The sequence below is a fragment of the Oryctolagus cuniculus genome, chromosome X (assembly GCF_051225735.1).
Source record: "Oryctolagus cuniculus isolate XC-2025 breed Fujian yellow rabbit chromosome X, ASM5122573v1, whole genome shotgun sequence".
Lineage (NCBI taxonomy): Eukaryota > Metazoa > Chordata > Mammalia > Lagomorpha > Leporidae > Oryctolagus > Oryctolagus cuniculus.
In genome coordinates, this window is record NC_142888.1 from 112,715,240 (window position 1) to 112,859,418 (window position 144,179).

General features: G+C 46.1%; 1 protein-coding gene and 1 pseudogene across 1 annotated transcript; one reads left to right on the forward strand and one right to left on the reverse strand.

Moving 5' to 3' along the window:
* The first annotated feature begins 62,456 nt into the window (after window positions 1-62,456).
* Window positions 62,457-91,829, forward strand: LOC127487540 (cancer/testis antigen 55). The gene is made up of 5 exons (XM_051833405.3): window positions 62,457-62,807; window positions 65,943-66,124; window positions 73,292-73,433; window positions 90,534-90,646; window positions 91,428-91,829. Exons 1-5 carry the CDS (start codon window positions 62,717-62,719, stop codon window positions 91,617-91,619), a joined length of 720 nt encoding a protein of 239 aa, XP_051689365.1. The 5' UTR covers window positions 62,457-62,716; the 3' UTR covers window positions 91,620-91,829.
* LOC138847687 (protein S100-A10 pseudogene) lies at window positions 68,052-68,291 on the reverse strand (annotated as a pseudogene).
* Window positions 91,830-144,179: the final 52,350 nt, after the last annotated feature.

Below are 144,179 nucleotides of genomic sequence, written 5' to 3' on the forward strand. Positions count from 1 at the left end.
AAGAGTTACAGAGAAGCAATGTTCATGAGAGAGAGAGTTCTTCCATCTGCTAGTTCACTCCCCAAATGGCCGCAACGGCTGGTGATGTGCCAATCTGAAGCCAGGAGACAGGAGCTTCTTCTAGGTCCCCCACACAGGTACAGGGGTCCAAAGACCTGGACCATCTTTTACTGCCTTCCCAGGCCATAGCTCAGAGCTGGATCAGAAGTGGAGCAGCCAGGACTCGAACTGGCACCAATATGGGATGCCATCTTCCACAGGCCATAGCAGAGAGCCAGATGGGAAGTGGAGCAGCTGGGACTCGAACCAGTGCCCATATGGGATGCTGGCACTGCCTGTGGAATGGGAACTGGGGAGACAGAGGCTTCCCGACTCACACCCGGTTCCCTACTCCTGCTCTGCCTCTGCTTTGTGTGGCTGACCCTGGGGGTTCGTGCACAGAGACACCCAGTCTACCTGGTGGGCCCGGACACCACTAAGGTGGTGGGGAGTATTGAAGCAGGTGGTGGGGTACAAGGAAGTAAAGGGTAGGTAGTTATCCAATAAATAACACAGCCACAATGGGCTCTCAAGGAAAAGGCATGTTAGATGTGGTTAGATACTCCTTGGAGTACAGCAAGTCTGAACGTACTGTGAAGTTATGAAATTAATTGGGGGTAGAGACATCTCTGACAATTATACTGGTCATTGTCTCAAGATGGTTTCACATCAAAACACATAATGTGATACAAAGAAAGAGGGCAATGGCATTACAAGGTGGTAGTTGATGTTGGAACTTACCAATACAGCAGAACCTCACTCCCCAGGAAAGAGACTTCAAACAGTCAGAACCCTGCCTTAAAATTCAAAACAAGAGAGCATCACAAACTGATGATAAACAGTTACCCTAGATGTCTCATTGCCACCAGGCAGAAACAGACAAGAGAAGACGGGAAGCAGTCATAGGTAGAAATAACCAACTCTGGACAGACGGAGAGAGAAGAATGGGAAACTATATGAGGCTTGGAACAGGCTGGGAGAGTGCTGAGAAGGGAGATGTGTATGTCCAATTGCACAATAGCGGGTTTTGGTCCCCACATCCCAGCCAGTGCCTGGATCTAGGACCTGCCCTCTTAGCTCTGCATGAACCTGAGGAGGCGAGAGCGGTCCGAAATGGGCAGTGGTGTTTCCGAGACAGGTCCTGAACCACTTGACCCCGTCCCTGTGGCTTCTTGGAAGCATGGAGATTTTCCATCTGCAGACCCCAAGAGAGGCTGCATGGAGGGCCTGAGGGTAGGACGACACACTGCCTGGGACAGGGAAGAGGAAGGCAGACCGAGCGGCTATCCTGGCACTGCACATACCTGTGACCTTCACGCCTACCTGTGAGGAACCTGCGAGACTGTCCCCTTCCTTGTGAGAATGTCAAAATGGAGTGTTCACATTTTCTTTACAGCGGCAGCAGGGAACACGGGGTACTTTGTGACTGCTGTATTTTAGACTTCTGGGAAAACACAGAAGTAACCTTTATTTCTGTCATAAAGCATTTATTCCGTGCTGGGAATGCAATGACTTCATCAGAAGGGACTCAAATTTCACTTGGTTTCAAACCTCCACCCAAAGAATTTAACCATCCCTCACCCTTCATGAGTGCTAAGAATCGGGTCCTTTCCTTAATGCCCAGGTTAACTTTGCACAATTCAGCTTACTTTCAGAAGAATATTGGTGTATGTCTTTCATCTGTGTGCACAGAATCAAGTTGGAATGAGAGTCATACTGGCCTTTGCAGCTCTTCCTCAATGCTCTCATTCAGTGACCTTATCAGGATGGTGGTCCCCCGTCTTGGGCAGAAGTGAAGTTGGGCCTAGGAAGCAGGACTTTTTGACTACAGAGTGACGCGCAAAGGCTTCGGGAGCGGTGTGTCCATATCTGTGAGGTGTGGCCAACTGGATAGGGTCAGAATTGTACCATATCCTCTGTGCCCACACGAGGAGGGGACCAAGCTGCTCACCACAGGGTGGACGATAGTTGGCGAGGGCCAGACCTCTCCTCTGGGAGCGGAGACAGGCACTGGTGAGTGATCTCCACCTGCGACAGGGATAATGGCTGCCCAGAACGAGCTGAGCATCTATCTGAACTAGTGTGGAATCCAAGACCCTCTGGAGAGACCAGACTCCTGGAATGCCATGGACTACCTCTCTGCCTGGAGAATGGTCCCTATTCCGACCTGGTGAGTGCCCATGGTCATGAGAAACAGAGGTGGACAGAAGGTGCCTGCATCCATAGCTGTATGGAGATACAGATGGGAAGATGGGAGGCAGGAGTGTGGAAACCATGGCCACCCCTACTGAACAAGAGCAGCAGTGCCCACTGCCTGTATGGGGATGTCCTGCACACGCGGTGTGCTCCTCTTAGCTGAATCTCCAGTCATTCTGAAATAGTGCCCGAAGGAAACCCTGCATACAGTGCCTCACAGATAAAAGTCTTGTGACCATAATCAGCCAGCATTAAAGGCTTGGCAGAGAAGGGTTCGATGCCTCCCAGGCCTGACCTTCGTGGCCTAAGGACTGAAGCCACAAAGAGAATTGAAAAAGCACCAGCAAAGGGGCAGGGACCTGCTCCACCTTCTTCCTCCCATTCTGACCCTCTCAAAGTGGTGTGCATGTGAACCTACATAGGAGGGAGGCACACAGGACCAGCAATTCACTGCCTGCTCTCTGCTTCGAGGTTTTGTCCTCGTGCCGTCTGATCTGATGTTCTGCAGAGCTGAGCTGTTCACTCTACCTCCCCTTCACCTGCAGGAGAGCCCCCTCCTCTCACGGTATCCACCTGCAGTCACTGTCACTGTCACTTCTCATCGGGGATGTGCTTTGACAAAGGGAATGGTGTCACTGGGAGAACATCACAGAATGTTCTTACAGACACCATGACTGCTGCCGCGACACCACTGTGGCATGAATTGCTTTGGAAGCACAGTGACTTACCCGGTGCTGTTGCCTGAAACCTAGTTACCAGGGGGCAGGGCATCATGTTTTATACTCTTGCTGATCTGTCCAAGAGAACACTTCTTTATCAGAAGAAGTTACTAATTTTCTTGCTGTAATGTGGGCAGATCTCTCCTCCTAGTCTGCCACACCCCAAACTGCCACCAATGCATTGACATCAATGCCCCACATAATGGAACTGTCAGGTCGTACCTGGGTCATGGCTTCCTGCACATGCGCGAGCTCTTCTTCACTGTGCTTTACTTCACTATGAATAATAAACACAGACTCAGGCATTTCTCAAAAGAAGTGTTATTTGAATAGCACAAGCTGTAACAATAACCGAGACAAAATCAGCAAACACAGTTTTTAGACATAGGAAAGGGAATACACTGGGAAATAAGGTAGCTGGTTAAATATAGTTCCTGGATTGCAATGAATAAAAATGAACAGATCAATGTGTAAATAAATCAATACCTGGTTAAGGGAGACGTAGGACATAACCACTGCATCTGGCCAAGTCTCTTCAAAATAAAGCATCAGTAGGACAGAGCTGCTGACTGACCACAGTTACGTGACTATGATCTAACCAATCAGCAATGGTCAGGGCCACTTTTTCTCAAATCTGTTGCACCACTCTGCATGGTCTTCTGTGCACCTGAACCACTGAGCATAGTCTTCTGTGCACCTGAACCACTGAGTTGGTCTTCTGTGCACCTGCTACGCTGACACAGGGCACTGTGAGGGGCAGGGAAGGGGACAGGAGGCTCTTCCTTCTGACCCCGAATGCCCAGAGTAACTCCACACCAACTTCCTTGTCCTGCAGCTCCCTGCATTTTCATCAGACTCCCCAGATGCCCACCTCCCTCCTACCTCTCAGGGAACCTGAGACAGGTAGACAACTCTGCCCCTCCCTCCTCACACTGCCAATCCACATTATGGTCTCACAGTTTCAGAAGCTGGAGTCTGCATAAAATGTAAAATCCTGCCTCACCCTGTATGTAGCACATAAAGCTACCGCAGGTGATGCTGGCATCCCATATGGGCACCGGTTTGAGGCCTGGCTGCCCCCACTTCAAAGCCAGCTCCCTGCTAAAGTGCCTGGGGAAGCAGCAGAAGATGGTCCATGCCCATGTTCCCCTGCACCCATGTGAGAGCCCCGAGTCTGCTTAAAATCATGGAAGAGCACAGATTTACACCCAGCACTGTTCTCCCCCTCTCCCTCCCATTGTCTGATGCCTTCCCCTAATTCCCATGAGTGAATACCCATGAGAATGGAAGTGACTTTACAGAAGCAAACAGAAAGCCAACCCCGCATCTGGGCACTAGAGTGAAGGGACCCCCAGGGAGCAGGCACACTTTGCAGCCATGGCTAGTCCTGTTAGGTGTGGGTGCTGACCACTGTCAGCCTCTGAGGCAGTAGTCAGTCGCCGGTAGGGGATGTGGCTCAGAGGAAGGAAAGGCAGGATCACGGGATGCCCGGTGCTTCACAGGGAGACATCCCAGCGATCCCCAGGAAACTTGCTGGCCCTGTGAAAGGAAACACATCCATGGAAGACGTTGGAGCCCAGCCTGTGGGGCAGAGACATGAAGAAGCCTTACCAAGAGCCTTCACGCTCCTCTGCAGTGTGTGCATTCAGGAAATGGGAGACTAACCTCCTCAGCAGCACCTGGGCGCTGGGCACTCCCCAGTGACCACCACACGTGACCTTCACGACTCCCATGATGCCCTAGAATGATTACCATCATGCAAGTGAAAGAAGTTAGTCTTAAAAATGATTAATAAGAGAGTACCACAAAGCGTTCACACTCACACACTGGAAACTCTGAAGAAACTTTATGTGTGGCCCTAGCAATGTCTGCAAAGCAAAGAACTGGCCTGCAGCATACGGCACGTTGGGATACTGACCTATGCATGACCATCTTTGCTAGCCTTGTCTCAGGACTTCTACCTAACATATGTTCTCCCCTCCAGGGTGAGGTAGACTGACAGAACCCACCACTCAGTTGACCCCTGGGTCCCACCTGTCGCATTTGCCATCAATAATCCTGGCTTTAATTACCTGCAGATTACTGGGTAGCATTCTCACTGTTCCTGCATTGCATTCCTGAAGTTTAATTTTGACAGTCCATTCCAGTCCATCCTTTTGGTGCCTAGTATTGCAAGAGTTCCAGTTATAATATAATGACTAATACTTTCATGGCAAAATGTCAAGGTCAGGTGTTTTGAAACCAAATCAAACATTACAATAAAGTAAAGCTATTTCTTACAGCCGTGTCCACCCATGGTGAACAGAGGAATGCAAAAGATGGCACTGCCTAGCTGAGTCTCTACCATAGAGTTAGTTTACTGGGTCTCTACCATAGAGTTAGTCCACGTGGACTGACCTTAACTTTGTGTGGTGACAGGTGTTGGAGAGAAGGCAGAAACCATGTCTCTTCAGCTGCATCATCATTTGGGATGTTGTTGACATTCCTTCCATGAATCTCTAAGCTAGAAAACACCAGTAAAGTGCATATTTCTCTTACTTGTCTGCTCGGTACAAACAGCTGGTTCTGGGTCCACTCTCCTCACATTAGAGGCTCACAGGCTGTGGAGTCCTGGAACTTTCCACCACGGGACCTGAAGTAGCTGGTGATGTTACAGATCTTCAAGGAATCTTGCCTGGGGGTGTCTAGCAGCACTGTAGTTGTTTGAGCTACTTGGAGTCTCATTTTTAGCGGTCTTATTTCCCCGATGTAGAAGATTTTCTGAAAATGCATGGTGGGGCCTGATTACTGAATCATATGACCTGTGCCAGGTAAGCCACTTAATAATGTAAGATAGACTGTGTCCACTAGATCACAAAACCTGATAGCATTGCTTGTCAGAGGCCTGACTTTCCCTGTCCTAGGTCCTTTTTAAAACAGCACAGAAAAAATATGAAATGTTACACTGACAGGCAATACCACATTTTTCTAGAAGGGAAGTCCCAGAGAATTCCTTCTGTGTTATTCATCAGTAGCAAGATAACTGATTCATGCTAAACTCTGGATAACAAACATTTAGAGTGGACCTTGTACTTCTCTAAGTGCAAAAAGAGAAGCCCACCAAGAATGAGAATAGAATTAACGGATGGGGGGGGGGGTGGAAGCTCTCCAAGATTTATCTCCATGAAAACCTTTTTTTAACTTTTATTTAGTAGATATAAATTTTCAAAGTACAGTTTATGGATTACAATGGCTTTTCCCCCCTTAACTTCCCACCCACCCACAACCCTCCCATTTCCCGCTCCCTCTCCCATTCCATTTATATTAAGATTCATTTTCGATTATCTTTATATACAGAAGATCAATTTAGTATATATTAAGTAAAGATTTCATCAGTTTGCCCCCACACAGAACACAAATTGACAAATACAAAAAAAAAAAATAGAGTGGACCTTGTGTTCTCCTTTGCTACAGATTGGAGGAACTCATGCTACCAAAGATTATGCAAAACAAACTTTTCAAATGTGTTTTGGGTCTCCATATGTCACCAAATACATGCACTAAAGATCACAAAATACATACTATACTATACAACTGCGTTTTGATGTGTTAGGCTTCAGCAGTCAGCATTGGGTAACACAGTAGGTTTCAAGTCTTTTTCTATCAGAAATGAGCCAGCATCACTTGGAAGTTTCATGAAGAATTCCTTTTGTTAAGTAATGTCACTGTCATCTAATATTGAACATAGTTTGTTGAGGAGCAGAAGATAACGGAAAATTAGTCTGTTCTGATATAATGTATATCCAGGGTACTTGCTCTTCACATGCCAGCAAACACTAACACTGACAGAGCATGGAACCCCCACCATACACCTGCACCTCTGAGGCAGTTTCTCAGTGGTCAGTATCATAGAAATCTGAAATGCTGTTGCATGTAGGGAGACTCTCCTAACAGTCACAACAAATTCAGAACATGCTTCAATACTGAATAAAATAACAACCACATACGATTGGACACAGGTCCTTGAGGAGAAAATTACTGGAATGATACTGGGAGAAAATGAATGCAGATTTGAGTAATTCAGTCTCAAGTGGCAAGTATGTATCTGGAATTTGATGGGCAGTGGACAACTAAACAAAGCGTCTCTATTCCAGTTTTAGACAAGGTTTAAAGCCTGGGGCTCCTCCTGGTAAATTAGGAATGGTCAGACTGATGAGTATCCCACTCTCTAAAACCTATATTCCTGGGGTCAGTGCTCAGGCATAGTACGCTAAGCCTCTGCATACGGCGGTGGCATTCCATTTGGGCGCCGGTTCATGTCCCGGCTGCTCGTGTTCCAATCCAGCTCCAAACACATTACACAGTGCAACTGAGGTGGGTTTAGAAAACGGCAAGGTTCAATCAATGTAAGACTCATGAAATCATTAAACATGAGCTCATGCACACAATCAAATGAAAATCGAGTATCAACCAGAAGATTGCTCATTAGCAAGCTCTCTGTCACATAAGTGTCAAGTTATGGTCACTGATTACAATAGTCAGGGTTTTGAACCAAGCAGCAATTCTTTTCCTTCAATCTAATTGTGCCCTTGAGTTTCCATTCAGTGTCATGTGATGGAAGCACAAGCACAACCAGAGTCACTGACTATTTCATTTATTTAGTTTTTTAAAAAAAAAAAAAAACAAAAAACAAAAACCTAAATGACTATTTCTTAAACCCCAATGACAGCACTTGACCTTATGGCACAGGAAGCACCTGTGAGTCACAGGGCAGGCAAAGCATAGTACAGGATGGGGGCTGGGTAGAATGTTCTGTAAATTAATGTGCAGATCCACTTGATTTTGAATCCCTCCAGTTCCAAATTTATACATAGAAACTGCTGAATAATTTTGTAGGATAACAATACATGAGAAGGAAGACTAGATCAAATATAATTAGATAACTACATATTAAATGCATATTTACAATTCTAAAATAAAATGGAAAACCATACAAGATAACCTGCAAAGGGGATTCACTTTCAGTGAACGGAACAACAGTCCTTGTCAGTGGGAACTTCTTCACTTGTATTTTGAAAAAGCCCCTGGTTTTCATATTAGATGCGGAAAAACGTTACTGATAGAACTCAAGTGAATAATGCGATATTCTACACATAGTCATTGTGGGAAAATAAAATTGCACTTGATACCAAATGATCAGAAAATATACTCAGAGGTGTCACGTGACCAGCACTTCTGGGACTTTCTGTCATAAAACATCAAGAAACACTCAGGTTGTTGACTAATATGTGCTTTATTATGTTGAACTACTGCAAAGACTCTTTCATATTCAGTGGATCTATGAAATAAGATATACATAGACTAAAACCTTAGCAAAAATGTTCATAATAAAACAAAGGAAAAATAAATCACAACAGAAAGTTTTGTGGTCAGCCTCTTGAAACCAAGCACTGTCATGAAGCAAGCTGTACAATGGTACCTAGGGAAGATTATTACGCTGTTTGTTAAAGATAACGTAACACTTCTAAAAGTAAACCTTTTGAAAAGTTCCAGGACCCTCCTTAAATAGAATAAGCCGACAGCAAACATAAATTTCGTGTGCAATAAAATCTCAAAGTGATTTTAAATGCAGCCTAGGGCAGAATGCTCAGAGCACCGACTGCCGTCAATATCAAGGGCTAAGCATACGGATGAAGTTCTCCAGTGATAAACCAAGACTGTGTACAAAACTCTTATTGATAAGGAAACTTATGGTTATGGATGAAGACCTAAACCAATATGTTCTATCAATCATGCATTATGTTATAAAAATAATGACACTCAGAGGGACATTAGTTACTTCCCTGTGTAAAATGAAGTTTTCACTAAAAGGTTTTTTTTGGTTTAAATATGTAATATATTATGTTATTATTGAATATGGAAAGGAATAACTTAGAGGTATTGATAACAGAGTTCCAGGCAGACACAGAGCATATTTTTGAAAAATATTCTTAAATCATCTATTACAATAGAATTCAGAAATATTGAAGTATTTTTAGTCTACACAAGCTCAAGCTATTTGCAGAAAAATTGTAAAGCAGTATTACCAGAGTTTCAACATCATACACTGAAAATTTTGACATCAATATGATTTTAAAAATATATATATATACATCAAAGTTACTCAGACTTCTAAGAGAATTTTGAATAAGATGAGCATGCAATAATACAAAATATGATCACAGAGTTTAAAGGCAAAAATTCAGTTGCACATATATATTTTTGCTATATGTAGTTTGAAACAAAATACAAAAAGAAATTAAATGCTATTCTACAAGAATACTCAGGGTATTGATGTCCCCACAAAAAAATACAAATTAGGATGGTCACGGTTTACCCATGAAAAGATTATTAATGACATACATAGATAACAGTGATAAATTCAGAATCAAAGAGAAAATAAATAAGGGACATCAATTTCATGATTCACATAGCAGGGTTTTTTTATTATTTGTTTATTTGACAGATAGAGTTAGTGAGAGAGACAGAGAGAAAGATCTTCCTTCTGTTGGTTCACCACCCCCCCACCAAATGGCCACTACAGCTGGAACTACACTGATCTGAAGCCAGGAGCCAGGTGCTTCCTCCTGGTCTCCCATGTGGGTGCAGGGCCCAAGCACCTGGGCCATCCTCCGCTGCTTTCCCAGGCCACAGTAGAGAGGTGGACTGGAAGAGGAGCAACCTGGAATAGAACTCGGAGCCCATATGGGATGCCGGTGCCGCAGGTGGAAGATTAACCAAGTGAGCCACGGTGCCAGCCCCTCCCATTGCAGTTTGATTACCATAGGTAAAAATGATTAATATCGTATGAATATTAATAAACACACAGAATTATATGTGCATCTTTTCAAAGAATACGCCTTCTGTATATAGCACACAGAAGAATGGTAATGGCGAGGAACTAAATGAAAAAATATTATGGTTGTTACTAGAATAATGTAAAAGATGATACAACATGTTAATCTAAATAATAGATTTCAAGGCAATGATTAAAGTTGAATAACATAAAACAAAGGAAATGTAAAATTAATATGTGCCTATATAAAGTAATGATCCTGCTTGTACATGGTTTTAAGGAGCTATGTAAAATAAAGTTGCTATAGCAATTGACAGAAAGGAGTTACTCAATGAGATCACAATGATAGTGCCTACCAATAAACTAAGTTACACCTGGTTTGGCATAAACCGGTTAAACTAATGATATACCTAGGTGATGTGATAATAATTCAAAGACAAAGCAAAATTTGAAAAGGATGTAGTCATTATAGTATTTATTTTAATTATCTTTTTTAAAATGTATTTTATTCATTTGAAGGTCAGAGTGAAAGAGAAAGAGAGTGTGTGTTTCAATTTCTTGGTTCATTCTCCAAATGACCACAAAATCCTGTACTGAATCTGGCTGAAGTCAGGTGCCTGGAACTCTTTCTGTTCTCCCACATGGATGGCAGTGTCCCAAATACTTGGACGATCTTATGAGGGAGGAAGATAGATTGGAAGTGGAGCACCAAAGACTCAACCTGAGCTCACAGGGGATGCTGGCACTACATAGTGCAGCTTAATCTTCTGCCCCATAATACTAATTTGGCATAATTACTTATAAAGTGAGAAGCACAAATATGGGTTTCCAGCAAAAAAAAAAAAAAGAGTAAGAGTCCATGGAATTTTCACTTAAAGAGAATATAAAGGAGCCCACACTGTGGCTCAATGGGTTAAAGCCCTGGCCTGCAGTTCTGACATCCCTTATGGGTGCTGGTTCAAGACCCAGCTGCTCCACTTCAAATCCCGCTCTCTACTTGTGCACCAAGAAAGCAGCAGCAGATTGCACAAGTCCTTGGACCTCAGCATCCACGTGGGAGACCAGGAAGCAGCTCTTGGTTCCTGGCTTCAGATGGGCCCAGCTCTGATCGTTACGGTCATTTGAGGAGTCCACTAAAACTTTAAAGTCACTTTATCAAAAGCATGAGGGAATAATCTCAATGTTATCATGATGACCATGTAATATTAACTACACAACTGCAGCCAGTTTGGGCTGGTAACAGCAACTAAGGGACAAACCACAAGAAAGAAGAGATCAGTGAGAACTCACTTCCAAGTCACACAAGGAAAATATTTTTTCCATTCACCGATATTTACAGGACATGGCCAATATATAAATTAAGCAAATTCACAAGACTGAAATACTAACACACTCCACATTATTGTACTGCAGACTCACTCTGAAAATAGGATTCCTGGATGTTTAATTCCCTTCTGCGACATAAAACAAACTCTGGTCACACCCACCACTAGTTTCATTATTGGGTACTGGCAATGAGCATCAAATAGTTCACGTAAAACGTAGAAAATGCATCTGAAGCACAGTGAGTATGAAACAAACAGATGGAGCACGGCCGGAAATCTGTCAGTGGTGACGGAAGGCCGCTCAGGGTGAGGGGTGAACGAGCCCAGAGCCCACCAGCCCCCTTCCCCTGCACGTTCCCGTTGAAATGAGCAGACTGCACTGCTCCGGAGAGCAAGAAGGCTGCCCCCAAACTTTAACCAAGGAACTTGGGTGACTGCACAGTGAATTCCGACACAGAAACGCAAACTTCTTCCAAAGGCTGTTGATGACTTAGAAGATCACCGCCCCGACACTCTGTGTGCTGACTTCGCTCCTGGGTCTCGGAAGAAAGCTCACAAATCGGCCGACACACACACGTTCCTTTCACCCATCTGCCCCACTGAACAGAAGAGCCGTCAGGTCCCCTTGGCCAACGGCCACAGTGCCCTTCTGGGTCAGGGGGACTCGGCCGTTGCAGCATCCCTGGGCTCACGGTCAGTTCCCCATTCGGCAAAACATCAACATCACGGCTGGGAGACGGAAAACGAACGTCCGCACAAACACAATGATCCTAAGACCCGTCGGGTCGAGACCCGAAGCACAGTGCTGCCCGCGACGCGGCTAAGGACCCCTCCGGCCGGATCGCAGCAACGTCCTGGACGCATCCCTCACGGAAGTGAGGACACACGACGTGCGTGGTGCAGTCAGCTTCACAAGGAAACCCCAGGCAGGAGTTACAGGTAATTATACTTACACCTCCGTGATCTCCGGACAGAGGCGCCGCCATGTTCCCGCGTCACCCTGGATCACGGCTACGGGGGCCGAGCTGGTCCATCCCGGCTCAGCAGCCCGGTCATGTGGCAGGTTCCTTTGACAGTCAGGGTGTGGACCCACCTTTACGCAAGGTTTTGGGTGATCTGAAATGACTGTCAGGCAGTCTGGCCCTTCTCTCCAGCCTTGCATGTGGTCTCTCACCCAAACTTCAAATGTCGGCTAAGTGAGTGGTTTCAGCTCATATCCGCTATTGTTTAACATACCCTGCCCACCCCCTGTGTCCAGTCTAACCCTGAGGTCTTGCTACACACCATAGCCTCACTTTCATGATTTCCTGTTTCAGAATCTACCACACCCAGTTTATTAGACTCAGCCCACTCCTGTCCTCCTGCAGAATGCCTTCCAAACTTTCCTCCTCTTGCAACTGCAATAGGTGGGAGATTGTCCTTGCCTTTAGGTGGACACCTGGAGAGGCATGAGAACTGGGTGCAGAAGATGTGGTCCCTGCAGCATGTGGTCCCGTAGCCCTGTGCCGGGCGTGGTGTGATGGACCCAGGGATGAGCTTGGAATCTTGACCATTACGGTGAAGCTCCACATTTGTTCTGAGGAGTATGAGAGCTCACAGCCACACTGCCTGCAACTAAACATCTCATTTATGTGAATGTTCACTGTCATAACTGACCAGTCTTTGCCTAGCAATTGAAGAAGTGAGTACAGATATTCTTGGAGCTAACTTCTGATTGGAACTGAAGATCAAAATCATTGCTCACTGTCCAATGGGCCCATGGAACTGTCACATGTTTGGTTAACCCCTCCCCCAAAAGTTTAGTAGAGAGGGGTGCATGAACCAGCGAGAGCCTTTGAGGCCAAATCTCTGAGAGTCTTATATAGTGAATATATATGCAGGTGATACACGGGCATGGCCACATCTGCTCCCTCGCATGTCCTTTTCCCCACCCTAAAGAGGTCAGTTCAATGAGATAGCACAATGTGTGAGGGGTGCCATGATGTTTGGGTCATTCCCATGCACATGTTTCCAGGGTTCTGAGGATCAATGTGAGTCCTTAAGATAGCTTTGCTGCCCTGAGAGTCACCTTCTGGGACTCAGAGGAAAAGAGCAAGACCAGGTGAAAGGGATCTTGACATCTTCCAGCCCTTTCCTCAAGATGGTTCCTTCAAAGAAACCTCTGTGATCTGGGATGTAAAACATTATGACAGAAACAGATGATAAGCATCTTGTTGTGCCATTACCAAACCAATCTACATGAAGGAAACCACCACTGATTCAAAATGGCGAGAAGATAAGGAGTAGTCATTTGCTCACACTTTTGCAGGGATGCTGTTTATAGTAGAAGTGAGTAGGAGCATGGGCTTTATATATAGGTGTTCTCAGTTCCAATCCCAGCTCTGGGAAACCCCAGGCAAGTCCTGTGTTATCTATTCTGAGCCCAAGATGGAGAACACAATTGGCACCAGCCCAGGACCTTGTCACTCTGTCGGATTCCAAGAAAATAAAACACCAGGCCCTTGTGAGTGAGTCCTGGCTAGATATCCGAGATCCGAGAAGTAAACCCATTGGGATAGGCACTGGATGCAGGCACCTGAAACACAAGTTACACAGGATTCTGCACATGTGTGTGTTGGGCTGAGATGGAGCTATGTCTAGAGCTGTCATTGTCCACAGCTGCTTCTGTGGGTGTCTATTTCAGTGGCAAAGGGCAGCATTGGCCCTGATGTGCTTCCTGCCCTGTCATGATGCACAGTGGTCCTAAGTGTCCTTGACCTACCTCTTCAATGTCTTAAAGACATCCATCAGCTCTTAGTTCATGGCATTATATTGCTTCCTTCTCAATTTCTGTAATGGGTTCTCCTTAACTGTGCTTTGACAGGTGCAAGGAGTCAGGCAGACAAGCTCCTGCCTCTATGACACTTGAAGGGGAGTTTGACCTAGGAGAGGGGGAGTTGCCACAAAGCTTGAGGCTCTAGTGGCAGTTTTTCAAATTGTTTACTCATTCAGGAAAAATTGATAGCGACTCCACATTTAGCATGTGAAATAGGAAATGAAACTGTCAATGCCATAGAGTAAACTCTGGATCTAGATCTGTGTAGAAGACAGAATGAGAAAAATGACAATGTGGACATTGCAAACCAGAAGACATGCACAAAGCTATATATTCTGAGCAGTGCTGGTACCAATGTTGTAGGAATTAAATGGTAGTATTTGTGCATCTCTGTGTGGGTTAAAGAGGTGACAATTAACATGCAGCTCCTGGGTACAATTGAATGACTGCATTTCCTCATGTCTTGCGGGTTTCCTCAGTTATGTTCAATTGTGCATTCTGCTGGTGGTGTTGAGTGATCATGGAAAAAGGACAATCAGAGGCACATCCCAGTGAGGCCCCAGTGATGGGGACCAAAAAGGACTGAAACTAACCTCATAAATGCCACCAGACTTCAAACAGTAAACTCAGTTATTTACTCAGCAGACAGCTGGTGATACCCTGAAATATTTGTATCTGTCCAGGGGGTGTTGATACCGACATGAGCAACCCCAGGGTGTAGTTGCCCTTGGCCAGAGACATGTGATTGTGTTTTCCTGGAATGGTGAGATGAGAAAAGAGATTTTTATGCAGTAGATTTCTACATGTCCCATGTGGTGTGTGTTTGCTGATGACCACTTTGGAATCCTCAGGACAGGGGATTGATTGCCTCTACCCTAACATTCCATGCAGGAACTCTCATACTGAGTGGAAGTGTGAAATCATATTACCCTTAAGATCTCTTCTACCATTTATCTGAGGAAGAGCACAGAGGCACAGTTCTATAGGCTGGCTCATGCAAGGTCTCAAGACACTTCTCCCCAGCCATCTGAATGACACCCTTGGGTCCCTTCCCAACCTCACTGCTTGGCCTGGAAAACAGCCCCTCTGCAGAGCACACCAAGAGCTGTGGTGGGGTTTAGGGCACCACTTGTTATCAGGGACGTTGTGCCCATAGCCTGCTAGAGGAAATAACTATGGTGATTGTCCCACCAGAAGTGCAGCCACAAGAACAGGGAACTTCTGTACTAACAAGACAGTTGGGGCCACAGCCACTGTCAGACAATTCCTGTGACCACATTGACAGCAGAGCCCAGGACGGCAGGACTTTGGAGAGGGTGCCCAGTCCAAAAGCTCCATCCCAAAGGAAGATGATGAATGGGGCAGATCCCACTCTGAGGTATGTGAAATGGGAATCTCACAAGGACTTGGGCACTGAGGAGGGGGAGATCTGGAGTTTAATGGGGAGAAAAGGGGGCTGCAAGGGGATCATGTGGCATGAGAAAGTGTCATCAGGAGTCAGGTGGAATGGACCAGGAGCTGACCTCTGACAACAATCCCAGACTCTAGGCACTGCACTGTCTGTGGGTGACAGACACAAGGATGCTCAAGAGGCCCTGCTCTCCCCTGCCTTCTATCCTCCACTTGTTTACCTCACAACCAGCGGACCTTTGCTCCCACACCATTCCTCTCTTTGCTTTGCCTCTAGCTAAGGGGCTTTTTCGCTCCCATTCTGAGACCTGGCCCTTTGCAGAGCTTTATTGTGCAGAATATTAAATACATTCTGTGGTCTTGCCACCCCTCACTCTGTCCCTTTTGTTGTCCTGGTTCAGACTCAGTCTGGGCAAACTCACTGCCCTTTGCGCCTCAGAAGACACAGGTGTAGTAATGGGACCCCGGTGTGTGGGGGAGATGCTGATGGCTCCTGCATCCAAGACTAGGAATGTGCCAGCCATGATCACTCAGAGGCTGTGAGGTAGAGAAAGGATGAGGCAGTGGTAGATGTAGTGAGAGGCAGTGTGAGAAGGAACCTGACTCTAAGATAAAGCTGTCCCCCACTTTCCATGTACCACTGGGAGGAATATCCTTATAGTTCCTTGACTTAATATAAGGTTCTCAAACCCCATACAATCCGTGACCTCTTGCCTCCATGCAGTATGTGTGAGTAGCAAAGAGACCATGTGAATAAAAACCACAGTAAATCTGCAGAAGACAGAGCACAGCTTCAATTACGTGGTTCCATCAGGGGAAGAATGTATGTATTCACACCCTTTCATGGGCTTGTCCTGCTCCCCATGGAGCAGAGGTGGGGAAGTCCTAGGTGCCTGGGCAAACACCTGACCCATTCTTGGTCCTGCCTGTGTCTGTGTGCATAACTTCTGTGACAGATGCATCATTTCTTGACCAAGCTAACTTTGGGTACCGGGCTGGGCATTAAGACACCTCCATCCCTCTCCTGAGACTCATTGTGTGTGCAGGGACTAACCTGTGGGTGGCCTTCACCCATGACTTCTTGTTCCAATGATGGCCTCAGAAAGACAGCATGACCAATAAAACCCATAAGAGTGCCTGGAAACAAGTTACCTAAAGAATAAATAGCACATGGCCCAGGATCCCCTCCATACCATTATCCTCTTCCCAACCCCATTCTCATTCATGTGAGTCTGCTGTGAGACCATATTAGAAAACAAATGCCAGGGTCAGATTCCCTTGTGCACCTGAGCACACTTCTAGAATCCCTGTTTGGGTGCCTTGACATGTGCATCCAGTGGTGTTTCAATCACTCATCCCATGCAAGGAGTTTTGCATCCAGTGTGAAAAGTTCTCTGTCACTGATAATCCTTCACATTAGTTCTTGAAGAAAATTTTAAATGTGATTTTTCAGTACCACACAAACTCAAACCATCCTGTTGTTTGTAATCGGGATTGCACTGAATTCAATGCTTCATGGGGAGAAGCACCAACAACGTTTCTAAGAGTAGTCTCTGTCCAAAAAAATAAGATTTTTAACATTGTTTCAGTGTATAAAGAAGCAGCTCATTAAAGTTTCCAGAGTATTTCTCATTATTGTTGTTCATCACATGGGTATATGCTTTATAAGGTGTGTGATCAATGAGAATCAGGTATTTTAAGTCCACTATGATCCACGATTATTAGAAGCATATGCATATTTTTTCTGCAGTTAGTCTATATCATTCAACCTGTCAGGGCTATTTCCTAGGTGGCTGCCTCAGTTTTGTGAGGAAGACAATCCCTTGAGAAGGGAAAGACACTATGTCCCTTTTTTTATTAATAAGATCCTCTACACTATCATTCTCTTCCTGTGTTTTATGGTTTTACACTGACCTCAGGTGTAAACAGATATCCACATGTTCAGATCAACAGAAGGACATCTGCCGGACTGAGCCTTCCCTGTCATCAAGATAGGGTCTCTGTGACCTGGGTTCTATACATGAGGGCCTCAATCTCTTCAGGGATTGCATGAAACAGAGTTAGGTGGCCAATGTGGGAATTATCGGGTCTCCTCATCGTAGTCCTTTACTTCCTCAGGAAAAAAAAATACAAAATATACAGCATTGTCCTTGCCAGCAGCTCTCAGATAGCCAATAATACTCCATGCCCCAATAATACTCCATGGAATGGTGAAAAAATGAAAAGAAAATAGACACATGGGCACAGGTGAATGCTGACGGTGTAGACGTTGGGAAGGTAACTGGGTGTGAGGAGTATGGCAGCTCACAGCTACACTGTCTGCAACTCAACACCTCATTCACATGAATGTGCACTGTCATAATTGACCTAAACTGTGCCCAGAGTTGAGTAACTGTCTATAATTTCTTTTTTAAAAGATTTATTTATTTATTTATTTGAAAGTCAGAATTACACAGAGAGGCGGAGAGAGAGAGAAAGGGAGAGAGGTCTTCCATCCACAGGTCACTCCCCAATTGGCCTCAATGGCCCAAACTGTGACTGGCTATAATTTCTACTTGGGGATAATGTCCTAATTGTAAGTGAAGATCAAAAATGTTGGTCACTGTCCAATGGGCCCAATGAGATGTTTCACCCCTCACACAGAAGGTTAATGGAGGGCTGTGCACTAGCCAGGGTGAGCCTCTGAAGCCAAGGTAACTGAGAGTACTATGCACTGAATACATGTGCAGGTGGTACATTGGCGGTAGGATGGCCAATGCCTACTCCCTCTCATGCCGTTTCCCTCACCCTAGACAGGCCTGATCCATGTGATGTCACAGTCAAGGGTGGAGGTGCCATGGTCTTTGGATCATTCCCATCAGTGTGTTTTCAAGGTTATGAGGGCCATTGTGAGTAAAGACTAGTGCTTTGCTGCATCAGCAGTCCCATTCTGGGACTCAGAGGAAGACAATGTGAACCAGACACATGGACCTTGATTTCTTACACGCTGCCCTGTCTTGCAAATCATTCCTCTGAAGAAACCTCTGGGCCTGAGAGGTAAAACTTTCTGACAGAACCAGGTGATAAAAGCATCTTTATATGCCATTGCCAAACCAATCTACCTTAAGAAGGCCATGACTATTTGGTAATGGGAAGAGGTTGGGGGCAGTCATTTGCTCATGCTGTCACAGAGATGCTCTTTATAGAACTGTGTAGGAACACAAGCTCTACATACTATGAGTTCCAATTCCAGCTTTAAGGATCCCTCAGACAAGCCCTATTATCTCTCCAAAATGGAGAGCACAACGGGCCCCATCCCAGAGCCTTGTCTTAGTGTCAGATTCAAGGAAAATACTGCTCTAGGCCTTTGTAATTGCCTCATGGCTATGTGTCAGAGTGGAGGACATCCTGTGCACCACTGAGATGACAAGTCAAGGAAGAAACACAGTAGGGTGGGCACTGGACACAGAAAGCAGGCAGCAATTTACACAACTCAGAGGTGAGAAGATGCCTTCATTCTTTTCTGGGAGCGGGATTGTCAGTACTCTGTAGTGTGGGGTGGGAAGAGTTGGAGCTGTTTCTAGATCAGGAGTTGTCTCTAGCCTCCTCTGTTGGTGTCCAGTTCTAAGGGTTCAGGTCAGAGCTTCCCATGATGTGCTTTCTTCCCTATCCTGATGCGTAGTGGTTCTCAGTGCCCTTGAGCTATCTTTGTACACCTAAAAGACAGCAGTCAGTTCTTCAGTTCATGACATTGTTTGCTAGTTCTGAAATGCCTCTACTAAGTTCTTTCTTACTGTGTTCTTGACAGGTGCATGGGGTAAGGCAGACAAGGCTCTGCCTCCACCATACTCAAAATAAAGGGGAATTTGCCAATGGGACAGGCAGGCGCCACACAGCATGAGGCTCCAGGGACAGTTTTTCAATTGTTTCCTTGGTCAGTCAGAAAATATTGATGAGGTCTATAGATTTAGCATTTGAAACAGGACCTGAAAAGGTATCAATAGAACAGAGTAAGATTCTGAACCTGGGGTTTTGTAGAAGACGGAATGAGAGAAATAACAAAGTGGGCATTGCAAATCAGAAGATGCCCCAAAGCAGTGTCTTCTGAGAAGTGCTGGGAGCAATGGTGTGTACTTACTGGTGCGTGGATGTTGCATATCTGAGTGTAATAAGGAGGTGACAATTAGCATGCATCCCAGGAGTCCACTTGACTGCGTTTTCTCTCCTCTTTCAGGATTCTTCCATCATGTTAACTTGTGCAGGCTGTGGGTGTTGTTGAGCAGTCATGGACACAGGACCATCGGAGGACCTCCCAGTGAGCGGGTCCCAGAACTATCCAACGCAGCCCTTAAAACCACGTCGTACCTCCAACAATATACTCAACTATTTAATCAGCAGACAACTGGGGATATCCCGAAATCATGTAGATTTGTCCCAGTGGGCATGGATGCTGATGTGTGAAACCCCAGGGTGCAGTCAGCCTTGGTTACAACAGTTGGTGAAGCCTCCATGGAATGGTGAAAAGTGAAACAAAAATATTTGAGTAAACTTCTCCATGTTCCATGTGATTTGTCTTTGTTGAATAGCTCACTGGGGTCTCAGTTCAGGGGATTCCCTCCTCCTTCACATTCCATTCAGGAGCTCTCAGACAGAGGGTTGTCTGCCTATCAGGTGTCTTCCAGAGTATCTTAGGTCATGCTCAAAGGCGCTGTTCTGTAGGCTGGGTCAGGTACGGACTCAAGGCCATTTATATGGACACACGGGGCCCTTCTCCAACGTCATTGCTTGTCTTGGGGGTCACACTCCTGAGGAAGAGAACAAGAGCTGGGCTGGGGTTTAGGACTCTGTTTATTATTGGACACCACATTTCCACAGAAGAAATGACTGTACTGATTGTCCCCACAAAGAGGAGCCACAGATCAGGGAACTCATGTCATGAGAAACCAGCCTGTAGGGCACAGCTAATAGGAGAGAATTCCCTTGAGCACTGTGAAGGCAGGGCCCAGGAGCAAGAGCAAGCCTGGTGTGAGGGTGCCCAGTCCACAAGCTCCATCACATAGGAAGGCGCTGAGCAGGGCAGAGCACACTCTGAGCTGTGTGCAGTGGGAATCTCGCAGAGGGGTGGGAACACAGGAGGGCAAGGCTGAGCTGAAGGGGGGAAGAGGAGGCTGGGAGGGAAGTGGGGGACATGGGCATGTATCATCAGCAGTCAGATGGAATTGAACCCCTGACCACAATTCTAAAGCTCAAGCCCGGCACTGCTTCTAAGGGACAGTCACAGTGACACCCTTCTCTTCCTGCCTTCCCTTTCTGATTTTGTTTCCTCACACCTGAGCTTCAGCAGCTCGGGGGAGAACCGACTTCCCAGCAAACCCAGAATCCATTTGTTCTCATGGTTCAGATGTGCACTTTGAGCATTGTGCCTGGGAATTTGTTAACTCCCAGGCTTTTTGCCATCATTTGAAAGACAGGGTCCTTCATCATCTCACTCTCCTGGGGCACCACCCTGCACACCCTTAGTGGCACAAGGACCCCGGAAGCAGGAAGTAGAGGGCTGGGTTAGCAACATGTTTTCCCCAGGGGGGAAAGACATGGCAGGAAGGGAACTGTCTGCCAGAGATTCTGGGGCTGCAGAGCCCTGGGCTGGAGCTTCTCCCAGCCATGCAGTGCAGGGTTTGCACGGGTGCTTTTGTTAAATGTCACTCAACTCAGGGAGGGGCATGAGCCCTGAGAAACAAAAGAAGACATTACCCCTAGGGATGCCTACAAACTACAGCCCTGAGATACAGTCCATCCTGCTGCCTGCTTGATTGTAAACAGTTTGGATTCGTGACTCATACAATTCCTAGTCCATCGTTCAGAGTTTACAGTGTGGTGTTCCCATAGGCATGGCACTACGTGTCGCCATAGTGTAAGGTCACCATACTTTTGTCCTTCCTGCAACAATGCAGTATCATTGGTTGTCACTCTGTCCCTGCTGCTGATATGGAGGTAAATTCCATCATGCACGGGTTGCATAGTAGTCAGTTAATACAGTCTCTGTGTTTTCACTCCACAGTGGTCATGTTATGTTGTTACCACAGAAACCATGCGACCTGAAATTATTGTGTCCTCGCCCAGGTCACCAAAGAGCATGGTGTCACCCACAGGAGTTCCCTGACATGCTGTTGTGCTGTGGGGTCAGGTAAAGAAATGGCAGCAATGGCCAGCAGGATTTAGGGCTTGGTATTCATCTGACTCCATTCTATCACAAGCTCCCTACTGGTCACAGGGCAGAGTTCCCCGGGCCCCCTGCAGGTCAGAGCTTAATTCAACACACACATTAGGTGCATGCCAGGACACATGCCCCAACGTAAGGTGGGGCTCCTTGAAGGTGGGGCCCCATGCCCTATAATCTATCCCTGAACAGATGGTGTGTGTTGAAACAGCTGACTGAGATGGACACAACCTACAGGAGAGGCTAGGCAGGGTTCCAACATGGGACACAGAGCAGCACAACTGGAACAGGACCAGTGCATGATCATGTGAAGAAGGCAGGGGTGGGCAAAGGAAGAGCCATCCCATGCGGGTTTGGACATCCAGATGATCTGCTCACTGCTCCCATTGTCATGGTAGCCTAAGGAGGCAGAGTGACTTAGGTCTCCAGTAACCAAAGTGAGCCACTCACCTCCTGCTCAGTGCCATAGGATCTTCACCACCCTGCACAGTTCACCAACACAGACGATCCACACTTCTACCTCTGCCACTAACTCCCAGGGACAGAATTCTGATTAATTGGATCTCCTTTCAAATCACAACAACATAATCCCCAGGACTGAGAGGCAATACTGACCTTTCTTATTCACAGGAATCAAGTGTCAAGTGTTTGTTCTGTGCCAGCTACAACAAAGTCTAGGTGGTCTATCAATCAAAACACATTTTTCTCCTTCTGTGTGTAACTTCTGCTTTCTTGTTCATTAACATCGTTTTTTTCAACTGGGCTCTTCTCATTGTTCGTAATTTATTCCAAGAGTAGAGCAACCCCTAGGAAGAGAGCCTGCTTTTCCTTGAAGGTAGTTGTAACTCTCTGGATTAAAAGGTTAAACACCGAGAAGTGTACACAAGGCAGCGATTTTTTTTTGTAGCTAAATTTTCTCATACTTGTTTAATGAACTTCATTTCAGTTTATACAGAATTTTTGAAATAAAACGTTTCATGAGCTACAGACTCATTGCTTCCTACAGCAAACTCTAATGAGCTGGTCTGAAAAATTGGATCTTTTGCCTGCTGTTTTTTAAAGATTCATTTTATTTATCTGAAAGGTAGAGGTATATTTAGAGAGGGACACACAAAATCTCTCTCTCTCTCTCTCTCTCTCTCTCTCTCTTTCTCTTTCTCTCTCTCAGAGAGAGAGATTCTCCATCTGCTGATTCACCCCCTAAAAGGCTGCAATGCCCTGGGCTGGGCTAGACCAAAGCAAGCAGCCAGGAGATTCTTCTGGATCTCCAAAATGGGTGTAGGGGCCCAAGTACTTGGTTTATCTTCTGCTTATTTAACAGGCCCATGAGCAGGGAGCTGCATTAGAAGTGGAGCAGCTGGGACTTGAACTGGTGCCCATATTGGATGTCTGCATTACAGGTGGTGGCTTTACCCGCTATATCACAATGTCAGTCTACTACCTGCAAACTCACACACACACACACACACACACACACACACACACAATGTTTCATTCACTGGTTCACCCCTTGTATGCCTGTAATTGCCAGGGATGGGCCATCATGAAGCCAGGAGCCAGGAACTCCATCAAGGTCTCTCATTCCAGTGGCAGAATTCCAATTCTTTACATAAACAACTGTGTGTCCCAGGACTTCGTTAGCAAGACACTGGATTCAGGAGCCTGAAGTGGACATTGTACCCAAGCTCTCCAATCAAGGGTTCAGGGGTCTTTATCGCGGTTTTATACGCTACCACAAGCACACATCCTACCATTTACCATAGGACCGCACTGAAGCCCTCACTTGAATTATTGGTTCCAGATGGTGCCAGGTGAATACTTCATGCACACGACCATGCCACACATGTTTAATGCGAGTGCGACCTCTGCTCCTGTACATTCTAGAGCATCACTGTGCAATGGAAATAAACTTAATTTTTCAATAGCCACATCAAACTATCAAAAATAGGTGAAGTTGATTTTTGTTGCAAATTATGTGGATTGGCTTTCTATTGGTATTATCATGTAATCTGGGCCTTTATCTGAATGACAGTTGTCCAATATGGATTGACTGATTGCCTTATTTTTATCCATCCTGTGTCTTTGAGAGAAATTTTACTTTTTCTTGTTATAGGCTTAATTGTGTTTCTAACCACAACTCCTGTTTTGAAGCCCTAATACCTATTATCTCAGAATGAAACTGCATTTTGGAGATTTGTGTTTAGGTCTTTAAAGATGTACTTTTTGGGGGTTGTAAGAAATCTTGCAAATTGTAAAAGTTCAGAGTGTGATCTTGGCACATCTGTCAAGCTTCCACCTGGGATGCTAACATTCCGTATTGGAGAGTCTGAATTCAAGTTGTAGCTCAGTCTTCTAAATCCAGTTCTTGTTAATGCACACTCTGGAAGACAGTAGTGTAGGCTAAAATGATTGGGTTCTTTGCACTCACATTGGAGACTTCTGTTGAGTTAACAGATGTCAGATTCAGCTCAGCCCATTAACAGCCAGTGTGGACATGTGAACAAAGGTGATGGAGGTGTGTTTCTCTCTCTCTCCTCGCCTCTCCCTCTCTCCCCTTCTCTCCCATACACACCTTCTCTGTGTCTTTCCATGCTTCCCAAATACAAAACATTTTAAAGAGTTCAACAGGAAATTAAATGGTCATATATTCTATCTTGTAATGACCCAAAGTTGGAAGCAACCAAATGTCATGTTGTGAGTTGCTGCTTCCACGCACCATGGCACGTCTATGCCCTGGCACACTGTTCTGCCATAAAAGGAATGAGCATTGTTTCTCAGAAAAATGGGTACAAATCTCACCAGGAGGATACCAGGTGAAAAAAAAGGAAATTCCAAATGTTGCATACAGTATATGATTCCCTTTATGCAGGCATGTAGCCTTGGATTCCTAGAAACAGTGGCCCAAGTCAATGTGTAGCTATTCTGTAGATTTCTAATCCAAAGTTGAGACCTGTCAGGAAGAGTGCTCACAGGAGCCTGCCTATAGTTTCCTGTAGTGTCGAATGTCAGCTTTGTCTGTGTCTGCTGGGTCACAAAGCCGGCTCTCACCAGTGAAATGTGAAAATTGAGAATTGATTTTGACATCCACAGGGAGGCAGTGTCACTCCAACAGTTAGTGCCCGGTCTGCAGTCACATGAAAGGCCTTCAAATTCTGGTTCTACTGTGTACTAGCTTGTGCGACTTTGGACAATGACTATGGGGCTCTGTGCCCCACTTTCTCTGTAGTTATAATGCCATACTGGTACCCTTTGCAGGACTCTGCAGATAGCAACATGTGCATTTCAGTATCACTTTTCAAAAATTATTTATTTTTAATGTATTTATTTTAATGTCAGAGTTACAGAAAATGGAGATACGGAGGGAAAGCGAGCTCTTCAATTCACTGATTCACTCCCCATGTGACTGCAATGGAAAGGGCAGTGCCAGGCCGAAGCTGGGAACCAGGAGCTTCATCCAGGTCTTCCACATGGGTGGCAAGGTCCCAAATACTTGGGCCACCTTCCACTGATTTTTCAGGCTATTAGCTGGGGCTGGATAAGCAGTAAAGCAGTAAGGACAAGAACCAGCACCCAGATGGAATGTTAGCATTACAGGCGGTAGCTTTAACATCTAGGACACATGAGGGCCTAGGGCCACTCTTTTTAAGAGCTCAAAGCTACAAGAATAAACTCTCATGGTGTGTGCACCAAATTTGAAGGTTGCCAAAGACTGCACCATTTGTTCCAGCCCACACCAGAGGGCAGTCTGTGACCTGCCTTCCTCTGGGCGCTGACTAAAGGGCTCCCTGTCCCAAGGCCTCCTTGTTCCTCAGAGAGCATAAGCGGCCCCACAACTCAGGGGCATCTTTCACCAGGACCTGGAAGCCAGTCCCTGCAGACGCAGCCATCAGGAAGCAGGGGCCTCTCCTCAGTCTCCAGAGGCTTCCAGAGTGCTGACTCTGTAACTGCCCACCAGCAGATACTGCCCCTCCCACATGCACTGAGCACCCTGGGGACTTTCCCCCTTCTCTGCCCCTACTGAGCCCCCTCTCTACCCCCTCTAATTCCTTCACCTCTCACAGCCCAGGCCCTCTAGGAATGCAGGGGAGTTCACTGCACACTGGGCCAGGTCCCAATGGCAGCAGGATGTAGGGACCTCCTCCCTGACCACTGCTCAAGGCCTGTACCCTCAGCACCAGCGTCTGATGTTAAACCACCTTTACATGTTCAGGAATGTGTCCCCTGCCATTGCCTAGGGCCCTCTTGTTCCACATGGCTTTTTTCAAGGGCCTTTGAAAATTTGGGGAGAAATCATCAGCCTAGTGGTGAAGTTTCACTGGGAAGGAGACATGGGGGTCCTTGCTTAGTGGCTTGGGAGAAGGTTTTGAATCAGTCCAAGGTAGGCTGGCCACTGGGAGGCTGAGCAGGATGAATGGCTGGATCCACAGCTACAACCAGCAGTTCCTGGGTGCCCTGCATGGATGGATAGGAGCCTGAGCCTGGAACAATGGAAGCTTCCTAGGAAGGAGTCCAGAACAATGAGGAACCTGAGCTGAGCACTTCCTGTGTACAGGTGTGTGGTTCCTCACTTTCCATGCAGGAGCATCTGGGAAGGACAGCTTAGGACTTGGGCTTGATGACCTCTGTGACCTCAGGGGTTGCACTAAGAGCTCTCTTCTGTGTTTAGCCATTTGGGGAGCAGGAGACTGGCCTATCTCCCCTAGTCAGCACTTCCCTATGGCCTGGACCATGTGAATCTGCAACAGTTATTCACTCCTCCTAAGCCTTAAAAGTCAGTTCCTCTTGTATATTCAGGGGATGACACTAGTGCCCAGCTAGTTACCCTGGGTGAGGGTTAACTGAACTAAGCTATACCAGATGTTTAGAACAGTACCTGGTTCATTGCAGGAACTCCAAATTGAATTTCATTAGGATTGCACAGCAAATTCCTCATGGCCTGGCCCCTCACTGTGAACTGTGTCATGTGACAAGCTGTGGCAGGAGGGGGAGTAGGCTAAGAACATGAGGATATGAGTGGGACTTCACAGGCTGCTCAGGAGAGCCAGGGGGGTTGATGGTATTCAAAGTGTGACTCTAGTTGAGACCCTGTGGTGGGAGGATGATTCAAACTTAGCTGGCCTTTCAGAGTTATTCAATGGTATTTTGGGGATTCTTCCTCTATTTCTTTTTCTCCCTCCCTATATTCAGAACCATATGACCACATATTCCTTTGACTGTGAAGCAGTTCACAGGTCACCATACCTGTAGGAGGTTTTCCTTAAGGGCAGAGGCCTTAGTCTAGCCTCTGTGGAATTTGAGATCAGAAAGGACCAGCCCAGTGCAGCTTTCTGAAGTGGTGACTGTGGGGTGCTTGATTTGGGCAGGAGCAGGGTATTTATTTCATGAACTTCCACATGCATGGCCACATGGGGTTACTGGCAACGAGACACAGCCAAATTGTTGTAGAGGGCATTTGCATGGGTGAGGAAATCTTGCAAACCTTTAGGAACTGGACACAGGACTGGATGTGAATGGGTGATTCTCTGGGGAGTAATCCATGACTTTCATCAAGTTTTCCAAAAGGAAGGGCTCAGGGTGCCCTCTTGTTAGCCCTACTGTGTCTACTCTGCCATTTTCCTGTCCTGAGTTGCAGGTGGCTCCCTCGATGATTTCAGAGGGAAGACAATTGTGCTTAGAACTAACTCAGGCCTGGATCAAATATAAACTAGAGGGGCTGGCATTGTTGCATAGCAGGTAAAGCCACCACCCGCAATGACGGCATTCCATTTGGGTACTGGTTCATGTGCTGACTCCCTACTAATGTGCCTGGGAAAGTAGTAGAAGGTGATTCAAGTTCTTGGGCCCCTGAACTCATGTGGGTGACCTGGAAGAAACTCCAGGCTCTTGGCTTCAGCCATCTGAAGAGTGAACCAGTGGATGGAAGATTTTCTCTCTCTCTCTCTCTAACTCTGCCTTTCAAATAAATCAAATAAATCTTTTGAAAAATGTAAACTGCAGGAAGGGGTGATGTCTGTGACTTTGGGTTGCAATCCAGGGTCCTTGAATCAGGGCTCTGAGCTTCAAGACTATGACCCTGACTGTGAAGTCTTCTGACAGCTTTCCAGGGAGTTCCAGTACAACAAAGCAGCTGGACTTCCTGATACTTTCAACAAACTCTAGCAGCTTCACTGTCAATGGCTGAAGCCAAACATTCATTCCAAACAGCACATCCTAGAGCTGCTTGTGTTCAGTATCTCCTAACTATTTTACACATAGGGATAGAAGCCAGGGTGAGGGGACACTGCCTGAGAACAGCAACAGGGCCGTGTCACCATCAGAAGACTTAGCAGAGAGCTTGAGACACAAGAGATACAGGTGAGAAAGAGTGAGTGATCTCGGCTTCTAGTCCAAAAGAAGTGGTTGAGGCAGCTGGGACTAGACCTGACCTTTTTGTCTCTGTGTCCTTCTACAACCCCAAACTTTCTCCACACCATTTTCCTTTATGTCTAATGCTAGGGTCCAGAAGTGACTCAGTGCTTCAAACCTCTATGAGGCCCTACAGCCTTCTAGAACACATGCTGAGTCATGTGCCCTCAACTATCTTGAAATGAAATCTGATGGTGTAAACCACCTGTCTCCAGTAACCAAATGCAACAGGATATTGCTCTATATCGACAATTGAAATCTGGCCACAACCTGTGTTTATGCAGCCTGTGCCTTTACCTTTGTAAAGAGTGGTTTCAAAAAAGTAGGACAGAGAATGTAGCCCCATATCCAAACCTGTTTATTATTTGGCTTTTTTTGAACTTTTATTTAATACATATAAATTTCCAAAGTATAACTTTCGGATTATAGCGGCTCCCCCCCCCCCATAACCTCCCTCCCACCCACAACCATCCCATCTCCCACTCCCTCTCCCATCCCATTCTTCATCTGGATTCATTTTCAATTATCTGTATATAGAAGATCAACTTAGTATATACTAAGTAAAGATTTCAACAGACTGCACCCACACAGACACACAAAGTATAAAGTACTATTTGAGCAGTAGTTTTACTGTCAATTCGCATAGTAGAACACATTAAGGATAGAGATCCTACATGGAGAGTAGGTGCACAGTGACTCCCGTTGTTGATTCAACAATTGACACTTTTATTTATGATACCAGTAATCACCCGAGACTCTTGTCATGAGCTGCCAAGGCTATGAAAGCCTCTTGCATTCACTAACTCCAATCTTATTAGACAAGGCTATAATCAAAATGGAAGTTCTCTCCTCCCTTCAGAGAAAGGTACCTCCTTCCTTGATAGCCTGTTACAGAGTGAGTGTGCTAACCTTAAGTATAGACTGAAGATGATATAACAAAGAAGGAATGGACTATAATTGAGTCTTTTCTCACATACAATTCATCAGTCAGGTGTTGAGGCTGCACTGCACCGGCAGACAGCATGAAGTCATTCATTGCCTCCATCTGGGCACAGACTCCCCCGGTGTGAATGTTACAACCAGGAATGCAGACTGTTCCAGGGATGAAGAGAACGGTCTGCAGGAGGACAGCCACCAGCTGCAGGTAGCTCCTGAGTGCTGCAGCTGGTGGCTGGGGTGACTGTGGAGCCATCACTCAGTGCAACTTAATCATAAAGAATATTGTTCAATTTCATTTTATGTGAGTTACATTTAAAAGGCCACATGTGGCTAGTGGATGAAACACCGCACAGCCCAGAGCTAGAGGAGAGGGTAGAAGAGCAGGACCCATTTTGATCCTCTCCTGTGGCAGCGATAGGGCTCCAGAGCCCCACGGTGTGACAGCATGGTGTCTGCATTCCCTTCTTCAAACCCCTCTCTAGTAAGAAAGAAGGAGGACAGAGTCCCCAAGCACATTTTGTTAACTGAGGGGAGCTGGGGCAAGGGCCATCAGGGTCAGAGGTTTTCGACCAGTGCAAATCATACCCTAGTGGTCCCTAGACATCACCTTGAGGTTCTTCTGCAAGGAGTCATTGCCTTGGCTTGTGTCTACACATCGCACTGCCTGCCACTGCATGTGGACTGGGAGTTGGGGAGACACGGGCTTCACATCTTACACTCAGTTCACTGTTCCTCCTCTGCTTTGTGTGGCTCACCCTGGGAATTGTACACAAAGACACACCCAGTTTACGTGCTGAGGGCCTGCACACTGCCAAGGTGATGGGGAGCACTGAAGCCTGCAGTGGGTATAAGGAAGTGAGGTGCAGACAGTTATGCAATAAATAACACAGCCACACCACGGTCTCCAGGGAAATGTATGTTAGCTACCTTGAGATACTTCTTGGAGTACAGCACATCTGGATCTAGTGTGCTGTTATTCAATTAGTTTATTTTTTATTATTTTTTATTTTTTAACTTTTATTTAGTAAATATAAATTTCCAAAGTACAGCTTATGGAATACAATGGCTTACCCCCCCCATAACTTCCCTCCCACTCGCACCCCTCCCATCTCCCACCTCTCCCATTCCATTCACATCAAGATTCATTTTCAATTATCTTTATATACAGAAGATCAATTTAGTATATATTAAGTAAAGATTTCATCAGTTTGCACCCACACAGAAACACAAAGTGTAAAATACTGTTTCAGTACTAGTTATAGCATTACTTCACATTGGACAACACATTAAAGACAGATCCCACATGAGAAGTAAGTACACAATGACTCCTGTTGTTGACTTAACAATTGACACTCTTGTTTATGGCGTCAGTAATCTCCCTAGGCTCTAGTCATGAGTTGCCAAGGCTATGGAAGCCTTTTGAGTTCGCCGACTTCGATCTTATTCCAACAGAGTCATAGTCAAAGTGGAAGTTCTCTCCTCCCTTCAGAGAAAGGTACCTCCTTCTTTGATGGCTCCGTTCTTTCCACTGGGATCTCACTCGCAGAGATCTTTCACTTAGGTCTTCTTTTTTTTTTTTCCAGAGTGTCTTTGCTTTCCATGTCTAAAATACTCTCATGGACTCTTCAGCCAGGTCTGAATGCCTTAAGGGCTGATTCTGAGGCCAGAGTGCTATTTAGGACATCTGCCATTCTATGAGTCTGCTGTGTATCCTGCTTCCCATGTTGGATCGTTCTCTCCCTTTTTGATTCTATCAGGTAGTATTAGCAGACACTAGTCTTGTTTGTGTGATCCCTTTGACTCTTAGACCTATCAGTGTGATCAATTGTGAACTGAAATTGATCACTTGGACTAGTGAGATGGCATTGGTACATGCCACCTTGATGGGATTGTATTGGAATCCCCTGGCACATTTCTAACTCCACCATTTGGGGCAAGTCCGATTGAGCATGTCCCAAATTGTACATCTCCTCCCTCTCTTATTCCCAGTCTTACATTTAACAGGGACCACTTTTCAGTAAAAATTTAAACACCTAAGAATAATTGTGTGTTAATTGCAGAGTTATATTCAATTAGTTTAATTTGAGTTACTGTGATAAATTGCTCTTACCAGTATCTGCATGGTATCATTACCAGCCATAAGGATATTATTGAAAGAGGGGGACAATAATATACCAATGTGGTACTTGGGGTTCTGTCTTATCTGTAAAGCAGAACCCAAATGATGAATAAAGAGAGTTCACACAGTTGGCCCTCTGTCGTAAAAGACAACAGAAGAGACAGAAATAAACTAATGATAAAGAGTTACCCTCAACTTCTGCTAAACTTTGTTGCCAGGAACAAAGGGACAGGAAAAAGCAGGAAGCATCCATGCATTGAAACCACCAAGTCTGGGACAGATGGAAACTGAGCAAAAGGGAATGTTTTGAGGGGTCAGGAACGGAAAGGGAGAGGATTGAAGAGGGATACAGGGCAGGTTCAGGGTTCCAGATTAGCATGTCACAGGCTCTGCATCCAAGCTAGATTCTGGGTGTGAAACTTGCCTTCTGAACCCTGTAGCAATAAGAGGGGGCAGGAGAGGTCAGAAAAGAACAGGTGGCATTTGAGAAACAGAGGTCCTGGATCACTCTCCTCCTGTTCGCTGAGGATAATCACAAGCACAGATGTATTCTGGCTGCAGCCTCCAGATGGACTCTGTAGAGGCCCTGAGAGGCAGGCCAATAAGATGGGGCCTGGGACAGGCATGAGGGAGACCCAGCCTTTCTTGACTATGGACTCCGGTGTTGCACCCTCTTTTGCCTATTGTAAATGCCCTTGACAAATCTGAGAGATTGTGCTTTTCCATACGACTTTCTCAAAATCGAGTGTTAGCAGATTTAATTGTTATTTAAACACTGCCAAGAGTGAGGAAGCCCTTGTGAATGTTGCTTTTCATATTTCTGTGCAAACACAGTAGTGCCATTTACTTCTGGCATGAAGCTTTTCTTCAGTGCTGTGAGTGCAATGACTTCATCAGATGTGACTCATAGCTTTCATTTATGTTTACAAATCTCCCTCTGAAGACTTTAACCATCCTTCCCCACCATGGATGCTATTGATTCAGGCGATTTCCTTAGTCCCCATATTAAGTTTCCACAAGGAACCATATTTTCAGGAGGAATACCATTTCTCTGTCCTTATTCCTTGTACATGACAATCAACTCTAAGTGAAGGTGATGTTCAGGCTTGCAGGTCATCCTAAATGCTCTCTGTGGGTTACCTGATCAGGACATTGGCCCCTCTGTCAGCATCAGGAGTGAGCCTGGGCCTGGGAAGCATGACTTTGTGGCTAAAGCATGACGTGAACGGCTGTCAGGAGCCCTGTGCCCATACATGTGAGGTGTGATCTCCTGGCTAGGGTCATATTTGCATCACTCCCTCCGTGCTCACATGAGGAAGGGGCCACACTGCTCACTGAAGGATGAGATATGGCATAGAAAGGGCCCAGGACCTCTCCTCTGGGAGCTGGGACAGGCACTGCTGAGTTATCTTCACCTGGGACAACAACAATGGCTGCCTAGCAAACAGCCCAAGCATCTATTTGGATCAGTGCAGGAAACCACATCCTGCCTCTGGCAGGACCATACTCCTGGGTTTCCCATGGAACAATTCTATTGCTTAAGACCAAGCCCTATTCCTATCTGATGAATGCCTATGGTTGAAAGAAGGTGAATAGATGTCATAGAAGTAGAGAGATACAGATGGGAGGATGGGAGGGATGGGAGAGGAAGCCAGGGAGGACATCATGGCCAAACCTGTTGAACAAAACCAGCTGTGTCCAAGCCCTGTTTCCTGAGTTCCCTTCAGCCTTGGGGACATCCTAGATATTCTGTTCCCTCCTCTTACCTGAGTGTCCTTGCTGTGAACTTGAGCCTCACTCAAACAACTCATGTCATTCCTCCAAGACCAAAATTGGGTAATATAATCAGCTGAACCTAAAGGCTTGACAGTGAGGATGTGGACGTCTCCCCTGCCTGCCCTTCCTGGACTGAGAACTGCAATCACTAAAACCATGGAAAAAGGAGCACTGAAAGGTAGGACCCTTCTCCACCTTCTGCCTACTGCCTGGACCCTCGCGCCAGCTCTGGGATCACAGTGTAAGCTTTAAAAAATGGGATAGGCAGAAATGGGAGGGTACCCCTGAGTGTGTGGAGGGGCCTGTGCCTGTGGTTGATCAGAGATTTTTGCTTTCCTTGGTAATTAGGGAGCTGTCCCCTATACAATTTCTACTAACAGGGTTATTGTATTAATTGACACATATAGGCAACACAGTACCTTGCACTAGTTAGCTGCCATCACCATAGGTGCATGTGGAATAGTTCAGGTGGCGCTATTATTATACACCTTCCTCACCATCACAGCATGGTGAGCAGCTGCATCTCTAGGTGTTAATAGCATTACAGGTGCATATAGAGCCCTCCAGCTTCCTTTGTTATTATAATATACCTCATCCTCATCACAAAACACTGAGCAACAGCATCTACAGCTTCTTAGTATTTCCTCAAAACATGAAGAAATCTGGAGAGTACCCTGGCCCCAGAGCACAGCAAACTATTTTGTTGTTGTGCATAACCATGGCCCATAAGTGAAATTTTGGGAACTGATTCATTTAGTCTGCCTTCAAAAGTTATCCCATGGTGTCCAAAGGATATAGGACTTACCAGATATATGACTTACCAATTACTTCACAAACACACATGTCAGATGTGCTAACAAATTCACACACAATTGAGAGGATTCCACAACCAGAAAGGTAAAACAGCAAGAGACACATGGGGAACAACAGGCGTGCTGCAGCCCAGGGCCTTCTGAGTCATCCATTAATATTTTATTTAATTATTTTTAAGATTTACTTGTTTATTTCAAAGGCAGAGTTACAGAGAGGCAGAGGCAGAGAGAGAGAGGTAATCCATCCCCTGGTTGATTGCCCAGATGGCCGCAAGGGCCAGAGCTGCAGAGATCCAAAGCCAGGAGCTTCTTCCGGGTCTCCCACATGGGTGCAGGGCCCCAAGGATTTGGGCCATCTTCTACTGCTTTCCCAAGCCATAGCAGAGCTGGATCAGAAGAGGAGCAGCTGGGACTCGAACTGGCATCCATTTAGGATGCCGGCCCTGCAGGCGGCGGCTTTACCAGTCACACCACAGTGCAGGCCCCAACCCTTACCATTTTAGAGGAACAGGGAGTGGAGGCTCGCATGCAGGCCACTCTGGTTCTCAGGCATCCATTCATGTGGGACAACACAAGCGCATATGAACGTGTGTGTGCACATGCCCAGGATGGAACCTTGTCAGCAATCCATGAGTGCTTTTTCATCATGTGCATTTGTATCTCACCGAACGAAGAATGGCCATAAGTCAACAGCAGATATCAGGACCTCTGGCACCATCCTCTGCCTAACATAGAGGGATACAAAGACAGAGATGGAAATCTCCCATCTTCCCGAATGCCTGCAGCCCAATCTGGTATCCTGGAACTCAAGCTAGGTTTTCTGCATGTGCAGCATGAAACCCCATTATTGCCTCCTAGAGTTTTCATTAACAGGGAGCTGGAATCAGGAGCTGCAGCCAAGAATATCTCCTAGTTATAAAATTATGACCTGGAGACCATTTAACCAGTGACTTGACTGCTGGCTTAAACACCTGCCTCTGGAGATTACTGAGTTGTTCACAAACTGAACTATTTCCCACAAATGAGCGATCAATTAACCACAGCTAAACACCATTTCTGGTCAGATGGCTAGTTCATTTACTTTAATAACATTACAATATATCATAGTTTGCCAGGCAAAATTCTAAGTGGCCCTTGAAGGGCTAATCTAAACAAAGAAACAAAAACAGAGACATCCGCTAAGCAGATTTGCCTTTATGGAGTTACCTACTAGCATACAAAAGAAGGACCCAGGTCAACAATGGAAATAAAACATTGTGGTAGTGATAGGGGATGAAAGGTGCTACGGAGAAAATCAAAGTGAACACACAGAACACAGGGGACTCAAAATTGAAGGCCAACTGCAACTCTCACTCATGCCCATGAACATACTTCCCAGCTGCTTCTTGAAGGTAAATTCAGGGCCTTAGCTGGCCTCTACTTTCACCCAATCCACTCCTGGTCATGGAAAGCCAGAAATTCAAACTCAGCTGCAGGGGCTTTCCAACAACTCTTGTTACTGTAACTAGCCAGCCTTTGCTTTGCTGCTAAATCGATGCCCTGCCTACAGTGGATTCATGGTCCTGTGCAAATGAGCCAGTATCTGAATTGAATATAACATAAACACTGTAAGAAGATATTCTTTTTTTGTGTGTGACAGGCAGTTAGATAGTGAGAGAGAGAGACAGAGAGAAAGGTCTTCCTTCCGTTGGTTCACCCCCCCAAATGGCCGCTATAGCTGGCGCGCTGCGCTGATCCGAAGCCAGGAGCCAGGTACTTCTCCTGGTCTCCCATGCGGGTGCAGGGCCCAAGCACTTGGGCCATCCTCCACTGACTTCCAGGGCCACAGCAGAGAGCTGGACTGGAAGAGAAGCAACCGGGACAGAATCTGGCACCCCGACTGCAACTAGAACCCGGTGTGCCGGCATTGCAGGTGGGGGATTAGCCTATTGATCTGTGGCGCTGGCCGAAAATATTCTTTTTGATTACTAAATTGAGTTTGTTCAGCTGAACTGGGCCCTTTACTGTTTTTAGAAGAAAAGACAAACTGGGAATAAAAAGGTATTGTTATTACTCGACCATTTGCCCTGGGGGGAGAGAAACTGCTCTCCAAATATAGCACCACTGGTTACTCTCCAAGGTGTCTACATTGCCAACATTTTGGGTTTTAGGCACATATCCCTCAGGAGGTCACAGAGAATCCAAGGTGAAAAAGAACTTATTAACTATCACCCCATTTCTTCCATGTATACTGCAAATCCAGACCTGTACAATGAATGGAAGTAAATGATTAAAATCATAACACACTACAACCTTGTCTCCACCTCCTCGCTCTGGTTCTGTTCTACAAGGCTGTTCATCACCATGGGGATTCCCAACCTGACTGGCACCATCTCAACATCACGGATGCTCTGTAAACACACCTACAGGAAGACACACAGTTGTTAACTACCAATTCAGAATACCTGGGAGAGAACCCTGGTCTGCAGAGAGAGACTGTGTTATCATTATCATGCACTGTGTGCATTAACGACCATCATGGATTTCCAACTTACGTTCCAACACCACTACCCAAATCATTCTGAGCTGTCAGGAACAAGAGCAAATGCTACCATGCACTACATTCACCTTTTCACAACAATAGTCTTGCATGCTAATCATATTTCATAGTGGTGTCCTTACAGCATTGCAATAGCATTCCAATATTCTATGGACTACACTAGGTAGATTATTAAATGCATACAAGATATATATTATTCTCTCTTTTGGTTTTGCAATTTCTTAATTTACAAATGGAACATAAGCTCCTCTTTGACAAGGAATACCATTTATAGAGATCTCAGATCATGCAGTGGAATGCTGGAACCATATTATCACCAAAGGAAAGACTGACAGATAGGATAGCCAAGTCCACATGCAAACAAATGGCCTGTTTGACATATATACAGCTCACAGGCTTCGCTGAGTGTGCCTTGATGTTTGAGGTGCCTGTTTGAATGGAACTTAACTTTTTTTTTTTTTTTTTTTTTTTTTTTTTTTTTTTTGACAGGCAGAGTGGACAGTGAGAGAGAGAGACAGAGAGAAAGGTCTTCCTTTTGCCGTTGGTTCACCCTCCAATGGCTGCCGCGGCCGGCGCACTGCGGCCGGCGCACCGCGCTGATCCGATGGCAGGAGCCAGGAGCCAGGTGCTTTTTCCTGGTCTCCCATGGGGTGCAGGGCCCAAGCACCTGGGCCATCCTCCACTGCACTCCCTGGCCACAGCAGAGAGCTGGCCTGGAAGAGGGGCAACCGGGACAGAATCCGGCGCCCCGACCGGGACTAGAACCCGGTGTGCCGGCGCCGCAAGGCGGAGGATCTGCCTAGTGAGCCGCGGTGCCGGCCTGGAACTTAACTTCTAACCAGTCTCCCTTATAAGGCACAAAACACACAAGACCCAGGAAGAAACTTGAGTTACATTATCTCTTCTCTGAGATCTTGTGAAAGTAACAAATTCAGTCAGTGCCATAATATTGCCAAGAAGCATGTGTGCTATGTAAATATCATTTTGCACAGATTTGAATAAACACCTTGTACACCTTTCATTCAGACAGGAAGTCATGAGGCCTTAGACACTGATTTTCATCAAAGCCAGATGGGGAAAAGTGTCAAGAACTGAACATCACATAGAACCTATTAATGCAGAGCAACCTCAGATTCATTAAACAAGTGTTCACATTTACACCTCTTTCAGGAGAGGCAGTCAAGCACAAAGCTGAGATCACAAGCTTGGAACTGACTTCCTGTACTCAGACTATGCCACTTCACTTGCTCAGCTCACAGCCACAGTCAAGGTGCTTAATCTATCTCAGGCTCACTGTGTATAAATGAGAAGTGTACAAATAGTCTTAATTACATTCAGTTAATGTGACTGCAATTTTACCTGTGAAGTGCAGAAATTATGCTACCACCAGCAAAAAGACGTTGACTGTCGGGAGGGGTGGCAGTGGCATCAGGAAACATTGCCACTGTAGGAGTGAATAAATACCCCCAGTGTCTAGGTCTGCTTGTGAATTTACTTTTAAAGCTTTATTTTACTTATTCAAAAGGAAGAGTCACAGATAGAGAAAAGTGAGGAATAGAACAAGAGGCATTCCGTCTGATGGTTCATTCTCTAAATGGCCGCAACAGGCTGGGCTGGGCCAGGATAAAGCCACAGGCCTGGAACACCAACTGCGTCTGTCACATGGGTGGCAGATGCCAAACTACTTAGACCATCTTCAGCTACTTTCCCAGGTGCATTAGCAGAGGGCTGTCTGAGACGTAGAGCAGCTAGTATTTGAAATGTCATTAAAATGGGACACTAATAGAGTCGCAGGTGGAGGCTTAACCCACAGTACCACAATACCAGAACCAGTCAGGGATTTTTAAATGTTTCTTGCATTGTACAGTTATAAACTTATAGTTTTAAATGGACTTTTACTAGGAGACAGACGTTAGTGTTAGAATGACAAAGCCATCTACCCCCACCAATCTCCTCATTGTCCCTGACCAAGCTCCCCTCCATGAAGAGCTGTGTTGGAGAATTCTGTCCTTATCTCTTGCTGGAGAAGGAGTTGAGGTAGCAGAGGTGGATGCACTGCTGTCTCACTGTGAGGTTCTGGACTCCTCTCGCCACCACAATGAAAGGAAAAAAATGGATCTCACTCTTCTAACCCTTTCCTTAGACCTGCACTGTGCAGTTTCACCCACTAGCTGCATGTGGTCTTTCACATGTAACTCACTTAAAACTAAGTTGAACAAAATTCGTTATGATTAAGTGGCATGGTGTGGTGGCTCCTTAGTTGTCCCAGCCACAACTGCGGTGCTCAGGAGCTACTGAGGCTGTCATCTTGGAGACCAAGATCTTCATCCCTGTAACAGTCTGTGTCTCTTGTAACACTGACCCAGAAGGAGTCTGTGCCCAGATGGGGGCAACTAATAGCTTTATGCAGTCTGCAGGTGCAGTGCAGCCTCAACATGTGCTTGCTGAAATATGTAAGAGACGATACTCAATTACAATTCACTTGCTTTCTGTTTTATCCTCTTCAGACTACACTCAACTCAAGGTGGCTCACTTACTCTGTAAAGACCTACATAGTAAACATGTTGGGCTTTTGGGGGCCATATTCCCTGTCAGCTCTCCTACTTTGTTTAAACCACCCTTTGCACAAGTAAAAGCCATTACCAGTCCTGGCTAGATTTGGCTTGCAGACCAGGGGTTGGTGGAGGTAGGTGGGTTATGCCATTTTATTTCACCATAGTAGAGGAGACATTACTCAGAATGCATTCTAGAAGGATCTGGGGCATGATAGAGGTTTGATCCACTGAGTCTTATGCTGACTCTAGCACCTCAGAAAAAGGAAAAAGACTGTGGAGGAACCTTGCGGCTGGGGAAGGACTCAGAGACCAAAGGTCAGGTCTACTCCCAGCTGCTTCAAATAGATCCACTCATTCTTTTCTCCCCTGTGGGCCTCGCATCTCAAGGTGTTCCTTAAATCTGCTATCACTGACACAGCCCTGTCTCTGTTCTTGGGCAGTGTTCCCTCCCCAAAGACTCCATTGCTGTGGGTGAAATAGTTAGGAGATGCTGAACACAAGCAGCTCCAGTATGTGTTCCTTGAATGTTTGTCTTCAGCCATTAATAGCAAACCTCGGGGCAGGTGCTGTGGCATAAGCAGGTAAAGCCACCATCTGCAGTACGGGCATCCTATATGGGAACTGGTTCAAGTTCCAGCTACTCCACATCCAATCCAGCTCACTGCTATGGCCTGGGAAAGCAGTAGAAGATGGTACAGGTGCTTGGGCCCCTGCACCCAAGTGGGAGACCCAGAAGAAGCTCCTGGCTCCTGGCTTTGGATCAGCCCAGTTCTGGCTATTGTGACCATTTGGGGAGTGAACCAGTGGCTGGAAGATCTCTCTCTCTCCCTCTCCCTCTGCCTCTGCCTCTAAATTCTTAAAAAAAAAAAAAAAAAAAAAGCAAAGCTCCCAGAATTTGTTGAATGTGCCTCGAGGCCCAGCTGCTTTGCTGGACTGGAACTGTCTGGAAGGCCACTGGAAGACTTCATAGTCAGTGTCATATCCAAAAACCTGAGTCCTGATTCCAGGGCCCCTCGAGCGCACAGTCCAAAGTCATAGCCATTGCACTCCTCCAGCAGTTTATAGTTGTTCTGGGCCCGAGGTTTCAGAGTCCAGCATTTTCTCTTGAAAATCATTGCGGGAGCCACCTGCATCTGAGGATGAGAAAATGTCAACGAGGACAGAACAGGGTTTTACAAAAGGGCATACTGATCCTTTGTAGTTTCAGAATCTGATGAAAGCAGTAGCAGAACTCCCCAGAGAATCCCACATGCATATCTACATCTGTTTCTCATTTCCTAAAGGGTTGCATATTTCCAAGTCCATTCAGCATCCCTCCACAGCCATGCTACACAGTAGGCCACCACTAGCCTCAAATGGTCATGCACACAGAAATTCATGAAAATTAACTATTTGACTAATTGACATATTTCAAATTCTCCATAGCCATGTTTCAGACACCTGCAGAGGACTGATCCTCTCTGTTCTAGCATGCCACAGAAGGCCACCTTCCCTTAAGGAAAACCTCCTACAGTTGTGCTCGCCTGAGACCCCATTCCCAGTCCAACATGCTCCAATTATAGGGAGGACACAAAAGAAATACTGGAGGAACCTTTACAATTTCATTCAGTTACCACGGAAGTCTGCCCACCTTTGAGTCATCCTTCCACCAAAGGGGTCTCAACTAGAGCCACGCTTTTCCTATCATCACTGCCCTCTTCTTCTCCATGAGCCCCATGCTGAGTCCCACTTACGTCTTCATGCACTCAGCCTACTGGCCCACTTGCCACTACATTTCATATGGCTCTCCTATGATCCGAGTCATAGCAAGGAGCAAGGCCAAGAGAAATCTGCTGTGCATTCTTAATGAAAGACAGTTTTACAATGCCTAAAATGAGGCAGATTCTGTTCTAAGCAACCTGCATGTCTTAGGCCAAGATGACACTTAGCTGGGTACTAGTGTCGTCTCCTGAATGCACAAGAGAGACCAAGTTTTGAGGTTTAAGGGAATTGAATAAAGGATGCAAGGTAACATGACCCATGCCACAGGGGAGTGATGATTAAGTGAAAATTTGAAGTCTCCTTTCCTGCTATCCGAATGTGTAAATACATAGAAACCCTCTTGGTGCAATCTCTGAGGTCACACAGGAAGTCAAATCCAAGGCTGCACATATCTGCACACCTGCACCTGGTGGAGTGCCGTGCGTCCTCTCTCTGCACTTCCTAAGGCAGCTCAGTTTTCTGGCCTCTTACGTAAAAGGAATCAAGACGAAGACAGGCTCTTGACTCTCTTCTCCACTTCACTAGCTTCCTATTTTTTTAAAGATTTATTTATTTGCTTGAAAGTCAGAGTTACACACAGAAAGAAGGAGGAGCAGAGAGAGAGAGAGAGAGAGAGAGAGAGAGAGGTCTTCCATCTGCTGGGTCACTCTCCAATTGGCCACAATGGCCAGAGCTGCGCCAGGAGCTTCGTCCAGGTCTCCCATGCAGGTGTAGGGGCCCAGTGGCCTGGAATAGAACTGGCACCCATATGAAATGCCGGCACTGCAGGTGGAGGCTTTACCCACTGTGCCACAGCACTCGCTCCTAGCTTTCCATGAAAATGCATACTGTGTCTCCACATGGCCTTTTACCATGTGTGACAAGCAGGCCCTTGGCAATGACCAATGACCAGGGGCCACATCCCTGAACATGTAAAGGTGGTTTGACATCAGACGCTAGTGCTGAGGGTACAGGCCTTGAGCAGTGGTCAGGGAGGAGGTCCCCTCATCCTGCTGCCATTGGGACCTGGTCCTGCATTCCTAGAGGGCCTGGGATGTGAGGGGTGAAGGAATTAGAGGGGGCAGAGAGGAGGCTCAGCAGGAGCAGAGAAGGGGGAAAGTCCCCAGAGTGCTCAGTGCATGTGGGAGGGGCAGTATCTGCTGGTGGGCAGTTACAGAGTCAGGATTCTGGAAGCCCCTGGAGACTGAGGAGAGGCTCCTGCTTCCTGATGGCTGCATATGCAGGGACTGGTTTTAGGCTACCAGCAAAAGACACTTCTGAGTTGTGGGGGATCCTTATGCTCTCTGAAGGACAAGGAGATTACAGGTAGGAACACTTTGACTCAACATTGATTGGGAGGCAGATCTGGGCCTGACCTCTAGTGTGGGCTGGAACAAATGGTGCAGTCTTTGGCAGCCTTCACGTTTCTCAGGTGCACACTCCACGGCAGGTTATGGTCATTCTAGCTCTGTATCCTTGAACTCATAAACAGTGACCCAATACATTTGTGTAGAGACTCTGTAGATTTATAGTCCAACGTTCAGACCCATCAGAAAGATGGCTCAGAGGAACCTGCCTACAGTTTCCTCCAGGGGCGAATGCCACCTTGATCTGTTCCTGGGGTCACAAAGACAGATTGCCCCATTGCAGACAGAAGAGTGTGGAATTGCTTTTGGTGTCCATGGGGAGGCAGTGTTGCCCCAACACTTAGTGTCAGCTCTGCAGCTAGATGAAAGGCCTTCAAATCCTGGCTTTGCTACCTACAAGCTGTGGGTGACATTGGACAAGTGACTATGGCTCTCTGGGTCCTGCTTTACCCATGGGAAAAACACTCTTCTGGGAACCTTTGCAAGACTGACTGGAGAGCAGCATGTGCATGCCAATCTGACTGCTGGCAGATACAGAGTTTACACTTGAAAGTGTTAGTCTCCATTACATCAGGGTCAACAGTCCGTCACTCCTGCAGAGCTCAACCTCAGGTACCTGTGCACTTGGAAATCCAGTTTCCACTGTGGTTTGATGTCACTACCCCCAAAGGTACTAAGTTACCTTAGCAGGTAGTGAGGACCAGGTTTGGCCATTCGTTAAGGTGTGAAGGTTTGACATCAGAAGATTTGTGGGGCAAGAGTGTGATGAAACAGCCTCTACCCACACAGTCAGGTCCACACATTGTAAGTCATGGATATAGCATCTCAAAGACCTCACTTTTAAGTCATCTGTTTACCCGGTTGGCTATAAAGGAAACAAGTATGGTTTTTCTGCCGAACTTTGCCCTCAGATGCCTGTACTGCCAGCAGTTCCTTGGCCCTGCTGTGATGCAATGTGTGATACCGTGGTTCCCAGATCACACACCAGGACCTTGGATCGCCTGAGTTTGGAAAAGCATTTTCCTTGGCAAAAAGCATGATAGAGCCCACACTTTCAACCTTTTACAGCAGATATTTAGAGGTCCTGGCCTAGGCTGCACTAGCTGCTGGACATCAGCTCACAAAGAGACAATGTAGACGGCAAGCAGATGGACAAGGATCAGCCAGCTGGGAGCATGGAAGAGAAGGGGCATTCAGTGATCTGAGTGACCCCTATAGGACAGGGAAGAGCTGTTAAAAGGACTGAATTTCCAGGCCAAATTTCTCAGTTGAAGGTGAAAGCTTTCAGTATGCTGGGTTGCATTGTTCTGGGGTAATAGGAATCTTTGTATAGAAGCCAGATACAGTTTAAATGTATAAATGTGATGTTGGTGTAGAATGACACAGTAGAAACAGAGTTGTTACTTTAACCTTGGTCTCATTTCCCTTGTTGGCAACACCTTGGAAACTATAGAAGAACATTACACCCAGGATATTGGCCTTGACACAGTGTAGAGTCAAAGCAATTCATCCCAGTGAGGACCACACCCCTCATGTTTTGCAGCTTCACCCAGCTCCCTCCCTTACAGTTCTGCTACCTTTGTCCACATCCGTCGCCCCAGACCACCACTCGCTTGGCCTCCATTTCCGTAACATTGTAATGTCAATTATTTTATAAGTTATCATATACTTTATGCATGATTTTGTATTTTCCATTGTTTCACTTGGGATGCTCCAGGGGAGATTTGTCCCTGCTCTTCTGAGAAACAATGCTGATTCCTTTTACTGCAGAACAGTGTACCAGGGCAAAGATGTGCCACAGTGTACTAAAAGAGTCACCAAAGCAGGACATCTGGTTGCTTCCAACTTTAAGCCATTACCAGATACTGGATATGAACATTTAATTTCCTATTGAACTCTTTTAGATTATATATTTATTTGGGGAGCATGGAGACAGAGACATGGAGAGAGAGAAAAGGAGTGTAGGAGAGAGAGAAAATGAATGTAGGAAAGATAGAGAGAGAGGGAGAGAGAGAGGGAGAGAGCTTCCATCACCTTAGTTCACATGTCCACACTGGCTGTTAATGGGCTGAGCTGAATCTGAGCTCTGGGAACTCAGCCGTGGTTTCCAATGTGGGTGCAAAGAACCCAATCATTTGAGCCTACACTACTGCCTCGCAGGGTGTACATTAACAAGAACTGGATTTAGAAGACTGAGCTACAACTTGAATTCAGACTCTCCAATATGGAATGTTAGCATCCCAGGTGGAAGCTTGACAGATGTGCCAAGATCACACCCCCAAATTTTACAATTTACAAGATTTATTACAAACCCCCAAAGTACATCTTTTTTTTTAAGGGAAAGGATTTATTGGGGAACACCCTACAGACCGGAGTGAAGGGGCGATGAAGGAAAAAGAGAGAAAGAAAATATAAGAGAGAAACAGAGAGGAGAGTAGCTAGCAAGGAGAGAAGATAGAGCAGAGAAGAGGAGAGAGGAGAGCAGAGCCAAGAGACCAGAGGAGGAGGCTAGAGCGAGGAACCGAGAGAGAGCAGGAGAGAAGGGCCAAGAGAACACGTGGTCAGGAATAGGCCCTTTTAAAACTTTGCCTGAGGGCAGGCAGGGAAGCAGGAGCAGCGAATCCCATTAGGATGGGGTGGAGCCTGGCTCAGGTGCCAGTTTCCTAACATTCCCCCCTTTTGTTTTTTATAAAGCAGGATTTGTACGGGATTACATTAGTCCCAAAAGTCCAAGAGGGGTAGAGGGACGATGATCTGTCTTTAGAGCTACTTCCTGCTGACCTGGGGGCGATGATGTACTCTTCGCTGGCACGGGGCGATGTCTCAGGCCGCTGTCTCCTGTGTGGGGAGCCGAGTATATCCCTGTAGCAGCATTTGGTTGACTGCCTGGTTGCTGGTCCATTATCACCTGCTGTAAACACTTAGACACTGTAGTATAGAAGACAGGGTGAGAATAGTAACCAATGATCCTAAGAGTAGCATCAACCAGGTAATAAGGGGATTTTATAGAGAGGAAATGGAGGGGGTCTCTGGACCCTTGTGGGGAAAGTTTGATGGATGTAGCTTAAAGCTGATTCCAGCCAAGACGTGGAGAAAGGCCACTAACTTTTGCAGGTAGTGGGGTTTGTCTGTAGAGAAATTCTGAACAATCATACAACATTAAGTGGGGAAGAGGACCATCAGTACACACAGGTTGGGAGTAGAGCCATTGGTGGTAGAGTAGAGGTTATGATTACAAAGGAATGAGGCCCAAGTGGGCTAGACAGGGTTTAGAACAAAGGAGAGAATCATTAGAGGAGTTACGAAAGGTGCTGTCTAAGCTACAAATAAGTTTTCTGACTGAGAGGCAAAAAGAACCTGATGGAAGGGGCTTGATAATAATCAGGTGGGCTTTAGGCCTTGTACATTATGGGGCTCAGACTCATCTATCTCTTCATATAGCCTACATCCTAAGGGAGGTGTGAACCTCCTTGGGGAAGGCACCCTGTTGACTTCCATTACCTATATGGCCTGGGAGGAGAGCTGGCCAGGTAAAGGCAGGTGACAACTCTAACAGGAAATTTACAGCTCTGCCTGCAGTGTTGCTGACCCTACTTAGCCGTCCCCTCAGCTGCAGTGGTCACTTTGGAAGCTGGGCTGAGTGAAGGGCTTTTCAGCTTAGAGCCAATAAGATCTGTGACTCTGACCTGGGTGTCCTTCGACTCCAGGGCAGGTCCATTTCCAGTGATCCAACTCTTGGCAGAGCTGCCAGGGCTCTTCACAAGCTGACTTCTGCTGAAGCCCAGGCTTACCACATTGAAAGCCACTGCAGTGGACTGGCCTGTTGGGTCTCCTTGAGGGCAGAGCAGCCATTAACAGGCCTGCCACCCATTGCTTCTGATGCCTAGCTTTCTTTTCCTCCTGGGTTTTGTTAAAGCAGACCAGAGGATGCAAGTCAAGGGGTGCTCAAGTCCCATCTCTAATCTTCAGTGGCCTAAACTAGAAGTCTGTAGTCACAGGCATGTTCTGTAGTAGTTTATGTTGAGACAGACAATGCTCATGAGGAAAACTATATTCTCACTTTAAAACTTTCTTTCCCTTTGTTCTGAAAGGGAGGCTTTCCTGTTTACTGTTTACCTCGCTGATGGCAAAGTAAATCTAGCTAAGAAATTATAATTTAAGCTCTTATTTTGGCTATGCTGTTACAGAAATGTGTTAGCCATCTCTTTTATAAGATCTAAAATCAAATTTTGCATCTTGGAGATTCCTTCATAATAGAATTAGTTTCCTACCTCAAAGAGAACAGAGAAATGAAAGAACAAGTTGGGCTTATACTAGAGAAATAGGGGTGCCAGTCCCAGATTGCTTACTGACAATCTTTAAAGACCTAAACACAAATCTCCAAAATGCAGTTGCATTCTGAGATACCAGGTATCAGGGATTCAAAATAAGAGTTGTGGTGAGAAACAAAATTAAGCCTATAACAAGAAAATGTGAAATTTCACTGAATGACACATGATGGCTAAAAATATGGTAATCACTCAATCCATATTGGACAACTATCATTCAGATACAGGCCAAAATTATGTGATGATCCTACTAGAAAGCCATTTCACATAATGCAGCACACTTCCACGACAAAGTCACAAAGTAAACTGAAATTAGAAGAGAACTTCCTCAACCTAATAAAGAGTACTGAGGAATGCAAATAGCTAGCATAATACTTAGTGGTGAAAGACAGAATATATACCCCTGAAGATCAAGAACAGGACAAAGGTACTTGTTTTTGTCACACGTATCCATCATTGTAGCAGAGGTTCTAGGAAGAGCAGTTAGGCAAGGAAAGGAAGCACAATGTATCTGGTTTGGGAAGGAAGAATTAAGACAATATTTTCACATGACCTCATCTTGTATACAGAAAATAATAAGAAATATGTTAAAAAACAATTAGAACCAATACATGAATGCAACAAGGTTGCAAGATTTTAGATCAACAAAATCAATTATGTGGCTATAGGTTAGATATTAACAACATGAAAGGGAGGTTACAAAAACAATATAATTTCAAAGGGCATTAATTGGAAGAAAATACTAAGGAATAAATTAAGAAAAAAGTGCAAAACATAGATTCTGAACACTAAAACACTGACAGAACTTAAGGACAACCTATATAAATGAAAATATGTCCCCTGTTTATACATCAGGAAACTTACTATTAACATGACAATCTTTCCCAAACTGAACTTCAGTTTCTACACAAGTTTTGTTAAAATTCCATAATTCCATTCATAGAAATCAAGGTGCTCATTCTAAAAATCATATGGAAGTACTACGCACCCAGCTTGGATTCATGAAAAGGAACAAACTTTAAGAACTCACATTTGGTAACTTAATATTTAACATCAGGCAATGGAAACAAAATTTTGGTACTAGCAAAAGCGTAGAAGTATAGATCACTGGATTAGAATTGAGAATCCAGAAACACAACACTATGTCTCACTAACTGACTCCAAGGAGAGAAAAAAAAAACAGTCTTTGCAAAAGATGGTGCTGGGACCCTGGGCATCCACAGGCAAAAGAACAAAGTTGACACTTTGACATGATATGATTTTGAACAGTCCTTGTATCAAATGTTGAAGAACAGTGATTTTTTTATACTATTTTTTAAAGAATTACTTATTTATCTGAAATGCACAGTTACAGAGAGGCAGAGGCAGAGAGAGAGAGGTCTTACACCCACTGATTCATTCGCCAAATGGCTGCAATGGCCAGAGCTGCGCTGATCTGAAGCCAGGAGCCAGGAGCTTCTTCTGGGTCTCCCACATGGGTGCAGGGGCCCAAGGAATTGGGCCATCCTCTACTGCTTTCTCAGGACATAGCAGAGAGCTGAATCAGAACAGGAGCAACTGGGACTCGAACTGGTGTCCATATGGGATGCCAGAACTACAGGCATTGACTTCACTCACTAAGCCAGAGCATTGCCCCCTCATACTATTTTTTGAACACTTTACTTAGTGTAGGGTTAACCTTATGAGCTGAAAGTTAACTGAAAAGAGATCTTTGTAAAAAATAATAATAGGAATAGGAGTTGGAGGAGAAAAAACAATGGGAGTATGAGTGGAAGGGAGGGTAGGGTGGGAAGAATCATTATGTTCCTAAATTTGTACATATGAAATGCATGAAGCTTGTATACCTTAAATAAAAGGTTTCTAGGTAAAAAAGAAAAAAAAAATAAAGTTTACCTCTGCCACATGTCAAACACAACATTAAATTAAAATTGATCAAAGATTGATAATTATAAAATTCATAGGGAACACAAGAGTAACACTTAGTGACCTTGGATTAGGCAGTGATTTCATAGAGATAATACCAAAAACACGAGTCACAAAAGACACAGGCAAACATAGCTAGTGGAATTGTATTGGACATGGAGCAAGAGGACTTTTAAGGGATCAGGTGGCTGATGAGGCTTATAGGTTCCCTGGAATCCAGGGCCAATGAAATTTCTGAGTGATGGATCTGACAGGCCAAGGGCCAGTGGGTGGTGAGAGTGATCCAAATGCGTAATACTGAAGATGAAACTCTGCCAACCACAGGCCAGGAGAACTGAGAAGCTGGAGTATCCTGAGGTTGGGAAAACACCCAGGACAGAGTGGTATGGGTGGCACAAGAGAGAGACAGGGTGTAGAGAAAGCACTTCAGAATGTGGGATCCCAGGGGGTTAAACACACCCAGCCCCCCTTACCTTAGGGCACCTCCAAATTTCCAGACTGCTTGGCCCAAGTATACTTTCTGTAGAGAGGTTTTAGGGTGTGGCACATGTGAGGGCAAGGCAGGGCACTGTGTGTAGGGACTCTCAGTTGGATAGGAATTTCCGTACCTTATGGCTGGTGCTGTGGCCTAGCAGGTGAATCTGCTGCCTGCAGCAGCCCTGGACCTAGCCAGCTGTCTGGAATGGAAGGCAGATGTTGGTGAGAAAAGGGGACAAGGTGCTGATTTCAGGGCTTGGTCTCACTACCAAGGGAGCCCTGACTACCTAAGGTCACAGTAGACTATCAATATACACTTATTGATGGGTTTTGAGAAGTAGATAACCTATCAGTAAGTGTTTCACAGCTTGGGGTACACTGGACTCCCTTGTGTATGCATTCATAAAATAAAGCTCTCTAAGGAGACAGGGGTGCATCCATCCCAGTGCCCTGCATGGCACTGCACACTTCATCTGACCCTGCTGTTCAATTAGCCATCCTCATTCCCAGATCAATCTGATGAGCCCTACTTACAAGTGAGTCTCTGGAACACAACAGGTTCCTTGCTCTTAAGAAACAGTCAACCCAAGCTCCCAAGAAGAACTGAGCCCAGCCTGTGTGAGGACACCCAAGTGGATGTGACAATTAGGCTTTCCCACGGTATCTGTTAGTACTGAACAGATATCCCTCATTGAGAGTGTGGACAGCACTATGGGGATGGGGCAGCGTGGTAGGGCACCCAGAGACAAAGGAGGAGAAAATGATTTTGATGTAGTGAAGAGTGGGCAATGGGCATCTGAGTTACTGTATCTGAGGTTAATTTGAGCTGCAGGTGTATACATGTTGGAGCATTCAGCCTGTGACTAGCATATAAATACTACAAAATAAATAAGTATAGAAAAATAAATGCAGAGCAAGAGGCAAGAGATCTGGTGCATGTTTTGGGTCACTCTAAAATTATCTGTAATGGAACTAAGGAGGAACAAGGAAAGGACTAGGAAAGAACTAGGAAATGCTGGGTCATAGTGTACAGAAATGTTGAGCTTTAGTAGCTATTGCTGGCTACCACAAGGGATTGTGTACTGATTTACACTTCTAGGAGCAGTGTTTGAGAATTACGTTGGCTCTAAATCCCCCCTGGAACCTTAATATCTGTGACTCCCATTTACCTTAATGTAAACTAACTGTAAATATTCATTTAGAACAATAAAATATAAGATATATAACATACATCCATTGTCCAAGACACCTGAGGAATACATATTATATCTTTCCAGCCTCTTTGTAATCCAAGCTGGCATTCCAGAATAAAGATATAATGGATGACAGATGTCTACTTGTAATGCCCAAACCAAGAACACAAGCTGTGCAATTGCCAGTCTATGCAACAGACTAAGATTGTAATTCTTTTTAGATTAAACATAAGTAAACACAAGTTTTAATATTCCCACTTCCCAGCCGGCGCCTCTGCTCAGTAGGCTAATCCTTTGCCTTGCGGTGCTGGCACACCGGGTTCTAGTCCCGGTCAGGGCGCCGCATTCTGTCCCGGTTGCCCCTCTTCCAGGCCAGCTCTCTGCTGTGGCCAAGGAGTGCAGTGGAGGATGGCCCAAGTCCTTGGGCCCTGCACCCCATGGGAGACCAGGAGAAGCACCTGGCTCCTGCCATTGGATCAACGCGGTGCGCCGGCCGCAGCGCGCCGGCCATGGTGGCCATTGGAGGGTGAACCAACGGCAAAGGAAGACCTTTCTGTCTGTCTCTCTCTCTCACTGTCCACTCTGCCTGCAAAAAAAAATTCCCACTTCCCACTCTATTATTATTGACAATGCGTTCCTTAAGTTGTTGTGCCATGTTTCTGAACACTCCAGATTTGTTAGTAAAAAGGAAGCACTGTTTCCCCCAGAAATACGCACGTTCCCCATTTTTCTGCTAGTAAGGGGTCTAATGCCCTTCTGTTTTGAAGGACTACATCAGCCAGGGAGTCAATCTGGTCTTGCAGTTTTATAATGGAGGCTGCAACATTTTGTAGCTCCGTATTTAAGGTGTTTTCCGGTTGCTGTGTCTGGGTAGTACCATACGCCAGGCTAGCTACTCCTGTCCCCACTCCCGTTAGAACACCTAGTGCCACTAGAAAGAGAAGGATAATTATGTCCCTTTTAGCATGGGTGTTTTGCAGCACCAGTATCAGGAAAGACTGGTTTTGGGGCACCACAGAGACCTCTGGGAGGACAATTACAGGAATACAGATATCAGTTGCATTAGGTGGTAGACAGCGGAATAGGGAGCTCCCGCACTGGAGGAAGTGAATGGAACATGGACACGCACAATACCCTCAGCCCCAGCCACCTCTCAAAGTGGGAGGAGGTGTCGGGGCTTCTGGTCATGTGACTGCGTGCACGTGCTTATGGGAGATGGCAATATCACCTGGGTGCCAGTCATAGGTAATGGGGAAAGGGGTTCATCGCAGGTTATGGTGAAAGTGGGGTTAGATGAAGGACTGGTTTCAGGGGGTGAAACAGGACATGGCAGTGGCGGGGAGGCAGGGGACAGAACAGAACATGGTGGCAGGGCGGCAGGGGGCAGAACAGAACATGGTGGCAGGGTGGAAGAATGCATGTATGGGAGTGGGAGGTTCCTGGATAGCTGCAGGGTCCCCAGGAACTCAGGAGGGTCCAAAAAGGTGGAGGGTGAAGAGTTTGGAAGTAACACAGAAGAGGCGTCCTGAGGAGGTGAGGCCATGGTCCTGGCCAGTAAGACCTGGGCCTTGGAACAGGCAGAGAGGAGAGTAGGGGAGAAGAGAGTAGAAAGCCTGGACATATGGGAACTCTGGCCATTTTCTCTCCTTGCAGCAGAAGTTGTATCCTTTTTTGAGTATGTAATTTGGCCATTTGAGTAGAAAACTAGGCATTTACGCTGTAGGTCCTAGGCCAGTCCCAGTTTGTTTAATTTTTAGGAGGCAGGCCAGGGGGCATTTTGAGTCCCACCCTTGAGATTGGCCAGATGCCATGGTCTCCCCGGCAGCCCAGGATCTACTGGAATTTGGGCAAGGCTGCACCTGTCCCAGACTTCAGTAGATGGATAAGAGGTCAGTCCTCTACAGGGCCAAGCCAGCGGCAGGATGTCTCCACAGCTGCTGGGAGGCTAAATGGGGAACGGGGCTGGCATGTGCATGACTCGGAAAAACGGGTCCCCATCCGGATGGTTAGGCTAGCTGGAGATCGCAGAGACTGGGCCAACCCAGAGAAGGGAGGGAGAGCAGGGGAGGAGTTACTGACAGTCAGTCGAGCATGGTCCATAGTCAGCCTGGGGCACCAAACAGGTTCAGGGAGCGAGGGGATCTCGAACCCAGAGAGGGGAGGCGCGCACCCTCAGCTCCTGGGTTTCAGCACCATCTGGAAGGTGTCCAGCACGTAACAAATCTTCCCAGCCAGATGGGCTTTTATTGGGATTCCGCTCCTGGGCAAGGTTCCCCAGTCCCAACAGGGCAGGGGCCAGAGAAGTCACATGTCAGAGGTTGGGAGGGCTCCTTTTATAGATACAGGATGTGGGGGTTAAAGGTCGAGGCAGGTCTGACCTTCACTGGTTGGCCTTTAGGCACCTGCAGGGACCTTGACAGGGACTTTTGGTTCCTGGAATTGTGGGTAAGGACTCTCCATTCCCTGAAGTGTGGCCTTCTCTCCTTGTGGATCCCAAAGCTACCACCAAGTGCATGAGTACCTGAAGTCCAGCTCTGTAGAGGTGACAGACTGCTGACCCTGATGGAACAGTGACTAACAGTTTCAGGTGCAAACTATGTGGTTGCCAGCAGTGGGACTGCAATGCACATGCCACTCTCTGTTCCATATTGAAGAGGGCCCAAAAGGGGCATTTTAACCACAGGGAAAATGGAGCCATAGTAAATTGCTGAAAGTCACACACAGCTAGTAGGTAGCAGAGCCAGGATTTGAAGGACATTCATCAAACTTAAGATCTGACAGTAAGTCTTAGGGTAACCCTGCCTAAGCAATTCTGTGGTGTTCCCTGTGTACTGGGGAAAGGAAAGCTGGCTTTTTGACAGAGGGAACACAGATCAAGATGACATTCACCCCTTGAGGAAACTGTAGCCATGCTTCTCTGAGCCCGCATACTGACTTTGCTCAACCTTGGACTATACATCTACAGTCTCTCTACATAAATTATCTGGGCCACTGTTTCTAAGAGTTCAAAGCTGCACAGCTAGGATGATCCTAAACTCCCATGACTGTGCACCTGAAATAGGTGAAGGCTGCCAAAAACTACACCATTTATTCTAGCCTACACCAGAGACCAGGCCCTGAATTGCCTTCCTCAGGGCACTGAATTAAATGGCTCCCTGTTCTGAGGACTGCTTGTCCTTTGGAAAGCATAAGCAGCCGCCACAACTCAGCAGCGTCTTTTACCAGGACCTGGAAGTCAGTCCCTGCAAATGCAGTTATCAGGAAACAGGAACCTCTTTTCAGTCTTCTGTGGAGGCCAGAATCCTGATTCTGTAACTGCCTATGAGCAGATACCACCTCCTCACATATGCACTGACCCACCTTGGGTACTTTCCCCTTTTTCTGCCCCTACTGATCCCTCTCTATCTGCTCCCTTTTCCTCCTGTTGCCTTTAATATTCCATGGCCTCTAGAAATGAAGGGGTGTTCACTTCACACTGGGCCTTCGTCCCTGTAGCAGCAGGATGTGGGGACCTCTTCCTTGACTTCTACTCAAGGCTTGTACCCTCAACACTAGCATCTCAAATTAAACCACCTCTAGATGTACAGTGATACGGCCCCTGGGGGTTGATGATGTGCAAAGCATGAGTCTAATTGAGACCCCTGTGGTGGGAGGATGACTCAAAGCTATGTGGAGTTTCAGGGTTGTTCAGCAGTAGTGTAAGTATGCCTTCTCTATTTTTTGTGCCCTCCTTACATTCAGAACCACAAGACCACATTTGTTTGACTTAGAATGGGGTCACAGCTCAGCAAATATTTACAAGGTTTTCCTTAAAGGCAGGGGCCTTACCCTGGCATCTGGAATCTGTGATTAGAGAAGACAAATCCTATGCAGGTCTCTATGGGGAAAAAATTTGAGTAGGAGCCAAATATTTAATTTTAGTGAATTTCCATCTGATGTTCATAAGAGGAAAGTGGCAGCCAAACATGGTAGGAGGCATTTGAATAGGCATCCAATCTTTGTAAGCACTTAGGGCACTGGAAGCAGAATTTGATGTGAATATATAATTTTCCTGGAGATGAGTTCACAGCTTTCAACTAGTCCTCAAACAAAAAGAGGGTGGTATGATCTCAGGTAAGCCCTAATATGCTCCCCCCTCACAGCCATTTTCCTGTCTTCAGCTGCAGGTGGCTCCCCCAGTGATTTCAAAGGGAAAATGACTATCTCGGGCCTGAATCAACTGTAAACTGCATTACTTTCTTCTTTGCTCCTCTGTATGATTCGAGAGTGAGACCTATTAATTTTTGATCATATCCATATATTAAAATGTCCTGGGTGACCTTAGTTTTCCACTCACCAACTACTCTTGTAGCTAGTATATCCAGTCCAAGGCTATAATCTGAAACTCCACCTTCCTTGTCAAAGCTGTATGCTTCCCCAGCTAAGGCATGGGCCAGGATGGATGGAGTCCACAATAGGGCAGGGAGTGAAGTATGTGTTCATCTGGCATTTGACCCCTCCATTTCTGTAACCATTTGGCCTCCACACTGTAGTAAACATGGAGAGGGAGGAGACATCAAAGTCTGGATAAGACTCCATTGGTGTTTACATCTGAATTTTTCTCCAGTGGGGGCACATTCCAAGATACTTTAGAGGCTTAATATAAGGGCCTCAAACCCCATCGAATCCATGACCTCTGACCTCCATGCAGTTTGGGTGAACAGCAAAGAGACCATGTGAACAAAAACCACAGCAAGCCTGCAGAAGAGAGATCACAGCTTCAAGTTACATGGTTGTATCAGGGGAAGGATGTGCTGATTCACAGCCTTTCCTAAGCTTGTCCTGCTCCCCAGGAAGCAGAAGTAGGGAAACTTTAGGTTATATGGACAAAGACCTGATCTGCCCCGATGCTGCCTGTGCATGCGTGCACAGTGACAGATGTGCCACTTCTGTGCCAACCTAGCTGTCTTCCAAATAAGATACTCACTGCATTGGGTGCCAGGCGGGGCATTAAGGACAGCTCCATGTCCCTTCTAACAAGTCACTGTGTTTGCAGGGACTAACCCGGGAGTGGCCTTTATGCATGATTTATTGTATCCAAGATGCCCTCAGGAAGACAGGATGATCAAGAGCACCTGTCAGAGTGCCTGGAATCCAAAATGACCTACATAACAAACAGCATATGGTCCAGGAACCCCATTATATCTTTACATCTTCCTCTCTCTCTCTGCTTCTCCAACTTTCTCTCTCTCTGCCCCCTGTCATGTAAGTCTGTTATGAGGCCACATTAGAATACAAATGCCAAGGGTTGGATTCCCTTGTGCACTTGAATATACTCCTAGAATCTCTGTTTAGGTGCCTTGACATATGCATCAAGTGGTGTTTCAATCACTCATCCCACACAGGGAGTCTCACATACAGTGTAACAAGTACACTTTCAATAATAACCCTTCACATTAGCTTTTTTTTATTTGACAGATGAGTTAGAAAATGGAAATGAGAGACAGAGAGAAACGTTTTCCTTCCATTGGTTCACCCCCCAAATGGCTGCCACAGCCGGAGCTACACTGATCCAAAGCCAGGAACCAGGTGCCTCCCCCTGGTCTCCCATGCAGGTGCAGGGACCCAAGCACTTGGGCCATCCTCCACTGCCCTCCCAGGCCACAGCAGAGAGCGGGACTGGAAGAGGAGCAACCAGGACTAGAACCCGGCGCCCATATGGGATGCCAGCACCATGGCTCCAGCCCCCCACATTAGCCTTTAAAGACAATTTTAAGTGTGGTCTTCCAGTACCACATAACTCATACCTTATTGTGTTTTGCTGTCAGGTTACAATAAATTCAAATCTTCATGGAGAGAAGCATTGAAAGAATTTCAAAAATCAGTCTGATTTTCTCAGAAAAATGACATTTTCTTTTTTTAAAGATTTATTTTATTTGAAAGTCAGAGTTAGAAAGAGAGAGGAGAGGCAGAGAGAGAGAGAGAGAGGTCTTCAGTCCGATGGTTCACTCCCTAGATGGCCGCAACGGCCAGAGATGCACCGATCCAAAGCCAGGAGCTTCTTCTGGGTCTCCCACGTGGGTGCAGGGGCCGAAGGACTTGGGCCATCTTCTGTTGCTTTCCCAGGCCATAGCAGAGAGCTGGGTTGGAAGAGGAGCAGCTGGGACACTAGAACCGGCGCCCATATGGGATGCTGGTACTTCAGGCCAGGGTGTTAACCCTCTGTGCCACAGCACCGGGCCTGACAAATGACATTTTCAATAATTTCAGTGTCCAACAGGAAGTGGCTTTTTAAAGTTTCATGTGTACTTTCTGTTATTATTGCTCATCACATGAGTAGGTGCTTTATAAGTTGTGTGACCAATGAGAATCAGGTATTTTAAATCTGCTATGATCCATAAATATTAGAATCATATGCACATTTTTCTGCAATTAACCTATATCAGCCAGTCTGGCTAGGCCTGTTTCCTAGATGAGGGCCTCTGTTTTGTGAGGAAGAGAATCCCTTGAGATGGAAAAGACAATTTGTATCTTCTTTTTGTTAATGAAATAAGCTACACTGACCTTCCCTTCCTGTATTGTTTGGTTTTACAAGGACCCTGAAAGTCAGAGTTATACAAAGAGAGAAGGAGAGGCAAAGAGAGAGAAAGAGAGAGAGAGAGAGAGAGGTCTTCTATCTGCTGGCTCACTCCCAAATTAGCCACAATGGCCAGAGCTTTGCCAATCCGAAGCCAGGAGCCAGGAGCTTCTTCCAGGTCTCCCACGTGGGTGCAGGGGTCCAAGGACTTGGGCCATCTTCCACTGCCTTCCCAGGCCATAGCAGAGAGCTGTAATGGTACTGGAGCAGCCGGCATTTGAACCAGCGCCCACATGGAATGACAGTACTGCAGGCGGCAGCTTTTACTGGCTATGCAACAGCACTGGCCCAACACACAGAAGGTTAATGGAGCACTGTGCATGAGCCTGGAAGTGCCACTGAGGCCAACATACTGAGTTGTGTGCAGTGAAGACATGTGCAGATGGTGCACAGACATGGCCCTGGTCTGCTCCCTCTCACACTATTCCCCTTGACCCTACCCAAGGCTGATCCATGTGATGTCACAGGGTGGGGAAAGGGTCGTGGTATTTGGATCATGAACATGAGGGTGTTCCCAAGGTTCTGAGGATCATTATTAATCAAGATCACTGCTTTTCTGCCTCAGTAGTCATTTTCTGGGACTCAGAAAAAGAGAGTGGGGACAGATACTTGGAACTTAACCTCTGACATCTTGCCCTATCCTGGAGATTCTTCCACCAAAGAAAGCCATAGTCTGTAAACCATCCTGAGAGAACCAGATTATACAGCATCTTTTTGTACCATCACCAAACCAATCTACCTGAAGAAAGCCAACAATATTTTATAATGAGGAGATGGTGGGGACAATCATTTGCTCACATTCTCACAGAGAACTTTTTTTCAAGATTTATTTATTTGAGAGGTACAGTTACAGAGAGAGGGAAAGACAGAGAGAAAAGTCTTCTATCTGCTGGTTCTCTCCCCAGATGCCCACAATAGCTGGAGCTGGGCTGATCCAAAGCCAGGAGCTAGGAACTTCTGCATCTCCCACACAGGTGCAGGGGCCCAAGCACTTGGACCATCTTCCATTGCTTTCCCAGGCCATAGCAGAGAGCTGGATTAGAAGTGGAGCAGCTGGAACATGAACCAGCGCCCACATGGGATGCCAGCACCACAGGCAGCAGCTTAGCGTATTACATCATAGTGCTGGCACCCAAGAGACTTTTTTAAATAAATATTTATTTATTTATTTATTTGAGAGGCAAAGAGAGAGAGAGAGACAGAGAGAGGAAGGTCTTCTATCTGATGATTCACTCCCCAAATGACCACATTGGCCAGGACTGGGCTGATCCAAAGCCAGTAGCCAGGTGTTTCTTCCAGATCTCTCACATGGATGTAGGAGCCCAAGCATTTGGGCCGTTGTCCAGTGCTTTTCCAGGTCATTAATGGTGAGCTGGATAGGAAGTGGAACAGCCAAAACTTGAACCAGTGCCCATATTGGATGCCAGTGTTGCAGGTGGAGGCTTAACCTACTACACGACAGCACCAGCCCCCTCGCAGAGACACTTTTTATACAATGGGGTTGAAGCACACATGTTACATACAAGTGCTCTCATTTACATTCTCAGCTCTGGGAACAGTCAGATGAGCCTTGCAATCTCTACTGTGAGCTCAAAATGGAGAAGACAATGGACATCAGCCCAGGGCCTTGACACTGTGTCATATATAAGTAAATACCATTCCAGACCTTTGTAAATGAGTCCTGGGTATACATGCAAGGGAAATCCAACGCACCACTGAGATGACGCGCTCAGGAGGAAACCCTGTAGCATGGGCACTGGATACGGACAGTGAAGTGTCAGGTTTGAAATACCGGGTTAGCTTAAGTAAACTCCCTAATGCATACAGGTGCTGTTTGCTGATTTCTCTTTATCTGACCACCAGACCCCACCCTGTGAGTGCAGGTTGGGGGACTTTCTGGGAATTATCAAGCTTTGACACTTCTGGTTGATTTACCATGTCCTGTTTTTTGTTTGTTTGTTTGTTTGTTTTTTGAAAAACACAGTCTTTCTGCCCATTTTTACGCCCAGAGGCTGCAATTTTTTTCAAAGATTTATTTATTTTACTGCAAAGTCAGAGTTATACAGAGAGAGAAGGCGAGGCAGAGAGAGGTCCTCCATCTGCTGTTTCAATCCCCAGATGGCCACAACAGTCAGAGCTGCGCCGATCCAAAGCCAGGAGCCAGGAGCTTCTTCCAGGTCTCACATGGGTGCAGGGGCCCAAGGGCTTGGGCCATCTTCTACTGCTTTCCCAGGCCATAGCAGAGAGCAGGATTGGAAATGGAGCAGCTGAGACCTGAGCCAGCACCCATATGGGATGCTGGCACTGCAGGCAGCGGCCTCACCCGCTACACCACAGTGTTGGCCCCAACCATGTCCTGTTTAACAGCACAGTCTACACCTGTAAATCAACTTGTAAAAATCATAGCAGTGAAATGTTACCCCCCCCTTTCCTTGGTCCCAGTTGTCCCTTTCCCAAATGTGATTGTGGTTTTCAGCTTTAAATGGCCGACCCTTGCCTCTGCTCCTGGTTGAGAGATTTGAAGGTATTAGCCTGCTCTCGGCTGCCGGCTGAACAAAGGAGTCATTCCAAATTCTCAGTGTGTGGCGCTTCCCTGTGACACACCTTGAGTATAACATTTGAAGGCCCTGGCAATATTTTTGCCACTGGGAGTCCAGCCTCACTTCAGGTCTCCCTGGCTTGTTGAATTGTTACAGAGGAGGTGCCCCCGGAGACATTCCAGGGCCCCGTAACATCACCAGTGCCTAAGAGACAGGGAGTGACTGCTGTCTTCTACACTAACCTGGACGCTTCGAGTCTTTCTAGTCTTCCTACGAGCTTGAAACTGGTTTTCATGTCTGTTCCGACTCTGGGTAAAGAAAGTAATATTCCTGATGAGGATTCTTCTCTCAGTCTTCCCAGAATGACCGGGACACTGGTCGAGAAGATTCTGTTTGGTTCCTGTACCTGTTTCGTGGCCACTTTCTGATGCATTGTCACCCTTTGTTACTGTCTTCATTCATAATCCTTGCTGTAATCCTTGCTGTAGGCTTAACAACGGCCACCCCAACTGGCTGGACCTCTGTTGACAAACTACTCGAAGACTCCTCTTTCTCTTCTGGGTAGGGTGCCTCTTTACAGCCTGCTGTTTCTAATCTGGGACTAAATACCCCTCCTCCATTTTGCCTGTGTTCTGGTGACCACCGCCTCCTTTACTTCACGTATTATACGGGTTCTAATCAGTCAGCCGACCCTCTCTAGTGTGTATGATCAAAATGTTCTCATTTGGATTCTCAGAGGATTATGGAGTCGGCCTCACTCCAGGTAAGCTCCAAACTCTGTGAGATTGATTAGCCTGCCTTAAATATTGCCTGGCCATCTGAGGGGTTGCTCAGTTGTTTGAGAGGTGTGGTTAAAGGTCACGTGATCTTCAAGCCACTCAGACCAATTTCCTTATATGGATCAGTAGCTCTCTCTGACTCAAAACCCACTGCCATGGCTAAAGACCTACATCCTTCATGCCCACCACAAAATTCTAATTTGAACCAGTTGTCCCCGCCAACCTCTCCCCAATCGGGGCACCTGCTCCCAACCCCCTGAAATTCCTACTCCTGTCCTGCAGACAAACAAGGAAGATGCTCTCCTGCCACCCCCTATAACCCTCTCCCAATCTCATCACCTTCTATCTCCTGGACCACTCCCCCTCCCTGTCTTCTCCCCTGAGTAGCAGCAGCCGCCAACCACACTGTGAACCAGATCAGCTCCCAGCTGCTCTGACTCCTCTTCTTACCTACTGGGGCAGACAGAGGGGATCACCCATTTTCAGTGTATGTCCCTTTACCACCTCTGACCTGTATAATTGGAAAACTCAAAACCTTCTGTTCTCTGAAAAACCTCAGGTTTTAACCAGCCTCATAGCGTTGATTTTTTGAACTCATCACGCACCACCTGGGATGATTGCCAGCAGTTGCTTTTAACCCTTTTCACCGCGGAGGAATGAGAATGTATTAGAACAGAAGCAAAAAAGTCCTTCCTGGCTATGGCTGATGGCTCAGAGGGAGAAAATGGGTCACTCCTAGGTGAAACCATTCCCATCATCTGCCTTAACTGGGACCCTAGTAACTTCTGGGGGCTTATGGGCTCTGGACACTTATCAGTGGACACTCCTAGCAGGAATTAGGGGGCAGCTCGACCATGGGCTTTTCTTGGATGCCTCCAAGAAGCCTGCCAAACTTATACTCCCTTTGACCCCCAGGCTCCTGAAAATGCTAAGAGCAATTAATTTGGCTTTTGTTGCTCAATCAGCAACTGACATTCACAAAAAGTTACAAACACTAGAGAATTTGCAGTCATGAATGTCTCTTAACTTCTGTAAATAGCCTGAAAAGTTTTTGACAATCGAGATGCTGACAGACAGACGAAATGCTGACAGACAGATGAGCAGCTGAATTGGCTGCTCGGGCTACACTGAGACAGGCTAAAATCCCGATAGCAGCTCTCCAGCCTGGGACCCAAAAGGTAAAAGAGCCTTTAAAAAAAGGGATAGAGAAACACACGCACAACCCTAGAAAAAGATCAATGTGCCTACTGCAAAAAGAATTGACATTGGAAAAATGAATGTCCAAATCATTCTGAAAGGATCATGACTCTCCCCACCACTGGAAACTAGGGTAATGATTCTGAGTGAAGGAGCCAGCACTCCAATCTCTTGGGTCCCCAGGAGCCCTTGGTCACAGCAACTGTAGGGGCCACCCAGTTCAATTTCTTTTAGATACTGGGATAGAACTTTCTGTTTTGAAGACCCCTCTGGGTTCAGTCTTGTAGAAAAATAATCCCAATCCAGGTGGCCACAGTACAAGTTAAAAACTTCCTGCTCACATGTACAATGAACTTTGTTACTCATTCCCTTTCTGGTAGTCCCGGATTGCCCTTTCCCTCTCTAGGACCGTGACCTCCTTCACAAACCGGGCAGTACCATCTCCTTCTCTCTTCATGAGACTTCACATTCTCACTCACCAGCCTGTCAGCTACATTTTACTACTCCACTTTCTTTTTGTCCTTCTCAGGTCCCTTGGCCCACTGGAAGATCTACAATGTTTATTTCCTCAAGCATGAGAATGATACTATCCTGCTTATTAATACTTTTCAATATTAATAAGTCTGTGGGTTCTTGTTGTGTATTTGGAGAAGAATTCTAAATACTGGCTCAAATAGACCAGACAACATGGCAAGTTTTTAAGGATTTTGTTCAGTGAGAGAGATGTACAGGAGAGTGAAGGCTTTATTTAGGGGAGAAAGAGAGGTCTAGAAACTAAGTTGGGACCATACCAAGCACAGAGCAGGCAAGGAGCAAGCTAAGTGCAGCAAGCATGCAGGCAGGAAAGCAGGGAGCCGGCAGCCCAACAGCCCTGCTTGTAAAAGTGCTTCATAGATGGAGCTGGCATTGTTTTTTCTCTCTCTCTTTCTGCCTCTCTCTTCCTCTCTCTGTCTGTAACTCCGCTTCTCAAACAAATAAATAAATCTATAATCACAGTGTTGCATAGCTTTGGGGGCACACTAGTGCTACTTGGGTCTGCATTTCTGAAACTAAAGCCCTCAAGGATACAATAGTGGTGCCATTCAAATGCCCTGCATGTCCCTCCATAATCTGACCCTGCTGTTCACCTAGCCATCCTCATCATGCCCTCAACAACTTGATGACCCATACTTCAAAATGTGCTTTGCTCTAAAGCCACATTCGGCCCCAGCTTCCGAGAAGAGCTAAGCCCAGACTGTGCTAGGAGACCCACGTGGATACGAAAGTTTGTCTTTCCCACTGTGTCCATGGCTCGAGTTAATAATCAACAGGAATCACCGGCCAAAATGTATGGTTCTATGGGAATGAGGGAGGGTGGCAAGGCGCTCAGAGACGAGAAAATGACCTGGAAGCACTCAGTGGTGGAGAATGGACTCCAAGCTTCAGAGCCTGGGGACTCGCCTCCATTCTCAGCTGAATTCACCTCCACCCACCAATTCTTTCCCCGCAGATTTCCAAGGGAACAGGGTAAACTTCCACCAGACACTCGGACCTACCACGCCCTGACCTGCCCCACCCCGCCACGTGCAACAGCGATTTCTGGTTGGCTAGTCAGAATTCCGCTAAGCCTTGGTGGGAGGAGCCACGAAGTCCGCCCCACAGTCCCCTGCGCATCCGGGGCCTGCTTTGAGCCCAGAGCCCGGGGCCTGCTTTGAGCCCAGAGCCCAGGGCCCAGGAAAGCCCTCAGGGGGCCGCTGCTTCCCCAGCCTGACCAGAGGCCTGGCCGGGCGGAGGAGGAGGAGTCAGGACTACAAGGAGCAGCTGTGAAGGCAGCGACTGAGGACGAGCAGGCATAGACTTCTGAAGCCGGCCTGCTCCTTAACGTGGTGAGCGGGTTCCTAGGCTCCGAGACAGAACCATGTTCCGGATGGTGTCCAAGGTTCGTGCCTTCTTCAGGAGGAGAGCAGACTCGGAGGTCGAGAAGGAGCTGTCAGTGAGCCTGCTGGAAGGTACCTAACCTGTCCGCTCCCCGCAAGGGACTTGCCCGTGGGGCCCCAGCCCTGTCCTGACTGTGGTTCTCAGGAGTTCTAGGGAGCTCTAGGAGCCAGAACAGGCGCCATCTTGGGGTGGGGCAGGTAAGGACGCCTGCCCCCAGTTCCCTGAGTGCCCTTGTCGGCAACTTGCATGTGCTGCTGTCCTGAACTCTTCTGTGCAAAGCGACAATGGTGTAGGCACAGAGGGTCCCGGGGAGAGTTTTCCCCACTTGACCTTCCCCACAAACCGTGAAGCTTACCTTGCATGGATGCTATGTGACTGTAAGAGTCCCCTTTATGTGTTCGTAGTCGTGGGTCCTCCTTTCTGATGGCTGATATCAGTATTTTCAAAAAGGGTGGTTTACTTGTATATTTATGTGAAAATTCAAGTGACATAGAGAAACGGGCAGAGACAGAAATCTTCCATCCGTTGGTTCACTCTGTCTGAGTTTCTCAGTTGGGTGGGTGGCAGGAACCCAAGTACTGGAGTCATATTCTGCTATATCCCAGGCACATAAACACAGTGTATTGGAAACTGAATTGACACTCTGATGTGGGCTGATGGTGTCCCAAGCAGTACCAAAATGCTGGCCCCTTGAAATGCAGTTCTTTCCTGAATGGGCATGTTTGAAGCCTCGTGGATGAGTAATACACTCAGATATATGACTTCAAAATTTTGTACAAAAATAGGCATCTTTAATATATTTTTCCATGAACATTTTGGTGTACTCCCCATATCTGTTGCTGATAATAAGGGACGGACTACATTTAATGTGTTCCCTTTTGCATCCTAAAAATCTACCCCAGAGTCTGGCATTGAATGCATGCCTAGTGGATACATTAGAAGGCATACATTTTGGGCCGGCGCCGCGGCTCACTAGGCTAATCCTCCGCCTAGCGGCGCCGGCACACCGGGTTCTAGTCCCGGTCGGGGCGCCGGATTCTGTCCCGGTTGCCCCTCTTCCAGGCCAGCCCTCTGCTGTGGCCCGGGAGTGCAGTGGAGGATGGCCCAGGTGCTTGGGCCCTGCACCCCATGGGAGACCAGGAAAAGCACCTGGCTCCTGGCTCCTGCCATCGGATCAGCACGGTGCGCCGGTCGCATCGCGCTGGCCGCGGCGGCCATTGGAGGGTGAACCAATGGCAAAGGAAGACCTTTCTCTCTGTCTCTCTCTCTCTCACTGTCCACTCTGCCTGTCAAAAAAAAAAAAAAAAAAAAAAAAAAAAGAAGGCATACATTTTGTTGAGGTGATTTCAGTTAGATGTGAGAAGGTGTACTGGGATGGATTGCATGCTTGCTCTGAACTGCGTTAAATCTCTGGTTCAAGTGCTTGGATGTGCCCCACACTGCGCAAAGGCACTCAGGGCAACGAGACCATTAATGTAAATATTACCAATGATGGAAGTCCTAGGATTTCCATTCGTGTTTACAGCAAGTCATGGTGACACACCCAGGGAATAGGGTGCACACAGCTAGCCTGTGGCCCAGCAGATTCACGCCCACATTTGGATTCCTCAGCCCTTTAGCACCCTCAGGCTTCTACCTGTGAAGGTACTGCCATACACAAGAGAAAATTCCCATGCCTTCAGGAAGGCAGTGTGGAGGAGACTTTCCTTTGGTCAGAAGTATTCATTTGGCATGGACCTGCCTTCCTGGTGCTGGTGTGTCCCTGCTGCTCTCTGCCAACAGAGATGGAACTCCAGCAGAGGTGGTTTATTCTTATCAAAGTTTATCACAGGGCTGTTTCTTAGCTGTTCCCTGAAATCTCAGTGCAGTGTCCCTTCTTAGTCTTGATTTTGCCAATAGGAACACACAAAAATATTGTTTTGACTTCTGACACGTTTTCATGCGCCTGAGTGGCAATTGTCAAGTCTGTCCTTTTGCATTCTTGTAATTCGTGATTTCAGGTAACAATCAATCTTTGTTTCAATTTTTAAGAATTGTCTTGGGTTTCTTCTTCCAAAATCTATTATAATTAACATTTCTTCCAGCTGTTCTGCTAGTTTCCCTGTCTTTGTCAAGGTAACTAATGCACTGTGGTTCACAATGTAGACTTTGCATGCTGAACACTCTGGTTTCAGATCCCAAACTATGGCTTACCATCTTTTTTGTTCAAGACACCAAAATAAACCTGAGTGAGGCTGATGCACATTTGGGTGAGACTTAACTCCATAAATTTCTTTGTGCTTTATCTGTTGAGGTATTTAATCATTTGTACATGCTACTGATGCTGTTAATGATGAAACTATATAGCAATAATCAATGCTTAAAGACTCTTCCGATATAGATAAAACTAACATTTACACTCTAATCTGGGGGAGATGTTCATAGTTCTAAGCAGTTGAGATTTCTGGTCATTAATATTAATAACCCTAATATGCAAACAGCATTAATATCCCCATTTTACAAGTGAAAACAAGGTCAGAGAAATGAACAAGTGTGCCCGGAGTATCACACTTGACAGCCGTGTTTCAAAGCCATGTAGTCTGACTCTAGAGCCAGTGCTCTTTTTTTAAAGATTTATTTATTCATTTATTTGAAAGTTAGAGTTACATGGAGAGAGAAGGAGAGGCAGAGGTAAAGAGGTCTTCCATTCTCTGGTTCACTCCCCCAGATGACTGCAATGGCTGGAGCTGCCTGATCTGAAGCCAGGAACCAGGAGTTTCTTCTGGCTCTCCTGCGCAGATGCAGGCGCCCAAGGAGTTGGGCCATCTTCTGTTGCTATCCTGGCCATGGCAGCGAGCTAGATCTGAAGTGGAGCAGCCAGGACTCAAACCAGTGCCCATATGGGATACAGACACTGCAGGCCTTGGCTTTACCCGCTACACCACAGTGCTGGCCCTGAGCCAGTGCTGTTAGCCATACAACTACACTGGCTTAGGCATTGACCTCTATGCTCCTCAGAGAAATGGTGAAACTAGTATTTCAACCTTTGCTCTGTGCTTTCAGAATCCCACATGCTAACCAGCTGTGCTCCACTGTCTCAAATCTAACCTGCTTTATTTCTGCTCTTATATAATTGCCTCTCACAGCTTCTTCTATGGGGTTTATATGGAATGTGTATTTGCTTTTGAAACTAACTCCTGACAACTTTTGCTTGCCTATCTCATTAGATGACACCGATTTCAAAACTACACAAGGAGCAGTGGCAAGTGCCAGTGGTGATTATGGCTTGACTGATGAGTGTATCAAGTACGGTACTGAAATAACTGATACTGTGCTTCTGAGCTCTGAGCAAAATGTTACTCCTGTTGTGGAAGAAGATGAAACATCTCAGGAATTGAAAGCCACTAACGTAAGAGTTGTATTTGGAGATCATCTTTATTCCTGGGATACTTTCAAACTACCTTCTCTGAGATGCCCCTGGTATATTATTGGTAGAGTGGAATCGGAAGTCTAATTTGCCAAACTTTGTGAAATATTTGTTCTTATCTTTGCAGTCATTTCTGTTTTCCAAAGTATACATCTGGTTAACAATTAGAATTATGTGTGATAGCCTTCCTCACTCACAAAAAGAATTTCTACATGTATTGAAGTGTAATTACAGTAAAGAAACATGCATGCTAATACTTTTAAAAAAACTTTATTGAGGTATAAATAATCTTCCATAAAATTCTCTAGTTGTAAAATAAGTATAAATCAATGGCATTTTTAAGTCATTTTACAGAGTTATGAGACCATCATCTCAGTTTGTATATTTGGCTTTAATTAAATGATGGTTCAACTATATTGTGCTAATCGACAATGTCAGCAGCAGGTTGAGAGAATGCCTGATTGGCACATTGGCATTCGTTCTTTGACCTCTTTGTCAGTCTGAAGAATATAAAGGAGTATCATAATTATATTTGCATTTTTCAAAGTATCAATGAGAATGGAATAGCTTTCCTTGCTAGAGCTCCTTATTTATTAGGAACATTAGACATATTTTTATATTAGGGAAATTAGAGGTCTATTAGGAAATTTATAGCATGAACATTTTTGCTAATATTCTTTCCAAGACAGCATTTTACCTTTATTTCATGGAGTTTGATATTTTAAATACTATAAATATGTCCATCTTATCCATATGATATCGGTTTTGAGTTCAATAAGAATCCTTATGCAGGCGCATTGTACTTCATAATTCATAGAAATATCACTTGTGTTTTCCTCTCAAATTATTTATTTGTTTACATCTAAATAGTCTTCCTGGAATTGATTTAGGTATAGTAACTGAGAAAAGAATGCAGATTTTATTTTGCTAATTTTTATATTGTTGTCCCCATACTTTTAATCCAATAATCCACTGTACTAGCTGAAATGCCCCTTATATTGTATATCACATTGCAATAGGCTTGGAAACTGTGGGACATCCTGTTATACTCACTGGATTGTGTTATCTTATGCTGAACGTGTAATCAAATATTCACATCACTGAATCATTATAACATTTATTTCAATGTTTGGGATCCTGGTTTTCAGGTCAAATGTCTTTGGAACTTTCCTGGCCATTTCCACCTCTTAATTTTTCTGTATCCTTTTTTTAAAAAAAACACAAAAGAACTTTATTTATGGAGGGTAAAAGCATGAAAACAATATAAAAATCAAAAGTTTATCTGTCAGTTAATTGACTTTTCTTTCTCTGTCAAGTAGAAGTTGGTTTTCATTTGGAAATTTTCTAAGGGTTCTGCTCTGCTCATGAAATCCTTATACAAGGGGTAGCTGTGCGGCAGATTCCTTAAATGACCCTTTGGGAGGTCTCTTCTCAGGGCAGGGGTAATTGCTGCAGACTTCTTTTGCCTACTTCTTTCCCTTCTGCTCTGTATGTACTACAAAATAGTCATTGCATGCAATGGTGAGGCCTGCAATTAGGGAGAAGAAGCTTTGGAATCTTTCTTTCCCATTTTGCACTGGTTTTGTTAGGAAACTAGCACAGTTTTATCTATGGCGCGTTACATCCTAAGCTCTAGCCCCTGCCACCATTGCTGGAAACCAGGTGGCCACATGGCTCAACCTCTGTGGTCAAGCTCCACCCCCATCCTAATGAGATTCGCTGCTCCTGCTTCCCTGCCCGCTATAAGCCAAAGTTTTAAAAAGTTTTAAAAAGTTTTAAAAAGTTTTAAAAAGGCCTGTTCCTCCTCTCCTGCTTTCTTGGCTCTCTCTCTGCTCTATCTTCTCTCCTCACTAACTCCTCTCCTCTGTCTCTCTCTCTCTTATACTCTCTTTCTCTCTCTCTTTTTCCTTCACTGCCCCACCCCTTCGATCTGTTGGGTGTTCCCCGATAAACCTTTTCCCTTACTCTGGCGTTCGGTGTGTTTTGTGACGGCTAACAGGTCTAGGTCCTTCATTGTTTTATCTACAGCCAAGGAGTCTTTTTGATTTTCCAAAAATTCAGAGAACTTCTTTTCCATGCCTTTAAGTCCAGCAAATTTGAGAAATGTAAACTTCACGGTTTCCATGGCATGTTCTATTTGAGACAGCATTTTGGTGAGGTCTGTTGAGACCTTGGTGGGAGCCAATGCCGCAGGGATACTGGATGAGCTTCCATGTGAGCCATGAGAGGAGCCCCAGGCTGTGTGCCTTTGTTCCTGGGCCAGGCGCCCAGAAGGCGGAGGTTGGGCCCTGGTGGGAGTGGGAGGAGCTGTTCTGTATTATCTTAAAAAGCTCTGCATTGTAAAAAGCGACAATATCTATGTTTTAAATTGGGATAGCTTTGGTTTTACACATAATTTAGGGAGAAATAGCATCATAATAACTCTCTTTTCCTCCAGCAGGCACATTCCTCCTGTATTTTTTTCAATGGTTTTGTACTTTTCTCCTACTAGGTTCTGTATATTCGTAAGTGTATTTCCCAGGCTGTTAATATTTGTGTTCCATTATAATTTTATTGAAATTATTTATTTAGCTTTTTAAAATGTACTATTTTTAGGATAAGTTAAAATAATTGTCTCTATATATTTTGTTTTAAATTAATTTTGTCTCCCTGCATACTACAGTATCAGTTTTTTTTTTTTTTTATAATCAGGTAGGTCTTACTGAGTCTTTTTCAAATGATTGAGATATACTTTATTACTATTATTTAGATGTCAGGTGTGAATTGATTATTTAGGTATCAAGTGTGAATTGAACTCTTGAAATCAACGTTATTTAAATGTGAATAGCTTTATATACACATAAAATTTTAGGTTAATAATTTAAGGTCTAGAGCAACATAAAATAAAAGTAAAATCATCCTTTATGCCTTCCTGAGTAACTATTACTCCTCAGACATGGTACTTTTTTGTGCTTCATATTTTCAGAATAGAATCCCTCTTCTTGGAGGCATTGAAAATTGAGCATAATATTCTCTAACAATCTTACACATTTTTTTTTGACTTGACAATATTGGTCAGTATATATTTCCTTGACATAATTAAAAATGTGGAATTTGATTAAAAGGAATTGTGTATTTCTTTGCTCCTTTTGATCAGTATTCCATTAATTTATACAAATAGGAATGTGCACATTGGTTCTTTTATCAATCACCAGTATAGCCATACAATCAACAGACAATTTTTAGATGTTTAATGAAAGATAATGTGATCTTGAGATCTGAAAGAATAATCATAACACCTGGAAAATACAGTATTGATGGCTATTCAACAGTGGTTGACCCTTTGAATTGTTGTTTATTGATAATGATATAGAGAAAATATAGCTCATGTTCCTAGTATCAGACCCTTCTTTTACGGGAATGATCCGTATTTGGCTATGATGTGTGATTCTTATAATGTCCTGCTGGATTTTCTGGGTTACTTTTTATTTGGATTTTTTCATTTGCATAAATCAAATTGATTTATACTTGCCCCTTATTATGATATTTTTATCAGCTTTTGGAATCTCCGGTATATTCTCTCTATTTAAACAAAGAATTGAGAAGCTTCTCTTCATGCTGTTTTCTAAGATTTATTTATTTATTTGAGAGGCAGAGTTACAGAGAGAGGGAGAGACGGAGAGGAAAAGTCTTCCATCCGCTGGTTCACTCCCCAGATGGCTGCAATGGCCAGAGATGCTCTGATCCGAAGCCAGGAGTCAGGAGCTTCTTCCTGGTCTCCCACACTGGTGTAGGGGCCCAGGGACTTGGGCCATCTTCCATTGTTTTCCCAGGCCATAGCAGAGAGCTGGATAGGAAGTGGAGCAGCTGGGACTAGAACTGGCACTCGTAGACGAGGCCAGTGCCACAAGCAGAGGCTTAGCCCACTACCACCACAGTGCTGGCCCCTTTCTTCATTCTTTATACATTTGCACAATTTCTCATGAGAATTAAATATTCCATGAAGTTCATAAAGGAAACAACTCTCAAGCCACTGCTTGAGACAGGGACAGATTTGGGTGACTCTGCAATCTCTTCCTTTCATTAATGTTCATTTCATCCAGAGCTAAGTGTTTTTGAGGTCTCAGATGTTGGTGTTTATTTTAACAACAAAATTTGCAGCCGGCGCCGTGGCTCAACAGGCTAATCCTCCGCCTTGTGGCGCCAGCACACCAGGTTCTTGTCCCGGTCGGGGCACCGGATTCTGTCCCGGTTGCCCCTCTTCCAGGCCAGCTCTCTGCTGTGGCCCGGGAGTGCAGTGGAGGATGGGCCCCAGGTTAAGTACCTGGCTCCTGCCTTCAGATCAGCGCGGTGCGCCGGCCCTGGCGGCCATTGGAGGGTGAACCAACGGCAAAGGAAGACCTTTCTCTCTGTCTCTCTCTCACTGTCCACTCTGCCTGTCAAAAAAAAAAAAAAAATTGCAAATCTTCCTGCATTTTCACCTATCCTCTCCTCCTTTTGTCCTGTTAGAATGGAAAAGTATCTCTTTTCTTATGACTGATTCTCTGTACTTGCAATTTGGATGTGCTTTCCTTTGCTTTCTCCACAAGTTTTTCCTGCACTATCGAGTGCCTCTTCTTGCCCTATCTTTCTCATCCTATCTGCTATCAGTGTACAAGATAGAACAGCATTTAAATACGGCCAAATCTTCACTCACAAAATACAAGTCCCACCCTTCAAGTTTACCTTTTATTTTGGCTCCCCCTTTTCCTTTGCAGGCAGGCAACTTGGTAGAGTTTCTGTCTCCATTGCCTTCACTTCCTGTCAGCATCATGCTGCTGGAATCTGACTTCTTTATCCACCTGCCTGCCAGTTAATCAAAATTTTTTAAGCTGAAGTAGCAACATGAACTTAGCAGGAAATATAAACCTGATTTCCCTTTTCCTATTTTAATGGACAAGTCTCAATATCTTTTGCTGAGAGGAGGAGCAAAGAACTGACACTGAAGGGAAGACAAGGTCCAGAGAGTTACTTATTTTCAAGTCAGGAGAATCTAAAGTATGTTTGGACATTTAAGCATTAGAATGGGAAAAGTTGAAAATAGCAATAAGTGTAGGATCAAAGTCCTCATGGAGGACAGAGTGCTGGGTTGAATTTTTCCCTTGGGCAAGGGCTTGAATGTCACTGTATTTTTATAGGAGGGAAAGAAGAGGAAGCAGAAAAGCTGTCAGGAGGTTCATACAGGAGCTCCTTTCCCATGGCATTTGTTTTCTCCTAGAAATAGGAGACAAGGCCTGATTATGTTTTGTTTATCAGTTTTGAGTAATGAGCATAAAAAGATTTTGTAATTAAAAATTGTGATGCAATAATGTTGAGGGACAGACAGTCTGAGACTTTGGAAAGGCACATTTGCTGGTGATATAGAGTAAGACTATTATATAGTCTTGATTGTCCAAGTGCCATTTTTGTCTCCTATTGCAAGTGTGTCTAGACAACTGAATTTGATATCTCTGTTTTTACAGCAGTTTATATTTCAGAGTAAAGGAGGAGAATGGCTGGACTGTTGACCTTCCTGGGCTTGAAATTTGGCCAGCTGAGAATGACAGAGTGAATGCATTCATGAGTTGTTGATGTTTCAAGGAGAAATAAACTCAAGCAGGCAGAGTGGGAGTTTGACAGGAGACTTGGGGCAGGTTCAGTCTGCAGGATAGGTGTGAACGTGTGTGTGGACTTAGGGAACAGTGAGATCAGATGATGGTAGGGATCATCGACTTGGTTTCTGAGAGTAGTGATGGTGCATGGACAGAAGTGAGCTGAATGCTTTCTCCTTCCCTGAGAATGAAAGGACATATCACTGTGAGATTTCTGTTGACAGCTGAAGAGAGACAAAGGGATATACAAATAGACCATCAAATAGGCTTTTTACAAAGTAACATGGAAATAAATATACACCTCCATGAATAAAATTTCCATTCTAAACTTTGGAATAAGAAATTCCACTCCCAAGAGTTCATTCTACAGAATTGGGAAGTAGGTAGTCTTTTAGGATAAAAGCTAAAATTTTCCTTTAAAATAGTGCATAAATATTTATGCAGAGTGAAATCTTCTGGAATAGGCTAAGTACCAGAATGTTGTCAATGGCTATCTGTATATAAATGATGAATTTATGGGTTGTGGGTAATTGTTTTTGCTTGATTTTTTGTGAATTTTTATATTTTATATAGTGAACATGTGTTATTTATGTAATTTGAACAGCAAAATATCAAATAAATGCCATTATATTTCCAGTTAATGAAATTATGGGGTGTCTTGTTATTGTTGATAAGTTAAAATCCAAATCTGACTAGTGTTTGTTTTTTTTTGTTGAAATCTTTCCATTATCTAAAATGTTTTTCCAAGTTCATCTCAGGCTTTTCCCCACAGCTGTGCGAATCTGGAGTATTAAAGTTTTCTTCTCTGTTCCCCTAACTTGATTTATGTTTCCTTTTCCTTGATGTCTCCTAATGCAAACGGGAAACTCATGTTTGTTAGGCAAACTAGTTTTCTTTCACAACCCAAGTCAAAATACTTCCTCCTAGAAAATCCTGTATTCTCCATATAAACTTTTTTTCTCTGGGGAATTTCCAGAAACTGAGTTTTGTACTACCTTTTGTCATTTATCAAAACTTGCCTTGAGTTAGTATTTTTTGTCCTTTACTCTTTGTGAATTAATGGAGAACAGGAATAGCCTGTCTTTTATCTTTAAATCTAATACCATTAGTACTTTAAATCGGGGGGGGGGGTGTAAAAATATCATGCATAAATATTATTTTTAAATATTTGTACAGCACAATGCATGAGGCTAATGAAAACTATGTACTTTATTATGTACTGATACTGCTCCATCATTTGTCATCAGTGTACCCAATCAAGGCATGCTGCTAATATAGGGGAAAGTAAAGGTGCAGGTGACAGAATCTATGGGAACTCTACTCTCTGTTCAGTTTTTATAAGCTGCTATAATAAAGTAAAAATGAGAAGATGGTGGAGCTTAGGCACATTTTATGAATTTGTGTCTATGATGTGTTTGTCAGTTGAAATTCACTCATCAATGTATATTATGTTTCAGGTATTTCCTGAACAACAGTATCTTCAGTATATGCTTCCTTTACATGTTGGTTGCATGTGAGTAACTGTTTCTTTGCTTTCCAGGTGGATGATTTCTGCGATAACCTCCACAGTGAACAATCAGAACCCCATAGCAGAGATTCATTTGGCTGTCTTAACTCTCTAATGGGTGGTGCTGACTCCATTAATTCCACAGGTTACTTCTCTGTACACATTGATTGCAAAGGTACAAATAATATTCTGTTAAATTTCAAATTACTTTGACCTATTTTAAATTTTTTATGAATTGGATGTGTGGATGATTAAAAATATTTCCTGACTGGCGCCGCAGCTCAACAGGCCTCCGCCTAGCAGCGCTGGCACACCGGGTTCTAGTTCCGGTCGGGGCGCCGGATTCTGTCCCAGTTGCTCCTCTTCCAGGCCAGCTCTCTGCTGTGGCCAGGGAAGGCAGTGGAGGATGGCCCAAGTGCTTGGGCCCTGCACCCTATGGGAGACCAGGATAAGCACCTGGCTCCTGCCTTTGGATCAGCGCGGTGCGCTGGCCGTGGCGGCCATTGGAGGGTGAACCAACATCAAAGGAAGACCTTTCTCTCTGTCTCTCTCTCTCACTATCCACTCTGCCTGTCAAAAAAAAAAAAAAAAAAAAAAAAAAAAAAGAGAGAGAGAGAGAAAGAAAATATTTCCTGTGTCAAATTTAAATTTAGATGTCTACATTGTATTTTTTAAAAAGATTTATTTATTTATTTGAAAGTTAAAGTTACACAGAGAGAGGAGAGGCAGAGAGAGAGAGAGGTCTTCCATCCGCTGGTTCACTCCCCAATTGGCCGCAACAGCCGAGCTGCACCAATCCAAAGCCAGAAGCCAGGAGCTTCTTTCAGGTCCCCTTTTTGGGTGCAGGGGCCCAAGGACTTGGGCCATCTTCTACTGCTTTCCCAGGCCATAGCAGAGAGCTGGACTGAAAGTAGAGCAGTCAGGATTCGAACCAGTACCCAGATGGGATACATGCAGTGGCTTTACACACTATGCCACAGTGCCGGCCCCCTGCATTTTACTTTACGAGTTCAAAAATATATGCCACAAGGAAGAGATTCATAATAATTTTGAAAATTTGTGCTATCATTTGTTACATTTTATTTATTGGATGCAGTTAATAATGTTGCAATTTTTATTCATGTAGGTACTGGAATTTCTTTGTAAATACATTTTCTTTTATGTGTGAAAATTGAAAACCAAACTATGATTTGTTTATGTAACTATGGAGAAGATGTGATGCTATTTTTCCTTTTCTCTTGTTAAAAGAACCTAGAAGCAAGAGCTGATTTGGCTAACAGCATATAAGCATACTGATAGGACTACATTTAGTACAGGATAAACAACTTTCATGAAAATAAATTTTATTAATTTTAAATATTTTACTAATGCATAAATGCTGTTAAAAGTGAGCAACTTTGGGGCCGGCACTGTGGCATAGTGGGTGGGGCTGCTGCCTGCAGTACTGGCATCTCATATGGGTGCTGGTTCGAGTCCCGGCTGTTCCACTTCCAATCCAGCCCTCTGCTATGGTCTGAGAAAGCAGTAGAAGATGGCCCAAGTCGTTGGGCCCCTGCACCCGCATGAGAGACTGGGAGGAGGCTCCTAGCTCCTGGCTTCAGATGGGCGCAGTTCCGACCATTGTGGTTATTTGGGGAATGAACCAGCGGATTGAATACCTCTGTCTCTCTCTCTCTCTCTCTCTCTCTGCCTCTCCTGCTCTCTCTGTGTAACTCTGACTTTCAGATAAATAAATAAATCTTTAAAAAAAGTAAGCAACTTCATCTTGCAAATTTTTTAAAAAAATTATTTATTTTAAAGTGTTACAGAGAGAGGTAGAGATAAAGAGAGAGGTCTTCCATCTGCTTGTTCACTCCCCAATTGGTCGCAACAGCTGGAGCTGTGCCGATCCGAAGCCAGGAGCCAGGAGCTTCTTCTGGGCCTCCCATGTGGGTGCAGGGGCCCAAGGACTTAGGCCATCTTCTACTGCTTTCCCAGCCATAACAGAGAGCTGGATCGGAAGTGGAGCAGCCAGGTCTTGAACAGGTGCCCATATGGGATGCCAGCGCTTCAGGCCAGGGCGTTTACCCGCTGTATCACAGTGCCTGCCCCATCTTACAATCTTATACATGTGAATTTCTACTATAGGTCACAAAATTACAGGTACAGAGATACTCTTTTTAACACTTCAGATTCTTTAAAATAACAGTTTGATATAGCCTCATACCTTTCTGCATTTGTGTGTGTGTCTATCTGTTCACTGTTGAATTGTGTTTGTAATTGTAAGATAGAAAATTTTGCTGTATTATGCTTAAAGAGACAATTTGTTCATTTTTATGATAGAAGAATGAATATTGGCAAAATGACTGTAAAGAAAATATTATTACACCCTGCCTGTATCTTTACACTGTATCTCACAGTGTAACTGGAGGAGACAGCCATGTGAATACAGTGAAATAATGTGAACAGTGTTACTGATCCAAGCAATTAGAATGACTGACTGTGATGGGATGATATGGGGAAGGCTAACTTGGCAAGGTGCTGTCTGAGCAGGAGTCCACATTCCTGCATCTCCGTTTCTTGGCTGGATTTTGAGATGAATAGAAGTAAAAATTTTGTACATGCTTTAAGTGCAATCTGCTGCCTTTTTACTTCTGCACAATGAGGACAGTAAGCACAGTCATAGCAGGCATGTTTCTATTTTACTTTTATTTGATGTAAAGCCAGAACTTGATCTTTATTGCTACTAATGTCCCAGAAATGATTATCTGGGTGTAGCTAGAATTTTTCATGACTTACTCAGCCAGAAATCTTCAATTATGAGAGAAAAGGTCCCTGTGAGTGCAGAATTCAACAGATAATTTCTAGGTACCAGTAACTCTGCCAGTCACCACCAAAGGTGGCCTTCCTAGGACAATAATTTTTGTGATGGGAAATGCTTGAACACGATTATAAAGTCTAAATGGTATATTAAGTCCTGAAATATTATCCTGGTGTCACAAATAAGGTACTTATTTTTCAGAGTAATGTGACTTGCATATATACTAGAGAGGTTTAAAGGAAGTTCCAGGAAGTCAGATCCCTTCTTGGACTTGCCCCTGGATGAATTGCCCAGCAATCAAATATGTTACTCAGTCCAGGATTGCCTCCCCTGTTTCAATATGCCTGCTTAGTGACTGGTGAAGTCAGAGAAGGACCATATTTTTCAACTGCTAGCACTTTTGTGGTTGGGCTTGGCCCATGGGATACACGAGCAGGATAATGGAATGAGTAGGGAGATGTTGGGATCATTGTTTATTTAGCTCTCATTGCCAGGCTGTTGATAATGTCTTTATTCTTTGTCCCATAGCCATGGCTTTTGTTGCATAAACTAAACTACAGCCCAAGCTATACCTGAGACATCCACATCCACTATGATGGGACTTCAAAAACTTTGTGAAAAATGGGCATTATCATTCAGTTCCTTTTTAAATGAACTTATTGAAACTTATTCCTTTTCTCCAACCTGAGACTTTTTTTTAAAAAAAGGAGGATGTTAACAGTTGATAAGAATTAAATATGATTTTGAAGTATTTGTACACTGGCTGACCTATTTTTTTTTAAGATTTGTTTTACTATTTATTTGAAAGGAAAGGTGACATAGGGGCAGAGGCAGAGATATTCCATCTGCTGGTTCACTCCCCAAGTGGCTGCAACAGCCAGAACTGAGCCAGTCCAAAGTCAGGAGCCAGGAGCTTCTTCTGGGTCTCCCACACGGGTGCAGGATCCCAAGGACTTGGGCCATCTTCTACTGCTTTCCCAGGCCATAGCAGAAAGCTAGATCAGAAGTGGAGCCGGGGACTGGCGCTGTGGAGTAGTGGGTAAAGCTGCCTCCTGCAGTGTTGGCATCCCATATGGGTGCTGGTTTGTGTCCTGGCTGCTCCACTTCTGATCCAGCTCTCTGCTATGGCCTGGGAAAGCAGTAGAAGATGGCCCAAACCCTTGGGCCCCTGCACTTGCATAGGAGAACCAGAAGAAGCTCCTGGTTCCTGGCTCCTGGCTTCAGATAGGTGCAGCTCCGTCTGTTGCAGCCATCTGGGGAGTGAACCAGTGGATGGAAGACCTCTCTCTGCCTCTCCTCTCTGTATGTAACTCTGACTTTCAAAAAAATAAATCTTAAAAAATAAGAAGTGGAGCAGTCCGGACTCGAACTGGCACCCATATGAGATCCTGGCACTGCAGGTGTCTGCTTTACCCACTACACCACAGCGCTAGCTGCTGACCTATTGGTTTCATGATTGGACCTCTAAAATAGTATCATTCCCCATTTTTTTAAAAAATATTTATTTATTTACTTGAAAGAGTTAGAGAAGGAGAGGGAGAGAGAGAGAGAGAGAGAGGAGAGAGAGAGGGAGGGAGGTCTTCCATTCACTGGTTCACTCCCCAGATGACTGCAATGGCCGGAGCTGCACCGATCTGAAGCCAGGAGCCAGGAGCTTCCTCTGGGTCTTCCCACATGGGTGCAGGGGCCCAAGTTCTTGAGCCATCCTCTGCTGCTTTGCCAGGCAATAGAAAAGAACTGGATTGGAAGTGGAGCAGCCAGGACTTGAATCGGCACCCATATGGGATGCTGGCACTGCAGGCGGCAGCTTTACCCTCTGCACAACAGGGCCGCCACCGCCCCCCCCCCCCATTTTTTCAAAAACAAAATTATCGGGGTGAATATTTGTCCTATTAGTTCAGAAGCACACATCCCATTTCAGAGTGCCTGGGTTCTATACCCAACTCTGGCTCCTGTCTGCAGCTTCCTGCTAATGTGCACTCTGGAACACTGTCAGTGATGGCTCCAGTAAATGGGTTCCTGCTTACACATAGGAGTCCTGGATGGAGTTTCATATTTCTGTCTTGGCCCTGGACGATCCCCAAGTCTGGTGGACATTTGGGGCATGAAGTAGCAGGTGGGAATTCTTGCTCTCTCTGTCTCTCTCTTTCTTCTCTCCATCTTAAAGAAATAAGTAATATTTTTAAAATGATTAATTTTTTAAAAAATATAATTAATATACCTTAATTTCACTTTAATCAACCTTTTGAGTGTTTCATCATACTGAGATCTAGGATCAAATTCCCAAGTCACCTTCGTTTCTTTTCATTCTGTTAAAGTATATCAAGTTCTCCAACAAAATGTATTATATTAAAAGATTCTCGGCACATGTTGAGATTTTCCCAGGTACAACCATTCAGATTTGAATTTTAATACCATCATGAGCTCTGAGGTTTCATTTTGTTCACTTCTTTCAGTTTTAAGAGAAAAATTTCAACATGTTAAACTTTGCAAATTTCATATTGGCATTTGTAATGTGCTGGAAGTTTCAAAACAAATTTTGATGCTTTGTTTATTGAAGTATTTGATGAGGGATTTCCGGCTGACTTTACTGATTACCAGCTGTGACAAAAATGTAAATGACTTAGTTCCCCAAAATTCACTCTTGGCTTCAGACATTGGGCTGATTTATACAGTAGACCTTCAAAGGCTCAAGCATGCCTAAAATCTGATGACTGGGGCAGCAAAAATAGGAAACTGTTGTGACCATGCCAAGACAATTATCTTCATGTTCAGTATTGAGTTTTCTCCCAGAAGTTTTGTACTTACTTACTTTGAATAAAGACACACACAGAAACATAGACACACCCACACACCCACACACACACACACACACACCCCTTGTACAGTTGCATTACTATAGCTTCAGTTTCAGTTGGTGCAATATCATAGAAGATTTATATGTTGTTATGGATAGTATTTGCACCACAATCAATTTCTAGCAGATTTGTGCTCCATTAATTTCTTAATTTCTAAAAACCTCATATTTACTCAAAAGCATTGTTCGACAATAGTTTTTGTATTGGCACTGCAAAAAAGTTTTATCTCAAGTGTTGGACTTTTAAACTGAATTTACAGTATCATTCACACAATGTCAGTTATGTGACCTCTACCAGAAAAAAAAAGTTTCCCAACTTTTGTGAAGGCTTCTCAGTCCCATATAAACTTAGGGTTATTACGTGTTCTGTGAGGGAGAACGCGCACTACAGTGACACAGTGCCGGGTCTCCTTAACAAGTTGTGCGAAATAAGTTAGTGTAGGACTTGAGACTGAATTGAGAAGATTGCAGTAAGGACTGCAGAATCAGAGGTTAGCTCTCAATTCAATGCTGTCAGAAAGTGGAGGCAATTCTATGGTTGGTTATTTAGTGCGTGTCACACTGGCCATGGTTTTGTCTGTGCTTAGGCAAATTATGTTTAGTCAATTGTTACTCAAAAGTTAGAATAATTTTTTCTGGGGTTGTATTCTGTGAGATGGTTTATGTCCAACAGGAAAACAAAATGACCTCACTCTGGGTGTCAGAGCAGCTATTTATAGTATTGAGGTCTAGCTGTGAACTTCAGAGAAGTTTTGGACATCAAGGCCCAGTTTTTTTTTTTTTTTTTCTTTTCAGCTTCAATTCCATGACTTGGACAGAAATATAGAAATTTACTTAATCCTTTTTTGTTTTTAAATCCTTTGACATCATTTATCTGTGTGTGAAGTTTTTTTTTCTAATGGCTAACATATTAGTAGTAGTTGCTTCACTTTTCCAGTGTACTTAAGAAAACTTGAAATAAAAAATTTTGAAAATAGAGCACACAACAGAAAAGTTACACATTATGGAACTATATATAGAAATACTTGCTATAGCTTCTCAAATGAACTTGAGGTCTGTGTGTTTTCTTCCAATATGTATGAAAGTATAAAATGAATGGTTTTATTTGATATTTATATTTAATTTTACTTTAATTTGGTTCCTGTAGTCTTCTTGTGCTTCAGTGATACCAGAGTGGCCCTCTGTGTGGCCAGTACATGTTGTCTTAAACTGCTTAGATTGCAATAAAATACCACAGACACGGCTTAAACAATGGACATGCATTTTCTCCATGTTCTGAAGGCTAGAATTCCAAGATCAAACTTCCCGTTATTCAGTTTCTGATTATGGTTTTCGTCCCTGTTTGCCGACAGTCACTTTATTACTGTGTCCTCATAAGACTTTCCTTAGTATGTAGGGTGGAGAAGGGGGTAAGGGTGGGAGGGAGGGAGGGAGAGCCAAGAGCGGGAGCAAGAGCGCAGGCACGAGAGAGTGAGAGTGAGAGTGAAATCTCTCTAGTGTCTCCTCCTTAAGCACACTAGTCCCTTTGCATGAAGGCCCCACCTATGATCACATTTAACCTGAGTCACTTCCTTAGAGGCCTCTTCTCCAAAAAAAAAAAAAAAAAAAACACTGCGTTCTCAGGTATTTAACATAATATTTTAGGGGAGGATACAAACATTCATTCCATTACACAGAGGTATTGCACAAGTCAAGAACATCAATGTTCTTCAAAAACCAAAACCAATTCATTACTTATCTTCCCTCAGTATATACTGATTGCTGCAAAACAGGTTTATTGCAATGAAAAAAAGTTACTAAATGATCAAATATATATGAATTTATCGATTTACACCATATCATGGGCAAGAGAAGAGCAGAGCAAGAGCATCAGTATGAATGTCTACCATTTATGACAGGGCAGCCTGGCTTAGCATTTTGCCTTTTGTTGAGGTGTTACTTTGCACAAATCCTTCATGAAAACCTATTATACAGTATCACAAATTTTCCAGTGATCCTGTTGGCCTGATGGCTCAGCATAATCTTACCTTTTTGAGGCTGTGCCATAGCCCATGGAAGTGACAACTGGTTTACAAAGTGGTTGGCTGGGCCATTAATACCTAATATCTCTCCCAACACCATCTGAGACCTGTGGATACAGCTGTTCTTTGTCCAAGCACAGTTGCTTATTCATCAGCCACTATCTGTGTAGTCATGGGAAGGGGGCGTTAGTTTCTTTGTTTCTTGAACAACATGGAAGATAGATGGAATAGTGCTGATTCTATTTCATTCAGATTTTTTTTCTTTTTTTTTAACTTTTATTTAATGAATATAAATTTCCAAAGTGCAGCTTATGGATGACAATGGCTTCCACCCCATAACGTCCCTCCCACCCGCAACAATCCCCTTTACCTCTCCCTCTCCCCTTCCATTCACATCAAGATTCATTTTCGATTCTCTTTATATACAGAAGATCAGTTTAGCATACATTAAGTAAAGATTTCAACAGTTTGCTCCCACACAGAAACATAAAGTGAAAAATACTGTTTGAGTACTAGTTATAGCATTAAATCTCAATGTACAGCACATTAAGGACAGAGATCCTACATGAGGAGTAAGTGCACAGTGACTCCTGTTGTTGACTTAACAAATTGACACTCTTGTTTATGGCCTCAGTAATCACCCTAGGCTCTAGTCATGAGCTGCCAAGGCTATGGAAGCCCCCTGAGTTCACTGACTCTGATCATATTTAGACAAGGCCATGGTCAAAGTGGAAGTTCTCTCCTCCCTTCAGAGAAAGGTACCTCCTTCTTTGATGACCCATTCTTTCCACTGGGATCTCACTCGTGGAGATCTTTCATTTAGGTTTTTTTTTTCCCCAGAGTATCTTGGCTTTCCATGCCTGAAATACTCTCATGGGCTTTTCAGCCGGATCCGCATGCCTTAAGGGCTGATTCTGAGGCCAGAGTGCTGTTTAGGACATCTGCCATTCTATGGGTCTGCTGTGTATCTCGCATCCCATGTTGGATCGTTCTCTCCCTTTTTTATTCTATCAGCTAGTATTTGCAGACACTAGTCTTGTTTATGTGATCTCTTTGGTTCTTAGTCCTATCATTATGATCAATTGTGAACAGAAATTGATCACTGGGACTAGTGAGATGGGACTGGTACATGCCACCTTGATGGGATTGAATTGGAACCCCCTGGTATGTTTCTAACTCTACTGTTTGAGGTAAGTCAGCTTGAGCATGTCCCGAATTGCACATCTCTTCCCTCTCTTATTCCCACTCTTATATTTAACAGTGATCACTTTTCAGTTAAATTTCAGCACTTAAGAAGAATTGTGTATTGATTACAGTATTCAGCCAAAAGTATTAAGTAGAATTCTGTGAACTGCAACAGGAATTATGATGTGGAAGTTACATCCTAACAAATTTTTTCATTTTACAAAGAAAGTTTTCATGTATATGGAAAATTTGAAATAATTTTACAATGAACAACAACATAACCATCATCTGACTATACCTTTCACATTTCATTGCATTTGTTGTGTCACATATCCATCCATAGATTCATTGCTTTATCCATCCACTAGTGTTTTTTTTAAAAAGATTTCTTTCTTTATTTGAAAGGCAGAGTTACAGAGAGGTAGAGGGGAGAGAGAGAGAGAGAGAGAGAGAGAGAGAGAGAGAGAGAGAGAGAGATCATATATCCACTGGTTCACTCCCCAGATGGATGCAATGGTAGGAGCGGGGCCAATCCAAAGCCAGGAGCCAGGAGCTTCTTCTGGGTCTCCCATGTGAGTGCAGGGGCCCAAAACTTGGGCCATCATCTACTGCTTTCCCAGGCCGTACCAGAGAGCCAGATTGGAAGAGCAGCAGCTGGGATATGAACCAGTGCCCATATGGGATGTCGGCACTGCAGGTGGTGTCTTTTCCCACTATGCCGCAACGCTGGCCCCCTACCCATTAGTGTTATTCTTTATTTTTCCATATACTTAAAAATATAGTGTAGTTTATTCCTGCTTACTCCAAGGTATGTATTAGCATCTCAGGTAGACCATTTGTTTAGAATTTTTAATAGGTGTCTTTGGTTTTTCACTGCTGTGTGTAAACTAATCACGTCTTTCATACCTCCACCTAATAAATGCTTGGCTGCATCCCCCCAGCAAACAGTGTTCTGTTTTTTTTTTTTCCACTACACATTTAATTTGCCTATTTGAGAATGTTATGTAATGTAGGCAGACATACGTAATCTTTAATTTGACTTTTTTCCTCCTGAAAACCCTATTTTTGGACTTGTATATGTGGTTGTACGTGTGGTTGTCCAATATATAGAATATATCATGTTTTCTCCATGCTCCCAGTGAAGGTCCTGTTGGCTGGTAGCAGCAATTGTCTAATACGAATTAATCTGCTGAAGAACATTTGAGTATAAGTTTTTTTGTGAACCTGTAGTTTTGATTGTCATTGGTAGTATTCTGAGGACTAGGATTCATAGTTTAAGAAAAAAAGTCAGTCTAAGGACTCATGGATTAAAATTTCAGATAGAATATGCAGGAAGGCTTTACTGAAAAGGCTTCAAAAAGTTATTGTAAGGAATTAGCTTTTGGGTGAATTTAAACAGTATTGGTGTTGAAAGTTCTTTGAGACTAGTTAAATTAACCAAAGGTTATTCAAACAGAAAAATGGCCCAGAATGGGAGCATTCACAACCAAAATTATTTGAAATTCACCTCTATGCCCTGATGCTATGTTATGAGCTGCCTTTATAACCAGAAAATAAAGTATAAAGTAGATATTTCCTGGTTGATGTGTTCTGATTTTGCTTTATTTGGCAGCCTTCATCTTAGCATTGGCTGTGCCTCAGTTGCTTGTCTACTTGAGTATAGATTTTGGTAGATTACAAGTTCCTTGTACATCTGGCTAGATTGCAGTTCACTATGTATAGAGGAGGCTTTGGGAGACACTTTTTCACTGAAATACAGAAGTTCATTTAGGGCAACTTTAATTCAGCACCAACATATGAGTTGAATTGTGTTTTAAGATGCTCCCTCTTGGGCTGGTGCTGTGGTTAAGTGGGTAAAGCTGCTGCCTGTGGTGCCGGTATCACATATGGGTGCCAGTGCAAGTTCCTGCTGCTCCATTTCTGATTCAGCTTCATGCTAATGACCCTGGGAGAGCAGTGATAGATGGCCCAAGGACTTAGGCCCCTGTTCCCATGTGGGAGACCCAGCAGAGGTTCCTGGTTCCCGCCATTTGTGGAATGAACTAACAGATGGAAGATCTCTTTCTCTCTCTCTCTCTCTCTCTCTCTCTGTAACGCTGCCTTTCGAATAAATAAGTAAACCATTAAAAATTTGCTGTCAAACATAAGAAACTGGCCCATATGACAGTGTATAAATTAAAATATCCCAATAAATATTAAAAATAAAGATGCTGCTCACGTTTGTGTTTATTGAAATAAGCCAGACACAGAAAGACAAATACTGCATGTTCTCCCTTAATGTGGGAACTAAAATTTTTTTTAAAAAGAAAAAAAAAGAAATGTCTGTGTATGTCAGTATTGCTGCAAATATAGTTTTGTAAAGCTGTGTCAAACCAATGGCTAAGAATGTTATACTAATGTAGTTTTGATGACCTGTGATTACTTCAAAATTTACTGTATATGGGTGAAATGATCATTTTCCGTTCAATTATTGTTTAAAGCCATTGGTATATATTCACACTAAAGTCTTTTGGTTTTTACTTGTTAAACTTCTTATTTGATGAAGTATTAAGCCTTTTTTCCTGTAATATAAATTTAAAATATACTTTCTCCAAAACAAAACAAAACAAAAAAACAGAAGAAAGGAGGGGGAGGGAGGGAGGGAGGATGGGTGGAAGGGAATATTATTGTGTTTGTAGAATTGTATCTACAAATCACACTGATTCAAGAGATGTGCAATTCGGGATATACTCAAGCTGACTTACCTCAAACAGTAGAGTTAGAAACATACCAGGGGATTCCAATTCAATCCCATCAAGGTGGCATGTACCAGTCCCATCTCACTAGTCCCAGTGATCAATTTCTGTTCACAATTGATCATAATGATAGGACTAAGAGCCAAAGAGATCACATAAACAAGACTAGTGTCTGCAAATACTAGCTGATAGAATAAAAAAGGGAGAGAACGATCCAACATGGGATGCGAGATACACAGCAGACCCATAGAATGGCAGATGTCCTAAACAGCACTCTGGCCTCAGAATCAGCCCTTAAGGCATGCGGATCCGGCTGAAAAGCCCATGAGAGTATTTCAGGCATGGAAAGCCAAGACACTGTGGCAAACAAACAAACAAACAAACACCTAAATGAAAAATCTCCGCAAGTGAGATCCCAGTGGAAAAAATAGGTCATCAAAGAAGGAGGTACCTTTCTCTGAAGGGAGGAGAGAACTTCCACTTTGACTACGACCTTTTCTAAATACGAACAGAGTCGCTGAACTCAGGGGGCTTCCATAGCCTTGGCAACTCATGGCTAGAGCCTAGGGAGATTACTGAGGCCATAAACAAGAGTGTCAATTTGTTAAGTCAACAACAGGAGTCACTGTGCACTTACTCCTCATGTAGGATCTCTGTTCTTAATGTGCTGTACATTGAGATTTAATGCTATAACTAGTACTCAAACAGTATTTTTCACTTTATGTTTGTGTGGGTGCAAACTGTTGAAATCTTTACTTAATATATGCTAAACTGATCTTCTGTATATAAAGATAATTGAAAATGAATCTTGATGAGAATGGAAGGGGAGAGGGAGAGGGAAAGGGGAGGGTTGCGGGTGGGAGGGACGTTATGGGGGTGGAAGCCATTGTCATCCATAAGCTGTACTTTGGAAATTTATATTCATTAAATAAAAGTTTAAAAAAACTAATTTAAGGTTAAAATAGATTAAGATAAAAATAATTCAACATGCAATGGAGTAAATTATTAACTATATAATTCATAAGTATTAAGGAAATGGAGGGGCTGGCACTATGGCATACATAGCACTTAAAGCCACCACCTGCAGTGCTGGCATCCCATGTGGGTGCTGCTTTGTGTCCCAGCTATTCCACTTCCAATCCAGCTCTCTGCTATGGCCTGGGAAAGCAGTAGAAGATGGCCCAAGGCCTTGGGCCCCTGCACCCATGTGGGAAACCCGGAAGAAGTTTCTGGCTCCTGGCTTCGAATTGGCGCAGCTCCGGCCGTTGCAGCCAATTGGAGCGTGAACCAGTGGATGGAAGGATTCTCTGTCTCTGCCTTTCCTTCTCCCTCTGTGTATCTCTGACCTCCAGATAATAAATAAGCCTTTAAAAAAAGGAAATGGAAATTCTGATTAGCCTGATTTAATCTTTACATATTATATGCATATAACGAAGTATCACACTGTACCCCACAAAACTTTACAGATGTGGAAATAGATAATGCACCAAAAAACAAGGAAAGTTAAATAAAGAAGGTGGATTTTTAAAAACAAATGAACCCATTGGAGTGTACTCTTCAGCAAAATAGAAGAATCATAGCAACATTAACAAAACAAAACAGCATGGATGGCAGCAGAGACATTCTGAGATCTGAGCAGTGGACTCAAGAACAGCATGGGCCCTGAATGCAGCAAGAGGATGTTTTAAAACAGTGGTCAACCTAGAATCATATATTCAGTGAAACACTTTTCCTTCTCAGAAAAACAAAGACTAAGACTGTTAACCACCGAAAGACTCTCAATGAACACACAGTAAAAGCTATTTCTGAGTTGGCAAATGATCACAGAAGACAGAAGAAAATTGGGGAAGGGGATTAAATAGGCAGACAGTAGGCTGGTAATCGTTAACACAGAGATTGCCTCCACAAATCAGTGATAATGAAGTGTAATTTGGGTGGAGGAAAAAGAATACGGTGCTAAAACGCTAAAAATAATGTATAAGACAAATGAAGAGGGCCCAGGTTTCTTGGATTTAGGAGGAAGAGAGTGGGGATATTTAATTATCTAGATTCTGTCAAGTAGACATTAAGTTTTAAGGGTTAAAGGGAAATGAATTCTCATACTGTCTTTGAAGTAGGAACTGCACTTAAGATTTCAACCAAAAGGAAAGCTTTTTCTTATCAAATAACTCCAGCTAATGCACATAGAAGAAATAATTAGAAAATACCATTCCATTACCTTTAATTTAAAAGAAGAGTTCAGCAAGAATTGCCAAAGGTTGCTAAAACCATTTTATGAAATCTTCATGGGGAACTGAATATTTGCAAAGTGTTACCCCACAGGTTACTTGTGAATCACAAGAAGAAAAACCAACCATTACAATGAAGGTGTCAGGCTTACCTCATCTAAACCCAGTGTAAATACCAGCATCACTATTATGAATGGACTGAGACAATTTGTGTATCCCTATGTGAAGCAATGTGAAACAAACAGCATTGTCTAGGATGTATTTTCACCTAAAGTGGGTAACCTGCATCCAATCAAGTATTTAGCTCTCCTTGTTTATAGGAAATTCAGTGTTTGGTAGAATAAATTAACAACAGAAGGAAACAATTAGGCAAATTAGAATTTGGGACTTTCAGGGGCCAGAGCCATAGCGCACTAGGTTAATCCTCCGTCTGCGGCGCCGGTTCTAGTCCCGGCTGCTCTTCTTCCAATCTCACTCTCTGCTGTGGCCTGGGAAAGCAGTAGGAGATGGCCCAAGTGCTTGGGCCCCTGCACCTGCAGGAGACCAGGAAGAAGCACCTGGCCCCTGGCTTCAGATTAGCACAGCTCCAGCTGTTGCAGCCATTTGGGGAGTGAACCAACAGAAGGAAGACCTTTGTCTCTGTCTCTCCCTCTCACTGTCTGTAACTCTACCTCTCAAATACAATAAATAAAATCTTTAAAAAAAGAATTTGGGACTTTCTGCAAGGCACTTGGCTTAGTCTCTACAGCTGGATAATGACATGAAAAGAAAGATGGAAGAGATATTCTAGATTCAGAGAGGCTTCAGAGACATAAAACATAATGACCAAAAACAACGCATAGATTAAGATTGGATCTTAGTTTACACAAAGCAACCATAAAATATAATTTGGAAACAACTGGAGGAATGTGACTTCTAATTGGGTACTAACTAATTTCCTTTTTGATTGTTGTCTTTTTTGAGAGGCAGAGAGGCACATGATAGAGAGGGACCAACAAACAGACACAGCCTCCAGCCACTGTTCCTCTTCCCAAAAGCCCACAATGGCCAGGTGTAGTAGAGACCAAAGCCAGGAGCCCAGAACTGAATCCAAGTCTCCTACATGGTGTCAAGGACTCAAGTACTTGATCATCACCTCTATCTCCCAGGATGTGCATTAATAGGAATCTAGAATTGGGAGCACAGCCAGGTTTTGAAGCTGAAATAAATATGGGTTTCCTATTGAGCATCTTAACAACCAGGTCCTCCACCCACCATGAAATTTTCTCATTTACAAGAGATTGTGTTAAACTATTTGGAGAAAAAATGATGACTTTCTGCAACTTAAAGCATATGTAAGGTCCAGCGCTGTGGCATAGCAGGTAAAGCCACCAACTGCAGTGCCGACATCCCACATGGGCACCGGTTCGAGTCCTGGCTGCTCCACTTCCAATCCAGCTCTCTGCTATGGCCTGGGAAAACAGTGGAAAAATGGCCCAAGTCCTTGGGCTCCTGCACCTGCGTGGGAGACCAGGAAGAAGATCCTGGCTCCTGGCTTCAGATCAGCGCAGCTCCAAACAGTGCAGCCAATTTGGGAGTGAACCAACGGATGGAAGACCTCTCCCTCTCTCTCTGCCTCTCCTTCCCTCTGTGTAACTCTGACTTTCAAAATAAATTAATAAATTTTAAAAAGTATATATATATAATAAAAACACACAAAGCAATTATGAAATGAAAAAGATGTTCAGTCTATCTGTGGCATGAGAATAGGCTATGTAGTGCAATGCTGCCTTCAGGAAGACAAGAATATAACACAGTAGTTCTGATGAGTGACAATGGAGACTTGGGCAAGATTAGTATAAGTGAAAGCTGTATAGTTTGGTTCGATTTTGAAAATACTTTGGAGGTAGAAGTAAACATATTGACTGAAGGAGTGAACATTTGGCATGACAGAAGATTTGAGGGTTTAAAGATTTTTGAGCAGGGGATATTTTCCATATTTAAGATTAGGGAAGACTGAAGGGCAAACTTGGGTGCATGGGAAGAATGCCATAAGCTCAGTTTTGGAAATAATAATCTGGGAAATCATTTGGATCTATGAACCTCAGGTTAATTGGAGTTGCAGGTGTATACATGTTAGAGCTTTCAGCCTGTAGCTATCATATAATGTAGCATAAAATGAATAGATATATAAGAATAAAAGAGCAAGAGGCAAGATATCTGGTGCATGTTCTGGGTCATTCTAAAGTTATTTGTAATGCAACTAAGGAGGGACAAGGAAAGGACTATGAAAAGATGAGGAAATGCTGGGTCGTGGTGTACAGAACTGTTGAGCTTTAGTAGATATTGCTAGCTACCTGAAGTGGTTGTGTACTGATTTACACTTCCAAGAGCAGTGTTTAAGAATGATGTTGGGCCGGCACTGTGGCACAGCGGGTAAATGCCCTGGCCTGAAGCACCAGCATCCCATATGGGCGCCAGTTCGAGACCCAGCTGCTCCACTTCTGATCCAGCTCTCTGCCATGGCCTGGGAAAGCATCAGAAGATGGCCCAAGTGCTTGGGCACCTGCACCCACGTGGGAGACCCAGAGGAACCTCCTAGCTCCTGGCTTCGGATCAGTGCAGCTGCAGATGTTGCGGCCAATTGGGGGAGTGAACCAATGGATGGAAGACCTCTCTCTCTCTCTCTAATTCTGACTTTCAAATAAAATAAATAAATCTTTAAAAAAAAGAATTATGTTGGCTCTGAATCTTCCCTGGTAGCTTAGCATATTGTGACTAACTTTTACCTTATTGTAAGCTATCTGTAAATATTCATTTAAAACTATAAAATATAAGATGCATAGAGGTCATTCTTTGTCCAAGACACCTGAGAAATTATTTTCAAATTTTGGGTGTCATTATGTCTTTTTGCTAATGTTATTGCTAATAACGATCAACATTTAGTTGGTGCTGATTGTGTGCCTGGCAGTAATGTGTGAGTTCTGAATGTATCAGTTAAGTGCCCTTGAACCTCTGTCTACTACTAGGCATCTCAATTTTCAGAGAAAAGCCAAGGCACAGAGAATGAACACCATCAGGGAGATTGCAAAGTAAGTTAGTGCTGAACCCATTGTAGTGTGTTTAAAAATTTACTCTTCTCTTTGTACTTGACTGCCTCTCATGGAAGAATGGTGGTTGTTTAATATATCCTGTGCTGCTCTAGAAAAGATCATTTATGTTTGATGTGTGGTTGTTGGCACCTTTCCTCATCTGACTGCTAATATCAGTAGAGGAGAATCAATGTCTACAGCACGATAAACTTCTGTTCTGACACTAAGATTAATAGGGTGGTTATTTTTTAATGTTTAAAATATAACTGAGATATAATAGGAACATTTTAGGGTATTACAACCTGAGAGCATTTGCAAAATCCAGCATTAGCAAAATTTAACAAGTTTCCACTTCATTTCTTCCCATGGCTGTTTTAGATTTTGAGCCGTATCCAGGTGACAATGTAGAAGTTGTGTTTTCTGTCCAGCAAGAGACGCAGAGAAGAAAGGTCCTTTCAGTGAGGCCTCGAAGACACAAGCATGTGCATGAGGTCAGTGGTTTCAGTGCTGCACTAGTCCTTTGTTTCTCTTTATCTTTCCTTCATTGTTAATTTCTGCCTATCGAGATTCTGTTATGTGGATTGTGAAACTATGGCAAAATATCTTAGTTTCCAAAAAGTAGCCTATTTCTTTATTTAAAAGGCTGTACTTCTGAAGGGAAATAGTGAGAGAATGATGTAGACAGTCATGCAATTAAGATGCGAAGTATGTAGTTTACTTGTTAGTTAACAAAATGTTCTAAAAACAAAAGTAGTAAACAAATCGTGCCTTATGGACTACTTGGGAACGTCAGAATGGAGTGAGTTGTTGTATTTGAGTTTTCTGGTAATATCTAGGTATGATTTGGTGGCTAGTGGAGCCTGAAAGTGTAAGGAAATTCAGTTGGAGTGATGGTGCAGATGAAATAATGATCTTAGAATGTGATAGAGGAAGCAGGGAAAAATGATAGTCTGTTCTTACCTCCACATCTCTTTCTCATTCAGTCCCTTTCACTCTCTCAACAGTAACATAAAGAGACTGTGGACCACTGTGAATAATATTAACCACAGGCTTTCACAGCAGAGACTCTGGCCCCCTTCCCAGAGACTGATTTCATTTGTGTTTTTTGTAGTCTGAGCATGGGCATGCTTACAAAGCACCCCAGGGCTTTACCATGTATCAAACAAGTTGAGAGTCAAAGTGACCCGTAGGTGAGAGTTGGAGGAGCAGGTGCAGAACAGGCTGTTGGGTGTGATGCTTTCACATAATCGTCTTCACCGTTGACCTCCACAGGTGTGCATTACTAGTGTACATGGAAGAAACGGGGTGATAGATGATGCCATCTTCTTCACCTTGGATTCTCTGATACTTCCTGATGGATACGTGCCTCAAATCCATGATGTCGTCAATGCTGTGGTAGTGGAGAGTGTTCATGCAGGCTATATTTGGAGAGCAGTCTCTATCACCCCTGTGGCAACAGAGTAAAAGCGGAATCTGTTTATTCTCTGTGCATCCTTTCTTCCATGGGTAGTACAGGTTCCAGAGCAAATGTGTTTTGAAAAAAAATAAATTAATAAATCTCAGTAATTATTTCTCAGACAGGTATTCAAATCCTCAGTGTGTTGGCTAAAAGAATTCTATGTTCTTAAGAATGTTCATAGTTTTTCATGATTAATTAAAGGCATTTCCCTACTACTCCTGTCTAATGATTTTCACTGTATCAGAGGCATTTGCATTTTAATTAATTTACATGGTTTTTTTCTTTCCTGGACCCCTATTTTTTTTGGTATAATTTTTTTTACTTTTATTTAATGAATATAAATTTCCAAAGTGCAGCTTATGGATGACAATGGCTTCCCCCCATAACGTCCCTCCCACCCGCAACCCTCCCCTTTCCCTCTCCCTCTCCCCTTCCATTCACATCAAGATTCATTTTCGATTCTCTTTAAATACAGAAGATCAGTTTAGCATACATTAAGTAAAGATTTCAACAGTTTGCTCCCACACAGAAACATAAAGTGAAAAATACTGTTTGAGTACTAGTTATAGCATTAAATCTCAATGTACAGCACATTAAGGACAGAGATCCTACATGAGGAGTAAGTGCACAGTGACTCCTGTTGTTGACTTAACAAATTGACACTCTTGTTTATGGCATCAGTAATCACCCTAGGCTCTAGTCATGAGCTGCCAAGGCTATGGAAGCCCCCTGAGTTCACTGACTCTGATCATATTTAGACAAGGCCATGGTCAAAGTGGAAGTTCTCTCCTCCCTTCAGAGAAAGGTACCTCCTTCTTTGATGACCCATTCTTTCCACTGGGATCTCACTCGTGGAGATCTTTCATTTAGGTTTTTTTTTCCCCAGAGTATCTTGGCTTTCCATGCCTGAAATACTCTCATGGGCTTTTCAGCCGGATCCGCATGCCTTAAGGGCTGATTCTGAGGCCAGAGTGCTGTTTAGGACATCTGCCATTCTATGGGTCTGCTGTGTATCTCGCATCCCATGTTGGATCGTTCTCTCCCTTTTTTATTCTATCAGCTAGTATTTGCAGACACTAGTCTTGTTTATGTGATCCCTTTGGTTCTTAGTCCTATCATTATGATCAATTGTGAACAGAAATTGATCACTGGGACTAGTGAGATGGGACTGGTACATGCCACCTTGATGGGATTGAATTGGAACCCCCTGGTATGTTTCTAACTCTACCGTTTGAGGTAAGTTTGACCCCTATTTTTTATACATATGTTGACAGAAATTTCTTTACCTGTTTGTTTTTTTTTTTTTTTTTTTTTTGACAGGCAGAGTGGACAGTGAGAGAGAGACAGAGAGAGAAAGGTCTTCCTTTTGCCGTTGGTTCACCCTCCAATGGCCGCCGCTGCAGCCGGCGCACCGCGCTGATCCTGGCAGGAGCCAGGAGCCAGGTGCTTTTCCTGGTCTCCCATGGGGTGCAGGGCCCAAGCACCTGGGCCATCCTCCACTGCACTCCCTGGCCATAGCAGAGAGCTGGCCTGGAAGAGGGGCGACCGGGACAGAATCCGGCGCCCCAACCGGGACTAGAACCCGGTGTGCCGGCGCCGCAAGGTGGAGGATTAGCCTATTGAGCCACGGCGCCGGCTCAATAAGGATCTTTACCTGTTTATTTTTTTATCATGAAATCTTTATGTGATTTTTATCATTTCATTTGTTTAGTGTGATATATATCATTATTGCATATGCCATACCAGTCTTTTATCCTAGATTTAAATCCTCCTTGGTCATGGTGTGTAAACTCCTTGATGTGTTCCATTAGATTTACTAGTAATTTATTGAGGACTTTTTTGTATGTAACATTGGTTTATAGTTTTCTTGCAGTATCTTTGTTTAGCTTTTGTGTCAGGGTAATGCTGGCCTCGTAAAATGAGTTTGGAAATATTTCTTCTAATACCTTTTTTTGTTAAAGATTTATTAATTTATTTGAAAGTCAGAGTTATGGAGAGAGAGACAGAGAGAGAGACCGATCGACTGATCCGAATCCAGGAACCAGGAGCCTCCTCTGGGTCTCCCCCACAGGTACAGGGTTCCAATGACTTGGGCCATCTTGTACTGCTTTCCCAGACCATAGCAGAGAGCTGGATCAGAAGTGGAGAGTCTGGACTTGAACTGGTGCCCATATGGGATGCTGGCAACTGCAGGCTGTGGCTTCACTTGGTAAGCCACAGCACCTGACCCTCCCTCTAATTCAAGTTTAAGGTGGCTTGTTATTAGTTCCTCTTTGGTAGAATTTATCTGTGAAACAGTCTGATTCTGGGCTCCTCTTTGTTGGAAGGATTTTGCTTGATTAATTTTCTTTATTTGTAATTAGTCTCTTCTGGCTACTTTTTCTTTAGACCCAATGTTGGTAGGTTGTTTGTAGGAATTTATTTCCTGTAGTTTTCCAGTTTGTTGGTAAATAATTATAATATGGCTTTATGACCATTTTTATTTCTGAGGCATCAGTTGAAAAGGTAATATATTCTCATTTCTGATTTTATTTATTTGAATCTTCTCTCAGTCTGGCTAAGGCTATGTCAATTTTGCTTTTTTCTAAGAAGACCTCTAAATTTTGTTTTTTTTTTTTTTCTATAGTTTGATTTATTTCTGCTCTGATCCCTATTTTCTTTTTTTAGCAATCACATAAGGAAGAATTTGAGGTTTAACATGAAATCACACAAATAAAATTTGTATAAACAGAAATCCATATTGAGTCATAACAGATAGCAAACAACAAAGTAAAAACAAAACTAATTGACACTTATGCACAGTTGGATACATTTGTGCCTTGTACACTAGAAAGTCTTTTACAAAATAATCATCTTAGAAGATCAATCTTCCGTTCCCTACTGCAATATGATTTTCTTTAGCATCTCCTGTTTTCTCCAGAGCCCTCCTTTAGTAAAGCTATTAATTGTTTTGGTGATTGCCACCCCCTCAATGCCTTGCCTGAAGTGCTCTGTTGACCACTGTAATCTGCATATTCCTATCCATAGTTCCATAATAGTTACTAAATCCTTGGTTCTAGTTTTGGCACTGACCTCTTCTACCAGCTGCAGCACCTCTTTCTCCTTTTTGTTGTTGCTGCCTATATACCTCTTTGGGTTGTGTCACTTTGATTTCACACTTCCCAGTACCAATTTAATTGTATCTGCTTTCCAACAATTTCTTTATTTGGGGAGTGAACCAGCATATGGAAAATCTCCCTAACCCTCCCTCTCCCCCTCTGTAACTCTCTTTCCCATATATAAATCTTAAATTAAAAAAAAGAGTACATGTAACAGAAGAGCAAAAAGAAATATGTGGTGTATATTGTGGTACAACAGGTTAACCCGTCCTGTTGTGACTCCTGCATATTCTAATGGAGTGCCTAAATTTGAGTCACAGCTACTCTGCTTGTGATCCACCTTCTTGACCCCTATTTTATACATATGTTGACAGAGATTTTACTATTCTCAGTTTGCTCTGTGGTCCAGTGTGCACTCCCAGCTACCCAGTGGTGAGTCCCCCACATCAGATGCTGAGTTGGAGTCTTTACCTCTAGACTCGTGTACTCTCTCATTGGTTTACCCCACAAGGAATCATTGTTTCCTGTGTGACAGCTGCAGAGGTTCCAGTCTTGAGTACAAGGACACAATGCTGGCCCTCATGAACAGCCTTCTGTGAAGGACTCTTGATTTCCTGTATCAGGTTGCAGTAGCTCCTGGGATACAGAGGGCAAGTGGGAGCAGTGGCAGCATACGTCCCTGTGGAAGTCAGCATTCCAAGCAGCCTCATGGCTGGGATGCCTACAGAGAAGGCCACAGTCAGACAGGAGGAGTGCGTGGACAGTGGATTCTACCTGCTGAGTTCTCCAATTTGCCTGATGTGGAAGGGGCTTCTCTGAGAGCAGGAAGCAGATTGTGCCAAGTGCAGTGAAGTGGGACTCAGTTATAGCCACTGTACCACTAGCATCTTCCCTGCACTGGGTGAGTCACTTCAGCACCTGGGCTGCAGCAGGTTAGGGGAAAATCAATTTCCTTTTTGCACTTGGCAAGTCCAGGATCCTTGTTCTTACAGGGCAGGCAAACCACAGTGCACATTGAACATATTGCCTCCAGGGTATGGCAGCTCCAAGGCTTTGATCATAATTTGGAAGACAGGATCCTGGATCATCTCACTCACACTGACATCTCAGTGGCAGAAAAACCCTGGGAGTTGGAAGTAGCAGTTTTTGATAGCAATGTATTATTTGCAGGTGGAGAGGAAAGGGCATGAAGGGAGCTGCCTACCAGAGATTCTAGATCTGCAGTGTTCTGAGCTGCAGTGTTCCCCTAGGCATGCAGTGCAGGTTGGTGCATTTGCTAACACAGGGAAGGACTCACACCCCGAGAAAGAAAAAAAGACACTGATCCTGAGCAGGACGCTTGGCCTACTGCCTGGATCCAGTCTTACCTGCTGCCTGTTTGATTGTAAACATGCAGTTCACCATTTAGAGTGTACAGTTTATTGATTTTAGTACATTCAGAGCCCTGTGTATCCAATATGATTTTAGACAGTTTTAATGTCCATATAAAACAATGGAATGTAAATAATATTTTATATCATCATTTTATTTTTTATTTTTTTTTATTTTTTTTTGACAGGCAGAGTGGACAGTGAGAGAGAGAGAGAGACAGAGAGAAAGGTCTTCCTTTGCCATTGGTTCACCCTCCAATGGCCGCCGCGGCCGGCGCGCTGCGGCCGGCGCACCGCGCTGATCCGATGGCAGGAGCCAGGAGCCAGGTGCTTTTCCTGGTCTCCCATGGGGTGCAGGGCCCAAGCACTTGGGCCATCCTCCACTGCACTCCTTGGCCACAGCAGAGGGCTGGCCTGGAAGAGGGGCAAGTGGGACAGAATGTGGCACCCCGACCAGGACTAGAACCCGGTGTGCCGGCGCCGCTAGGCGGAGGATTAGCCTAGTGAGCCGCGGCGCCGGCTATATCATCATTTTGATAGAGTCTGAAGTATTTAATCATTTTCTTGCATTTTAAAATTCAGCTCTGTAAGTGGTTGTGAAGCTCTGTAAACATTGACACTATACTCTGATGGTCACATACGTGGCATCAGCTTCCACTTGTGATCTGAATATCACATCTACGTTCCGCCTCACGCAAGCAACTGAAGTTAAATGCATAACCAAGTACAGTCTGTCTTGACTAAGACTCTACTGTTCTAAATCACACTGTCACCTTCTATCTTTGGAACCAGAAGTTTGGCTCACTGTATCCCATGCCATGGTGACTAGCACCCCTAGCCTCTTCATCCAAATTGCACAGTGACTGCTCTTGCAGGATGTTCCATACATCTAGTTGTGTTTTTCTCCTTGATGCAGTTAATTCTTTCCTAGAACATCATCTCTGTTGATTAAAACCTCAATTATTATCTATAAAAATTCCATCTCCTTCTTGCCAAAGGCAAATATGAATGTGAAACAGAAACTTAAACTAGAAACAGAAAATGCTACAGTGATGGTTCAAGGGAATAGGAGGTGATGCAAAGTATTGTAAGAAAAATAGTCATGCTGATGTTTTCTAATGGAGCTAATCTTATTTTCTTACGGTGGCTGGAAATTGATTTATATCCTTTTTATTACCTTCTGTTTTGTTAAAGAATGAATCTTCTGTTTAGCTCTGAGCCTCTCCCATCTAGCTACATTTGACTATTTCAAGAACTAGCAGAGTGTCCCCTGCAGTATGTATTCATCTGGCCCTCTAAGATGTTGTTTGTGGTGGTGGGAAGTTATAAGGGATTGAGTGTTATGTGAATAGATTACCACAGTTGCAATTCACCTTTTGGGTTTTTAAACTGACTACAGTCTAGCACTAATTCAGCCATTGGTGGCCACTGATGGCCCTTGCCAGGGCTGTGATGGCTGTGCAATAATAAATATTTGTCTACTGCAGATGAAGTTTACAATGACCCGATATAGTGGCCTTTTACCTTTGTAAGGTGCCTTTCCTCAGCCCAGATTTTTATAAAGTAGCTTGTGAGTTAAGATGGCTACAGACTCAGAAAACTGATGAATCTGTGAGTTTTCACCCTCCCCAGATATCTGATTACAGCCAGTTTCCTCTGAAACCTAACTCCATCAGAAAGATTTTTAGTGGCAGTGAGTGGTGACCATGGTGACCAGTCTGGACAGAAGGGCATGCCATGGAGAAAGTGACATTGCAGTGGGGACAAGATGGGTTAAGCAACCTCAAGTTGTAGGTATAACATAGAATCCACTATATTCACCCCCTATAATGGAGGATCCACTCAGAGGCTGCCATGTTTCAACCTTGTCTCCTGTTGTTCACACCGGCACGTAGTTCCCCATCTCCTGAGTAGGGAAAAGAACCTATACTTTCTTCTCACTAATAGAATATAGCAAGGGAAATATGATGCAGGTCTGTGACTCCATTGTTTTGTCTAAGAATCCTTCTAGTGGGCCAACTCCCAGTAGACGCTCTCCTGACTGAATGATGACTCAAGTGTCACGTTGGGAAAGTACATGTGGCTTGTAATTCAGATGGCCTCTGTAAACTTCAGCAACCCTTCAAAGAAGAGGGCAATATCCAGCCAATAGCCAGTAGGAAGCCAGGGCTCCAGGTCCTACAGGTTTAAGAATATGAACTTTTTCAACAATCTGAGTGAAGGACAAGCATTTTGGCACAGCAGGTTAAGCTACCTTGTGAGATGCCCACAGCCTATATGGAGTGACAATTGAAGTTCTGGCTACTCCACACTTTCCATGCTGCTTCCTGCTAATGTACTTGGGAAGGCAGAGGATGATGGCCCAAGTAATTGGGACCCTTCCACCCCTTTAGGAGTCCTAGATGGTGTTCTGTGCTCCTGGCTTTAGTCTGGCCCAGCCCCAGGTGTGGTGGTCATTTGGGAAGTAAACCAGGGAATGGATGGAAAAAAGCACGCCCCCTCCTTCCCTCCCTCCCTCCCTCCATCCCTGCCTCTTAAAAAAATACTCATGGTAACAAATATGAGTTCTTTTGCTGTTGAACCTTTAGAGAAGCACACCTTTATTAATTTTGGTCAAAATCTTGATTTTAATCGTATGAGATCCTGAGCAAAGGAGTCAGTGAAGCCATGCTAGAACTGCAGACTGCAGAAACTGCAAGGTGATAAATGGATGGTGGTGTAGGCCAGGATAAACAAAACTAGAACTTTTGCCAGTGCTGTGATCTGAACTATGATACTGAAACACGGGTTGGAGGGCAGTGAACAAGGAATAGAATGTTTTCTGACCTGTGAACTTCACATATTTAAATTCGTTATCTATGTGAAGGGAACAAATTTCATGTATTTCATATATGCCGTTGTAAGAACACAATACTTCCCACCCTATCCTCCCTCCCTTCCTCCCTTGATCCCACCCGCCTTCCTCCTTCCTTTCTTAGTTTTTTTTGAATTTTTTACAATGACATACTTTTCAATTTACTTTTTATTGATTTATTTTATTTATTTGAAAGAATATAGAGAGGTAGAGAGAGAGAAAGAGGTCCTCCATCCACTGGTTCACTCCCCAATTGGCTGCAATGGCTGTAGCTGAGCCGATCCAAAGCCAAAAGCCAGGAGCTTCTTCCAGGTCTCCAACGTGGGTGCAGGGGTCCAAAGACTTGGGCCATCCTCTGCTGCTTTTCCAGGCCATTAGCAGAGAGCTAGATCCAAAGTGGAGCAGCCTAGACTGGAACCAGCACCCACATGGGATGCCAGCACTGCAGACCAGGGCCTTAAGCCACTGCACCATAGTGCCAGCCCCCTCAATTTACTTATTAATCACGAGCTTAACCCTTCATTAAATAAAGAATTCAGCAAGTAGTAAGTAGAAAACTAAACATTTTAAAACCCAAATTTAATATGTGGCATTTCTCATACTAATAGTAAAATGACAGTATCTTTTATGTACACACTATTATAGCTACTAGGATTGTGTACATGTACGTAGTACGAGTAGCAACACCAGCAAAGAGGAGGTTGAATTTTCTTTTGCATAATGAGTGGGCTGCTCAGGGCTTCTACTGAGTGGTTCAGAGATACTGAAAGTACAGTCTTCTTTTTTCTTGTGTTTCACAGTTCTGAGTGTGTTAGCTTGTCTCCTGAGGGCTAAGAGCTACAGAGATAACAGGAAAGAAAAACATATCAACCATTTTTGTGAAATTAAATGATCTTAAACAACGCAGTGATTTCTGTTTTGATAATCAGATCTATGCCATATGACACACCTGAGTATAGAAGTACCAGCAAAGGTACAATTTCCCTGTTTTTGCAGAAGACATCAGAAGGGGAGAAGGTAGTTGAACTTTGTTAACCTTTGATAGCTATACAGAATTTACAAGTTCAAACGATATAGCCATTCTTGTTTACATGCAGTGTTCCCAGGTCCAGTTACATAGAATTGCATACTATGTCATATTGAAAGATTCCTGACTTGGGTATGGGACATGGCCACCCAATCAGTAGCTTAACAGTTTGTAAAAATGTCTGCCCCCAACTGTGTGTTTTCTAATGGATTTTCTTCAAGTGCACTGATTGTTTCTTTTTAAAAAAAAAAAAGATTTATTTATTTATTTGAAAGTCAGAGTTACACAGAGAGAGGAGAGGCAGAGAGAGAGAGAGAGAGGTCCTCCATCCACTGGTTCACTCCCCAATTGGCCACAACAGCTGGAATTGCGCTGATCTGAAGCCAGGAGCCAGGAGCTTCCTCTGGGTCTCCCACATGGGTGCAAGGGCCCAAGGACTTGGGCCATCTTCTACTGCTTTCCCAGGCCACAGCAGAGAGCTGGATCAGAAGTGGAGCAGCTAGATCTTGAATCGGCGCTGATATGGGATGCCGGCGCTTCAGGCCAGAGTGTTAACCCACTGCGCCACAGCGCCAGCCCTGCACTGATTTTTTTATGTCTGATCTATCTGCTGTTGATGCCTTCTATGAAATATCTAATTTCACTTGGTGTACTTTCATTTGAAAGATTTCTCTTTGAGTTATTTTAATCATGTTATTCCCTCTGTGAATTCTCTGTGGAAGCGTTAAGTCATTTCTCTGTGCTCTGTTGAAGTTCTTTGAGTGTCCTTAAAGCAGCTGTTTTGAAATCTTCATCTCTGCATTTGAAAATTTCAATTCCTGGTTTCCCGCACCTTATTTTATTCATTAGATGAGATGTCGGCTTCTGGGAGGTTCTTGATGCTTTGTTGGTAAGTGACATTGCCTGAATATTGATAGATTATTTCTAGTAATCTATCTTTATTTGTGGCTATCCTTCCCACAATTCTAAGCAGTCATTAATTATTCTGAGCCTGAGGATGCTTCTTGTACTTTAACAGCCAGTGATAGCCAAAGACGAGGTTTGCTTTCATCCACGGCTGTAACATTTGCATGGTCTCGGTCCTACTTTATTCCTGAAGCTCAGATTTCTTTTTCATGAAATCAAAGGCTGAAGTTTTATATTTTTTAGTGTTCTTTTTAAAAAGTTTTATTTAAATTATACAAGTTTCATGTATGTAAAATATACAGATTTAGGAACATAGTGCTACTCCCACCCCCAAATCTCCCTCCCACTCAAGCTCCAATCCTTCTTCCTCCTCGCTTCTACACTTACACTCTTAATTTTTACAAAGATCTGTTTTCAGTTTACTTAATGATCATATAGTTAACCCTACACTAAGTAAAAGAGTTCAACAAACAGTATGAAGAAAAAAAAAGAAAAGATTGTTCCTCATTTTGGGATTCAATGATTGTTTAGAGCCCTCAGATTTGTTCCAAATCTGCAATTGGTATGCCATTCAGAATGAGCTTGGAAAGTGCCTAAAACATGTTAATCCATCCCTACAAGCATCTTCCTGGGGTGAAGTATGCTCAAATGCCTAGTCCTGTGGCCACCAACACCATGATGCTACATCACACCTGGAGACCATAGCCACCATGATAATGCATAGGAATAAAGGCCACTCTGCTATGGTAAATCTGCTTTTGAGGTGGACTCACTGTGCATTGCCACTCCTGTCAGCCACTTGTAATTCTAGATAGGGAGTAAGACAGATCAGTAAGAGCCACATAATGCTACTTGGCACTAATAGATGTCCAGAGGCTCTATGTGCTGGCACTGGCCCGGGAACAGAGACAGTTAGTATCTACTCAGCATCGTCTTAGAACTTCCCAGCACTGAGTCCCAAAATAGTTCCATGGTTCCGCACTGCCTGCCCAAGGTTGAAGGAGGGGTAAGAGAAGGAATCCCTCAGTTGACCACTCAGGAACTATATGGGTTATATTCAGGTATCACTGTCATTAGGCTCTGTAATTTTGGGGATGCACAGCAGGCCCATGTCATCTGGACCACACAGACATTGGGGTCTTATTCCACCTCATGCCATATGTTGAAGGAGGAGTGGCAAATAAGGTCCTCTGGCCTCCTGGCTATGTGAAGTTCAAATAGTCAGCCTGTAAGTAAGGGCCTCAGTGCAGGTGCTATGGGGCACTTTCCAACCCTAACTTTTATCACAATGGGCCTTGCCTTGGATTCAACTCTGAACTGCACTTAATTCACTCTTCTTTCCCCAGCAGGAACATCTCTCATCATGCTACCCTACTCAGAGCTGGAGGGATGAGGATTTGTGCAACTCTTTCATTCTTCTTTTGTTAAATGCAACTTTCCTTGTTTACACTAAAACCAGGCACTCTAGTCTCTCCCTTGGCTTCCATAACTCTTGTGAAGGTGGCTTGGTGTGTGAATAGCTAGCTATTACAATGATGACTGCTGGGAGGGGATGCTCACAGGAGCATGTTCCTCAATGCCATTTTGCTCCAATTTCACTCATCATCTTCATTTTAAAATAAAACAATCTTTTCATATTTCAGTTATACGGATTCATGAAGATAGTGAATTTACTTTTTATATGACATGGGATTCCTTATCATCATCACTATTATCAACATTATCAAATATGGCAGGCATAATTGTATTCCTGAACCAAACGGTTCTGATCATCAAACATGCAGCTAAAGAAATACTGATGCTGGGGTGAGGGAAGAAAGTCAGCATTTCCTGAAAAGTGCAGAGCAAGGAATATGGGTTGCTAATGTTAATTCCCCATCTCCCTCAGGTTTAAGACGATGAAGTCTTGTAGATCGAGACCACCTAATGTGTGGGTCTGTGGTTGATCCATAGTGCTCAAGGCCTTTCTTTGGCCAGCAATGAGATGGCTGGCATGTTCTCTGCAATTCTGATAATTAAATGTTGAGTACCATTCTGTCTGGAGTCTATGAGCAGGCATTTTTTTTATTTCTTGATCAGCATATGTGGTTTAGGAAGTATATGATTTGTTATAGCAGTGCAGAAGTTCAACTTCTACAACAAAGGCACTTGGTATAGGGGCTAAGTTTCACTCTCCCCTATTTCTTGTAACTCCTCAATTCTAAGGCATATAAGGGGCAACAATTTCATTTCCTTCCTGCTTTCAAATGGAAGAGGACTATTTTTCAGGACTGAAAGCAAGTAGTACCAGGTTTACTTGAGGAGATTTTTTCTGGAACAGCAGTTTAATTTTTTTTTAATTTTTAAACTTTCAGTCCCAAGCCAGCAGAAAAAAACCATTGACTATTTCTCAGCTTGAATCAAGGGACTTGGATTCCCTCTGTGTTCACTTGCCTCTTATTTTCTTAAATTCCAACTTTCTTTTGGGTGCAAGCTCACAGCAGTACTGATCTGTGGAAAGTCCTTTCCCTTCCTCATTAACATGTGGTTGGGTCTGGTACCCACTTTGTGTGAGTGTAGTCGACTCTTAACAGAACACCACTGATTTAACAGATGAGTGAGTTATAGCAACACCTGATAACAATCTGGTAAGAACCTCAATATTGATGTTGGTCTTCACACTGAGTCTTTCCTCATTTTGTGGTGTACCCATTCTATGGGTTATAAATGATGGAGTGAGACATCTGTAGAATAAATCGCAGAGTTAGAAAAACATGAATGATTCTTCAGAGACTAATGCTAGATATTGTACAAATTGAACAATGTTTCATCTCTTTCATTCTAAATCAATTTGGTTGCCTGAATGCCAGGATCAGAGGAAAAGTCTCCCATAAAACATAACTCATATGATCTCAACTGGAGCCTGCTTGGAGGGGTGACTAAGTTCCTAAGCAGTAAAACTAAAACAACTTTACCCCGGGTGAAATTGGGTTCCTGGATAATTGTACCTATTATTTTCTACAGGGATGTGGGTTATTTTTCTCATCCATTTTGACTGGGATCTCTAGGATGCATTCAGAATTTCACAGTGAATTTCCAGTTGGTTGCGTACGTCTTGGGTCACTACCACGTATTTGAACTTTCTTTAGCCCATGACACTACATTGAAGTACATTTACCAATTTACTTTTTATTTTCCCCTCCCTAGCTTGAATTTCCAGCTGGAAAAGTTGCAGAGCTGTCTTTGGATTGTTTTCAGCATAAGTCACACGGTTTTGTGTGACTATATAGTTCTTGGCATATTTTGGCAAATTATGCATGTTTGAATCTCTTAGAGAGTTGCATGTTTACATAGTGGGTGTTTTGCTGTATGAGCTTAATTGTGTCCTTCAGCAGGTATATGAGAAACAAAATGATTTCTTGGCCACATACTTATTTTTTTCTCATTTTTTATTTTTTTTCTTTTTTTGTTTAAGAAATGTGAATTTACAAAGTGCAACTTTTGTATTGTTGTGGCTCCCCCCCCAACCTTCCTCCCTCCCGCAGCCCTCCCCTCTCCCACTCCCTCTCCCATTCTGCCCTTCATCGAGTTTCATTTTCAATTACCTTCATATACAGAAGATCAACTTAGTATATACTAAGCAAGGATTTCAACAGGCTGCCCTCACACAACCGCACGAGTTATAGGGTATCGTTCGACTAGTAGTGTTGTTTTTAAGTTTCATAGTAAAACACATTAAGGACAGAGATCCTACGTGGGGAGAATGTACCCAGTGACTCCCGTTGTTGGTTTAACTATTGGCACTCTTATTCATGACATCAGCAATCACCCGAGGCTCTTGCCATGAGCTATCTAGGCTATGGAAGCCCCTTGAATTCACCAACTCTGAACTTGTTTAGTCAAGGCCGTATCACAGTGGAGGTTCCTTCCTCCCTTCGGAGAAAGGCGCCTCCCTCCTTGATTGGCCATTTACTTATCAGCTGTCAAGATTCAAGTCTGTGCGATCCACACTGCATTCCTGGGATCATTCCAGGTATGTTGGGGCATAGTATTGTTTGAACTGAATCAAGCCTACATTGGAAATGAATGAAATTTGTAAAGAGCTTTTCTGCATGGTCACCTCTGTTATTTCCTCAGGAATGTATGCAGCCTGGTTGTCATGTCCAAGACAGTGCAGAATGGCTGCCTCACTTTTCCATGCATTACCTCTAGCAACTGCAGAATTTCCTGAGCATGCTTTCTTTCTTTCTTTCTGAAGTCAACCTTCCTCTTTCCTTCAAAATATCCCATAAGCATGCAATATAGAAAAAAATCATTCTTAACAATTTGACACTCTTGTTTATGGCATGGGAGAGGGAGTGGGAGATGGGAGGGGTGCGAGTGGGAGGGAAATTATGGGGGGGGGAAGCCATTGCAATCCATAAACTGTACTTTGGAAATTTATATTTACTAAATAAAAAGAAAAAGAAAAAATCATTTTTGGAATCGATGCAACTATTCACTCTCTTACATATTCCTAAGTTTAGGACACAGCTGAGTGGTATGAATTCAACCTTCTAAGCCAAGGCACATGGTTGCAATGCTTATGCTTTAAAATTCCGGAGAGTTATGCTGTATATATAGTCCTCCAATTTCCTTTCTCTATAAAGCTGCTTCCACCTATGCAGAGATCAAGATCTGGAGTCTCTTAGGGGACATTGATTATCTGTGGCCTGAGGAAATCCAATTGTTCAATAATCTGTAAGCAATCATGCATAAGTTCTTAAGAGGGCTGTGGGAGCAGAGTATCTGGATGTCTCAGTGTTCTCTCCCAAGAGATGAGAAGTTAGACAGTAATTTCCTTCTGTTCTAGAAGTGGCAGCTCACAGTAGGCTGCACGCATGGTGATGGGCTGCCCAATATTGAATTTCTCTGCTTTCCATACCATATCAGAACTGATTGCTACCACTACTCAGCAAGTTGTCCAAGGTTAGGGGAAAATGCCAGTAGTGTATGAGAGTATACTACTGGGCATTTGTCTTCCCCAGATTTTGAATCAACTCTCTGAGTGCTAGTCCTCTCTTCTCATGCTTGGAGAAGTCAAACGACCACCTCAGGTTTGTCAAATCCAGTGTGGATGTTATCAGTAACTGCTTCTTCATATTCTCAGAGGTCTACTGGGATTTTTCATTTCACACCAAATTTTCGATTCCAATTCCTTTCACGTTTCCATACAAAGGTTTTGTAATCAATCCAAAACTAAGCATTCAAGTGAGACAAAAGCCAGCCATCCCCAGGAACCTGCAAAGCTGTTTCTTAGTGGTGGGGACATCAACTCAGGCAAATTCGTTCTATCAGGAAGCAGATTTCTTTGCCCTTGGGTTACTTCAAAACACAGCACTTTATCAAGGCATTGGGAAATTTTGGATTTCCTCATCAAGGTTAGAGATTTAAAGCAGCCATTGTTGGTACTAGGTATCAAGAGGTCATCAATATATTGTTATTAGTTATGAAGAGATCATCAGCATATTTAAAGAGTGCTCTTTACACCTGGAATTCCCCTTTGTTTCTAACAAGCACATTCCAGAATAGGGTAGAGGAGTGTTTGATTCCTTGTGTCAACAATTTCCAAACAGTCAAGTTGCTAGTTCTTAGACTCTGAGTTTTCCCATTCAAACAAACAGATCTCTTGGGACTTGACAGTGAGCCAGTGAAATTCCTGTAGTAATGAGTACCTTGATTTTTTAATGTAGCTAAGTAGGCACACTCCAACAAGAGGACAGGACATGTATCAAAAGCTGTGCTTTAAATGGATAGCTCCAAATTAACAGTTTAGTCAAAGAATTCATCAATGACATTCCTGAGACTCCAGTAATGATCAAACGTTCTTTGGTTCATTTATTCAATGAACTGATGATGTGGCTCCAGTGTCTGTCAAGAAATCCAATTGCAATTTGGTTACTTCGGACTCCTAGGGGGAGATGGTGGTGGATCCCTTTGCCCTCAGGGGATTTACTGGACCCCCTTCATTCTGAATCACTCTTAGTCATCAGGCACAGCCACCACTTCTGAGCTGTGTAATGTGCTACCAGGTACCTGTGCCCAGTGCATATCCCAGTGGAATTCCTCCTGGATATATGTCATCTCAGTGGTTCTAAAATTGCCTTCCCTTCTGATATATGGCCAGGTCTCACTCACAAAGGCCTGGAGCTGAATTTTCTTTGAATATGACACAGTGCCAAGGCCTTGAGCTGCATTGTAGTTCTCCATTTTGGGTTCAAAAGAAAGAATACAGGACTTGCCTGAGCTTTTCCCAGAGATGGGATTGAGACTGACAAGGTCAGTATCTGAAACCTGTGCTCCTATTCACTTCCATAAAGAGCTTCTCGGTGAGAGTGTGAGCAAATGACTACCCCTTACCTTCTCACCATTACAAAATACGATGGCCTTCTTCAGGTAGATTGGTGTGGCAATGGCCCATAAATATGCTATATAACCTGGTAGTTCAGGATGTTTTATTTCTCAGATCATGTAAGTTTCCTTGGAGGAATGATCTTGGGGACAGGGCAGGGAATCAGAGGTCAAGGTCTTTGTCTCTGTGTATCACAATCATCCTCTGAGTCCCAAACATGCCTGCTGAAGTAGCAAATCAGCAGTCATGACTCCAATTGGCCCTCAGAACCTTTGAAACACACTCATGGAAATGACTCCAAAATCATAGCACCTACCACATACATTGGCATCCCATGGATTAGTGATGGATAGGGTGAGGGGAGGGCTTGAGAGGGAGCAATTTGGGCCATGCCTGTGTGCCACCTGCACATGTATTGACTGTGTGGGACACTCAGATCACTAGGCCTCAGAGGACCTCTCTGGATCATGCACAGCCCTCCATTAGCCTACAACAACAACATCTGTAAAATCTCACCAGCAGACAGAGCAACAATTTTGATCTTCAGTTCCAATCAGAAGTTAGCTCCAAGAATATCTGTACTCACTTCTTCAATTGCTAGGCAAAGACTGGTCAGTTATGACAGTGAACATTCACATAAATGAGATGTTTAGTTGCAGGCAGTGTGGCTGTGAGCTCTCATACTCCTCAGAACAAATGTGGAGCTTCACCGTAATGGTCAAGATTCCAAGCTCATCCCTGGGTCCATCACACCACGCCCGGCACAGGGCTACGGGACCACATGCTGCAGGGACCACATCTTCTGCACCCAGTTCTCATGCCTCTCCAGGTGTCCACCTAAAGGCAAGGACAATCTCCCACCTATTGCAGTTGCAAGAGGAGGAAAGTTTGGAAGGCATTCTGCAGGAGGACAGGAGTGGGCTGAGTCTAATAAACTGGGTGTGGTAGATTCTGAAACAGGAAATCATGAAAGTGAGGCTATGGTGTGTAGCAAGACCTCAGGGTTAGACTGGACACAGGGGGTGGGCAGGGTATGTTAAACAATAGCGGATATGAGCTGAAACCACTCACTTAGCCGACATTTGAAGTTTGGGTGAGAGACCACATGCAAGGCTGGAGAGAAGGGCCAGACTGCCTGACAGTCATTTCAGATCACCCAAAACCTTGCGTAAAGGTGGGTCCACACCCTGACTGTCAAAGGAACCTGCCACATGACCGGGCTGCTGAGCCGGGATGGACCAGCTCGGCTCCCGTAGCCGTTATCCAGGGTGACGCGGGAACATGGCGGCGCCTCTGTCCGGAGATCACGGAGGTGTAAGTATAATTACCTGTAACTCCTGCCTGGGGTTTCCTTGTGAAGCTGACTGCACCACGCACGTCGTGTGTCCTCACTTCCGTGAGGGATGCGTCCAGGACGTTGCTGCGATCCGGCCGGAGGGGTCCTTAGCCGCGTCGCGGGCAGCACTGTGCTTCGGGTCTCGACCCGACGGGTCTTAGGATCATTGTGTTTGTGCGGACGTTCGTTTTCCGTCTCCCAGCCGTGATGTTGATGTTTTGCCGAATGGGGAACTGACCGTGAGCCCAGGGATGCTGCAACGGCCGAGTCCCCCTGACCCAGAAGGGCACTGTGGCCGTTGGCCAAGGGGACCTGACGGCTCTTCTGTTCAGTGGGGCAGATGGGTGAAAGGAACGTGTGTGTGTGTCGGCCGATTTGTGAGCTTTCTTCCGAGACCCAAGAGCAAAGTCAGCACACAGAGTGTCGGGGCGGTGATCTTCTAAGTCATCAACAGCCTTTGGAAGAAGTTTGCGTTTCTGTGTCGGAATTCACTGTGCAGTCACCCAAGTTCCTTGGTTCAAGTTTGGGGGCAGCCTTCTTGCTCTCCGGAGCAGTGCAGTCTGATCATTTCAACGGGAACGTGCAGGGGAAGGGGGCTGGTGGGCTGTGGGCTCGTTCACCCCTCACCCTGAGCGGCCTTCCGTCACCACTGACAGATTTCCAGCCGTGCTCCATCTGTTTGTTTCATACTCACTGTGCTTCAGATGCATTTTCTACGTTTTACGTGAACTATTTGATGCTCATTGCCAGTACCCAATAATGAAACTAGTGGTGGGTGTGACCAGAGTTTGTTTTATGTCGCAGAAGGGAATTAAACATCCAGGAATCCTATTTTCAGATCGAGTCTGCAGTACAATAATGTGGAGTGTGTTAGTATTTCAGTCTTGTGAATTTGCTTAATTTATATATTGGCCATGTCCTGTAAATATCGGTGAATGGAAAAAATATTTTCCTTGTGTGACTTGGAAGTGAGTTCTCACTGATCTCTTCTTTCTTGTGGTTTGTCCCTTAGTTGCTGTTACCAGCCCAAACTGGCTGCAGTTGTGTAGTTAATATTACATGGTCATCATGATAACATTGAGATTATTCCCTCATGCTTTTGATAAAGTGACTTTAAAGTTTCAGTGGACTCCTCAAATGACCGTAACGATCAGAGCTGGGCCCATCTGAAGCCAGGAACCAAGAGCTGCTTCCTGGTCTCCCACGTGGATGCTGAGGTCCAAGGACTTGTGCAATCTGCTGCTGCTTTCTTGGTGCACAAGCGGAGAGCGGGATTTGAAGTGGAGCAGCTGGGTCTTGAACCAGCACCCATAAGGGATGTCAGAACTGCAGGCCAGGGCTTTAACCCATTGAGCCACAGTGTGGGCTCCTTTATATTCTCTTTAAGTGAAAATTCCATGGACTCTTACTCTTTTTTTTTTTTTTTTGCTGGAAACCCATATTTGTGCTTCTCACTTTATAAGTAATTATGCCAAATTAGTATTATGGGGCAGAAGATTAAGCTGCACTATGTAGTGCCAGCATCCCCTGTGAGCTCAGGTTGAGTCTTTGGTGCTCCACTTCCAATCTATCTTCCTCCCTCATAAGATCGTCCAAGTATTTGGGACACTGCCATCCATGTGGGAGAACAGAAAGAGTTCCAGGCACCTGACTTCAGCCAGATTCAGTATAGGATTTTGTGGTCATTTGGAGAATGAACCAAGAAATTGAAACACACACTCTCTTTCTCTTTCACTCTGACCTTCAAATGAATAAAATACTTTTTAAAAAAGATAATTAAAATAAATACTATAATGACTACATCCTTTTCAAATTTTGCTTTGTCTTTGAATTATTATCACATCACCTAGGTATATCATTAGTTAACCGGTTTATGCCAAACCAGGTGTAACTTAGTTTATTGGTAGGCACTATCATTGTGATCTCATTGAGTAACTCCTTTCTGTCAATTGCTATAGCAACTTTATTTTACATAGCTCCTTAAAACCATGTACAAGCAGGATCATTACTTTATATAGGCACATATTAATTTTACATTTCCTTTGTTTTATGTTATTCAACTTTAATCATTGCCTTGAAATCTATTATTTAGATTAACATGTTGTATCATCTTTTACATTATTCTAGTAACAACCATAATATTTTTTCATTTAGTTCCTCGCCATTACCATTCTTCTGTGTGCTATATACAGAAGGCATATTCTTTGAAAAGATGCACATATAATTCTGTGTGTTTATTAATATTCATACCATATTAATCATTTTTACCTATGGTAATCAAACTGCAATGGGAGGGGCTGGCACCGTGGCTCACTTGGTTAATCTTCCACCTGCGGCACCGGCATCCCATATGGGCTCCGAGTTCTAGTCCAGGTTGCTCCTCTTCCAGCCCACCTCTCTGCTGTGGCCTGGGAAAGCAGCGGAGGATGGCCCAGGTGCTTGGGCCCTGCACCCACATGGGAGACCAGGAGGAAGCACCTGGCTCCTGGCTTCAGATCAGTGTAGTTCCAGCTGTAGTGGCCATTTGGTGGGGGGGTGGTGAACCAACAGAAGGAAGATCTTTCTCTCTGTCTCTCTCACTAACTCTATCTGTCAAATAAACAAATAATAAAAAAACCTGCTATGTGAATCATGAAATTGATGTCCCTTATTTATTTTCTCTTTGATTTTGAATTTATCACTGTTATCTATGTATGTCATTAATAATCTTTTCATGGGTAAACCGTGACCATCCTAATTTGTATTTTTTTGTGGGGACATCAATACCCTGAGTATTCTTGTAGAATAGCATTTAATTTCTTTTTGTATTTTGTTTCAAACTACATATAGCAAAAATATATATGTGCAACTGAATTTTTGCCTTTAAACTCTGTGATCATATTTTGTATTATTGCATGCTCATCTTATTCAAAATTCTCTTAGAAGTCTGAGTAACTTTGATGTATATATATATATATTTTTAAAATCACATTGATGTCAAAATTTTCAGTGTATGATGTTGAAACTCTGGTAATACTGCTTTACAATTTTTCTGCAAATAGCTTGAGCTTGTGTAGACTGAAAATACTTCAATATTTCTGAATTCTATTGTAATAGATGATTTAAGAATATTTTTCAAAAATATGCTCTGTGTCTGCCTGGAACTCTGTTATCAATACCTCTAAGTTATTCCTTTCCATATTCAATAATAACATAATATATTACATATTTAAACCAAAAAAAACCTTTTAGTGAAAACTTCATTTTACACAGGGAAGTAACTAATGTCCCTCTGAGTGTCATTATTTTTATAACATAATGCATGATTGATAGAACATATTGGTTTAGGTCTTCATCCATAACCATAAGTTTCCTTATCAATAAGAGTTTTGTACACAGTCTTGGTTTATCACTGGAGAACTTCATCCGTATGCTTAGCCCTTGATATTGACGGCAGTCGGTGCTCTGAGCATTCTGCCCTAGGCTGCATTTAAAATCACTTTGAGATTTTATTGCACACGAAATTTATGTTTGGTGTCGGCTTATTCTATTTAAGGAGGGTCCTGGAACTTTTCAAAAGGTTTGCTTTAAGAAGTGTTACGTTATCTTTAACAAACAGCGTAATAATCTTCCCTAGGTACCATTGTACAGCTTGCTTCATGACAGTGCTTGGTTTCAAGAGGCTGACCACAAAACTTTCTGTTGTGATTTATTTTTCCTTTGTTTTATTATGAACATTTTTGCTAAGGTTTTAGTCTATGTATATCTTATTTCATAGATCCACTGAATATGAAAGAGTCTTTGCAGTAGTTCAACATAATAAAGCACATATTAGTCAACAACCTGAGTGTTTCTTGATGTTTTATGACAGAAAGTCCCAGAAGTGCTGGTCACGTGACACCTCTGAGTATATTTTCTGATCATTTGGTATCAAGTGCAATTTTATTTTCCCACAATGACTATGTGTAGAATATCGCATTATTCACTTGAGTTCTATCAGTAACGTTTTTCCGCATCTAATATGAAAACCAGGGGCTTTTTCAAAATACAAGTGAAGAAGTTCCCACTGACAAGGACTGTTGTTCCGTTCACTGAAAGTGAATCCCCTTTGCAGGTTACCTTGTATGGTTTTCCATTTTATTTTAGAATTGTAAATATGCATTTAATATGTAGTTATCTAATTATATTTGATCTAGTCTTCCTTCTCATGTATTGTTATCCTACAAAATTATTCAGCAGTTTCTATGTATAAATTTGGAACTGGAGGGATCCAAAATCAAGTGGATCTACACATTAATTTCCAGAACATTCTACCCAGCCCCCATCCTGTACTATGCTTTGCCTGCCCTGTGACTCACAGGTGCTTACTGTGCCATAAGGTCAAGTGCTGTCATTGGGGTTTAAGAAATAGTCATTTAGGTTTTTTTTTTTTAAAAAAAAAAAACTAAATAAATGAAATAGTCAGTGACTCTGGTTGTGCTTGTGCTTCCATCACATGACACTGAATGGAAACTCAAGGGCACAATTAGATTGAAGGAAAAGAATTGCTGCTTGGTTCAAAACCCTGACTATTGTAATCAGTGACCATAACTTGACACTTATGTGACAGAGAGTTTGCTAATGAGCAATCTTCTGGTTGATACTCGATTTTCATTTGATTGTGTGCATGAGCTCGTGTTTAATGATTTCATGAGTCTTACATTGATTGAACCTTGCCGTTTTCTAAACCCACCTCAGTTGCACTGTGTAATGTGTTTGGAGCTGGATTGGAACACGAGCAGCCGGGACATGAACCGGCGCCCAAATGGAATGCCACCGCCGTATGCAGAGGCTTAGCATACTATGCCTGAGCACTGACCCCAGGAATATAGGTTTTAGAGAGTGGGATACTCATCAGTCTGACCATTCCTAATTTACCAGGAGGAGCCCCAGGCTTTAAACCTTGTCTAAAACTGGAATAGAGACGCTTTGTTTAGTTGTCCACTGCCCATCAAATTCCAGATACATACTTGCCACTTGAGACTGAATTACTCAAATCTGCATTCATTTTCTCCCAGTATCATTCCAGTAATTTTCTCCTCAAGGACCTGTGTCCAATCGTATGTGGTTGTTATTTTATTCAGTATTGAAGCATGTTCTGAATTTGTTGTGACTGTTAGGAGAGTCTCCCTACATGCAACAGCATTTCAGATTTCTATGATACTGACCACTGAGAAACTGCCTCAGAGGTGCAGGTGTATGGTGGGGGTTCCATGCTCTGTCAGTGTTAGTGTTTACTGGCATGTGAAGAGCAAGTACCCTGGATATACATTATATCAGAACAGACTAATTTTCCATTATCTTCTGCTCCTCAACAAACTATGTTCAATATTAGATGACAGTGACATTACTTAACAAAAGGAATTCTTCATGAAACTTCCAAGTGATGCTGGCTCATTTCTGATAGAAAAAGACTTGAAACCTACTGTGTTACCCAATGCTGACTGCTGAAGCCTAACACATCAAAATGCAGTTGTATAGTATAGTATGTATTTTGTGATCTTTAGTGCATGTATTTGGTGACATATGGAGACCCAAAACACATTTGAAAAGTTTGTTTTGCATAATCTTTGGTAGCATGAGTTCCTCCAATCTGTAGCAAAGGAGAACACAAGGTCCACTCTATTTTTTTTTTGTATTTGTCAATTTGTGTTCTGTGTGGGGGCAAACTGATGAAATCTTTACTTAATATATACTAAATTGATCTTCTGTATATAAAGATAATCGAAAATGAATCTTGATATGAATGGAATGGGAGAGGGAGCGGGAAATGGGAGGGTTGTGGGTGGGTGGGAAGTTAAGGGGGGGAAAGCCATTGTAATCCATAAACTGTACTTTGGAAATTTATGTCTACTAAATAAAAGTTAAAAAAAGGTTTTCATGGAGATAAATCTTGGAGAGCTTCCACCCCCTCCATCCGTTAATTCTATTCTCATTCTTGGTGGGCTTCACTTTTTGCACTTAGAGAAGTACAAGGTCCACTCTAAATGTTTGTTATCCAGAGTTTAGCATGAATCAGTTACCTTGCTACTGATGAATAACACAGAAGGAATTCTCTGGGACTTCCCTTCTAGAAAAATGTGGTATTGCCTGTCAGTGTAACACTTCATATTTTTTCTGTGCTGTTTTAAAAAGGACCTAGGACAGGGAAAGTCAGGCCTCTGACAAGCAATGCTATCAGGTTTTGTGATCTAGTGGACACAGTCTATCTTACATTATTAAGTGGCTTACCTGGCACAGGTCATATGATTCAGTAATCAGGCCCCACCATGCATTTTCAGAAAATCTTCTACATCAGGGAAATAAGACCGCCAAAAATGAGATTCCAAGTAGCTCAAACAACTACAGTGCTGTTAGACACCCCCAGGCAAGATTCCTTGAAGATCTGTAACATCACCAGCTACTTCAGGTCCCGTGGTGGAAAGTTCCAGGACTCCACAGCCTGTGAGCCTCTAATGTGAGGAGAGTGGACCCAGAACCAGCTGTTTGTACCGAGCAGACAAGTAAGAGAAATATGCACTTTACTGGTGTTTTCTAGCTTAGAGATTCGTGGAAGGAATGTCAACAACATCCCAAATGATGATGCAGCTGAAGGGACATGGTTTCTGCTTCTCTCCAACACCTGTCACCACACAAAGTTAAGGTCACTCCACGTGGACTAACTCTATGATAGAGAACCAGTAAACTAACTCTATGGTAGAGACCCAGCTAGGCAGTGCCATCTTTTGCATTCCTCTGTTCACCATGGGTGGACACGGCTGTAAGAAATAGCTTTACTTTATTGTAATGTTTGATTTGGTTTCAAAACACCTGACCTTGACATTTTGCCATGAAAGTATTAGTCATTATATTATAACTGGAACTCTTGCAATACTAGGCACCAAAAGGATGGACTGGAATGGACTGTCAAAATTAAACTTCAGGAATGCAATGCAGGAACAGTGAGAATGCTACCCAGTAATCTGCAGGTAATTAAAGCCAGGATTATTGATGGCAAATGCGACAGGTGGGACCCAGGGGTCAACTGAGTGGTGGGTTCTGTCAGTCTACCTCACCCTGGAGGGGAGAACATATGTTAGGTAGAAGTCCTGAGACAAGGCTAGCAAAGATGGTCATGCATAGGTCAGTATCCCAACGTGCCGTATGCTGCAGGCCAGTTCTTTGCTTTGCAGACATTGCTAGGGCCACACATAAAGTTTCTTCAGAGTTTCCAGTGTGTGAGTGTGAACGCTTTGTGGTACTCTCTTATTAATCATTTTTAAGACTAACTTCTTTCACTTGCATGATGGTAATCATTCTAGGGCATCATGGGAGTCGTGAAGGTCACGTGTGGTGGTCCCTGGGGAGTGCCCAGCGCCCAGGTGCTGCTGAGGAGGTTAGTCTCCCATTTCCTGAATGCACACACTGCAGAGGAGCGTGAAGGCTCTTGGTAAGGCTTCTTCATGTCTCTGCCCCACAGGCTGGGCTCCAACGTCCTCCATGGATGTGTTTCCTTTCACAGGGCCAGCGAGTTTCCTGGGGATCGCTGGGATGTCTCCCTGTGAAGCACCGGGCATGCCGTGATCCTGCCTTTCCTTCCTCTGAGCCACATCCCCTACCGGCGACTGACTACTGCCTCAGAGGCTGACAGTGGTCAGCACCCACACCTAACAGGACTAGCCATGGCTGCAAAGTGTGCCTGCTCCCTGGGGGTCCCTTCACTCTAGTGCCCAGATGCTGGGTTGGCTCTCTGTATGCTTCTGTAAAGTCACTTCCACTCTCATGGGTATTCACTCATGGGAATTAGGGGAAGGCATCAGACAATGGGAGGGAGAGGGGGAGAACAGTGCTGGGTGTAAATCTGTGCTCTTCCATGATTTTAAGCAGACTCGGGGCTCTCACATGGGTGCAGGGGAACATGGGCATGGACCATCTTCTGCTGCTTCCCCAGGCACTTTAGCAGGGAGCTGGCTTTGAAGTGGGGGCAGCCAGGCCTCAAACCGGTGCCCATATGGGATGCCAGCATCACCTGCGGTAGCTTTATGTGCTACATACAGGGTGAGGCAGGATTTTACATTTTATGCAGACTCCAGCTTCTGAAACTGTGAGACCATAATGTGGATTGGCAGTGTGAGGAGGGAGGGGCAGAGTTGTCTACCTGTCTCAGGTTCCCTGAGAGGTAGGAGGGAGGTGGGCATCTGGGGAGTCTGATGAAAATGCAGGGAGCTGCAGGACAAGGAAGTTGGTGTGGAGTTACTCTGGGCATTCGGGGTCAGAAGGAAGAGCCTCCTGTCCCCTTCCCTGCCCCTCACAGTGCCCTGTGTCAGCGTAGCAGGTGCACAGAAGACCAACTCAGTGGTTCAGGTGCACAGAAGACTATGCTCAGTGGTTCAGGTGCACAGAAGACCATGCAGAGTGGTGCAACAGATTTGAGAAAAAGTGGCCCTGACCATTGCTGATTGGTTAGATCATAGTCACGTAACTGTGGTCAGTCAGCAGCTCTGTCCTACTGATGCTTTATTTTGAAGAGACTTGGCCAGATGCAGTGGTTATGTCCTACGTCTCCCTTAACCAGGTATTGATTTATTTACACATTGATCTGTTCATTTTTATTCATTGCAATCCAGGAACTATATTTAACCAGCTACCTTATTTCCCAGTGTATTCCCTTTCCTATGTCTAAAAACTGTGTTTGCTGATTTTGTCTCGGTTATTGTTACAGCTTGTGCTATTCAAATAACACTTCTTTTGAGAAATGCCTGAGTCTGTGTTTATTATTCATAGTGAAGTAAAGCACAGTGAAGAAGAGCTCGCGCATGTGCAGGAAGCCATGACCCAGGTACGACCTGACAGTTCCATTATGTGGGGCATTGATGTCAATGCATTGGTGGCAGTTTGGGGTGTGGCAGACTAGGAGGAGAGATCTGCCCACATTACAGCAAGAAAATTAGTAACTTCTTCCGATAAAGAAGTGTTCTCTTGGACAGATCAGCAAGAGTATAAAACATGATGCCCTGCCCCCTGGTAACTAGGTTTCAGGCAACAGCACCGGGTAAGTCACTGTGCTTCCAAAGCAATTCATGCCACAGTGGTGTCGCGGCAGCAGTCATGGTGTCTGTAAGAACATTCTGTGATGTTCTCCCAGTGACACCATTCCCTTTGTCAAAGCACATCCCCGATGAGAAGTGACAGTGACAGTGACTGCAGGTGGATACCGTGAGAGGAGGGGGCTCTCCTGCAGGTGAAGGGGAGGTAGAGTGAACAGCTCAGCTCTGCAGAACATCAGATCAGACGGCACGAGGACAAAACCTCGAAGCAGAGAGCAGGCAGTGAATTGCTGGTCCTGTGTGCCTCCCTCCTATGTAGGTTCACATGCACACCACTTTGAGAGGGTCAGACTGGGAGGAAGAAGGTGGAGCAGGTCCCTGCCGCTTCGCTGGTGCTTTTTCAATTCTCTTTGTGGCTTCAGTCCTTAGGCCACGAAGGTCAGGCCTGGGAGGCATCGAACCCTTCTCTGCCAAGCCTTTAATGCTGGCTGATTATGGTCACAAGACTTTAGTCTGTGAGGCACTGTATGCAGGGTTTCCTTCGGACACTATTTCAGAATGACTGGAGATTCAGCTAAGAGGAGCACACCGCGTGTGCAGGACATCCCTATACAGGCAGTGGGCACTGCTGCTCTTGTTCAGTAGGGGTGGCCATGGTTTCCACACTCCTGCCTCCCATCTTCCCATCTGTATCTCCATACAGCTATGGATGCAGGCACCTTCTGTCCACCTCTGTTTCTCATGACCATGGGCACTCACCAGGTCGGAATAGGGACCATTCTCCAGGCAGAGAGGTAGTCCATGGCATTCCAGGAGTCTGGTCTCTCCAGAGGGTCTTGGATTCCACACTAGTTCAGATAGATGCTCAGCTCGTTCTGGGCAGCCATTATCCCTGTCGCAGGTGGAGATCACTCACCAGTGCCTGTCTCCGCTCCCAGAGGAGAGGTCTGGCCCTCGCCAACTATCGTCCACCCTGTGGTGAGCAGCTTGGTCCCCTCCTCGTGTGGGCACAGAGGATATGGTACAATTCTGACCCTATCCAGTTGGCCACACCTCACAGATATGGACACACCGCTCCCGAAGCCTTTGCGCGTCACTCTGTAGTCAAAAAGTCCTGCTTCCTAGGCCCAACTTCACTTCTGCCCAAGACGGGGGACCACCATCCTGATAAGGTCACTGAATGAGAGCATTGAGGAAGAGCTGCAAAGGCCAGTATGACTCTCATTCCAACTTGATTCTGTGCACACAGATGAAAGACATACACCAGTATTCTTCTGAAAGTAAGCTGAATTGTGCAAAGTTAACCTGGGCATTAAGGAAAGGACCCGATTCTTAGCACTCATGAAGGGTGAGGGATGGTTAAATTCTTTGGGTGGAGGTTTGAACCAAGTGAAATTTGAGTCCCTTCTGATGAAGTCATTGCATTCCCAGCACAGAATAAATGCTTTATGGCAGAAATAAAGGTTACTTCTGTGTTTTCCCAGAAGTCTAAAATACAGCAGTCACAAAGTACCCCGTGCTCCCTGCTGCCGCTGTAAAGAAAATGTGAACACTCCATTTTGACATTCTCACGAGGAAGGGGACAGTCTCGCAGGTTCCTCACAGGTAGGCGTGAAGGTCACAGGTATGTGCAGTGCCAGGATAGCTGCTCGGTCTGCCTTCTTCTTCCCTGTCCCAGGCAGTGTGTCGTCCTACCCTCAGGCCCTCCATGCAGCCTCTCTTGGGGTCTGCAGATGGAAAATCTCCATGCTTCCAAGAAGCCACAGGGACGGGGTCAAGTTGTTCAGGACCTGTCTCGGAAACACCACTGCCCATTTCGGACCGCTCTCGCCTCCTCAGGTTCATGCAGAGCTAAGAGGGCAGGTCCTAGATCCAGGCACTGGCTGGGATGTGGGGACCAAACCCGCTACTGTGCAACTGGACATACACATCTCCCTTCTCAGCACTCTCCCAGCCTGTTCCAAGCCTCATATAGTTTCCCATTCTTCTCTCTCCGTCTGTCCAGAGTTGGTTATTTCTACCTATGACTGCTTCCCGTCTTCTCTTGTCTGTTTCTGCCTGGTGGCAATGAGACATCTAGGGTAACTGTTTATCATCAGTTTGTGATGCTCTCTTTTTTTTTTATTTTTTTTTTTATTTTTTTTTTTTTTGACAGGCAGAGTGGACAGTGAGAGAGAGAGACAGAGAGAAAGGTCTTCCTTTGCCGTTGGTTCACCCTCCAATGGCCGCCGCGGCCGGCGCGCTGCGGCCGGCGCACCGCGCTGATCCGATGGCAGGAGCCAGGAGCCAGGTGCTTTTCCTGGTCTCCCATGGGGTGCAGGGCCCAAGCACCTGGGCCATCCTCCACTGCACTCCCTGGCCACAGCAGAGGGCTGGCCTGGAAGAGGGGCAACCGGGACAGAATCCGGCGCCCCGACCGGGACTAGAACCCGGTGTGCCGGCGCCGCTAGGCGGAGGATTAGCCTATTGAGCCGCGGCGCCGGCCCTGTGATGCTCTCTTGTTTTGAATTTTAAGGCAGGGTTCTGACTGTTTGAAGTCTCTTTCCTGGGGAGTGAGGTTCTGCTGTATTGGTAAGTTCCAACATCAACTACCACCTTGTAATGCCATTGCCCTCTTTCTTTGTATCACATTATGTGTGTTCATTATGTGTGTTGATGTGCATCCATCTTGAGACAATGACCAGTATAATTGTCAGAAATGTCTCTACCCCCAATTAATTTCATAACTTCACAGTACGTTCAGACTTGCTGTACTCCAAGGAGTATCTAACCACATCTAACATGCCTTTTCCTTGAGAGCCCATTGTGGCTGTGTTATTTATTGGATAACTACCTACCCTTTACTTCCTTGTACCCCACCACCTGCTTCAATACTCCCCACCACCTTAGTGGTGTCCGGCCCCACCAGGTAGACTGGGTGTCTCTGTGCACAAACCCCCAGGGTCAGCCACACAAAGCAGAGGCAGAGCAGGAGTAGGGAACCGGGTGTGAGTCGGGAAGCCTCTGTCTCCCCAGTTCCCATTCCACAGGCAGTGCCGGCATCCCATATGGGCACTGGTTCGAGTCCCAGCTGCTCCACTTTCCACCTGGCTCTCTGCTATGGCCCGTGGAAGATGGCATCCCATACTGGTGCCAGTTTGAGTCCTGGCTGCTCCACTTCTGATCCAGCTCTGAGCTATGGCCTGGGAAGGCAGTAGAAGATGGTCCAGGTCTTTGGGCCCCTGTACCTGTGTGGGGGACCTAGAAGAAGCTCCTGTCTCCTGGCTTCAGATTGGCACATCACCAGCCGTTGCGGCCATTTGGGGAGTGAACTAGCAGATGGAAGAACTCTCTCTCTCATGAACATTGCTTCTCTGTAACTCTTTCTTTCAAGCAAATAAATAATGCTTTTTAATAAAAGAATTTATTCCTAGGAAGCTTCCACTGTCCGTAGTTCAGCCTCCTAACTGTCCCTGCTGGGCACCCATGAATTGCTGTGTGAAGCTGTGGACTCAGCCACTCCTCCTATCCTGTCTCCCAGTGTGCCCCAGCACAAAACCTTTTCCATGCCTACCAGGAAGGGTCTCCCACATCTCTTTCCCAGTTATACTTCCCTTCCAGGATGATGGTTTCTCACCAAACTCTGCTGGGCTGTCTGCCCTCACAGGCAATTGAGTTAAGACGTGTGTGACAAGATGGCCCTAGACAATAGCCAGGTGCCACATCCCTGATAATCTGCAGCTGGTTTAACATCAGACGCTAGTGCTGAGGGTACAGGCCTTGAGCAGTGGTCAGGGAGGAGGTCCCCACATCCTGCTGCCATTGGGACCTGGCCCAGTGTGCAGTGAACTCCCCTGCATTCCTAGAGGGCCTGGGATGTGAGGGGTGAAGGAATTAGAGGGGGCAGAGAGGGGTCTCAGTAGGGGCAGAGAAGGGGGAAAGTCCCCAGGGTGCTCAGTGCATGTGGGAGGGGCAGTATCTGCTGGTGGGCAGTTACAGAGTCAGCACTCTGGAAGCCTCTGGAGACTGAGGAGAGACCCCTGCTTCCTGATGGCTGCATCTGCAGGGACTGGCTTCCAGGTCCTGGTGAAAGATGGCCCTGAGTTGTGGGGCTGCTTATGCTCTCCGAGGAACAAGGAGGCCTTGGGACAGGGAGCCCTTTAGTCAGCGCCCTGAAGGTGGCAGGTCAGGGTCTGGCCCCTGTGTTGGCTGGAATAGAGGGTGCAGTCTTTGGCAGACTTCAGATTTCTCAGGTGCACACTCCATGAGAGTTTAGGGTGGTCCTAGGCATATGGCCTTGAACCTCCAGAAGCAGTGTCCCAAATCATTTGTGTTGAGTCTGTAGATTTATAGCCCAAGGCTGAGATGGGTCATGAAGAGACCTCGGAGGAGCCTGGGTACAGACTTGTTGAGGGGATAATGAAGCTGTACCTGTGGGCCTGGGCCAGGTGCCACACCTGGGTAGGAGGAATTGCCACTTGTCACCCAGGGCTGCGTTTTGCACAGCTGGGGCTCTTTGTGGTGGGAACTTCATCATCAGTGGTGCCAGTCCCAGGCGTCTTTTAGCAGTAGACCAAATGGGAAGTGGGCCCTTCTCTGTGCGGTGAGAGGCTGCAAGAACCATCTCTCTCTTTCTCCCCTCCTCCCTCCCTGTCTCTCCCTCTCTCATTTTCCTTTCTAATCGATAAGGAAACGTTTTAAAATGCAATGTGCATCACAGGCCTTTGGCAGCCAGGACATAGGCAGGTGCTCTGAGGACGACCTGTAGCTGCTTCCCAGACAACACGATGTTTCAACGGTCTCCAACACTGACCAAGGAAACCTGTGCTGTGCCCACAAAAGGGGTGAGCTTTCTGTCTCAGGACCTTTAGAAGAAGATGGATTCACAGCCCCATCCAAGGCTTGCCTCGCCCTGCTTGTAGACAGCATGAGTGTGGGGATGAGTGTGGGAATGGCATGTGCCTCCTGTGTCAGTAATCCAGTGTGCTGTTAACAGGGTGTTCTTTGGTTTTCCCTGACGAACTCTTCAATTTTCCCTGTGTCAGATCACCACACATGAGTCTGTGCTGTGTCTACACCTGACTCAGTGCACACATGCACCGAACACAACCCTGTAACAACACTCGGGCTGCCTGGTGGAGAAGCCAGCCAAAGCAGCTGAGCCTTGTTTCCAGGTTGAAGTTCATCGCCTGATTGGCTGAATAAGCCCGTGATTCCCTGCCAGACTCTGTTGCATCCAACAGAAACCGTGTGGAAAGTGATGCAGAACTGTTTCGTGTGGAGCGCAATGATGGCATTGGACAGGGAGGGGCTTCCCCGCAAGAATGACCTGGTGTTTATGACTTTGGGTGCCATATTTATTCCCTACCAAATCGTTAAGAGAACGCCCCTATTTTATTCTCTCCACCCCTCATCTTGGGAGCTCCCAGTGTGCACAGTGCCCTCCTTGAAACAATCTCTGCTTAGCATTAGGGATGTGCTCACTCCACTTGCATCAGAGAACATATAGGAAAGGACGTGAAGGTCCTGAAAAGGAGTGTTGGAAGTTGAATTCATCGCTGGTCAATCCTGTAAGGTTGCTAGGAGCTAGCTCCTATGCTGTTGATTTCCCCTGCACGTTCTAGAATGGTAGAAACCTCACTACATCTGCCAAACCACAAAGGTGAAACACTGTGTCAATCACACCATGCCCAGTACAGTGCTATGTGATCCCGGAGACAGCATCCTTTTCCTGCTGGGTCTGGCAGACTGGGCGAGTCAGATTTCAGACATGAGAAAAGACAAGACATGGGGACTAGGGTAGGTGCAGAGGTCTGAGTAGTGGACCTGGACATGTGGCAGTGGGCATGGGTGTTATAAACAGTAACACTGTAGGAGGTGAATTCATTTACTTACTTCGGTTTGAGATTTGAGTGGTGTTTCCAGTTGTATGCCAAGAGAGTGTGGCCTGTTTTCCAGTCAATTATTTCAAGTCATACAAAGATAATTGTGCTAAGGCAGGTCCATAGAGTGGTGTATCAATTTTGTTTATTGTTTTTCAGATCATCTCTGCATTTTGCTGGTCTTTTATATTTTTTGGTTCAATTTTGTTTATTTCTTCTCTAATTGTAATCCTTTCTTTCATTTTACTAATTTTGGGTTTGGTCTGTTGTTGTTTTTCTAGGTCCTTGAGATGCGCAGATAGCTCATTTATTTGATGATTTCCAACTTCTTCATGTAGGCACTAATTACTGTACATTTCCCTCTTAACACTGTTTTTGTTGTATCTCCTAAGTGTGATATGTCCTGTGTTGTCATCATTAGACTCCATGATCTTTTAATTTCATTTTAGTTTGTTCTATGACCCACTCTTCTTTCAGGTGTGTGTTTTCAGTCTCCATATGTTTGCATATTTCCTAAAATTCTTAGGTTGTTAATTTCCTGTTTCATTGCATTGTGGTCAGAAAAGATACACGATGTGACTTCAATGTTTTAAAATTTCAAAGACTTGCTTCATGGCATGGCATATGGTCTCTCCTAGAGGAAGTTCCATGTAGTGATGGAAAGAAGGTATAATCTTCAGCTGTGGGATGAAATGTTGTCCAGGTATCAGTTAAGTCCATTTGGACCATAGCATGAATTAGCTCTGTTGTTCCTTTCTTGATTTTCTGACTAGCTGATGTGTCCATTGATGGAAGCAGGGTGTTGAAGTTCTGCATTACTATTACATTGTAGTCTATGTCTCACCTTACATCCGTTAGCATTTGTTTTACATAGCCAGGTGCCCTGGAATATGATGCACATACATTTATCATAGTCACATCATCCTGGGGAATTGATCCCTAAATCATTGAATGATGCCCTTCTGTTTGTCTTTTAACAGTTTCTGTGTTAAAGACTATTTTGTCTGCTATCAGAATGGCTAAACGTGCTTGTTTCTGCTGTCCATTAGCATAGAATATATTTTTAAACCCTTTCACTTTCAGTCTACATGTATCTTTGTTGATGAGCTGTGTTTCTATTATGTGTGCAATAGAATAGAATTCAGTTGCACAAACACATGAAGTACTGACACACACTACAACAAACATGAATCTTGAGACACATGTTAAAAAAGCAAGCACAAATCTCATGCATTGCTGTGACTCCACATACATTTGGCATACGTTAAAGTGCGAATTGTATGTTTGTGAGTTTTATGACAATATACCTGTTTAAAATACACAGCAGACCCATAGAATGGCAGATGTCCTAAACAGCACTCTGGCCTCAGAATCAGCCCTTAAGGCATGCGGATCCGGCTGAAAAGCCCATGAGAGTATTTCAGGCATGGAAAGCCAAGACACTCTGGGGAAAAAAGAACCTAAATGAAAGATCTCCGCAAGTGAGATCTCAGTGGAAAGAACGGATCATCAAAGGAGGTACCTTTCTCTGAAGGGAGGAGAGAACTTCCACTTTGACCATGGCCTTGTCTAAATATGATCAGAGTCAGTGAACTCAGGGGGCTTCCATAGCCTTGGCAGCTCATGACTAGAGCCTAGGGTGATTACTGAGGCCATAAACAAGAGTGTCAATTTGTTAAGTCAACAACAGGAGTCACTGTGCACTTACTCCTCATGTAGGATCTCTGTCCTTAATGTGCTGTACATTGAGATTTAATGCTATAACTAGTACTCAAACAGTATTTTTCACTTTATGTTTCTGTGTGGGAGCAAACTGTTGAAATCTTTACTTAATGTATGCTAAACTGATCTTGTGTATATAAAGAGAATCGAAAATGAATCTTGATGTGAATGGAAGGGGAGAGGGAGTAGGAAAGGGGAGGGTTGCGGGTGTGAGGGACGTTATGGGGGGGAAGCCATTGTAATCCATAAGCTGTACTTTGGAAATTTATATTCATTAAATAAAAGTTAAAAAAAAAGAAAATTTCTAATTATTAGCTTGGTTTCAAAAGGTACCATCTTATAATGTGGGTACTTTGATAACGTTACGATCAACATGGGAGTGTAGATATTGAGGTGGTGATTTCCATTTTAGTATTCAAGCTACTATGGAACTAGTATTTGTTACTTCATGTCCTATGTCCTGCCGCATGAAATTTAGCCTTTTGAATCCATTTCAGCATAACAAAACAAAGGAGGCAGTGCAAACTCTGTTTTAGAGCAGATCAGTTAAATTTGTCATTCTAGTTATTCTTCATCAGTGTTTTCGTTTTTGAACTACTTCCTTTGTAATTGGAAATTTTTGGAGGCAATCATATCTTTCTTCGTTCCTTTTCTAAATATTCTTTATTGGTGTATTTATTTGAGATGTAGAGTGACACACACACATGTGGAGAGAAGGCGGGGAGCTCCTTCATCCAATGGTTCTCGCTCCAGGGCTAGGCCAGGCCACCAGGAGCCCAGAGCTCCATCTATGCCTACCACATGGGTGGCAGTGTCCCAAGCACTCGAGCCATCTTCTGTTGCCTTCCCTGGCCCAATAGAGGGAGCTGAGTCCACCACATAGCAGCTGGGACTGTGGACTTAAACCAGTGCTCCCATATGACATGCCAGTGTGGCAGGAGGCAGCCTAACCCGTTGTGCCACAACTGGTCCCCTTCATCCATTTTAAAAGCATCCTTCCTTCCCCCGGGTTAATTTCAAGTTTTCCAGATAGTTTGAAAAACTATCAATAGTTCCCAACTTATGAACTGCATTGGACTGAATTTGCCCCCCCCCCGAAGATATTATGTCAAAGCCCTAATCCCCAATGTGATGGTATTAAAATAGGGACTTCTGGAAAATGATGAGGTTTACATGGATCATGGTGAGCAGCCCCAATATGGGATTAGTGCCCTCACGAAAAGACAAAGAGACACCAAGTTGTCCTTTCTATTTGCATGCACACACCAAAGAAAGACTATGTGAGATTATATATGTGAGATTATAACCAAGAAGACGCTCTCACCAAGAATCCAACCACCCTGGCACCCTGATGTCAGGTATCTTCCCTCAAAATCATGAAAAATAAGTATTTGTTGGTTTAGATATTCTAACTATGGTGTTTGTTTAGCAGCCCAAATTGGTTAAAACATCAAGACTATATTCAGATTCCCTTCTGCAGAGATTTCATTTGCATCTGAAACAGAAACTTTTTTCACCTAAACATTGTAATGGGTTCACTGTTGTGGTGCAGTGGTTAGGCCATGACTTGCAACACAGACACACTTATCAGAATGCCTGTTCTCTTCCCGGTTACTCTGCTTATCGTGCAACTCACTGCTAAAGCACCTGAAAAAGCAGAGGCAGATGACCCAAGTATTTGGGCCCCGGCCACTCACGTGGGAAATGCAGACAGTCCTGAGCTCCTGGCTGTAGCCTGGCCCAGCCCTGGCTGTTGCCGACATTTATGAAGTGAGCCAGCAGTGGATGAACTCTTTGTCACTCTGCCTTTCTTGAGACAAATACATGTTTTTAAAAATTGTAACACTGGCTCTGTTTCTCTGTCTTGCAGATCATGAACTTGTTCAAACTTGAAATATTCTCTTCATGTTACTTCCACCTACAAGTGGTTTCCATCACCCCCTCTCCCCTGTCCCTTCACCATCTCTGATTGTTGTTGTTATTTAGATAGACACTACCTTACCCACAAGACTAGTAAGCATTGCTGGAGATAGAAAACGAATGCAATATCCGTGTACCCATGGAAGCATAATGAGGTAGAAAAAGCACAGAATATAAAAACAGGAGACCAGAATTCGTGTGTAAATATGCCAGTAGTAGTTTATGGAATCCTGAGAAACTCATGTCCTACGTTTCCTTTAGTTTCTATGTGAAAGAGAAATAGATAGGGAACCAAGCTGAAAGAAGTATGTATGAACTATTTTGATTCTGTTCTCTTGTTATTAATATCACATTAACATGAGAATTGGTTAGAATTCTGGAATAGCGGTTACCATACATTTGCTGTGATCCTGAGATTCCGATATGTTACTGAAGAACGTAAAAGTTATATAAAATAAATCCTAGGGACTTGCATTGTGGCACAGCGGGTAAAGCCAACCTCTGTAGTGCCAGCAACCCATAGGACACAAGACTTTAAAAAGTATAAGGCATTATGGTTCGTGAAGTAGCCATGGGGCCGGTCAAGACCAAAGTAGATGGGCGTGGCTCTTGAGGAAGCACCAGAACGCGCCATTTCCTTTCTGGTGGGGGCAGGTGCCACTCAGGGATCCTACAGGAGTCAGGGTTTAGAGATAGAGACACGGAAGTGGCCTGGCGCGGCTCGTGGGAGCCAGCGGAAGCGCCCCGTTCCCTTTCTGGTGGGGGCAGGTGCCACTCAGGGATCACACAGGAGTCAGGGTTTAGAGATAGAGACACAGAAGTGGCCTGGCGCGGCTCGTGGGAGCCAGCGGAAGCGCCCCGTTCCCTTTCTGGTGGGTGCAGGTGCCACTCAGGGATCACACAGGTGTCACGGTTTAGAGATAGAGACACGGAAGTGGCCGGGCGTGGCTCGTCGGGAGCCCGCGGAAGCGCCCCGTTCCCTTTCTGGTGTGGGCAGGTGCCACTCAGGGATCACACAGGAGTCAGGGTTTAGAGAGAGAGACACGGAAGTGGCCGGGCGTGGCTCATCGGGAGCCCGCGGAAGCGCCCCGTTCCCTTTCTGGTGGGGGCAGGTGCCACTCAGGGATGATACAGGAGTCAGGGTTTAGAGATAGAGACACGGAAGTGGCCGGGCGCGGCTCATAGAGAGCCCGCGGAAGCGCCCCGTTCCCTTTCTGGTGGGGGCAGGTGCCACTCAGGGATCCTACAGGAGTCAGGGTTTAGAGATAGAGACACGGAAGTGGCCAGGCGCGGCTCATGGGAGCCAGCGGAAGCGCCCCGTTCCCTTTCTGGTGGGGGCAGGTGCCACTCAGGGATCACACAGGAGTCAGGGTTTAGAGATAGAGACACGAAAGTGGCCGGGCGTGGCTCGTAGGGAGCCCGCGGAAGCGCCCCGTTCCCTTACTGGTGGGGGCAGGTGCCACTCAGGGATCACACAGGAGTCAGGGTTTAGAGATAGAGACACGGAAGTGGCCGGGCGTGGCTCGTCGGGAGCCCGCGGAAGCGCCCCGTTCCCTTTCTGGTGGGGGCAGGTGCCACTCAGGGATCCTACAGGAGTCAGGGTTTAGAGATAGAGACACGGAAGTGGCCTGGCGCGGCTCGTGGGAGCCAGCGGAAGCGCCCCGTTCCCTTTCTGGTGGGGGCAGGTGCCACTCAGGGATCACACAGGAGTCAGGGTTTAGAGATAGAGACACAGAAGTGGCCTGGCGCGGCTCGTGGGAGCCAGCGGAAGCGCCCCGTTCCCTTTCTGGTGGGGGCAGGTGCCACTCAGGGATCACACAGGTGTCACGGTTTAGAGATAGAGACACGGAAGTGGCCGGGCGTGGCTCGTCGGGAGCCCGCAGAAGCGCCCCGTTCCCTTTCTGGTGGGGGCAGGTGCCACTCAGGGATCACACAGGAGTCAGGGTTTAGAGATAGAGACACGGAAGTGGCCGGGCGTGGCTCGTAGGGAGCCTGCGGAAGCGCCCCGTTCCCTTTCTGGTGGGGGCAGGTGCCACTCAGGGATCACACAGGAGTCAGGGTTTAGAGATAGAGACACGGAAGTGGCCGGGCGCGGCTCATAGAGAGCCCGCGGAAGCGCCCCGTTCCCTTTCTGGTGGGGGCAGGTGCCACTCAAGGATCACACAGGAGTCAGGGTTTAGAGATAGAGACACGGAAGTGGCCAGGCGCGGCTCGTGGGAGCCAGCGGAAGCGCCCCGTTCCCTTTCTGGTGGGTGCAGGTGCCATTCTGGGATCCTACAGGAGTCAGGGTTTAGAGATAGAGACACGGAAGTGGCTTGGCGTGGCTCGTCGGGAGCAGGCGGAAGCGCCCCGTTCCCTTTCTGGTGGGGGCAGGTGCCACTCAGGGATCACACAGGAGTCAGGGTTTAGAGATAGAGACACGGAAGTGGCCGGGCGTGGCTCGTCGGGAGCCCGCGGAAGCGCCCCGTTCCCTTTCTGGTGGGGGCAGGTGCCACTCAGGGATCACACAGGAGTCAGGGTTTAGAGATAGAGACACGGAAGTGGCCTGGCGCGGCTCGTGGGAGCCAGCGGAAGCGCCCCGTTCCCTTTCTGGTGGGGGCAGGTGCCACTCAGGGATCACACAGGAGTCAGGGTTTAGAGAGAGAGACACGGAAGTGGCCGGGCGCGGCTCCTAGAGAGCACGCGGAAGCGCCCCGTTCCCTTTCTGGTGGGGGCAGGTGCCACTCAGGGATCCTACAGGTGTCAGGGTTTAGAGATAGAGACACGGAAGTGGCCAGGCGCGGCTCATGGGAGCCAGCGGAAGCGCCCCGTTCCCTTTCTGGTGGGGGCAGGTGCCACTCAGGGATCCTACAGGAGTCAGTGTTTAGAGATAGAGACACGGAAGTGGCCGGGCGTGGCTCGTGGGAGTCCGCGGAAGCGCCCCGTTCCCTTCCTGGTGGGGGCAGGTGCCACTCAGGGATCACACAGGAGTCAGTGTTTAGAGATAGAGACACGGAAGTGGCCTGGCGCGGCTCGTGGGAGCCAGCGGAAGCGCCCCGTTCCCTTTCTGGTGGGTGCAGGTGCCACTCAGGGATCCTACAGGAGTCAGGGTTTAGAGATAGAGACACGGAAGTGGCCGGGCGTGGCTCGTGGGAGCCCGCGGAAGCGCCCCGTTCCCTTTCTGGTGGGGGCAGGTGCCACTCAGGGATCACACAGGAGTCAGGGTTTAGAGATAGAGACACGGAAGTGGCCTGGCGCGGCTCGTGGGAGCCAGCGGAAGCACCCCGTTCCCTTTCTGGTGGGTGCAGGTGCCACTCTGGGATCCTACAGGAGTCAGGGTTTAGAGATAGAGACACGGAAGTGGCTGGGCGTGGCTCGTCCCGAGCCCGCGGAAGCGCCCCGTTCCCTTTCTGGTGGGGGCAGGTGCCACTCAGGGATCACACAGGAGTCAGGGTTTAGAGATAGAGACACGGAAGTGGCCGGGCGTGGCTCGTCGGGAGCCCGCAGAAGCGCCCCGTTCCCTTTCTGGTGGGGGCAGGTGCCACTCAGGGATCACACAGGAGTCAGGGTTTAGAGAGAGAGACACGGAAGTGGCCGGGCGCGGCTCACAGAGAGCCCGCGGAAGCGCCCCGTTCCCTTTCTGGTGGGGGCAGGTGCCACTCAGGGATCCTACAGGTGTCAGGGTTTAGAGATAGAGCCACGGAAGTGGCCAGGCGCGGCTCATGGGAGCCAGCGGAAGCGCCCCGTTCCCTTTCTGGTGGGGGCAGGTGCCACTGAGGGATCACACAGGAGTCAGGGTTTAGAGATAGAGACACGGAAGTGGCCTGGCGCGGCTCGTGGGAGCCAGCGGAAGCGCCCCGTTCCCTTTCTGGTGGGGGCAGGTGCCACTCAGGGATCACACAGGAGTCAGGGTTTAGAGATAGAGACACGGAAGTGGCCAGGCGTGGCTCGTAGGGAGCCTGCGGAAGCGCCCCGTTCCCTTTCTGGTGGGGGCAGGTGCCACTCAGGGATCACACAGGAGTCAGGGTTTAGAGAGAGAGACACGGAAGTGGCCGGGCGCGGCTCATAGAGAGCCCGCGGAAGCGCCCCGTTCCCTTTCTGGTGGGGGCAGGTGCCACTCAGGGATCACACAGGAGTCAGGATTTAGAGATAGAGACACGGAAGTGGCTGGGCGTGGCTCGTGGGAGCCCGCGGAAGCGCCCCGTTCCCTTTCTGGTGGGGGCAGGTGCCACTCAGGGATCACACAGGAGTCAGGGTTTAGAGATAGAGACACGGAAGTGGCCAGGCGCGGCTCGTGGGAGCCAGCGGAAGCGCCCCGTTCCCTTTCTGGTGGGGGCAGGTGCCACTCTGGGATCCTACAGGAGTCAGGGTTTAGAGATAGAGACACAGTAGTGGCTGGGCGTGGCTCGTCGGGAGCCGGCGGAAGCGCCCCGTTCCCTTTCTGGTGGGGGCAGGTGCCACTCAGGGATCACACAGGAGTCAGGGTTTAGAGAGAGAGACACGGAAGTGGCCGGGCGCGGCTCCTAGAGAGCCCGCGGAAGCGCCCCGTTCCCTTTCTGGTGGGGGCAGGTGCCACTCAGGGATCACACAGGAGTCAGGGTTTAGAGATAGAGACACAGAAGTGGCCTGGCGCGGCTCGTGGGAGCCAGCGGAAGCGCCCCGTTCCCTTTCTGGTGGGGGCAGGTGCCACTCAGGGATCACACAGGTGTCACGGTTTAGAGATAGAGACACGGAAGTGGCCGGGCGTGGCTCGTCGGGAGCCCGCGGAAGCGCCCCGTTCCCTTTCTGGTGTGGGCAGGTGCCACTCAGGGATCACACAGGAGTCAGGGTTTAGAGAGAGAGACACGGAAGTGGCCGGGCGCGGCTCATAGAGAGCCCGCGGAAGCGCCCCGTTCCCTTTCTGGTGGGGGCAGGTGCCACTCAGGGATCCTACAGGAGTCAGGGTTTAGAGATAGAGACACGGAAGTGGCCAGGCGCGGCTCATGGGAGCCAGCGGAATCGCCCCGTTCCCTTTCTGGTGGGGGCAGGTGCCACTCAGGGATCACACAGGAGTCAGGGTTTAGAGATAGAGACACGGAAGTGGCCGGGCGTGGCTCCTGGGAGCCGGCGGAAGCGCCCCGTTCCCTTTCTGGTGGGGGCAGGTGCCACTCAGGGATCACACAGGAGTCAGGGTTTAGAGATAGAGACACGAAAGTGGCCGGGCGTGGCTCGTAGGGAGCCCGCGGAAGCGCCCCGTTCCCTTACTGGTGGGGGCAGGTGCCACTCAGGGATCACACAGGAGTCAGGGTTTAGAGATAGAGACACGGAAGTGGCCGGGCGTGGCTCGTCGGGAGCCCGCGGAAGCGCCCCGTTCCCTTTCTGGTGGGGGCAGGTGCCACTCAGGGATCCTACAGGAGTCAGGGTTTAGAGATAGAGACACGGAAGTGGCCTGGCGCGGCTCGTGGGAGCCAGCGGAAGCGCCCCGTTCCCTTTCTGGTGGGGGCAGGTGCCACTCAGGGATCACACAGGAGTCAGGGTTTAGAGATAGAGACACAGAAGTGGCCTGGCGCGGCTCGTGGGAGCCAGCGGAAGCGCCCCGTTCCCTTTCTGGTGGGGGCAGGTGCCACTCAGGGATCACACAGGTGTCACGGTTTAGAGATAGAGACACGGAAGTGGCCGGGCGTGGCTCGTCGGGAGCCCGCGGAAGCGCCCCGTTCCCTTTCTGGTGGGGGCAGGTGCCACTCAGGGATCACACAGGAGTCAGGGTTTAGAGATAGAGACACGGAAGTGGCCGGGCGTGGCTGCTGGGAGCCGGCGGAAGCGCCCCGTTCCCTTTCTGGTGGGGGCAGGTGCCACTCAGGGATCACACAGGAGTCAGGGTTTAGAGAGAGAGACACGGAAGTGGCCGGGCGCGGCTCCTAGAGAGCCCGCGGAAGCGCCCCGTTCCCTTTCTGGTGGGGGCAGGTGCCACTCAGGGATCACACAGGAGTCGGGGTTTAGAGATAGAGACACGGAAGTGGCCGGGCGCGGCTCATAGAGAGCCCGCGGAAGCGCCCCGTTCCCTTTCTGGTGGGGGCAGGTGCCACTCAGGGATCACACAGGAGTCAGGGTTTAGAGATAGAGACACGGAAGTGGCCGGGCGCGGCTCATAGAGAGCCCGCGGAAGCGCCCCGTTCCCTTTCTGGTGGGGGCAGGTGCCACTCAGGGATCACACAGGAGTCAGGGTTTAGAGAGAGAGACACGGAAGTGGCCGGGCGTGGCTCGTCGGGAGCCCGCAGAAGCGCCCCGTTCCCTTTCTGGTGGGGGCAGGTGCCACTCAGGGATCACACAGGAGTCAGGGTTTAGAGATAGAGACACGGAAGTGGCCGGGCGTGGCTCGTAGGGAGCCTGCGGAAGCGCCCCGTTCCCTTTCTGGTGGGGGCAGGTGCCACTCAGGGATCACACAGGAGTCAGGGTTTAGAGATAGAGACACGGAAGTGGCCGGGCGCGGCTCATAGAGAGCCCGCGGAAGCGCCCCGTTCCCTTTCTGGTGGGGGCAGGTGCCACTCAGGGATCACACAGGAGTCAGGGTTTAGAGATAGAGACACGGAAGTGGCCAGGCGCGGCTCGTGGGAGCCAGCGGAAGCGCCCCGTTCCCTTTCTGGTGGGTGCAGGTGCCATTCTGGGATCCTACAGGAGTCAGGGTTTAGAGATAGAGACACGGAAGTGGCTTGGCGTGGCTCGTCGGGAGCAGGCGGAAGCGCCCCATTCCCTTTCTGGTGGGGGCAGGTGCCACTCAGGGATCACACAGGAGTCAGGGTTTAGAGATAGAGACACGGAAGTGGCCGGGCGTGGCTCGTCGGGAGCCCGCGGAAGCGCCCCGTTCCCTTTCTGGTGGGGGCAGGTGCCACTCAGGGATCACACAGGAGTCAGGGTTTAGAGATAGAGACACGGAAGTGGCCTGGCGCGGCTCGTGGGAGCCAGCGGAAGCGCCCCGTTCCCTTTCTGGTGGGGGCAGGTGCCACTCAGGGATCACACAGGAGTCAGGGTTTAGAGAGAGAGACACGGAAGTGGCCGGGCGCGGCTCCTAGAGAGCCCGCGGAAGCGCCCCGTTCCCTTTCTGGTGGGGGCAGGTGCCACTCAGGGATCCTACAGGTGTCAGGGTTTAGAGATAGAGACACGGAAGTGGCCAGGCGTGGCTCGTGGGAGCCCGCGGAAGCGCCCCGTTCCCTTTCTGGTGGGGGCTGGTGCCACTCAGGGATCACACAGGAGTCAGGGTTTAGAGATAGAGACACGGAAGTGGCCTGGCGCGGCTCGTGGGAGCCAGCGGAAGCACCCCGTTCCCTTTCTGGTGGGTGCAGGTGCCACTCAGGGATCCTACAGGAGTCAGGGTTTAGAGATAGAGACACGGAAGTGGCCGGGCGCGGCTCATAGAGAGCCCGCGGAAGCGCCCCGTTCCCTTTCTGGTGGGGGCAGGTGCCACTCAGGGATCACACAGGAGTCAGGGTTTAGAGATAGAGACACGGAAGTGGCCGGGCGTGGCTCGTCGGGAGCCCGCAGAAGCGCCCCGTTCCCTTTCTGGTGGGGGCAGGTGCCACTCAGGGATCACACAGGAGTCAGGGTTTAGAGAGAGAGACACGGAAGTGGCCGGGCGTGGCTCGTCGGGAGCCCGCGGAAGCGCCCCGTTCCCTTTCTGGTGGGGGCAGGTGCCACTCAGGGATCCTACAGGTGTCAGGGTTTAGAGATAGATCCACGGAAGTGGCCAGGCGCGGCTCATGGGAGTCAGCGGAAGCGCCCCGTTCCCTTTCTGGTGGGGGCAGGTGCCACTCAGGGATCACACAGGAGTCAGGGTTTAGAGATAGAGACACGGAAGTGGCCAGGCGTGGCTCATCGGGAGCCTGCGGAAGCGCCCCGTTCCCTTTCTGGTGGGGGCAGGTGCCACTCAGGGATCACACAGGAGTCAGGGTTTAGAGATAGAGACACGGAAGTGGCCGGGCGCGGCTCATAGAGAGCCTGCGGAAGCGCCCCGTTCCCTTTCTGGTGGGGGCAGGTGCCACTCAGGGATCACACAGGAGTCAGGATTTAGAGATAGAGACACGGAAGTGGCTGGGCGTGGCTCGTGGGAGCCCGCGGAAGCGCCCCGTTCCCTTTCTGGTGGGGGCAGGTGCCACTCAGGGATCACACAGGAGTCAGGGTTTAGAGATAGAGACACGGAAGTGGCCAGGCGCGGCTCGTGGGAGCCAGCGGAAGCGCCCCGTTCCCTTTCTGGTGGGGGCAGGTGCCACTCTGGGATCCTACAGGAGTCAGGGTTTAGAGATAGAGACACAGTAGTGGCTGGGCGTGGCTCGTCGGGAGCCGGCGGAAGCGCCCCGTTCCCTTTCTGGTGGGGGCAGGTGCCACTCAGGGATCACACAGGAGTCAGGGTTTAGAGAGAGAGACACGGAAGTGGCCGGGCGCGGCTCCTAGAGAGCCCGCGGAAGCGCCCCGTTCCCTTTCTGGTGGGGGCAGGTGCCACTCAGGGATCCTACAGGTGTCAGGGTTTAGAGATAGAGCCACGGAAGTGGCCAGGCGCGGCTCATGGGAGCCAGCAGAATCGCCCCGTTCCCTTTCTGGTGGGGGCAGGTGCCACTCAGGGATCACACAGGAGTCACGGTTTAGAGATAGAGACACGGAAGTGGCCGGGCGTGGCTCGTGGGAGCCCGCGGAAGCGCCCCGTTCCCTTCCTGGTGGGGGCAGGTGCCACTCAGGGATCACACAGGAGTCAGGGTTTAGAGATAGAGACACGGAAGTGGCCTGGCGCGTCTCGTGGGAGCCCGCGGAAGCGCCCCGTTCCCTTTCTGGTGGGTGCAGGTGCCACTCAGGGATCCTACAGGAGTCAGGGTTTAGAGATAGAGACACGGAAGTGGCCGGGCGTGGCTCGTGGGAGCCCGCGGAAGCGCCCCGTTCCCTTTCTGGTGGGGGCAGGTGCCACTGAGGGATCACACAGGAGTCAGGGTTTAGAGATAGAGACACGGAAGTGGCCTGGCGCGGCTCGTGGGAGCCAGCGGAAGCGCCCCGTTCCCTTTCTGGTGGGTGCAGGTGCCACTCTGGGATCCTACAGGAGTCAGGGTTTAGAGATAGAGACACGGAAGTGGCTGGGCGTGGCTCGTCCGGAGCCCGGGGAAGCGCCCCGTTCCCTTTCTGGTGGGGGCAGGTGCCACTCAGGGATCACACAGGAGTCAGGGTTTAGAGAGAGAGACACGGAAGTGGCCGGGCGTGGCTCGTCGGGAGCCCGCGGAAGCGCCCCGTTCCCTTTCTGGTGGGGGCAGGTGCCACTCAGGGATCACACAGGAGTCAGGGTTTAGAGATAGAGACACGGAAGTGGCCGGGCGTGGCTCGTAGGGAGCCTGCGGAAGCGCCCCGTTCCCTTTCTGGTGGGGGCAGGTGCCACTCAGGGATCACACAGGAGTCAGGGTTTAGAGATAGAGACACGGAAGTGGCCGGGCGCGGCTCATAGAGAGCCCGCGGAAGCGCCCCGTTCCCTTTCTGGTGGGGGCAGGTGCCACTCAGGGATCACACAGGAGTCAGGGTTTAGAGATAGAGACACGGAAGTGGCCAGGCGCGGCTCGTGGGAGCCAGCGGAAGCGCCCCGTTCCCTTTCTGGTGGGTGCAGGTGCCATTCTGGGATCCTACAGGAGTCAGGGTTTAGAGATAGAGACACGGAAGTGGCTTGGCGTGGCTCGTCGGGAGCAGGCGGAAGCGCCCCGTTCCCTTTCTGGTGGGGGCAGGTGCCACTCAGGGATCACACAGGAGTCAGGGTTTAGAGATAGAGACACGGAAGTGGCCGGGCGTGGCTCGTCGGGAGCCCGCGGAAGCGCCCCGTTCCCTTTCTGGTGGGGGCAGGTGCCACTCAGGGATCACACAGGAGTCAGGGTTTAGAGATAGAGACACGGAAGTGGCCTGGCGCGGCTCGTGGGAGCCAGCGGAAGCGCCCCGTTCCCTTTCTGGTGGGGGCAGGTGCCACTCAGGGATCACACAGGAGTCAGGGTTTAGAGAGAGAGACACGGAAGTGGCCGGGCGCGGCTCCTAGAGAGCCCGCGGAAGCGCCCCGTTCCCTTTCTGGTGGGGGCAGGTGCCACTCAGGGATCACACAGGAGTCAGGGTTTAGAGAGAGAGACACGGAAGTGGCCGGGCGTGGCTCGTCGGGAGCCCGCGGAAGCGCCCCGTTCCCTTTCTGGTGGGGGCAGGTGCCACTCAGGGATCCTACAGGTGTCAGGGTTTAGAGATAGATCCACGGAAGTGGCCAGGCGCGGCTCATGGGAGTCAGCGGAAGCGCCCCGTTCCCTTTCTGGTGGGGGCAGGTGCCACTCAGGGATCACACAGGAGTCAGGGTTTAGAGATAGAGACACGGAAGTGGCCAGGCGTGGCTCATCGGGAGCCTGCGGAAGCGCCCCGTTCCCTTTCTGGTGGGGGCAGGTGCCACTCAGGGATCACACAGGAGTCAGGGTTTAGAGATAGAGACACGGAAGTGGCCGGGCGCGGCTCATAGAGAGCCTGCGGAAGCGCCCCGTTCCCTTTCTGGTGGGGGCAGGTGCCACTCAGGGATCACACAGGAGTCAGGATTTAGAGATAGAGACACGGAAGTGGCTGGGCGTGGCTCGTGGGAGCCCGCGGAAGCGCCCCGTTCCCTTTCTGGTGGGGGCAGGTGCCACTCAGGGATCACACAGGAGTCAGGGTTTAGAGATAGAGACACGGAAGTGGCCAGGCGCGGCTCGTGGGAGCCAGCGGAAGCGCCCCGTTCCCTTTCTGGTGGGGGCAGGTGCCACTCTGGGATCCTACAGGAGTCAGGGTTTAGAGATAGAGACACAGTAGTGGCTGGGCGTGGCTCGTCGGGAGCCGGCGGAAGCGCCCCGTTCCCTTTCTGGTGGGGGCAGGTGCCACTCAGGGATCACACAGGAGTCAGGGTTTAGAGAGAGAGACACGGAAGTGGCCGGGCGCGGCTCCTAGAGAGCCCGCGGAAGCGCCCCGTTCCCTTTCTGGTGGGGGCAGGTGCCACTCAGGGATCCTACAGGTGTCAGGGTTTAGAGATAGACCACGGAAGTGGCCAGGCGCGGCTCATGGGAGCCAGCGGAATCGCCCCGTTCCCTTTCTGGTGGGGGCAGGTGCCACTCAGGGATCACACAGGAGTCAGGGTTTAGAGATAGAGACACGGAAGTGGCCGGGCGTAGCTCGTGGGAGCCCGCGGAAGCGCCCCGTTCCCTTCCTGGTGGGGGCAGGTGCCACTCAGGGATCACACAGGAGTCAGGGTTTAGAGATAGAGACACGGAAGTGGCCTGGCGCGTCTCGTGGGAGCCCGCGGAAGCGCCCCGTTCCCTTTCTGGTGGGTGCAGGTGCCACTCAGGGATCCTACAGGAGTCAGGGTTTAGAGATAGAGACACGGAAGTGGCTGGGCGTGGCTCGTCCGGAGCCCGCGGAAGCGCCCCGTTCCCTTTCTGGTGGGGGCAGGTGCCACTCAGGGATCACACAGGAGTCAGGGTTTAGAGATAGAGACACGGAAGTGGCCGGGCGTGGCTCGTCGGGAGCCCGCAGAAGCGCCCCGTTCCCTTTCTGGTGGGGGCAGGTGCCACTCAGGGATCACACAGGAGTCAGGGTTTAGAGATAGAGACACGGAAGTGGCCAGGCGTGGCTCGTAGAGAGCCTGCGGAAGCGCCCCGTTCCCTTTCTGGTGGGGGCAGGTGCCACTCAGGGATCACACAGGAGTCAGGGTTTAGAGAGAGAGACACGGAAGTGGCCGGGCGCGGCTCACAGAGAGCCCGCGGAAGCGCCCCGTTCCCTTTCTGGTGGGGGCAGGTGCCACTCAGGGATCCTACAGGTGTCAGGGTTTAGAGATAGAGCCACGGAAGTGGCCAGGCGCGGCTCATGGGAGCCAGCGGAAGCGCCCCGTTCCCTTTCTGGTGGGGGCAGGTGCCACTCAGGGATCACACAGGAGTCAGGGTTTAGAGAGAGAGACACGGAAGTGGCCGGGCGTGGCTCGTCGGGAGCCCGCGGAAGCGCCCCGTTCCCTTTCTGGTGGGGGCAGGTGCCACTCAGGGATCACACAGGAGTCAGGGTTTAGAGATAGAGACACGGAAGTGGCCAGGCGTGGCTCGTAGGGAGCCTGCGGAAGCGCCCCGTTCCCTTTCTGGTGGGTGCAGGTGCCACTCAGGGATCACACAGGAGTCAGGGTTTAGAGAGAGAGACACGGAAGTGGCCGGGCGCGGCTCATAGAGAGCCCGCGGAAGCGCCCCGTTCCCTTTCTGGTGGGGGCAGGTGCCACTCAGGGATCACACAGGAGTCAGGATTTAGAGATAGAGACACGGAAGTGGCTGGGCGTGGCTCGTGGGAGCCCGCGGAAGCGCCCCGTTCCCTTTCTGGTGGGGGCAGGTGCCACTCAGGGATCACACAGGAGTCAGGGTTTAGAGATAGAGACACGGAAGTGGCCAGGCGCGGCTCGTGGGAGCCAGCGGAAGCGCCCCGTTCCCTTTCTGGTGGGGGCAGGTGCCACTCTGGGATCCTACAGGAGTCAGGGTTTAGAGATAGAGACACAGTAGTGGCTGGGCGTGGCTCGTCGGGAGCCGGCGGAAGCGCCCCGTTCCCTTTCTGGTGGGGGCAGGTGCCACTCAGGGATCACACAGGAGTCAGGGTTTAGAGAGAGAGACACGGAAGTGGCCTGGCGCGTCTCGTGGGAGCCCGCGGAAGCGCCCCGTTCCCTTTCTGGTGGGTGCAGGTGCCACTCAGGGATCCTACAGGAGTCAGGGTTTAGAGATAGAGACACGGAAGTGGCCGGGCGTGGCTCGTGGGAGCCCGCGGAAGCGCCCCGTTCCCTTTCTGGTGGGGGCAGGTGCCACTGAGGGATCACACAGGAGTCAGGGTTTAGAGATAGAGACACGGAAGTGGCCTGGCGCGGCTCGTGGGAGCCAGCGGAAGCGCCCCGTTCCCTTTCTGGTGGGTGCAGGTGCCACTCTGGGATCCTACAGGAGTCAGGGTTTAGAGAGAGAGACACGGAAGTGGCCGGGCGTGGCTCGTCGGGAGCCCGCGGAAGCGCCCCGTTCCCTTTCTGGTGGGGGCAGGTGCCACTCAGGGATCACACAGGAGTCAGGGTTTAGAGATAGAGACACGGAAGTGGCCGGGCGTGGCCCGTCGGGAGCCCGCGGAAGCGCCCCGTTCCCTTTCTGGTGGGGGCAGGTGCCACTCAGGGATCACACAGGAGTCAGGGTTTAGAGAGAGAGACACGGAAGTGGCCGGGCGCGGCTCCTAGAGAGCCCGCGGAAGCGCCCCGTTCCCTTTCTGGTGGGGGCAGGTGCCACTCAGGGATCCTACAGGAGTCAGGGTTTAGAGATAGAGCCACGGAAGTGGCCAGGCGCGGCTCATGGGAGCCCGCGGAAGCGCCCCGTTCCCTTTCTGGTGGGGGCAGGTGCCACTCAGGGATCCTACAGGAGTCAGGGTTTAGAGATAGAGACACGGAAGTGGCCGGGCGTGGCTCGTGGGAGCCCGCGGAAGCGCCCCGTTCCCTTTCTGCTGGGGGCAGGTGCCACTCAGGGATCACACAGGAGTCAGGGTTTAGAGATAGAGACACGGAAGTGGCCGGGCGTGGCTCGTGGGAGCCCGCGGAAGCGCCCCGTTCCCTTTCTGGTGGGGGCAGGTGCCACTCAGGGATCACACAGGAGTCAGGGTTTAGAGATAGAGACACGGAAGTGGCCTGGCGCGGCTCGTGGGTGCCCGCGGAAGCGCCCCGTTCCCTTTCTGGTGGGGGCAGGTGCCACTCAGGGATCCTACAGGAGTCAGGGTTTAGAGATAGAGACACGGAAGTGGCCTGGCGCGGCTCGTGGGAGCCAGCGGAAGCGCCCCGTTCCCTTTCTGGTGGGGGCAGGTGCCACTCAGGGATCACACAGGAGTCAGGGTTTAGAGATAGAGACACGGAAGTGGCCGGGCGTGGCTCGTAGGGAGCCCGCGGAAGCGCCCCGTTCCCTTTCTGGTGGGGTGAGTTGCCACTCAGGGATCACACAGGAGTCAGGGTTTAGAGATAGAGACACGGAAGTGGCCGGGCGTGGCTCGTTGGGAGCCAGCGGAAGCGCCCCGTTCCCTTTCTGGTGGGGGCAGGTGCCACTCAGGGATCACACAGGAGTCAGGGTTTAGAGATAGAGACACGGAAGTGGCCTGGCGCGGCTCGTGGGAGCCCGCGGAAGCGCCCCGTTCCCTTTCTGGTGGGGGCAGGTGCCACTCAGGGATCACACAGGAGTCAGGGTTTAGAGAGAGAGACATGGAAGTGGCCGGGCGTTCCTCGTCGGGAGCCCGCGGAAGCGCCCCGTTCCCTTTCTGGTGGGGGCAGGTGCCACTCAGGGATCACACAGGAGTCAGGGTTTAGAGAGAGAGACACGGAAGTGGCCGGGCGTGGCTCGTCGGGAGCCCGCGGAAGCGCCCCGTTCCCTTTCTGGTGTTGGCAGGAACCACTGGGGCACAGGGTTTTCTTGAAGGAGGAGGAGTCTGAGGGTGTCGTGACCTTCTGCGTCCCCTGTGTGTAGAAAATGGAGCTTCCCAGGCAGGCTTTGAGCACGTTTCTGAGCCCACCTCCGGAAACATTTCAGTGAGGTGCTTCCCTCTGTCAGGTTGGTGGGCGAGAGTGGTGGCTTCGTAATCCAGCCCACGAAAAAGCAAGCGGCTGACATCGAGATCAGGTTGGAGCAGGTGATGTGGGCTCTTTCCTTTAGGTTGGGTCGGGGATGCCTGAACAATTCCTTGCCTGCTGCCATTTTCAGCCCTCGGGGCTTCTGTGCGGTGCTAAGTTGGAGGTGGGGGCAGTGAGGCACCATTTTCAAATGGCGGGGACGGCATTTCAGGTGGCCAGGGGCAGCGGAGCAGATGAGAGCTGTTCTTGGGTAGACCCAGAGGTAGTTTACTAGAGCCTTTTCTAAACGCTGCGAGCTGCCTCCTTGGATCCTATGTGGAAATGCGGACAGTGCTTACAATTGTTGAGGTGGGGGCAGCGTTGTAGCCGAGCCCATATCCACCTCCGGCAGTGCCTGTGTCCCATATGCAGCGCCTGCAGTGCCGGCCCCCATATGGGCGCCTGTTTGGGTCCCTGCGGCTCCACTTTGGTCCAGCTCTCTTTCGTGGCCTGGCGAGGCAGTCGAAAGCGGTATAAATCCTTGGGCCCTGCACCCACGTGGGAGACCCAGAAGAGGCTCCTGACCCCTGGCTTTGGATCCGCCCAGCACTGGCTGCTGCGGCCACCTGGGGAGTGAACCAGCAGAAGACCTCTATGCCCCTTCCCCTCTGTAACTCCGCCTTTCAGATAAAGAAATAAATCTTTAACAAAATGCTCAGGATAAAGGAATCAATTTGCTGCCAAAATTTTCAAAATCCCTGCAAAGGTTTTCCTACCGTGCATTTCCCATTAACTTGTTTTTTAAGGATTTGGGTTGTCACATTTCTTCTATTGATTTGAAAGGCAGAGTTACAGATGGTGTCGGGGAGGGAGCTAGGAGATATCAAACTCATTCTTCAATATGAGAGTTCACTCCGCAATTTGCCACAATGCCTGGGGCAGGGCCAATTTGACTTAAAGAGCCTGGAAGTCCTTATGGGATAAAATGTGAATTGTAGATACAAGTGTACGAACATAATGATAAACTCCTCCTCCCTCCCTCCCAACCTGCTTCGTTCCACCCTTGTGTCTGTCATTTTTTAGTATTTCAGATAGCATATTTTAAATTTCCGTTACAGCAAAAAGGCTAAATAAATTACTGAATAAGAAGTTTAACAAGTAATAAGATGAAAGACCCAAGTTTAATGGGAAAATAATTGGTGGCTGTAATTGAATAAACCAGTAATTGAAAAACCAGTAATTGAATATATTAATGACAGTTTCATCCATGTGCAATTTTTTTGGAAAAAAAATAAACCTTCCAAAGAAGTGCACTCCCCACTCAAAAGTTGACAATGTGGTTGTTTAGTGGGAGGACATTTGCTGAGAAGAATGTGGCTGTTTTCCCCTAATTCCTTTATTTCTTTTTTGATCTTTATGTGTCCTAGTTCTATAAGAGTTAATACAGTGGAAAAGTGAATACCCCATTGTCCATAAAGCAGGAGAATTCAAGAACTACGTGTGTGTGTGTGTGTGTGTGCGTGTGTGTGTGTGTTGATGGACATCTGAGCTGATTCCATATCTTAACTATTGTGCATTCAGCTGCAATAAACCTGGGGGTAAAATAACTTTCATAAACGGATTTCATTTCCTTGGGACAGTTCCCAGGAGTGCAATTGCTGGGTCATACGGTATCTGTTTTCAGCTTTCTGAGATATCTCCATACTGCCTTCCATAGCAGCTATACTTGTTTACCTTCCCACAAAGAGTGTATTAAGCAACTTTCCCCACATCCTCGCTAGCATTTATTATTTGTTGATTTCTGTAAGAGAGTCATTCTAATTTGGGTGAGGTGAAGCCTCATTGTAGTTTTATTTGCATTTCCCTGATCCATAGTGATCCTGAGCAATTTTTCATGTTTCTGTTGGCCATTTGAATTTCCTCTTTTTTAACTTTTATTTATCAAATATAAATTTCCAAAGTACAGCTTATGGATTATAATGTCTTTTCCCCCCATAACTTTCCTCCCACCCGCAACCCTCCCCTTTCCCTCTCCCTCTCCCATTCCATTCACATCAAGATTCATTTTCAATTCTCTTTATATACAGAAAATCATTTTGTATATATTAAGATTTCAACCATTTTCTCCCACACAGAAACATAAAGTGAAAAATACTGTTTGAGTACTAGTTATAGCATTAATTCACATTGAACAACACATTAAGGACAGAGATCCTACATGAGGAGTAAGTGCATAGTGACTGCTGTTGTTGACTTAACAAATTGACACTCTTGTTTATGGCATCAATAATCTCCCTAGGCTCTTGTCATGAGTTGCCAAGGCTATGGAAGCCTTTTGAGTTCTCTGACTCTGATCTTATTTAGACAAGGTCATAGTGAAAGTGGAAGTTCTTTCCTCCCTTCAGAGAAAGGTACCTCCTTCTTTGATGGCCTGTTCTTTCCTCTGGGATCTCACTCGCAGAGATCTTTCATTTAGGTTTTTTGTTTGTTTGTTTGT

Coding starts and splice junctions, on each gene's coding strand:
- LOC127487540 (XM_051833405.3), top strand. CDS start 62,717: ATGTTCCGGATGGTGTCCAAGGTTCGTGCCTTCTTCAGGAGGAGAGCA. Junction 66,125..73,291: donor AGGAATTGAAAGCCACTAAC/GTAAGAGTTGTA, acceptor TTTGCTTTCCAG/GTGGATGATTTCTGCGATAA. Junction 90,647..91,427: donor GACACAAGCATGTGCATGAG/GTCAGTGGTTTC, acceptor TGACCTCCACAG/GTGTGCATTACTAGTGTACA.